This window comes from Beta vulgaris, chromosome 5 (genome assembly GCF_026745355.1).
Source record: "Beta vulgaris subsp. vulgaris cultivar EL10 chromosome 5, EL10.2, whole genome shotgun sequence".
NCBI classification, from domain to species: Eukaryota; Viridiplantae; Streptophyta; class Magnoliopsida; order Caryophyllales; family Amaranthaceae; genus Beta; species Beta vulgaris.
Genome location: NC_079206.1, coordinates 67,559,888 through 67,662,219, shown reverse-complemented (window position 1 = coordinate 67,662,219; position 102,332 = coordinate 67,559,888). Strand labels below are relative to the sequence as shown.

The 102,332-nt window shown below is 34.3% G+C and overlaps 10 protein-coding genes and 3 non-coding genes across 18 annotated transcripts; 7 read left to right on the top strand and 6 right to left on the bottom strand.

Annotated features, from left to right (window-relative positions):
- Positions 1-10,155: 10,155 nt before the first annotated feature.
- Positions 10,156-14,399, bottom strand: LOC104894824 (probable pectinesterase 53). Its single transcript, XM_010681161.4, has 5 exons — positions 13,967-14,399; positions 12,627-12,813; positions 11,598-11,801; positions 11,175-11,410; positions 10,156-10,443 (listed from the first exon to the last, which is right to left on the bottom strand). The coding sequence occupies exons 1-5, from the start codon at positions 14,329-14,331 to the stop codon at positions 10,287-10,289; spliced, it is 1,149 nt and encodes a 382-aa protein (XP_010679463.2). The 5' UTR covers positions 14,332-14,399; the 3' UTR covers positions 10,156-10,286.
- Positions 14,400-16,728: 2,329 nt separating this feature from the next.
- Positions 16,729-18,474, bottom strand: LOC104894860 (transcription factor MYB108-like). Its single transcript, XM_010681203.1, has 3 exons — positions 18,267-18,474; positions 18,016-18,145; positions 16,729-17,332 (listed from the first exon to the last, which is right to left on the bottom strand). The coding sequence occupies exons 1-3, from the start codon at positions 18,472-18,474 to the stop codon at positions 16,729-16,731; spliced, it is 942 nt and encodes a 313-aa protein (XP_010679505.1).
- Positions 18,475-27,664: 9,190 nt separating this feature from the next.
- On the bottom strand, positions 27,665-30,446 carry LOC104894822 (uncharacterized). Of its 4 annotated transcripts, none has more exons than XM_010681157.4 (6): positions 30,251-30,446; positions 29,905-30,017; positions 29,349-29,641; positions 29,114-29,202; positions 28,976-29,028; positions 27,665-28,283 (listed from the first exon to the last, which is right to left on the bottom strand). In XM_010681157.4, the coding sequence occupies exons 2-6, from the start codon at positions 29,959-29,961 to the stop codon at positions 27,936-27,938; spliced, it is 840 nt and encodes a 279-aa protein (XP_010679459.1). In that variant the 5' UTR covers positions 29,962-30,017; positions 30,251-30,446; the 3' UTR covers positions 27,665-27,935. The 4 variants fall into 4 exon arrangements, with proteins under 4 accessions (XP_010679459.1, XP_010679460.1, XP_010679461.1 ...); XM_010681158.3 differs by having other exon boundaries at positions 29,114-29,163; positions 30,251-30,445; XM_010681159.4 differs by lacking the exon at positions 29,905-30,017.
- Positions 30,447-36,043: 5,597 nt separating this feature from the next.
- On the top strand, positions 36,044-38,948 carry LOC104894821 (galactinol synthase 2). Its single transcript, XM_019249834.3, has 3 exons — positions 36,044-36,587; positions 37,763-38,086; positions 38,299-38,948. The coding sequence occupies exons 1-3, from the start codon at positions 36,252-36,254 to the stop codon at positions 38,659-38,661; spliced, it is 1,023 nt and encodes a 340-aa protein (XP_019105379.2). The 5' UTR covers positions 36,044-36,251; the 3' UTR covers positions 38,662-38,948.
- A 758-nt stretch (positions 38,949-39,706) lies between these two features.
- On the bottom strand, positions 39,707-43,308 carry LOC104894820 (ADP-ribosylation factor 2-B). The gene is given in 6 exon segments (XM_010681153.4): positions 39,707-39,977; positions 40,066-40,147; positions 40,259-40,377; positions 40,486-40,605; positions 41,402-41,472; positions 41,558-43,308. Coding segments are annotated over 6 exon segments (546 nt in total). The 5' UTR covers positions 41,706-43,308; the 3' UTR covers positions 39,707-39,971.
- Positions 43,309-43,461: 153 nt separating this feature from the next.
- On the bottom strand, positions 43,462-46,662 carry LOC104894819 (nitrogen regulatory protein P-II homolog). Of its 2 annotated transcripts, none has more exons than XM_010681151.4 (8): positions 46,374-46,662; positions 46,223-46,277; positions 46,076-46,103; positions 45,076-45,163; positions 44,382-44,449; positions 44,147-44,216; positions 43,919-43,954; positions 43,462-43,664 (listed from the first exon to the last, which is right to left on the bottom strand). In XM_010681151.4, the coding sequence occupies exons 1-8, from the start codon at positions 46,591-46,593 to the stop codon at positions 43,594-43,596; spliced, it is 636 nt and encodes a 211-aa protein (XP_010679453.1). In that variant the 5' UTR covers positions 46,594-46,662; the 3' UTR covers positions 43,462-43,593. The 2 variants fall into 2 exon arrangements, with proteins under 2 accessions (XP_010679453.1, XP_010679454.1); XM_010681152.4 differs by having other exon boundaries at positions 46,223-46,274; positions 46,374-46,660.
- A 3,082-nt stretch (positions 46,663-49,744) lies between these two features.
- LOC104894818 (hypothetical protein) lies at positions 49,745-51,592 on the top strand. The gene is made up of 3 exons (XM_010681150.4): positions 49,745-49,985; positions 50,283-50,357; positions 51,188-51,592. Exons 1-3 carry the CDS (start codon positions 49,836-49,838, stop codon positions 51,347-51,349), a joined length of 387 nt encoding a protein of 128 aa, XP_010679452.2. The 5' UTR covers positions 49,745-49,835; the 3' UTR covers positions 51,350-51,592.
- Positions 51,593-51,768: 176 nt separating this feature from the next.
- On the top strand, positions 51,769-51,841 carry TRNAF-GAA (transfer RNA phenylalanine (anticodon GAA)). The gene has a single exon. It is a non-coding gene; the product is annotated as a tRNA-Phe (tRNA).
- Positions 51,842-53,732: 1,891 nt separating this feature from the next.
- TRNAF-GAA (transfer RNA phenylalanine (anticodon GAA)) lies at positions 53,733-53,805 on the top strand. Its single transcript has one exon. It is a non-coding gene; the product is annotated as a tRNA-Phe (tRNA).
- Positions 53,806-54,233: 428 nt separating this feature from the next.
- TRNAF-GAA (transfer RNA phenylalanine (anticodon GAA)) lies at positions 54,234-54,306 on the top strand. The gene has a single exon. It is a non-coding gene; the product is annotated as a tRNA-Phe (tRNA).
- Positions 54,307-54,482: 176 nt separating this feature from the next.
- LOC104894817 (GDSL esterase/lipase At3g62280) lies at positions 54,483-58,284 on the top strand. 2 transcript variants are annotated; one of them, XM_010681149.4, is made up of 6 exons: positions 54,483-55,408; positions 55,495-55,680; positions 55,776-55,939; positions 56,019-56,292; positions 56,387-56,644; positions 57,871-58,284. In XM_010681149.4, exons 1-5 carry the CDS (start codon positions 55,123-55,125, stop codon positions 56,614-56,616), a joined length of 1,140 nt encoding a protein of 379 aa, XP_010679451.3. In that variant the 5' UTR covers positions 54,483-55,122; the 3' UTR covers positions 56,617-56,644; positions 57,871-58,284. The 2 variants fall into 2 exon arrangements, with proteins under 2 accessions (XP_010679451.3, XP_048493599.1); XM_048637642.2 differs by lacking the exon at positions 57,871-58,284 and having other exon boundaries at positions 54,490-55,408; positions 56,387-56,904.
- Positions 58,285-60,966: 2,682 nt separating this feature from the next.
- LOC104894816 (probable boron transporter 2) lies at positions 60,967-65,258 on the top strand. Its single transcript, XM_010681147.3, has 10 exons — positions 60,967-61,502; positions 61,611-61,693; positions 61,783-61,975; positions 62,082-62,220; positions 62,630-62,962; positions 63,061-63,234; positions 63,342-63,575; positions 63,909-64,228; positions 64,326-64,593; positions 64,735-65,258. The coding sequence occupies exons 1-10, from the start codon at positions 61,399-61,401 to the stop codon at positions 65,047-65,049; spliced, it is 2,163 nt and encodes a 720-aa protein (XP_010679449.2). The 5' UTR covers positions 60,967-61,398; the 3' UTR covers positions 65,050-65,258.
- A 32,949-nt stretch (positions 65,259-98,207) lies between these two features.
- On the bottom strand, positions 98,208-100,815 carry LOC104894814 (polygalacturonase At1g48100). Its single transcript, XM_010681145.3, has 6 exons — positions 99,880-100,815; positions 99,614-99,781; positions 99,473-99,517; positions 99,171-99,378; positions 99,001-99,082; positions 98,208-98,900 (listed from the first exon to the last, which is right to left on the bottom strand). The coding sequence occupies exons 1-6, from the start codon at positions 100,297-100,299 to the stop codon at positions 98,396-98,398; spliced, it is 1,428 nt and encodes a 475-aa protein (XP_010679447.1). The 5' UTR covers positions 100,300-100,815; the 3' UTR covers positions 98,208-98,395.
- Between the last annotated feature and the right edge of the window lie 1,517 nt (positions 100,816-102,332).

Genomic DNA, 102,332 nt, shown 5'->3' with positions numbered 1-102,332 from the left:
GGGACCTCAAAGTTATTATTAGATTAAAGCATAGTGGATAGAACATTGAGATTCTAACAAATTACATCTCTACATATGGCCATCGATCTTTGTGTTGTGACAAATACAATTAACGAAACAAATAACAATGAACATCAACGCAAGAATTAACATGCTGGTTCACTAATAATGTGTTAGCTACATTCACATGCAGAGGAGAAATGATTTTATTATGTTTTAGGAGATAGTACATATTACAGAATACGGAGACAGGTTAATAATAGAGTTTATATATTACCCTACTAATTAAACTAAACAAATGGAAATGAACAGAAAACTAAAACAAACTCGATATAGTTTAATAATCCTAGCATCAGATAAAAAATGCAAGTCATAGTTTAATACTTTCTACTGTGTTCACTCCCAATCTTCTATTTTGAAATTTCATTAATTAGAAAAGTCTCAATTGTACAACCAATGCAACTGTTTGATCATAAATTAATTCCCACCTTAACCTAAGAGAAAAGTATAGATATTAGTACTATTCCTGATTTATTTTATGTTTAATTGTGTTAGAGTCTTAGCTAGAGATATATAGAAATTCTTTGTATTGGAAAGCTCTTGAAAGGCAAATGACAACATCTACATCTTTAGGCACATATAATTAGAACCATAATTTTAAGAGTATCAAGATGAATAGAAAATAATACTTTTCATATCAAGTCAATCGATCAGCATGAGATAATTGTAGCAAACCATTAAATAAAACTGTATCTCTAGGTACATATAATTTGTCCCATCTTCTCACCACTTTTCTAATTGTAAGATTCTCCTTATTCATATGATTGTTATATTTACGCCGTCCAATTGAAAATATTGTAATATTTGTAATATCTTAATTATTAAAACAATTTAATATTACTAATAAATAACTCTAGCTTCCTAATAATTTGGCTCCTCTTAAACTCTTCCCTTAAGTATGGATACGTTTAAAATGCAATCATAAAGTGCCAATTGATTATTTCCTTCATTCTCATATAAGGCGTTTATTAGGCACTACGTATACATTAATAAGTCGCATATTACAGCATAGGTATTGTTTAAAGCTGAGGAATAAGAATTCATTGGTACTTTCAATCAAATTAGGTGATAATGGTATATGTTTTAAATTAGTAAAACAGTGAAAATGTGAAATAATGTACATGACATGCAAGGTCTAAAATTGAAGAAGATTTATTAGTAGTGTTATGTGCATGTATAGAATGAATCATACGGATCGGAATAATGCATGCAGCTCATCCTCTAGAGTACAAAGAATGAGAGGGGGGATTCGAACTTGTGACCTATCATTCACAGCACACCACTAGGTCAAAACATCCTTCGTAACTTATGAGAGATATTGATCTACTAAAGTTCATTCTCTCATCCAATTAATTAAAGAGGGTGTGAAAGATAAAGATATAAGTATGAGGAAGCAATAAAGTGGGAGAGGAAGTGATAACAATAATAGGAGGAAACTATGAAGAAATAGATCAAAGTAGTGTTTCAAAAAAGTAGTACTGATACATTGGATATCTAGAGAAGTTGTGAAGCAGAAGAACCACAGAGCAGACTAGGTAAGAGTACGTAGCTTAGCTGCTTTTTTGACCATGAAATGAAATGAATTGAATTCCGAAGCCAAAGGATAAGAAAACACCAGTCCAGTTTCTGAAGTGCAGTGTGCCCTGGTGTTTCACATACAATATACTCAGTCCCCATTGGAAACTTTAGTCTGTAGGGGCCTGGAAACAAGTAAATGCTCTACTATAATTCACCTTTTGACGTAAGTACAACACATGCATTTTTTCGTTACATTTTTCATCAATATTCATTATCTCATACTTTTGACTATTTCTTCTCATTTCTCAACCAACATGCATATGTATATTAACATACTATATGCAGTCCTAAGAGCTGCATAGAAGAAGTTAAGTAGATATTACATCGATTGATGCATAATTTTTCCATAAATTTACAACTTATTTTCATTTTAAGTAGTGTATTTATGACGTATATGCCGTCTGTATATTGCATAACCCTATTAACCATATAATATAACGGTAAGTTCCTAAATTTACAAATTTTTTGCAAATCTTATATAAACCCGTGACTTCCCGTGTTCCAAAGCCAGCAATGATCATAAGAAAACTACGACTTCTACGTACCAAATTAATTACCAATAATAATATTTCTCCCCATTAATTAAACCTTTTTAGTTTTAACAACTAACGTGTTTTTCCATGACAAAAAGTTGGATTCATAACCATGTTGTACTTAATTATTAGTATTTCATTATAATTATGAAGACTTTTTAGTCAATAAAGCGGTGCTGCCACGAATGGGATAAGATTTTATCACTTTTTTTTTTCTTTTTGAAATAAAAATTCACAACTTGCAAAACTTCCCCCTCTCTTTAATTTGAGAACGAAGTATTTCACGTCAATTATACTTCCACCACCCCCACGACCTTACCCATGCAATCCTAATTCCTATATTTTAATAAATAGTTGGTGCCAGTTTTGAATCTACCACGATATGTAGTTTTAATTCACTAAGTTGAATTATTGTTTGCTACTTTTAGCATGATTATTAGCAAAAAAAAAAAAAAAATACTCCTAGAAGAAAACATATGGGAAAATTAAATAAAAATAAAAAAGTCAAACTGACAACACTTGATCTTATATTATTTGAATGAAATGCTGAATAAGTCATGCCACACATAACAATATATGTGGTTGTAACTTGTATCACTTCCTTGTTCTTTCCTGTACATTGAGCTATTGAGGACTCTAGTAGTTATCTGTATTCCTAAAACTTTTAACTTGCGAATTCTATAATTCAAATACATGTTTTTTTAGTCACTCACTAATTACTTCTGTAACCTGTGGTAACTTGTTTAACTTATGTAATTACATAACCAGTGCACATACTTGTCACTAGACGCACATGTTTAGCAAATTAGTAATAATCCGCCACTATTCCTATATATTTCCTCCGGTTCACAATATAGTTGCAATGTAATTTCATGGTCCCGATGCATAATATCGTCTATTACCCTTTTCATTCCACAAAGATCTGAACAATGATTGGGATACGTAGTTTAAGCCTTCAAATTTGATATTTTTTAATTGATAAAATTAGTGCGTGATATTGTGTGTCAAAGGGTGTAAAAAATTGATATAATAGTAGAAGTACCATGTGAAAAATGAAAGTGTTCAAACTAATTTGAGACAAATAAAAAATGAAAATATTCAGACTAGTATGGGATGGAAGGAGTATTATTATTTTTTATCAAATAAATAAAATTGCTATTAGTCAAATTTATAAAAAAAAATTAAAATATTTTAAAGTACAAATTGTGACATGGTTATAAGAGAGTATAATTGGTGCCAATAATAATCTTTGGAAGGGTCTTCATATCACTGAGTATCTGATTGTTGCTAATAAAGGTTCTTTCGCATAAATTGAGCCAACTTTGATTGATTAACCAAATACTACATTTATAAAAAATTTAGTTAGACAACAGATAAAATAAAGCATAGGAGGGAGAGATAAAATATGGGAGATGATGAAGGAAATGTGACGAAAACGAATAAAAAAATAACATATATATGAAAAATGTAGCAATTAAATAAAAACGAAAGGATCGAGTATATGATATATCATCAAACCAGCTATATAAAACACCCAAGCCAAGGTGAACTAGGTTGGCTCGGCCCCTTGAGTGGATTGAGATAGGTTGGACACTCCAAATCACCCTTCTTTGCAGAGACCAATATCACAATGCAATTATTTGTAAGCTTTAGATGTGAGAATGCCTTATTGTACATCTAACTGGTACTGTAATTGAAGTGTGTACTAATAACAGTTTCATATTGAGCCTAGGCTCTACACTAACCAGTTGATATTAACAATTCAGACTCCTAGCTTTGTACTCAAGATAGCCCCCTTTTTCCTCTCCTCAACGTAGTTCAAATTTGGATATTATCCCAATTCCCAATGCTTCATGCATAGTTCTTATCAAGTACTTTCATGATACCATCAAGGGTTAGTATAAAAATATTACTTCAAATTTGGATTTAAAATAATTAAACTTATCTAAATTTATTGAACTATCCATCATTTATTACATATAAACATATCTTAATTTATTGAACTATCAATAATTTATTACATTTAAACTTATTGTAATTTACTTTTTTTAGGAGTAAGTCTAAGGCCCTGTTTGAAATTAGTGTTTTAGTTAGCGAATAGTGGTTGGACAAGATCAAAACGCTAGTTAAGAAAATTCTAAATATCTATCAGGATAGTGGTTGTAGTAACGGTTAGAGTAGATTATGGGTAGCGGTTGTAATACGTTATTACAAGTAACATTTGAGATTTATAGGAAGCGTTCTAGCGAATAAACATTGTATTATAGCATAAGGTAGAATTTCTTTTACCAATCTTTAAATTTCCTTTTTCTATTTATTAATTAGCTTTTTTTAGGGGGTTTATTGATTCCTTTATTTTATGACAATTTATTGTTTTTTCTTTACAATAACTGGGATGTGATTTAAATATCTATTTTAGAAAGAAGATATTGCTAATAATTCATAATATATTATACTCAAAATTCCACAGGCATTTTGATTAAATTTTTTTTTAAGGTTTGAATATTTATCATTAAAAATCTTTTTAATTCTTTGAGTAGTTAAAAAGTCCTATATTTCATTTTCAGTGTAAATTCTTTTTCAAGCATCCCACGACATTCGATCCACGGCACCCGGGGACATCTAAAAGTGTGACTTATAGCCTTTAATTTTGACCGTTTTAGAACTCCTCCGGACCCGGTCATATTTTTCACCCAAAACCTTCCTGTGTGGTGCGACACAACTTATAATGCAACCTTAGTGCTTTGTACCAACGAAATTGCCCAGAATGCCACCAAACGACCCATTTATAATTTTGTCGTACAGCCACGAAATGATCCCAAAACGATCGTAAAAGCTGTTATTATGTCCGTTCAAAGTCGTGGGAATCCTTAATATACCATCTCATGTCCCCTCGAGGCATCCCGCGAGCGACATTCGGTGCACGGATCCCGTGGACGTCTAAAAGCGTGACTTATAGCCTTCAATTTTGCCCATTTTACGGCTCCTCCGGGCCCGATCATATTTTTCACCCAAAACCTTCCTATGGAGTGCGACACGACTTATAATGCATCCCTGGAGTTTTACACCAACGAAATTGCCCCAGAATGCCACCAAAAGTCCAATTTATTATTTTGTCGTACAGCCATGGAATGACCTTGAAACGGTCATAAAATCTGTTATTATTCCTGATAAAAGTCGTGGGAGTCCTTAATATACCATACCATGTCCCCTCAAAGCATCCAACAACATTCGGTGCAAGGGTCCCGTGGACGTCAAAAAGCGTGACTTATAGTCTTCAATTTTGATCGTTTTCTGGCTCCAGCAGTTCCCGGTCATATTTTTCGTCGAAAATCTTCCTATGGGTTATGACACAACTTATAATCCATCCATGGTGCTTCTCATCATCTAAATTGCCCCAAAATGCCACCAAACGACCCATTTATTATTTTGTCGTGCAACCACAGAATTTCCCCGAAACGATCGTAAAAGTTGTTCTTATGCCAGTTCAAAGTCGTGTGAGTTCTTAATATACCATCCCATGTCCTCTCAAGTCATCCCACGACATTCGGTGCACGTGGACGTCTAAAAGCGTGACTTATAACCTTCAATTTTGGTCGTTTTAGGGCTCATTCCGGCCTGGTCATATTTTTTTTCCGAAAACCTTTCTGGGTGCTTTGCACCATCTAATTTCCCCAGAATGCCATCAAACCACCCATTTATGATTTTGTGGTGTAGCCATGGAATAACCCCGAAACGATCGTAAAAGTTGTTATTATGTCCGTTCAAAGTCATGGAAGTACTAAATACACCATCCAATGTCTCCATGAGGCATCCCACGACATTTGGTTCACGGGTCCTGGGGACGTCTAAAAGCGTGACTTATAGCCTTCAATTTTTATCGTTTTAGGGTTCCTCATGGACCAGCCATATTTTCACCGAAAGCCTTCCTATGGGGTGCGACATGACTTATAATGCATCCCTGGAGCTTTGCACCAACGACATTGTCCCAGAATGACATCAAACGACCCATTTATTATTTTATCGTTCAGCCACGGAATGTCCCCGAAACGGCCACAGAAGTACTAAATACACCATCCAAGGTCGTAAAAGTTGTTTTTATACCCGTTCAAAATCGTGAGAGTTCTTAATATACCATCCCATGTCCCCTCGAGTCATCCTACGACATTCGGTGCACGGGTACTACGGACGTCTTAAAGCGTGACCTATAGCCTTCAATTTTGACCGTTTTAGGGATCCTTCGAGCCTGGTCATATTTTTCGTCGATAACCTTCTTATGGATTGCGACACGACATATAATGCATCCATGGTGCTTCACACCATCTGAATTGCCCCGAAATGCAGCCAAACGACCCATTTATTATTTTGTCGTGCAACCACGGAATGGCCCCGAAACGGTCGTAAAAGTTGTTCTTATTCCCGTTCAAAGTTGTAGGAGTTCTTAATATACCATCCCATGTCCCTTCGAGTCATCCCACAACATTCGGTGCAGGGGTACCGTGGACGTTTAAAAGGCTTCAATTTTAACCGTTTTAGGGTTCATTCGGGCCTGATCATATTTTTCACCCAAAACCTCCCTATGGGGTGCGACATGACTTATAATGCATCCCTAGAGTTTTGCACCAACGAAATTTCCTCAGAATGCCACTAAACGATCCATTTATTATTTTGTCGTGCAGTCATGGAATGACCCCGAAACAATCATAAAAGTTGTTCTTATGCCCGTTCAAAGTCGTGGGAGTTCTTAAAATACAATCCCATATCCGCTCGAGTCATCCCATGACATTCGGTGCACGGGTACCGCAGACGTCTAAAAGCGTGACCTATAGCTTTCAATTTGATCATTTTCGGGCTCCTCTGGGCACGATCATATTTTTCGTCAGAAAACTTCCTTTGGAATGCGACACAACTTAAAATGCATCCATGGTGCTTTTCACCATCTGAATTGCCCAAAATGCCACCAAACGACCCATTTATTATTTTGTCGTGCAACCACGGAAGGGTCCTGAAACGGTCGTAAAAGTTATTCTTATGCCCGTTCAAAGTCGTGGGAGTACTTAATACACCATCGAATGTCCACACGAGGCATCCAACGACATTCGGTCCACGGGTCCGGGGGACGTCTAAAAGCGTGACTTATACCCTTCAATTTTTATCGTTTTGGGGCTCCTCCGGGACCGATCATATTTTTCACCGAAAACCTTCCTATGAGGTGCGACATGACTTATTATGCATCCCGGAAACTTTGAACCAACGAAATTACCCCAGAATGCCACCAACTTTTGATATGCGGTCTTGCTATTCTTTGTTTGTCTTGTGCCTGCGCTATCAAGTCACGTGCCTAGCTTCCAAAGAATGAATAAATGAATCATTTATTATTTTATCGTGCAGCCACACAATGACCCCAAACCATCGTAAAAGCTGTTCTTATGCCCGTTCAAAGTCTTTGGAGTTCTTAATATACCATCCCATGTCCGCTCGAGTCATCCCACGACATTCGGTGCACGGGTACCCTAGACGTTTAAAAGCGTGACTTATAGCCTTCAATTTTGATCGTTTTAGGGCTCTTTCGGGATTGGTCATATTTTTCTCCGAAAACCTTCCTATGGGATGCGGCACGACTTATATTGCATCCCGGGTGCTTTGTACCATCTGAATTGCTCCCAAATGCCATTAAACCACCCATTTATGATTTTGTGATGCAACAACGAAATTGGCCCGAAACAGTCGTAAAAGTTGTTTTTATGCTCGTTCAAAGTCATGGGAGTCCTTAATATACCATCCAATGTCCCCTCGAAACATCTTACGACATTCAGTGCACGGGTCCCGAGGACGTCTAAAAGCATGACTAATAGTCTTCAATTTTGATCGTTTTAGGGTTTCTTCGGGCCTAGTCATTTTTTTTCCGAAAATCTTCTTAAGGGATGCATCACGAGTTATAATGCATCGCGGGTGGTTTGCACCATCTGAATTGCCCCAGAATGCCCCCAAATGACCCATTTACGATTTTGTGGTGCAGCTACCAAAAGTCCTCGAAACAGTCGTAAAAGTTGTTCTTATGCCCGTTCAAAGTTATGGAAGTCTTTAATATACCATCCAATGTTATCTCGAGGCATCCCACGACATTCGGTCCACAGGTCCTGGGACGTCTAAAAGCGTGACTTATAGCTTTCACTTTTGACCGTTTTAGGACTGTCGGGGCCTGGTCATATTTTTAACCCCAAAACCTTCCTATGGGGTGCGACATGACTTATAATGCGTAAAATAGTTATTGTTCCACATGTATATGTAGTTAACAGAAAACTTCAATATTAAGGCACCCATAATTATGTCTTAGTAGAGTATTCATCTGGTTTTAAAAGATACATACAGGTAGTTCATTAATCTCTGAAACATGTTGGAAACCATATAATTCGCTGATGATTAGTCTTTTCTAGCATAACATAAACGAATCATAGTTGAGGATTAGGTCATACTTTAATACTAGTAGTAACTAGAAGCATGCATGTGTTGTGTGGCCCAGCGACCTCATAAAATAAGCAGAGGCACACAGCTAATGCTTAGGTCAAAGGCCATTATGTCGTCATATCATATGCTCCTCATTGTGATTTGAGAAACTATTGATATCTAAATTATAGATATCTAAAATTCATGTTCATTGTCTATTGTATTCTTGCCAAATGCCAGGTTGGTTAGTTTTCAACTTTTCACATTTGCCATTACTTCTTTCCAACCAGAATTAACATTGAGGGTAAAATAGGGCTTTTGATGAAGAAATATTTTGATAATATAGACAAGAGTAGATGTAGTCACATATGAAGTATATATGAGGAACTGAGGAAGAGTCCGGATCCTTTAGAGTTTTAGTGAAACTCTACAAGGTAGAGTTGTATTCGAGCCATACATTTTAAAATCAAAGGCTTATATTGGTGGAATGGAAAGATTTAGAGATAGATTTTGATGAGATAAAATAGGGGGGATTTTGGAAAGAGAATATATGAGCCATTGATTTTTTATTCAATGGGTTGATATTGCTCAAACTCTACCTTGTAAAGTTATTTTACAACTCTAGAGGATCCAAACACCATGAGGAAGAGGTGGTAGCTCACTAGAGTACCATCCAATTATATGTTGGGGATTTATTTCTGGACTATTTAGCTTTGTATCCAGCCTTTAAGATGGCGTGCCCTGCAGACTAATAGCCTAACAGGGTTGGTATCCATACTAAATTACTAATTATATATCCTAGTAAAAAAAATAAAGAAGTATATATGTACTTATCTTTTGATAAATGTAACATGTGTTGAAGTTTAATACTATCTATACAAATATATTAAAAGGCATGCGAAAGAAATCTATGTGCCACGTGGCACTCTGCTCAAATTTCTAATGCAAATGTTCTATATCTATGTGTGCTACTCACTTTTAAAAAATGTGTAAATGTAAAGTATCGAACACGTGATCTTTGAAATGAAAAGTAAGAGCTTAACCATCAATACACTATGACTTTGTTGTCTAATGTTTCAAATAAAATATGATGAAGTCTTGTAATAATTATAATTTACTAAAAAGACTTAAACAAGTATATACACCTCAAACGCTCTTATTACGTAACTTACAAGAGAAAATCGATTTCATATTCTCTTACCACAATTCCTTTTAAGGTGTTGTTTTCAAACTCAAACCTTTCAATTTTTTTTTTACTTATCACGTTGTGATTTGAATTTTTCTATTTCTTAATGGACAAAAAATACGAAAAGCAGCAAATAAACTACGAAATTTAAAAATAATAATATTTTTTTATTGTAACTGACTCGAAGCATCGCTCGGGAAAAAAAAAACTAGTTTACCATTTATTATGCGCAATCTAATATTTTCCATTAAATGATACATTTTAGTTTTATCATACTTCATATAACGATTAGCAAGGATAAATGTAAATTTTATTTTAAATTTTGTAACATAGAAATATGAGACAAACCTATTTGCTAGTGCCATAGTCTACTATTAAGCAGAAAATATTTCAGAAAAAATTTGCAAGGAATTTAAAGTGTGTTAGGTAAGCAGTAGTGAGAGATTATTGAAAATAAAAGAGAAAGAGGCAGTAGTATCATTTTAGTTTGATGGGCTAATGAGCCAAGTGTCGCCTTCAACATAATAAGTCCCAATGAAAGGCTCAGCCTCTTTGTCTGTTAGGGCCCGAGCCCAATGCACTCTTCCCGTCATGTTTGATCCCGGCCCACTACATTTATATTCTCCATAGTACACACTCCTGTACAAGTGCACAACACACACACACACAAGAAAAAGAAATTTTAATGAAGCTACTCAACGTGACTACACGATCTTTCATCATGATGTAAATTGATGTTATATTACAGGTTGTATATACATTTTGAATTGGTGAAGAAGTAGATCCTATAGGTAAATCATGAACACTCTTTCAATTGTTACATACTTCCTCCGTTTCTTTTTACTCGCTACACTTCTCATTTCACGGACTCCTAGACAATTTTTGGAGAATAGAGAGGTAGAGAGTAAAAAGAAAAGGGACCCATGTGGGAGGAGAGAGATAGATAGAGTTTATTGCCCAAAAAAGAAGTGTAGCAAGTAATGTGAAACTTTCCATAATGGAAAGTGTAGCGAGTAAAAAGAAACGGAGGAAGTATTTAGGTATAGCATAAACTATTCCAAATTAAAACTCGAATATTTAATAAAGATCTTATGCGGAAAAAGACATTCAAATCGCTTTTATATCGATGTGAGTATCTCAATTCAAAATTTAGATACCGTATACGGATACGGATATCACTTTAAGACTTTATGGTATTTAATAACCTACTTGATAATCATTTTTCTTCCTTTTATTTTTTCACGTGCTAATTGTTATATTTAGACGATAGCTCATTAATTCACTAAACATTTAATACATATTATTTATTAAAGGGTAAATATATAACTAGAATAGGGGTATTAGTAAATAATAATAAGTGAAAAACTTACTTATCGCGGTTAGATTTACCCCAGTTATTCCAGCCAAGAGGGAGAACAAGTTTGTCGAGGAAAGAGAAAGAATAAACGACCCTTGAATAATCACCCCATGCTCTTCCCAAGTAAACCAGACCACTTCCAGTGACCTTACAATCTTTGAAAGAAAACCCACTTTCCATTGATGATTTGCTCCTCTTTTGGGCTGTTACTGATGCCACTTTCTTTGCTATTGAGTTTATTGTACAATTCTGAATTAAGCCCATATCAACTTCCATTAATAATTAATTAGTAAGACTAATTAGAAGTATTCTTCTGTAAGGCTTAATTGTTACTAATGTAATTTAAAAAGATTATTATACTACATTTTTTTTGTTAGATTCAATTTAATAAGTATTTTCATAACATCATAAATTTTAGTAGAGGAATTGACCGGACCTCGTAGAATGATCTTCCATAACCAAAGATGAAGTCAACGGAGCCTTGAATAAAGCAATTGCGGAAATAGTGAAGACCTTTGTGATCATAAAGTGTGTCTTGTGACCCATAAAAACTAGCCTCATAAAAGGAAGCTTTGGTGCCTGATATCCTTAGTGCCACTGCTTGCTCCCCCGCTTTCCCTACTTCATGTGTAGCCGTGTTCTAACTCACAAATCCAATCAATATAAATCACATACAAGTATATAATATATATCTAGAAAACAAAAAACCATAAGTTTTAACTAAACTAAACTAGGAAAAACTGAACTGAATTGAATTGGAAGAAAGCTGAACATGAGAGAGTGTTTAAACTGAATTGAACTACGAAAAATTTGAACCAAAATAAACTGAACTGAACTAGGAAAAACTAAACTGAATTGAATTGGGAGAAAGCTGAACATGTAAGAGTGTTTAAACTGAATTGAACTACAAAAAATTTGAACTAAACTAAACTGCAAATAAGTCCAAAAGAACAGGCCGGTTTAACAGTTGAAATTTTCTCAACAAGTAAGTCAAATTGAATTAAGGGGATGAATTTGACTTCAATTAAGATTCTACTTTGTATAGCTTCACAAAATAATGGGAATGAATGAACACATTGTTTGTGTTTTAATTTCATCCCTCTTTTCGAATTTGACTAGTGCCTTAGCCTCTCAATTTCAATTTCAGCTACTTTCTCACTAGTATTGTCAAAAATACATTATTTATAACTCCTTAATTTTCTATAGATGATATTGATTTTTGTAACACATTGTACCATTATATCATTATTAACATTAAAAATAGTATTGTCTTCACAATATTGCAGTAAATGAATTCTTTAGGTTTCAACCTACATACATAGATGTAATAAGCCATTACTATAAATTGAGACATTATTGGAATAATCAAAATTACATAACGTTTCTTTGAAAAAAAGAGTAGAAATTAAACATTAATTAGCAATAGGTGTAACTAATTATTATTTAGATTAGGTAGTAAGTGTACCTCAAATATAATATTGAGGGCGACGAAGTAGTCGGCATCAACAGCAACAGTAGCGCTCTGGAAGGTGTGCAATGGCGTGCCATCATGGGTCACATAGGCCGTGTCATTTCCAGTTATGGTTGGTGGATTACTCGAGTCTCCCACAAAGCTTATGAATGGCTTTGTTTTAGGGATGTGTATCTTTTCCCTTCCAAATCATATCATATGCTTTTCATATCAATTTATTTAATCACTAAATGTGTTTCTTTTAGCCACTAACTAATTATTAGGTTCATGCAAAGAATACATGCAAAACAACAATATAGTAATAAAATATATTGAATACACAATCTACAAGTCATTTTCCCACTATATTGTCCATTTGTTTGGAATGGGTTAGTTAGATAGGAAGTAATTATCCAGATTGGATGAAAGTAAAATTGTAATTAGCTTCTTTATTTACTCTTTCTTTATAAGTTGCAAGTGTAATTCGGAACATGTGAAGCTAAGGATAATAGTCATTTGAGTGATAATGATTGCGCTTGAAATAACAGATTAATAGTATAAGTGCAGTGATACAACAAAATGTTTGTATTTGTAGAACATATATAGAGTCAAGGATGGTACTAATTAAGTTTTTTTCCATAAGCTACTTTTGTCTCCTGATAATTTACACAATTTGACTTTATCAGACTTGCCAATGCAAATTTTTTACTATTAAGATTCTTTTATCATCAACAAGTCCCGACGAATATGATATGATCCAGTATGAATATGTTTTTTCTCCTATACTTATAGTATAAAAGTCCAAAGTATGGAAAATAAAAAGAAATGAAAGGTGTATGTCTTATTCAATTGGGCGCAACTCCTTTTGCTTAATCACATTAATGGCACGCACATCAATGATCTATTTACTTCTAAAAAATACTCCTATGAATTAAACAATTTATCCTTATGACATTAAGGTCTAACAATTAGGGTTTGTTTGGTATACGATGAATTTCTAGTTGTTTGTTTTAAGATTTAAAAGTCAAAAAAATATATTATAGATTGTGTAATAACGACTTTAAAGTTAGTCATACTTTTATTAATCATATTACTATTAGAAATTAACTAAGGTGTGTGTTCAACATCACTTTCAATTTTCAGTATTTGGTTGGAAGATTAAATTTATATGATGTATGTAAATTGCATGATAGAGTTAAAATTAGTAACCAATCATATTTATTGTAAAAGTTGATGAAAGAAAATTGGAAAGCACATTTAGTAGTTTCCAAATGTGCTTTTCATAAAAAATATATATCATGCATGACAAAGTTAAAACATAGAAGTGTAACATGGAGTGGACTTTATTAGCTTACCGATAGATACCAGGACTGATATCTAAGATGACTCTTCTAGTGTTACGCAATGGAATATTATCAATTGCTTCAGTTATTGTTCTGTAATCTCCTGTTCCATTTTGGTTAACAGTCAATCTTACTTTATTTGTCTCGGCGTTTTTTAGCTTCACATCTAAATCCTTGCTCGGACCTGCTGGTGTCACGGCCGTGTTCGGCTGAGGAAGGGTGTGCGGCCTCCTCTGGCGGTGGTTTTGGACATTCCAATTTAACCATGATTCATATGCTTGTTGTGGATCAGTGGCTACACTCCATAAACTAATATGGTGTAGGGAGATAAAAAAGAGAGGGATAAAAGGTAGAAGAATGTGGTGTTTTGGAGCCATGAGAATAATGTTAGTTGTTATTTAGTGAAGTGAATTGAAGGGAGATGTGCACTAGTGTAAAGTATTTTATAGTGCTCGTTGCATATAAATTTTAACGTAGTTGCATTGCATTATACTGGACCTTGGCCTTGTTCATTGTTTATAAACCAACCACACAAATTAAAGGGATTCTCATTTTCCCTCCAACGATATTAATTCAGCTTGTAGGTCCTATATTGGGGGATGGAGGTGACATCATTTTGTGTCATGTTTACTTCATCAATACTGAATGCCAAGTATGTAAATATTTCGAAGCTAGTCCTAGTATCTGTTTATTTGTTTGTATATATAACAACAAATAAACCCGTGCATTATTAGGTTAAATATTGTATATAACACCATGCATTTGTTATCCCAAGTTATATAATAGTAAGGTTGTGTAGATGGATGATTTTTTGTAGTTCGGGTGCCAAACACTATTTTCTACGATAATAAACCCGTTACGTTATTTATAAATTCTTGTGGTTTACTGGTTTCCTACCATAAATGATATATGAAATAAGGAATATATCACGACTATTATTAATGTCTTTGTAATTTTATTGAAACCAAGATTCTTTTTATACTTATAAGGCAGTGTTTTTTTCAACTTCTATGTACTGATTGACATTGAGTTATTTGTTAACTTCATAAAATTTACTACTTTTGATTCACTAACTAGTTATTAAGCCCGGGCTATGACCCGAGTAAGAAAATTTTCATTTATTAATATTGTACTTTGATATGATATCACTAAATACAACTTGGTGTAGTGGTTAAAACTTTAGTACATGAACTTGAGATCACGGGATCAAAACCTATATTATGCAATTTCTAATTTTTTTAATTGTACATGGATTACATGAACTAAAACTCTCTAGGGAGAACGCCACGTGGCATCGTTCCTGGTCCTTTTAATATATTAGCTAGTATAGATAATACCTTACATTACTCAGTAGACATAATTGTGTTATACTTTACTTTATTTGACTTTGATTTCTTATTCCAAGCCCTTATTGTACATGTATATCATATGTAAATTTCAGTGGATCGTATAAGACTTTCAGATAGTAATGGACTACATCGGAATGGGTCATCATCAAATTGCTACTTGTTACAAATTAATTGAGAAAAAAAGCATCATTATTGTCATATTGTGTATCAAAGGTTAATGAGAAATGATAACTTCCTTTATTTGTAGAAATTAAAAGCTCCTCTAGAAGCACTTAGTGATACCGTGTTATTTTCAGTAATCACATACCACCTCTGTTTTTTTAATTGCAACAATTAGACATTTTCTACTCACACTTTATATTTAATCGTTACAACTAAAAAAAACAGAGGAACTACCAACACATTAGCTGGTAAAGCATGCTAAGGAAATACCCCAACATAATGCTGGGGGTAAGGATCGAACCCCTGACCTCAGGGATCAGAAGGGAGTGCTCTACCACATGAGCTAGCTCCTCATCCTTAATGTCGAATGAAGATAGCAATAGCATAACAGGCCAAATTAGCTGTATCCCAACTGATTTTTGCCTCCACCAATATTTGACATTTGCAAGTGGCCTGGCAACAAAAAATGTTGATGATGATGAACAACTCCAAATTCTACATGCTCAAAAGGTTATATAGCTCCGATTCATCTGCATGTGTAAGTAACCGCACACTACTTCCTCTACGTGAATTTCAACTTGTAATTACAGAAGCTTGTCAACTTACTTCAGCAATCTAATTGAGGGAAATCTTATCGCATCATAATTTAGTCGGTTAGGTTATATTGTCCTCCACGCGTTTCACGACTTTTTTTTTTACCCATATGAGCCATGTACAAAGTACAAAGAAAGGGAAGGGGAACTCGAACCTGTGATCTATCATTCACAGCACCTCAATCTTAACCACTAGGCCAAAACATCCTTGGTGTTTCACGATGTTAATTGCAACATATATATCCCTCATTTGGAAGTATCACATTAAAAACTAAAAAGTATGTTGCAATAATCAATATAGAGCCATTGAAGTATCGTATATATTATACTATATAATAAGTAATTTTATTTAAACTAAAAAATATAAATATATATTATGTTGTATAGTTTTTGTTAAGATAGATTGACGAATGTTTTCTAAATCTATCTATTTAGAAGTAGAATTAGGAAAACATATCCTAAACTAAATATAATATGTTAGGATAAATTTAGGAGTACTCCTAAATCTTTCTATCTAGCTAGATAAACACGTCTATCGGTCTATATAGATAGATAGATTAAGGAAATACTCCTAAATAAATCTATCCTAACAGTTTCAAATGGTCAATCAAACAAATATTAATCTAGTTGATGTAGCAAGAAGCCAAGAACAACATGATCCTCATCATGATCAGTTGGTGTCTATCTCCCACAGAAGGCCATTGAGCTGCTCCCAGTCTAGATCAAAATCAGCAGATGAACCAGACTCAGGAGAAATATGGGCCTCAAATAAATCTGTCACTGAACTGGGCTTTGAACACAGATTTTCAGGCCCAACTACACACTGGTCCAGAAAAGTTTTATCCCATGATAATATTGAATCCAACAAGCAACAATCTACTGGACTAGTACTGGCGCTATTACCATTAGACTCATAAGATGGGCCTTGGGTTTGGGCACTTCCGTTAGGCCCAAGTCCGTAATCATAAGATGGGCCTTGGGTTTGGGCACTTCCGTTAGGCCCAAGTCCGTAATCATAAGGTGGGCCTTGGATTTGGGCGTTTGTAGTGTATGATGTTGCAGTTGAAGTTGAAGTTGAAGTTGAAGTTGAAGTTGAAGCAGCCTGAATTTGTTCAGCTAACCTTGGAATCCAAAAATGGCGTAAAGCATCTTTAAATTCAGTGCTATTTACATCGCATTGAAACTGCTTAGCTAGCTTTTGTACTTTGGTCCTCCAATAATTCTTAATTTCGTTATCTGTTCTTCCTGGTAGATTTTCAGCTATCTTTGACCACCTACACATTACATAGATACTTCATGTCAGAATAATATCATAATACGTTGTTTACATTTTTGATTATATCTTAATTATACGGTTCATGTTATGATGTATGTAAATCTAGGGTATATACTCTACATAAACGGCCCGTTTGGTAGTCGTTAATAAATTGCGGTAATGTGAATGAATTTTAAGTATAATTTTATTAGGAAAACACTCTTAAAATGTCCATGGGAAGGCATTTTTTCTCCATGGGCAAACAATCTCACCCCTAAACTTGTGTTTTTGCCTCCAAGGGGAAGCAATTTTCATTACCACTCATTACCACCTACAAGGTGGTATTGGATGGGAATGAAAATTCAAGAAGAGAAGTGGACATATTAGGATAAATTAGCATTACCATGGGAATGGACAATAATATTTTTCACAAATTTACACACAAATTCATTCCCATCACCACCATTTATGACCAACTACCAAACAGGCCGAAAGTACTTTACGACAACAATGTTAAAAACATCTCTAAAGATAGGGATCAACGTCGTAACTAAATTATTGTTATAAACTTCATTAATATATTGAAAGCCATGCATGCGGCGTCATTTAATTTACAATAGAGCTATATATATATAATGTTGTTGTATCTACTATCTAGTAGTAGTAGCAAAATGGAGTATTATATTTATATATATTGTATACCTATTGCCCCAACGAAAATAAAGCTGAAAGACGAGCAGTTGTTCTTGAAGCGTAAAAGGACCACGTCGTAGGTCTGGACGTAAGTAGTTTAGCCATCTTAACCTACAACTTTTGCCTGATCGTCTCAACCCTGTGAATTCATAGACCAATAAATAATAATAATAATAATAATCAATACCTCTATATGTATAATAACATATTGATAATACCATTGTCTTCGTCATTTATACAAAACTAACAAATTAAATTACCTGCAAGACGAGCAAGAGCATTCCAGCGACCTTCACCGTGAATAACAATGGAAGAAGTGAGCTTGGAGTCCTCTTGAGGAGTCCAAGGACCTTTTCGTAATTCCGCGTTTCGCTCTTCGTCCTCGTTGCTAACCCTAATAAATGTTTCCCACGCTTCATAACAAGTATATTCATTATTGAAGCTTACTAAATTATTCTGATGATCCATATTAATCATTAATCAACGTATGTTTATATATGTTTGAATGAGCTTGGGGTTATAAATGAATGAGCTTGGAAGCTAAGAGTATGACAATGAATATGGCCTTACGACCGCTTATATATAAACAAGTCCAGATCCTAGATAGTACCTACAGAATATAGTCAATAGTATTTATTCTATTTAAGGTAATAGCATGCTCATAAAATTGTCAATATAATAAGGTATTTTCTGACATAATAATACATATCTCTATCTCTATTATTATGTGTCTCCATTGAAAACACTTTTTAACCCTTCATTCAATAAAAAATACACAAACTTTTATATGAGGCGGGCCACACCTTCAACTAATGGTGTGGCCACCCCTCCCCCTTTTCTCTCAACTCCCCCCTATCTCACGCCTCTCCTCTTTCTCTTGTTCTTTTTTTTTTTGCTATTTCTTTTTTCTTTTCTTCTTTTTTTTTGTTTGATGTCTCTCTCTTTTTTCTTTTTTTTTTTTTTGCCTCATTTTCTCTCTCTTCTTATTTCCCTTAATTTTTTTTCCTATTTTCTCTTTTCTCTCATTTTTTTTTTTAAACTCTTTTTTTTTCTTTGATGTGTCTATCATTTTTCCTATTTTTTTGCCTCATTTTCTCTCTCCTCTTATTTCCCCTTTTTTTTCCTATTTTCTCTCTCCTCTTATTTCGTCTAGAATTTTACCACTAATCCATTGATAAATAAGGAAGTGGGCAAATAATAAGTCAAGCTAGGTCGTATAATGATGCTCGTATCCCCTTTTAAAAAAATCCAAGCGTGAATCCGTTTTTGGATAACCCTACCTGAATGTACGTGTAACCCTTATTATTTGTAACCTTATTTTATGATACGAGAAACCCATTACTTCATAATAAGTAACTATTATTATTTGTACCTTTATTTTATCATAAAAGTAACCCATTTATTCTACAAGTATCCCTTATATATTTTTCAAATGACCCATTATATTATAAAAGTAACCTCATTAGTTAACAAATGTAACCCTAATTACATGTTTGAGTAACCTTATTTATTTGTTCGAGTAACCTCATATGTTCGCAAAAGTAACTCTAACTATTATACAATAGCATGAAATGTTTATAGATAGTAATCATAAGAAAGGTACAAGTAACCCATTAATTAGTTCATAAAAAGTATCCCCATTATATATTTGAAGTAATCTCATTTATTCATAAAAAGTAAAACGCGTTGCTTTTTAATGCTAAAGTGTTACTTTTACTGAATTAGATATTACTTTATCGAATGCTAAGGGGTTATTTTACTGACACTATGGATTACTTTTTGTAATGCTAAGGGGTTACTTTTACTGAAAATATATGTTAATTTTTGTAACTATAATGCGGTTACTTTTTTTTTTTATAAACAGAGGTTACTTTTACTATAAATAGGGGGTTACTTTTGCTATAACTAGGGGTTACTTTTACTATAACTAGGAGTTACTTTTACTGAAAGTATAGGTTACTTTTTGTAACTGTAAGGGGTTACTTTTGCTATAATTAGGGGTTACTTTTACTATAATTAGGGATTATTTTTTGTAATGTTAAGGAATTACTTCTACTAAAAGTAGGTGCTACTTTTATAATTATAAGGGGTTACTTTTATTGAAATTAGGGGTTACTTTTTAATTATAAGAGGTTACTTCTACCGTAATTAAATAGAGGTTACTTTTTGTAATTATAAGTGGTTACTTTTGTAATTATAAAGGTTACTTCTACAGTGAATAGAGGTTACTTTTTGAAATTATAAGATGTTACTTTTACTTATGAGTGTCATTATAAGAGATAACTTTTACTGAATTAGAAGTTACTTTTTCCCCTCTCTCTCCTCTTCCCCCACCCTCTCTCTCTTCTTCTTCCTTCTCTGTTACTTTTTTTCGAAACACAAACCTCAAAATATTTTCGGTGGTCATTTCTTTATTTTCATAATATTTCCTCACAATATTTTTTACATAATTTTAACACTCCATTCTCTTCGTCCATAATACTTTCATCTCAAAGGGGTTGCTCTTTAACACTCCATTCTTTCTCTATCTTTGTCTCTCTTATGTAGGAAATAATCTTCTGAAAGAGTGAAATTTGTTGTTTTTTAGGCGGCTTTAGCAAGACTAGAAGCTCTGGAAAACGATAATGGCGGAGTAGAAACGGTCGAAGCGAACGATGATGATGCTTCTCTTGATGATGATGAAGAAGGTTTTATGCTCAATTTTTTTTTTTTTTGTAGTTTTTGATTTTGTTGTGAAACTAAACACGAATTGGTGAAATTAAAGATGAATTGGTGAAATGATTTGTTGAATTGGACCGAAATTTGGTTATTCTGTGTTGATGATTTATATTTGAAGCTTGCTAGTCAAGAGATTAGTTGATGATATTCCTTTACTTTGAAAAAAGAAAGATATTGATGAGGTTTAGGCTTTAGAAAGAGAAAGCAATAAGAGGAGGGAAGAATTGGGGAAAAACAGACGCTGCATTGTTTTGTTTGTCTGTCACGCCAGCCACACGGTTTCCTTTCCGTGTGGCGTGTTGCACAAAAAACGGACTGTAAAAAATATTACCTATTAAGATTTTGAGATTTTCCACAATTATAGCCCTTCCTAATTTAGAATATGTTTATCAAATGAAGTTCAAATAAAGTAGCTAAAATAAACTTTCATAAAAATATGTGTATTGAAAGAAAAAAAGTTTATGATTGAAGAATAACTAAAGCACTTTTCAAATCAATTACCAAATGAAAGACATAAAATTTTAATTTTACTTAATGCAATAAAAATATACCAACATCCATTAATAAGTAATAAAAATACCAAGAAAACAACTTCTTCATCTAGTAATTTTTATATTTTATATTTACACCACATAATATTTAATTAGAACTAATAATGATTATAATAAATTACATCCTTCAAAATTACATTTAAATGAAATTTAATAATAATCGCTAAATAATTCACGCACGCATTGCGTGCAAAATAGCCCACTAATAATTATATATAGGTGAAGATCAGATTAACAAAAGAAAACTTAACTCGTTATCTCACTATTTGCATGCATAATGCATTAGAGAATAAATATCGTATGGCAATTAACATGTTGTGTTGTACAAATAAATTTAAGATATTACCATCATCAAAAGAATAAGATCCCTAAAGATACAAATTAAAGGTGCAAATACCAACAGAAAAATGATCCACCAAACAAATTAAACTCCTACTGTATTGCGAGCAATGAAAGATGCTAAGTATGACTTGTACTCCGTTTTACCCTCTTTTTTCAACTTATAGAGGCCGTTGATGCTCAATATTTCACTATGACGGGACCTTTTTCTTTTTTGACGAGTATAATGTGGATATCAAGTCCTCGTGTATTTCATTTATATGTAGATATTTAATCATTATTACTAGTAAGCTACTAATACCATCCCTACCAACTACTATTATTATTCTTATTATTATATATAATTTTTTCAAAAAAAATTATTGATTAATCTTTGTAAACATCAATTTTATCGAATCATATAAATTATATATTGCTATTTTGATACTTATAATAATAAATTACTAATATTTTACAATTATAATTATAATTTACTTAATTTTGTACAAAGGCTAATTTTAATCTGTGTCAATCACTTGGAAAGCTAGCTTATTAAGATGATGCCAATTTAAGAAGAATAAGTAAGATAATTTATATTGGTTAATGGCAATGCCGATTCATTTAGAAGATAGAGTATGAAGAAGGCTTTTTTCATTGATTGTACAAGACCGATTGCGCAATCATGCATCCAGTTAGCACTTGGCGAACGAAAAAAGCCTCATTTAAGTTGGTTACTTTCCTGAATAAAAATGTCTATCTGTTTATTTTTTTCAATTAAAACTTACATAGTAGTTTTATTGAATTTGGATAACTTCCAATAAATTCATATAGGTTTCAAATAAGTTAAATTCAATGAATTAAAGACTCTAAATTTATTCATACAATCATCCTATCTTTAATATAGTGTGCTTCGATCATTTCAATCATAATCCAATTAAAGTAGGTAAAATATGGTCAGCTAAAGCTTTTTTAATGTAAAGAATGATTCTTGGTCATTGATGTAGATTAGATATTCTTGACCACTTTAATTAGACAAATTAGAAGACAACAGACAAAATTTAGGTCACGTTTTCAAACCAAACGTAATTAATCAATATTTTTAATTTTGCAAAATCTTAAATTATGAAAAAGTTGATCATATTTTGATAGTATATATCGATACGAATCTAACAAGATCCGATCCCACTTGACTTGTTTTTCTCTATATAATAGCGAGAAAATGAAATCAAAATTAGTTGATAAATGGTGTCAATTGTCTCAAGTAATACTTGCTCAGGTTCGCATGAAAATATAATAATAGTGGGATTAGTTTAAAAAAAAGAAGCATCCAAACTAAATAAAGACAAACAAACAAAAAAATTTAGGCTATTATGGTTTTATAGGATAATGAATGAAGTAATAGAATAATAATGGGACTATGCTAAAATTAAAAATGTTTGAACTAATTTGAGAAAAAACAAAAATAAAAAAGTCTTCAGACTATCCTAGAACGCATGAATAATTTTTTTGATTCTTTTCGAATACTCAGCTACGTCATATTATGAGCTACGATTCTTTAGCCTTCACTAACTACGAGCTTGGATTGACGTCTCATAATGAGATGCCAAAATGGTATCTCACAAAATTTTTGGTACCAAAGCTAAGTCGAAGTGGTACCAAAATAGAGTATTTTGATACCCATGTTACATTTTGGTACCAAGGTTACACTTTGGTACCAACTGACTCTATTTTGGTACCACTTTGACAGAGTTTGACTTAGCTTTGGTACAAATTTTTTATGAAATGTCATTTTAACATCTCACTATGAATTACCAACACTTTCTCGTTAACTAGTGACTTACTGAGCTTAGAAAGTAAAAGGTGAGTCAAAGAAGGAAGACAAAAGCAACAGTCAATTTATAGAAACATAAGTATGAGAAAGTATTGACATCTCACAAATTTTTTCGCATTAAGGATAAGTCAAAATAGTATCAAAATATAATTATTTGATATCAACTCTATTTTGATACCAAATTGAAATTTGATACTAAGATTATATTTTGATACCATTTAACTATATTTTTTATACTACTTTAACTTAACTTTAGTATCAAATTTTTGTAAGATGTCATTTTGACATCTCACCGTAAAACACATATCCAACTCCTAGCTCCATTACTAGTACTTGGACAGTGGACACAGCACACAGTGTTGCGAATCAAGAATATGGCCGAACACCTAGTTCGTCAACAACTAAACGACAAGGTGGGCACGCAGTAACTTTTGAAGTCCAACACTTTCCCTTCCTAATTGTTTTTTTGTCTTTAGTTATACTCTCTAAACTCATTGAAAATGAGCAATAGTCAGTGATGACTTATAGTAGAAGTTTCACAAAATAATTTTTTCATTAACAAGATTTAATTATTTTTAGTGATTGTTCTTATGTACAGATTTAATTACATTAGTTTGTTCTGAGGCTGAACGTTGAAGTGATTGTTTTAACTTAATTATGTCTTTAATTACATAAATCATATGTTCTATCTCATAATACCATATTAATAATAGTAAATAGCCACTTAATTATTTTTAGTTACTGTTATTTAAAATACTTTCTCCCTTTCTTTTTACTCGCTACACTTTCCATTATGGGAAGTTTCACATTACTTGCTACACTTCTTTTTTGGGCAATAAACTCTCTCTATCTCTCTCTCCCCACATGGGTCCCTTTTCTTTTTACTCTCTACCTCTCTCTTCTCCAAAAATTGCCTAGGAGTCCGTGAAATGAGAAGTGTAGCGAGTAAAAAGAAACGGAGGAAGTATACTTTTATTACATTATAAATTAGACAAACTATAGTTATTTTCTTTTATGCATGATGCCTTACCATTTAGGTTATTATACTTATAACCTAAAACTTACATCCTACTGTCCAGAAATAAAACCCACATAGTTATAAATACTTCTATCTCCCGGTCTAAGGTTGTATTTGGGAATAAAATTTCAATAGAATTTCAAATTGATAAATGTTTGAAATTTTAAACGACAACTTATAATAAGTCATATCCAATTACTAACTTAACATTCTATTCTCTAACTTTAGAATTTGGTTCAATTATGTTATTCAAATTCTTAACTATCCAAGCAGTGTATTTAAACCAAATTCATAATTTGAAATCAAATGCTTGTATCCAAACATATCACTTAATTAATTAAAATGTGTAATTGTATCTTATATTAGCTTTTGCTTTAAAAAACCTACCTTAGCTATTGTTTTTATGTACACAACAACATTCCTCCCAAGAAGCATCTTATCTCCTTTACTCAAGAAGCCTTAACTTAGTATTATTGTGTTTTTTAATTCATTAAAGTTTGTTCTGAATGTTCATCTATATGGAGTGTATTAACTATGAACCCTATAAAAAATGGCTAAGTACAAATAATGCAACTAGTTAGTGGTCATTAGTTCCGTTTGTTGAATATTATAGTAATCAATAAGTATCTTACTTTGTGAAAATGTTTTAAATTTAGTTCTAGAATGCATTATGGAGGCACATTCTTTCATTCATGCTATTATTTATTCTGATTACAAAAATGCTATTGACTTTGTTCTTTCCAACTTGGTGGACGGATGTAGGCAGTGGCATAGCAGATTTCCTCAGGTGTGGATAAGATACTCCCATAGGGGGACCAACAAGGTTGCCATGTTCTAGCAAAGTACTATAGAACCATGGAAATGTATTTTTTCTTAACTAGGATTTTCTTGTTTGATAGAGTATAAATTTATTTCCGGGATCTCAACTATCAGCTTAAATTTTTGATTGAGTTGGTCCTTTGACATGATATTAGAGTCAGCATGACATAAATGTTACGAGTTCAAATCTCATCCACCCTTCCTTTCTAAGTGGAATATCTAGCTGCCCCAGGAAAGAATGAGGCTTGTGCTGCATCCGCACTTCAAGCCCAAAGAGCTCTTGCGTGAGGGGGTGTGATAGAGTATAAATCTATTTATGGGACCTCAACCATCAATTTAAACTTTTAGCTGAGTTGATCCTTTAACACCTTGTCCTCCTACTTATATGTCACATTTCATTGCGTGCGAATTGTAATAACTCTAACTTAAGTATGTAATTTGACATACTCTCTTTTCAAAAAAAAAAAAAAAAACAAAGCAGTACAAAGTACAAAGAAGGGGAAGGGGACTCGAATTGAACTTATGACCTATCGCTCACATCATATCAATCTTACCCACTAAGCCAAAACATTCTTGTTAAAAAAAATTTCAAACAATGGAATATACAAGGTTTAGTATACAGGATCAAAGGATTTCAAGATTTCCCATATTTACGGGTAATATTTGATGCTTAGTTACTTTATGTAGTAATTATTTCCATCTCTTTTGAGAATTTTGAAAATTTCCTAACAGATGTGGAATAAAGATCTTCCTCTTTTGCTAATCTTTTTAATCAATTTCCTAATGGAGAATAACTTTGCCTATCTTGTTAATTAATTTCATAATGGAGAATTTCTTGCATTTCACGTGTGTTACTATTTGACTTTTCACTATAGCGTTACCCACCACCCAGCAAGTCTTCACTTTTTCACACCGAGTCACTTTATCGTGGACGTTTTTAATTGCTTAGATAAGTATGTTTCGTACAATGTCTTTTAATCTATAGTACTTATACTCCCTCCGTTTCGCAATATAAGACACGCACAAGGTTTGAGGTCGAACTTTGACCGTTAATTACTCTCAATTTATGTTGATAAAAAAAATTTAAAAATAATATTATTATAGTATTTTTCAAGACGAATCCAACAGTATTATTTTTATAGCTTTTATTTATTGTATTTGAGATATATTTGTGGTCAAAGCAAATTTTCATAAAGCGTGAATGTCTTATATTTTGAAACAGAGAGAGTAGTCACTTTGCGTCACATGTTATGAAGAACCAACTTCTAAATCTAGATATGATGCGCTTACTAAAAGAGAATATAACTGCTACACGCCTACCTCCGATCGAAATTAGGAAATAATAATCCTAACTTACTAAATCAACCCAATGCAAGAATCCTAATTCTATCCCGTCAAAAAAAAAAGAATCCTAATTCTATACAACTTGTGGTACTTTTCACATCATAATAATTTCCTAAATACAGAGAAATAATCACAATAATTTGGGCTCAAAGTGTTTTAACTTCTCTTGATTAGAGAAGTTCCTAACATTCAATTTATAACATGTAACTAGTTATTAGGCACGGACTATGCCCCAGTTTAGGATAATTTTCATTTATTAATATTATAGTGTAAAATAATAATACTAAATATATAACCTTGAAGTAATGAAATCAAACCTTATGCTATACAATAGAAGAGCGTCACGTGACACCATTCCACGTTTAGGAACGCCTTTTAATATATTAGTATAGATTCGAGTTGTATCAAATCTTATTGCATATGTTCTTTATTAATACATCGACCTTGGAAATATAAAGCAGTTGATATCATTATTTATTTTATGCTTTGTATTTTATGAATTATAGAATTTTTATGATTAGCTTGTTTCTCTTATATCAATCATCAAACTCAACATTCCATAATCTTTTTATATTTAATAAGGATGTTGATGCCATAACGCCTTGTCATTCACGAATCAAAAAAAGGTTTAGAAGTGACAAGGAAATATATATACTACTATGTACTCATAGTTAAAGGCTTGGTGAGAAGTTTGTTTCCTCTGCATAAAATAATCCATGGATTCTGTTGAAAGAAACAAAACAAGAAAAGAACCTACTACACCTATGATCTATTTCAAGGGGGACGCATGTACATTAAAAAAAAAAAAAAAAAAAGAGTACTAGATTTTGTAAAAGAAATCTTTCATTTACATTTTACATACAGATAATCTAATAGAGATGATCTATATTCTATATTGCCGGGATCAAGATGGTATCTGAACTCAGGATAAGACTCATCTCCACAGATTCTTGCTTGCAGAAATGTTACTCTTTCATCAGTCTCGGTCGAAATATTACCAAACTTGCATCAAATTTTTTTTGTCAGTGACTCAAATGAGAAGCACGAATCAAACAAAAATATACAAACCAATATTCTCAATAAAAGCATATCTAGAGAAGAAAACAAGAGTAACGAGTATGAATCAGTGACAAACTCCCTCAAAAACCCCTGGTATAACATTTTTATCTTACTACTACAAAAATCGAAAGGGTTAACACCGATCAATTCGTACTTCGAACAAGAAAAAATGGTTTAAAGTAATTCTGCACGCCGTAGGAGAGGAGCTGTTCAAAGGCAGGGCAATAATGGAGAAACCAGCTTCTCTTTTCAGAATCTAACTCAAAACTTTTTAACCTTCTTGAGACCCTCTGACTGCACTATCTTGTTGCCTTGCTGATTGTCCTGATGTGGTCTCTTGAGTAGTGGGTTGATTTTTTGAGCCAGTATGGCTATCATTGGATCTGTCATTAAGATTTACTCTCTCTTGATTCTGATCGGTAATCTTACTAATTTCCTGACTCGGTCGTAACTTTGTTTCCACCTTGATCTCCTTCACAGTCTCCTCGAGCGCTTCCAGCCTCTCTTTGACCTTCAACAACTCTGGATTAGCAGACTTTGCTGCTTTTTCCTCCTCCTCATTTGCTTCTATCTCTTTTGCCTTCTGCGCTTCCTCTGCTTTTTTTTTCACCTCCAGCTCCTGACGTAAATGATAAATTCACAACAAACTCAGCAAGTCTTTGAGATATTTAGCAAAACAATGAAAAGATGATATTGTCCACCATAATTTAAGGAGTATACTTATGCTCAAGCAAGTGCCAAGTAAACTTGTTCAACCCAGAACAAGCAAACTGTCTTCTTTTGCTAATAAAAAACAAGCACCAGTACCAGTAGTCTAGTACTATCACTGAGAACTTGTAAAATATGGTTGTGCTGGATATACAGTTTATCTCTCGCAATCAGAATACTTCTGACAGGAGAAACTTAGTTTCCATTCATAGTTATACATTTACATTATTGCAAGTTCCTCGTGATATGGAAGCATACAGGACTATTGTAGATCAATCAGACATCTAAGAAGATTTCAAGGAATTGGACATTAACAAACGTGAAAATAGGATCATAGAACAAAGTTGCAATGAAAGAGGAATACTTCTATTCCGTTGGCACTTTGCTTTGAGAAAATAGGGGTCAGCAATGCTGGTAACGTTAAAGTTTCAGATGTAAAAAACCTCAGACTTGCATTCTGCAGAACCACTTTCTAGATTTAAAACTTGAATATATTCTCCTAGCTCGAGTGAATGGGTGGCAGTCTTGCCCTTGCAACAAGGGTCTTCCTTCCTCATATTAGAAGCATTAAATAGTTAAAATGTCCAAGAAACAGTTCATTACCGCCTCCATCTTTTTGATATCATAGCGAGCATATTGAGCCACCAAATAAACAGCTGAACCATGAACATTTTTTGTTAGAAGACAGTTGGAATTGTGGATTGATACAGTAAACATAGATAGAATCAAATACTGCAGTACCCAATGATGGCATTAGGGCAAAGAAAAGTTGCACCAGATGGAAGTCGAGCCTGATCATGAAAAGTAAATAGTGAGATGTCTTATAAGAGCTGCATCAGAGACACAACAAAGCCAAACATATTGCAGTTTCTCAGAACTGAACTGAACCTTATATTAGTAGCTCAAACAAACAAAAAAATAGAATGAGATTTTAAAATAGAAGGATCGCATTACAAACAAAGAAAGAACTCCTTACCCAAATTGCTTCTTCTTAGGAGGGGATGAGAAGAGAATCTTAGCAGCCTTCATAAAATTAAGGTTGTCCAAGTCATGATAAGCTTCCAAATCTCTTACATCACTCAACCTGCCATTGTTATTGCCATTACTGCTCTCAGTGCCACTTTGGGAGCATTGCTGCTTGTTCTTTTGCGTGGTGAAATTGCAAAATCTTCTACTACGCTGGAGATTCGATAAACATTTTGAAAAGCAGGCCCAATTGCTTCTCACACTAAACATGTCTCCCTTTCTCTTCTGTCTCTCGTACTTGAGCTATGAGGGCATCACATGATATAACATATCAGTCTATGTCATAAATTTAACAGCAACCTCATTGAGTTCATTCAGTTTAGTTTAAAAGCACTTAAGAAAGTATTATCATCATAAAACTGCCAATTGTCGCAACTCATAACCTCGTGTCCAAAACACATATAACTTACATTTGGTTATCAGATTCCAAAACTCAATCTCTTACTTAAGTTTATACTTGAGTCTTTTATAAACATCAATGAGATTTGATTGCACCAAGAACTTACACCTTTCAAGTATTTCAACATAATCTGGAGTTGATATAGCTGAATCAACAACGTCATGATATAGCTGAATCAAATTCCTGGTTGCATGATTGAACGGGGATATATTTCCAAAACTTGAAGATGCACAGAAGAAAGTAGCTAGAATCAGGATTATTTCAATCATAAATCAGCCATGAACATTAGCAACCCCATGAATCATCATTATCGTGTTTGAATCATATTTTCAGAACTGATTTCTCAACATCCATATAATTAATCAATCGAAATTCTTGCAATTATACGTATAATTTGCAATGAAGTTGATGGAAAATAAGTTCAATTAAAGAGAGATTGGAAAGGGTAATACCAACAGGGACAGCAGCATAAGAGAGAGGAAGAAAGCATAGGGGCAGGGCCGCTAGCTTTCCGCGGCCGACGAAGCTCCGGCGATCTTGGGAGAAACGCCGTCGAGGGCCTGGTGGTTGTGGCGAGAGAACCCAAACAAAATCACCAAACAATTTCTAAAACCTTGAGAATGCACTGCCCTAAGACTACTAGAGTGATCTGGATCCATTATACATAAGGCCCTGCAAAGCCCATTTTAAGAAGATTAAAGTGACCCATTTCCTATTTAGTAAGTGGGCCTGTCCTATCACTCATATAACTAGGTCCAACCAGACAACTTTTTTTTTTTTTTTCCCGAAATCGACTACTTAATACTTCATCCATTTCTAAATAAGTGCAACACTTCTTGTTTTTACGTTTGCCAATGCATTATTTTGATCATTAATATCTTCAATTATCAATAAGTAAAAATTATAAAAAGTTGATATTAAAAAAATTCACATTCAGACGAATCTAACAAGATCCCACATGACTATGTTTCTCCTAAAATATAAATCACCAAAGCTAACTAAAGTTTAAACTGTGAATTGTAAACACTATGCAAATGTTGCACTTATTTAAAAATGGAGGAGGTAATTTATAGGCTTATAAAATTGTTTAATGCAACTTTTTTAAGATGGGATGATTCACATCAAGGCATATAACAAGATCTCGATGCTAGATGATTCACATGAATGCATATAAGATATAACAAGATCTCAATGGTAGATGATTTATGGACGTTGTTTTTCCTTTGATCAGTGCCATATCATGCATAATATTGAATATTTAAAATTATGAATGTCAATTCAGTTAATTGTTAAATTTTATCAACTAGATAACGTAGTGATAGAAAGAGATGCGTAAAAATATGTAGATTAATTGTAAACTGGTCTACGCAAATTAATTTATCTATAATTTGTAATTACATGTTAATTAATATGTGCCTTCGTGATTCACCTCTTCCTTGTTGCTTTCATATAACTTATTAATAACATCATTTTCTCCAACATGTAAGCTATATATAATATAATATATTACACGTACCAAAATATAGACTCCAAAGTAAAGGTCTTGGAGCTGAATCCACATATACCTTCTCGTTTTCATCCCACTTTTAAAATATTGTCCAATGCAAAATCACCTCAATTCCCCAATACGTTACCCTTTTATTTAATTGATATATTTATTTAATGTTCACCTTCAAAAAGTAGCTACCACATGATTCACATCTCCAAAGGTTATACACATCATGAAAGAGAGGGGGGATACCTACTCTCACTATATAGACTAATAATAATCAAAACTCCCTCATTTACTAACGAGACTTGCTTTTTTCAAAGTAAAATATTGTAGATTTTGTCTATGAATTTTCATTGATATATACATAATAATGTTGGATGTTGTCCAAAGGAACGCATAAAAAAACACAAGTGAACTTGTTAAATTGTTCTTAAAATGCGTGTTTTTATCTGAATTGAATGTATTAATGTTAATTGAACCTGGCCAACTTCAGTTTCACCTTATATGTTTATAACTAATTGAATTTCATGCATTAAACTTGAGATTCATTTTCTTAAAGTGAAGAGAACACATTTTTTATTGTGTTTCATAAAGCGGGCAAAAAGTAAAAAGTCTATATTTTATAAGGAAAGGAGCAAATAATTTAGTTAATACAATTTTTTTTTTTTTTTAATAAGGTAAGATAAAGTCTTTTGCAACTTGCAATTAGAGAAAATTCAGAAATCTATCCTTGCAGGGAGTAAAGAGGTCAAACTCTATCTCAAAAATATCTGGATCAGAAATAAACACGACTAGCCTATTATTTATTGCTCATATCCCTTTGTTATAGGTTGCATTTAGCAACCTTGTTGTTATATTTTAGAGACAGTGCATTACCGACGTAAATTACGTAGGGTCTACTTAGAAGGAAAGGCCCAAATCCAAGAAAAATAAAAAAAGAAAAGGAAGGCAGAAAAGTCGCGGAGGAAAGAGAAACACATAAAAGTCCAACTATTGAATATCTTATGTAAATGTAATTTTTCATAAAAAACATTTGGGACAGTGACATTGTATTTTGCTAAATTTTAGATGGTGAAACTCATTTTTTTATTCTAGATGATGATCATTAATTTTGTATAAAGTAATTTCCATGATCTTATGTTCTGAATTGCGTTAATATCATATTGTCTAATGGAAGAATGTAAATTTAGAAAAGAAGGTCACAAGAGTTGCACATTTACATAGAGTGATTTGATTTGTATCAAATATGAGTACCAATTAAATAATTAGTTCTATTATCTCTATTATATAAGCCAATGGAGGAGGTGTGGTGTCCTCTTTTGAAGTGACTAAAATACCCTTAATGATCTAATTAATGGAATGAAAAAAATTACAAAAGCAAATCATTTAAAAATTCTCATTCCAACTTGCCATTTAAAACAAGTTTAAATGGTATATCATCAAATACTTCAATCAAAAATTAAATGGACAAAAATATTTATACCTTATAAAAAAGATGACATACATAACGTGCACATGAAAAGTCTGAACATTCACTACCTTTGATACTTTTTAATTCAGTTAAACCAACTCATTATTTCTTCTGTTCAATATTCATTCACAAAAAAATAATGTTAACAATCCCTCACAACCTTTTTATTTTTTTACATTAGCGAATTAATATATCTAAATTCATCTAACTGTTGAATTTTTCACATTTAAGTTTATTCATAAATAAAGTACGAATGAAGTATCTAATAGAATAACAAATTTTGAAATTAACGCACGCATCGCGTGCATATAAAGGCTAGTTTCTAAAAAAAAAAAAAAGAGAGTTTCTCTAAATCATGGTGTAAATAAACTTAGATTCTGTTCTTTTAGATTGAATTAAACGAAATTGAACTAAACTGAATTTGTCAAAACTCAAAACTTAACTGAACTTAATTTGTTTGAACTGAATTGAATAAAAAAATTGTGAGCGACTTATAATGATTCCCGGGTGCTTCACACCATTTGAATTTTCCCATAATGCCATCAAACCGCTCATTAATGATTTTGTGGTGCAACCACGGAATGGCCCCAAAACGGTCGTAAATGTTGTTCTTATGCCCGTTCAAAGTCATGGGGTCCTTAATATACCATCCAATGTCCCCTCAAGGCCTCCCACTACATTCGGTGCACGGGTCCTGGGGACGTCTTAAAGCGTGACTTATAGCCTTCAAGCTTAATCGTTCTAGGGCTTCTCCGGACCCGATTACATTTTTCATCCAAAACATTCCTATGGGGTGCGACACCACTTATGATGCTTCCCGAGTGCTTTTCACCATCTAAATTGCCTCCAGAATGCCACCAAACATCCCATTTATTATCTTTTCGCGGCCGTGGAATGATCCCGAAACGATCGTAAAAGTTGTTCTTATGCGCGTCCAAAGTCGTGGGAGTCCTTAATATACCATCTCAAGTCCCCTCGAGGCATCCCACAACATTCGGTGCACAAGTGCCGGAGACATCTAAAAGCGTGACTTATAGCCTTCAAATTTGACCGTTATAGGGCTCCTCCAAGCCCAGTCATATTTTTCGCCGAAAACCTTCCTATAGGGTGCGACATGACTCATAATGCATCATGATTCATGGGTGCTTCACACCACTTGAATTGCCCCATAATACAACCAAACGACCCAATATTATTTTCTCGTGCAGCCACGGAATGACCCCGAAACGGTCTTAAAAGCTATTTTTATGCGCGTTCAAAGTCGTGGGACGCCTTAATATACCATCTCATGTCCCCTCGAGGCATCCCACAAATATTCGGTGCACAAGTCTCGGGGACGTCTAAAAACGTGACTTATAACCTTCAAATTTGACTATTTTAGGGATCCTCCGGACTCGATTATATTTTTCGCCGAAAACCTTCCTATGGGGCGCGACACGACTTATAATGCATCAAGGGTGCTTCTCACCATCTGAATTGCCCCAAAATGCCATTAAACCATCCATTTATGATTTTGTGGTGCAGCGCGGAATGATACTGAAACGGTATTAAAAGTTGTTCATATGCCCGTTCAAAGCCGTGAAAGTTCTTAATATAAATCCCATGTCCCGTAGAGCCATCTCACGACATTCGGTTCAGGGGTCCCGTGGACGTCTAAAAGTGTGACTTATAGCCTTCAATTTTGATCGTTTTAGAGCTCTTCTATGCCCGATCATATTTTTCGCCGAAAACCTTCATATGGGATGCGACACGACTTATAATATATGTTGGATGCTTCGCACCATCTGAATTGCCCCAGAATGCTATCAAACCACCCATTTATGATTTTGTAGCCACAAAATAGTGCCGAATCTATCGTAAAAGTTGTTCGTATGCCTGTTCAAACCCATGGGAGTTCTTAATATACCATCTCATGTCCACTAGAGCCATCCCACGACATTCGGTGCAGGGGTCCTGTGGACGTGTAAAAGCGTGACTTATAGCCTTCAATTTTAATCGTTTTAGAGCTCCTCCGGGACCGGTCATATTTTTCGACCAAAACCCTCCTATGGGGCGTGACACGACTTATAATGCATTTCGGGTGTTTCGCACCTTCTGAATTACCCCAAAATACCATCAAACCACCACTTTATGATTTTGTGGTGTAGCCATGGAATGGCCCTGAAATAGTCGTAAATGTTGTTCATTTGCCTGTTCAAAGTCATGGAAGTCCTTAATATACCATCCAATGTCCCCTAGAGGAATCCCACGACATTCTGTGCACGGCTCCCGGGCACGTCTAAAAGTGTGACTTATAGCCTTCAATTTTGACTATTTTAGGACTTCTTCAGGCTTGGTCTTATTTTTCAGCCAAAACCTTCCTATGGGGTACGACACGACTTATAATGCATCCCGAGTGTTTCGCATCATCTGAATTGCCCCAAAATGCTATCAAACGATACATTTATTATTTTGTCGTGCTGCCACATAATGACCCCGAAACGGTCGTAAAAGTTGTTCTTATGCCTGTTCAAAGCCGTGGAATTTCTTAATATACCATCCCATGTCCCCTAGAGCCATCCCACGACATTCGGTGCAGGGGTCCGTGGACGTCTAAAAGCGTGACTTATAATTATAGCCTTCAATTTCAACCGTTTTCGGGCTCCTCTGGACCCGGTCATCATATTTTTCATCGAAAACCTTCATATGGGGTGCAACACGACTTATAATGCATCCTGGGTGCTTTACACCATCTGAATTGCCCCATAATGATACCAAACCACCAATTTATGATTTTGTGGTCCAGCCACGAAATGACCCTGAAACGATCGTAAATGTTGTTCTTATGTCCGCTCAAAGCTAAGTCATGGAAGTTCTTAATATACCATCCAATGTCCCCTCGAGGCATCCCACGAAATTTGGTGTACGGGTCCCGGGGATGTCTAAAAGCGTGACTTATAACCTTCATTATTGACTGTACTAGGGCTCCTCCGGCCCGGTCATATTTTTCCCCCAAAACCTTCCAATAGGGTGCGACACGGTGCTTTGCACCATCTGCTTGTCCCGAAATGCCATCAAACCACCCATTTATAATTTTATAATGCGGCCACAAAATGGTGTCATAACAGTCAGTAAAATAAAGTTGTTTTTATACCGATTCAAAGTCATATAAGTTCTTAATATATAGTATCCCATCTATAATATACCTTCTCCTCTCCCGGCCCCCGGCTCCTTCTAGCTTGTTCCACAGCATCCATGAGCGTGGACCCATTCGAGAAGTTTCCAATAACATCTATTCCAACCGTCCGATTATTTCCACCTCCTACCGTCCTACGTGGCAGCCACCCATATTACCCCACCCTCATTTTGTTTTCTATAAATAAAGGCAGTTTATTACCTTGAGTATGTCAAACCCAAACAACTACAGATAAAATTATCAGTCCACCACCACATAAACTAACAAAACAACCTTCTCTCTCCTCAAAGTTTAACCAGAGTTAAGAAGAAGAAAATGGCCCCAGAAGTAGTGAAGAGTGTTGTTGAATCATTAACGAGTTATACAACAAAACCACTGAGTCGACCCAGTAGAGCATACGTGACGTTCTTAGCTGGAAATGGTGATTATGTGAAAGGTGTAGTGGGTTTAATGAAAGGTTTAAGAAAAGTTAAGACTATTTACCCTTTAATTGTAGCAGTACTCCCTGATGTTCCTGAGGATCATCGTAAGATATTAGTGTCTCAGGGATGTATTGTTAGGGAGATTGAACCTGTTTATCCACCTGAGAATAATACTCAGTTTGCTCATGCTTATTACGTTATCAACTATTCTAAGCTCCGTATTTGGGAGGTACGTATTACTACTATTACGTAACGTAACGTCTCTTTTCTTTGCTTATGTCGTTTGATTTTGTTTGTACACACTACACATGTCTTTTACTAGAATTAGAACTCATGCTGCTACTACACTTGGCATATCCATATTTGGGAACTCATTAAGCGTTATTGAATTCGGCTTCTCTAGAGTTCTAGTGAAATTTTATAAGATAGAGTTAAATCTGAATTATATATTTTAAAGATAAGAATTTATATTAGTGGAAGAAAAAAATTAAGGATGAATTTTGATAAGAAAAAATTTGGATGAGAAAATTTTTGGGAGGCCGGTTTTGAAAAAAAAAATATAAATTATCAATTTTTTATTCAATAATTGATATTGTTTAGATTTTACTTTGTAGAGTTATTTTATAAGGTGAGAAGATTCAAATATTACTAGATTAGGGTGTTTAAGAATCCATATTCCATACTATGGTTTAAACGGATCAAATCCAATAGTATTCAACTTTTTTCTTTAATTGCGATTAATATATTGCTATTTTGCTTTCTATCATGAACTAATTTCTTTTTAAGAATGTTATGGTCAAGATACAATTTCATAAGCGTAAAAATTAAGGATTTTTTTTTTGTCAAAACATCCTTATAAAACATGAAAATGGTGAGAAATCAATTTCTTTTGCGAAATAAATTTTAAATTTAAATTTTCTTGTAAGAACAAATCTTATGTCATATTAAGATTCTTGACTCAAGGTTTCAGTATTGACTATGTCATGAATTTTATCGGATTAAAAAAGTCACATAACTTGCATATGACATGGTAAATATTGAAACTTTAAATTAATGACCGGAATTTGTGATGAGGTTTTGTTTTCAAAAATTCCATAGTATTGCATATATTTTAAGGAGACGCCTATTTTAACTGTGTTTTTATATTACTTGGGGTGGCTTTTCATTAGAATGTAGTTTTAAATTTTTGTCGTAGTGCATCTTATTGATGATCTTTGGATATATTCTTCAAAGCAATATATTTGTCATCTAATAAAAGCAGAAAGATCATAGCACTCATAACGTGTAAAAAATAATAACGAAAAGTTATTTAATTAATAACCAGTGAGGTAGACTATTATCAAGATAACGAAGTTTCTTGAAATTTAAAGAAGAGACTGATTGTTGGTGGTTAAAAAATTGCAGTTTGTGGAGTACGAGAAGTTGATATATTTGGATGGAGATATTCAAGTGTATGAAAACATAGACCATCTATTTGATCTGCCGAATGAGTATTTCTATGCTGTGATGGACTGCTTTTGTGAGGCCTCATGGAGCAAAACTCCTCAATATAAGATCGGATACTGCCAGCAGTGCCCTGAGAAGGTCCAGTGGCCGACCGCCGAGCTCGGCCCACCTCCGTCAATCTATTTCAACGCCGGATTCTTTGTGTATGAGCCAAGTATTTCTACTTACCATGATATCCTCAAGACCCTTAAAGAAATACCTCCTACTTCCTTTGCCGAGCAGGTATTCATCATCTCTTCACGAGCAATATACTTTCGTTTAGAAATAGTTGCACCATTTGCATAATATTTACTATTATTTTTAGACTGAGGAAGTATATATGCCTTTAAATATAATATTAGTACAATAGTACTAAGCACAAATATGGAGTAGTTTGAATGTGTATATTTTCAAAATATGATTGGTTACACGTCTAATGTTGGATTTGGTAATAGGATTTCTTGAACATGTACTTCAACGACAAATTCAAGCCACTACCAATAGACTACAACCTAGTGCTGGCGTTCCTATGGAGACACCCAGAGAAGGTGGACTTGAACAAGGTGAAAGTGGTTCACTATTGCGCGGCCGGTTCGAAGCCATGGAGGTACACAGGAGAAGAAGAGAATATGGACAGGGAAGACATAAAGATGTTGGTGAAGAAGTGGTGGGATATCTACAATGATCCTTGTTTGGACTATAACCCTGTTGCTGATCCTCCTACTGAAGCTACTGCTGCTGTTGATATGAAGCCTTTTAGAGAAGCTTTGTCTAAAGCTGGTGCACTTAATTATGTTACTGCTCCTTCTGCTGCTTAGGCCTTAAGAGTAATTAATTGACGAGGGACTTTATCTTATCTTTTTAAATTTTGTTTAGGGTTCCCTTTCAGGTACCTTTTCCTGATTGTGTGAGCAGATTGGAAATTGGGATAATTCCCTTTTTCCATATTAAGAAAAAAAATTGAGTGTTATTGTTTATATGCTTGGGATATTATTGAGAGTGTAATTCTACTGTGATGTTTTTTTTTTTCGCTTTTGTAATATATACTTATTTTGGAAATAAAGTGAAAGATTAGTCCAATTGTATATATTGGTATTTTCTTGTAGATACTGTCTATTCTTCAAGTTACTTGTAGTCAGTACTTCCATGACCATACCAATCTTGGCTCTTTGAAGAGTAAAGTAGACGAACCAAACGTTTTGGTAAGAAAAACATGTAGAGCAATAGAATTATTCGTAGGGACAAGTTTTGGTAAGAAAAACATGTAGAGCACAAGTTTTGGTAAGAAAAACATGTAGAGCAATAGAATTATTCGTAGGGACAAATTAGGGACTTAACAGGAACGTAAATAGAGGTGCCGACATCTTGGATTCCTGTTCTGTGTAGGTATATTGCAGAATTGACTTAAAGCTATCAACAAGTTTATAAAAACACAACTTGGGAGGAGCACGACAAAGACAAGCAAGTTAAATTTAACCTCGCATCATCTGGTGATTGTTTGTGGGTCACTGAATTTTGTTTTCTAAATTGACTTATTCATTGTGGGACTGGGCTCTTTACATATATCTATCACCTTTGAATAGCTGGTATCTGTTGGTATAGTTATACAGTACTTTTCTGAAGCCAAAGACATAATCTCACATATTTTAAAAAAACCCTGAAGGTGACATCTACAATTTTGTGTCTTATAGAGTATACAACATGCAAATGCTAATCCTACATGTCTGGACTTTCCAACTGCAAAATAACTCACTGCCTCATGTATCCTTTCAACATTGCTGTATTTCTTCTAGAGTAAGAAAGAACAAACGGTAGGGGGATGGGTTCAAACTTTAAACGCAGTGGAATCAATCAAGCCACAAATCATTGAAATTCTAACTTATATTAACATTACGACTCACAGAACAGGGCTCCGCAGAGCGAGGTCGAGAATAGCTCCGAGTAAATAATACTGTAGCAATTAGTCTCATGTCTCAAACTTAGGCTACAAGAAGCAAATGGCATAACGCCATATAAAAAAATACGCTATGACAAAAAAAAAAACGTAAATGTGATGATAGGAGTCTTATCAATGCTGGGGAAGATTCAATTACCCTCATTTCAGATGTTAACCAGGGGAAGTACTCATTTAAGCCTGCCAATACAACAAGACAACGTAGGGAAGTTAGATGTAAGTCTTGGTTGATCACAGACAAGAATCACTTGCACCTATTGCAGTTTACCTTGCCCGCTATGTTGTTTGATAGCCAATCGAGACCTTCATACAGCCCTTCACCTGAAGTAGCACATGTACTCTGGATATACCTGCACCAGTGCAGCGGTAATTGTATCTTGCTCAGAGGACCAGAAAATCAAAGTATTGACACCCTGTAGTGGAATGATTGGTTTGAATGGGAGACAGACTATTGCATTTACCAGTGTCGTTGTCGAAGAGAGTGGAGGCTGAGCTTGTCAGTAATTTCTGCAGCATTCATTGCATTAGGGAGATCTTGCTTGTTAGCAAACACTAGCAGAACAGCATCCCTCAATTCATCCTGCATAGTGGCATCAAATCCAATGCTCACATTCCAAACTATAACAGTTACTTGAAAACTGAAAAAACTTATTACAGTGCATGTCTATTATTAGCGGATGGTAATTACCTCATTCAGCATCCTGTGAAGCTCATCCCTCGCTTCAACCACACGGTCTCGGTCATTACTGTCAACCACAAAGATGAGTCCTTGTGTGTTCTGGAAGTAGTGTCTTCACAAGGGGAGGATCTGAATCCAGTAGATTAAGTTGGTGATTGATGGTAGGAAATTAAATCCAAATGCTTCTTCTGAATGTCAGAAATCATGTTCTATCATATTTTCAGGCTCATAAATAAGTGCTAAGGGGATATTATTACGGATGGAACTGTATCCTATGTAATATATCTCGTGTAAGGCACATGAACGTCTTGCTAATTGCTAGGAGTATAGCACATGAACATCGATTACATACTGCACGCTCATGTAAATTTAAGTTGCAAAACCATTGACCGTGATGACAGTCTATCCGCTAGAAGATTAAATATACACAGGTTGCAGCATGAATTGACGAATGATCTGCATATTGCTACACCAATCTGAACATGCCAAGACAACCAAGGATCAAGACAAATATGTCTTGAGGTGAATGCTTTTCTGTAAACTTCAACCCAGTTGCAGCTTATATAATTTGTATCAAAATCAACGTACGAAAATATATGCACATTGAAGACGCTATAAAATGAAAACTATTGAAAAGAAATCCTTTGAAGTCCCATGATCTGTGTCCTCCCTGACATTACATTCTTCAATTTTCTAAATCACCGGTTAAAAAAATAAGTAAATAACCGATTATGGTGACCATCTGGGTCCCAAGAAAATGCCTAATGGAAGCCTGGGAGGTATTTAGTGTGATAAATCATAGAGGCATTCCTCACGATAACGATTGAAAGTGAGAAGGTGCCTAATGTAAAAATGATTGGAAGCTGCATGTATTAAAAGACAGTGCAGCTATTATCAACTAATCAAAATGTTTGCATATACACACCTTATCTTGACCTCCGACATCCCAAACAGTGAAGCTGATGTTCTTGTACTCCACAGTCTCTACATTAAATCCTGTTCAACACAGAGGCCAGAAAATCAGCAACAACCCTAAGAAAACTCTACATCACTAGCTACAAACGCGCAGAGACATACATACCAATGGTTGGGATGGTGGTTACAATTTCTCCCAACTTGAGCTTGTACAAGATGGTAGTCTTACCAGCTGCATCGAGACCTACCATAAGTATACGCATCTCTTTCTTAGAGAAAAGTCTGCTGAACAGCTTGGTGAAAGAAAGCCCCATTTTCACTTCCTTTTAACTCCCAACAATCTGACAGTAGTCCCACTGTTATTTAGTGCCACATTGTTATTGGAATTGGTTATGAAAAACTTGTGTTGCACTTTATAGGAGTACTTAGAGATAAAAACCTCCAAAAGCTGAATTTTGAGGACAAATGTGAACCAGAAGTTCCTTTTCTGGTGTATTTAGAAAGTGAATGATTACTGCATAACATAATAAGCAAAATTTGGTGGAACATTTAATATAAATAATGATTTGTGGACCAAAATATACAAAATTTTAAAGGAAAATACTATCACATTGCAATTGCATGAATCTAGTTTCTAGCACCCAGATATCAACTACATTCTCACAGATCATAGAGAAGAATAAAGCAGATCCTAAGCCCAAAAAAAAAAGTTCTGTAATTTCTGATTTCATCAGTAAGGTGTTAACAAAAAAGACAAGATTTTGATTCGATTTTCAGGACTATGAGTTCGATTATATCTCATTTTTCAGAACAATGCAGCAATCTTAAACAGAATTATTCTATTGTAATATGCAAATAAAAAAAGAGATTCACAAAGTACAAGAAATTATATATGAGATAATGAAATCAAAGATATATAACAAATAAAGAAGAATAAAATGGAAAATATGCATCCAACAAGTAACAGATGAAGCATCAAAACTGAAGACATTATTATTATTAAAAGAGTATGAAGATAAAAACAGGTGAAGAAGAAGAGAACCTGGGTGAGGACGATAATTGAGATTTGAGTTGAGTTTATGACTTTATGATGTGGAACAAAATCTCAATTCCCAAATGCATGGGAGCTTTTTTAGTTTACTCAATCTTTTCCCTACCAAAATAACTTCAATAACGGAATATTTTGTACTTCACAAATAATACACATTCGTTACAGTTATTATGAAAGTATTTGCCTTATTGCCACACTTTTTTTGATGAAAAAAATCTGATCATCTCAAAAACAAAAAATGAATACATGATTTCGGTAATCCTTATACCACATAGCAACACATCCATCTTAATATTTGAAAACACGGATGATATTAAGGAATTGTTAAATAATATGGATTTTTATTTGATTCTATTAGTGAGTAATTGATTGCATTGTTTTAAGTACAAATGATACCCATAATAATATATGCATCTGTCAGTACCTCTAACCACCTCAAAAAGTTACTCTATGAAAGGTTTTAAATTCGTCAATTATGTTATTTTCAAGTGACTCTTTTTACAATAACCTTTACAAGTACTCTAGTTAATTACAAATTCTCCAATAACATTTGGAGAATGGTTGATCATAACAAGACATTTTGTTATTGCGAATGACGATAAAATTATCATGAATTCTAATGGTTTTTCTCCCATTAATCTTGTGATTGATATAAAATAAATGATTTAGTAGAATAAATGAGTTTTGTGACTATGGTTCTATTTCAGTCCAATAGCATTTGTGTATAGTACCTCTAGCAATAGCATCTGAGTTAGGCCTTGTTTGGTTGTATATAGGAAGTCATACTTCCTAGGAAGTTATTTTTTCCATGTATTTGAAATTCCTAGGAAGTGTAAAATTCCCATGGTTTTGCCAACCAAACAACTTCATATATTTGCACTTCCCATGATTTGTTTTGTCAACCAAACAAGGCCTTAATCTTTGTTGTTTTCAACCAGAAAACTTGTAGATAAGCTTATTGGTCCTTACACGAAAATATTTGTAAATTTAAGGCTCTATAGAACTCATGAGATGTAACATAAAAGAGGGAAATGACTTTCAAAGTTTCTTGATTGCAAACTTAATCAGTAACATGTCAAGAAGAACCAGACAAAGAGTTACAAATCCAGGGGTTCCTCAATGTTTTGCTTTTGCCAAAAGCTCCAATTTTTCTAGACATTGCTCTTGTTAGACATGTCATGTCGTCCTCCAGACATCCTCTCTGCTTGTTCTCCCCGCTCACCTACATACATATAACCAACATGCAAATGCTTAACTAGGATGCAAATGAGGAGCCCTTTCTAGTAGCGAAAAAAGCTAAATGGAATACTTATTCTTCAACTAACTCGGAAGTAAGAGGAGGAACTCTTATGGGGCAAACAACGAATAAAGTTACCAAAAGGGCCCCCTCACGTGTTCCATGGAGAATAGTTTTCCAAAAAGCCTAAATATTTCAATTCTGCAGGGACTGACTAATTTATGGAAAAAACATTATACCTGTGCGCACTCTTATGATGTCGGAAACTGGCAGCACTGCATAAATCATCGAATTTTGTCAGAAATTTACAACCACCAAATCCTTCAACAAGCTCTAAGAAAGTGAAGAGAACTGATTTATCATTCTAGCTTTTTAGGAAATAGATCAGGTATTTCTAGAATGAATGAGTGACTATGTCCTGAAACAGATTTCACACGTATAGATAACATTTCTCAAAGACATCTTACCGAAAATTTTACCGTCGCCAATTTCACCAGTCCTTGCTTCCTGGATAATCAGGTCAATTACAGCATCAACCTGAAATGGAGTTACAGTGAATTTTGATAAATCAGAATGAGGCTTGGACTGGAATAACAGTTGAGAAACTTCGCATGTATAGCTGCAACGGTTGCATAGACATGAAGAAGCAAAAGCAATTTAATGTTTGAGGTTGAAGAAGCTTCAGCTTTAAACATTAAGCACCTGATCTTTGCTTATAACAATTTCCATCTTAACTTTGGCCACAAACTTATCCTCTTCAAATTCAGATCCTGCGAAAATAGTAAAAGTAGAACCATCAACCTAATGCACGGTTTCAAAAAAGAGAAAGCATGCCATGGGGATCAGAAATTTGGAGAAACAAATTTCAAGGGGGAAAAACAGAGCTACTTTACATATGGGTAATTTCTGAGCAGGTTCTCCCAAGCAATTAAATAGCAGAAAAAACAATTAAATTCCCATCAAGTAAAACAGGAACTAGTTGCCACGATCCATATAATACGGACTATAGGGTGCTCATGACAAGCCCAATAACCTCCAAGAAAGCACTTCTGTATGGAAGGCATACAAATGAAATTCAACAGATAACAAGTGACAAGATCTCAACACTCTCATGACTTTTGGACTGAAGCTGTCTAGTGACAAGAGATTCAGCTGCAGACACAGTTCGGAAGTTCTTTCATATGAGACATTGCATATGTATAGCAAGAACACATATGGGAACTAGGACTTGTGAAAGAGGATAGTTTTGGTAGCCTATGATTTAATACAGTATCCATGCCATATGGTCAACTTTGCTGCTTTACAGCTTAACTTGATACAAAGACTAATAATCTCCATATACATAAATGTAGGATACTTTATGAAAAATTAAGTAGATTGAGAGGAAAATACCAACCAGCATGCCTTTCTGCAGATCCACCTTGAGCTCCGAAACCTCGAACATCAGAGACCGTGACACCACGAATGCCCATTTTCAGCAAAGCCTTTATTGCAAGCAACAACCCCCCGTCCAGCGAGAAATAGAGAACAAAAGAAAGAGTATCGGAATCCAGAAACAAAAGGCAATTAGCTCTTGGGCAACAGTCAATTAGTCCTCATTTATAGCATTCAGTGACATCACACACCCTTAACTTGTAGTTTGTACATATGCTCTATATGAAGCAGCACAACAAGATAAAACCAGCAATTACATTGATATAAACCAATAATATGAAACTAGAAAATAACCATAATGATGGTCTCACGACAAGAAGATGCCATAGTGACATACTAGAAATGCCAAAGATGCCAGCTCTGATGCTATGGTTTGCAATATGAGAAAAACAGTGTGACTAAAGCTAACATGGATAGATATGACAAACCACAATATGCCAGCTCTGATGCTATGGTTTGCCATAGTGACATAATATGTACTGTAGTAGTCCAGTTCAATGTAGCACATCTCACTGCGCTCATGCGAAGATCCTACCAGAACAATGGGCAATAGGGACCTTAACTAAGCATGCAACTTGTGAGCAAAAGTTCACACAAAGGAAACCAGTAATCAAATAAAAGATCATATGACAAACCACAAAAATATAAGAGAAGATATAGATCCAGATATGTGCACAGAATTATACACAGAAAAATGCTGGTGTAGAAGAAAATATCAAATGACAAAAACACAATAGACAACCCATCTAATTAGAAGAATATAAGGACTTGAAGTAAACTTAGATATCCTTAGATACATGAGAATTTTGAGAACTATGTAACAAGTATATAATATCATGAAACCAAGCATTTGAACATTGTAATATCACCATGTTGATTCCTTAATAACATATATGGTGCAAGAGAAAATTGGGCAAATAAAAAAAAAAAAAAGAGGAAGATGATCTAGTAGTTACACTTACCGCAGAAACCTTTTGGATTCTCCAAGGTCTTTCACCGACCCCAAAAAAAAGAGAGCACATGAGAAATGTCATAAGGGCATAACATTAAATGAAATTGATAGTAAAGCAAGAGAATTTGAATAATACGAATATGCATTTGAAATGCACCTGAGGATGGCCTCCACTTTGTAAAACTGGGTGTCTGGGACATACTGATACTCTACTAAGTCACCCAAAATAAATCATAAGATGAAGAAAGTGGCAAATTTTAATTGTTACACAACATAGATGAGTAAACCCAAAAACCCAGATGAATTACCTGAAGTGGTCTGAGCTTTGATTTGAGGCAAAGTGCGCAACTTAGGAGGAAAATTGAAGCTGACATTGAGGTGAAATGGCTGAAAGTCTGTAAATTTATGGCGAATTTGAAATTGAGAAATATAATTGCATTTGCAATTGCGGGTGTAGGAGAGAGAATGACGGAATGGTGCAGGGCTTACACTAAGGCTTGCCCCAACAAGATGTAGAGCAGTTTCCATTCTTGCTTCTCAACAAGAAGAAGCAACAAAGCATTAAGCAAGGTGAAGAGGCCAAAGGGCCAAACCGCCATAATTAATTATTTTACGGATTTTTCACCAGGTACCGTTGAGGTATTCATCTGATATCCTTGCGTTTTCAATAATTCACCAGGTTTCCCCGAGGTTTTGACAAATCCATGACTTGCCCTTGTCGTTAAGTTTATGTTATAAACTTTATTCACCTATCCCTCTACTTTATGACAAATCCATCCGAAATGTTCTTAAGAAGGCCGACGTGACTTGTAATGTTGCGCGGGTGCTTGGCACCATTTGTGTTAGCTCGAAAAGTCTCTAAACACCTCATTTGTTCATTTCTCGTGAAATCTAAAACTGTCTCGAAATGAACGTAAAGACGTCCATATATTCGTTCCAAGTCACATGACTCCTTTCCAATGACCTCCCATACCCTTAGGAGGCATCCCGGGGAGTTCAGAGCTCGAGCCCCGGAAAGTCCGAAAACGTGTATTATAACCTTCAATTTTGGCTGTTTTTGCGATATTTTTGGACTTTTCCGGGTCTGGTCTTATTTTCTACCGAAACGTTCCCACGAAGGCCGACAACGGGTGTAAGTTCGGTTTTTGGTTTGGTTTTAGGTCAAAACCAAACCAAACCGAAATAAATTTGGTTTTGAAATTTCCAAACCAAATCCAAACCGAAATAAATTCGGTTTTGAAATTTCCAAACCGAAATTCGACTCAATCCAAACCAAACCAAACCAAACCGGATTTTTTTATCTTTCAAAATTCAAACCAAAACAAACCAATTTTTTTTCATATTCCAAAATCCAAACCAAACCGAAATGAAATTAAATCAAACCAATAAAAATCAAACCGAATTTAAACCAAACTTTTTGATAATTTGTATTTTAAGTGACAATATTTTTGTATTTTCGTAACTAATATTAAAAAAAAAGAAACACAAAAAAATAATAGACAAAATTCGTATGTTAAGTGACAATAATTCAGTTTTTTCGGATTTCCAAAACCAAAACCAATCCAAACCGAAAAACCGAAAAAATAATTTTTTTGAATCCAAACCAAACCGAATTTCAAAAAAAACCAAACCAAATTACTAATTCGGTTTGGTTTGGTTTGGTTTTCGATTTTTAACCAAATAACTTACACCCCTAGCCGACATGACTTGTAACTTTTCGCGGGTGTTTTGCACCATTTGTGTTGCTTCAAAAAGCCTCTAAACACCCCATTTGTTCATTTCTCGTGAAACCTAAAATTAATTCAAAAAGAACATAAATGCATCCATATATTCGTTTCAAGCCACATGGCTCCTTTCCAATGACGTTACATGGCCCTAGGAGGCATACCGTGGCGTTTGGAGCTCGGACCTCGAGAAAGTCCAAAAACGTGTATTATAACCTTCAACTTTGGCTATTTTTGGGACATTTTTTGACTTTTCTGGGTCTGGTCATATTTTCTCCCAAAACATTCCTAGGAATGCCTACGTGTCTTGTAATATCACGCTGGTGCTTGACACAATTTGCATTGCCTCGAAAAGCCTCTAAACACCATATTTGTTCATTTCTCGTGAAACCCAAAATTGCCTTGAAATGAACGTAAATGCATCCACATATTCGTTCCAATCCACATGACTCCTTTTCAATGATCGCCCATGTCTCTAGGAGGCATCCCGTAGCGTCCGTAGCTCGGATCCCGGGAAACTCCGAAAACATGTATTATATAATCTTCAATTTTGGCTGTTTTTTGGACATGTTTGGACTTCTCCGGGCCTGATCATATTTTCCCCGAAACGTTATTAGGAAAGGCGACATGACTTATAACGTTGCGCAGGAACTTGGCACCAATTGCTTTGCCTCGAAAAGCCTCTAAATACCGCATTTGTTCATTTCTTGTGAAACCTAAAATTGCCTCAAAATGAACGTAAATGCATCCATATATTCGTTCTAAGCCACTTGACTCGTATCCAATGACATCTCATGTCCCGAGAATATTTATAGTACACCTGGGTGTACCATGAGCATGGTACACCCAAGACTATTTTCTCCAAATGAGTAAAATGAGCGAATGAGCAAAATGAATAAATGAGCAAATGAGCATACATTTCTACTCATTTAAGAAAATGAGCAAACATTTTTATTACAAAATGAGCAAAATGAACAAATGAGTAAATGAGCAAAATGTCCATATGAGCAAATTTGGTGTCAAATGAGCACCTGAAGTTCTAATTTATTACAAAAATACCCCTATGTGTACCATGCTCACGGTACACCCGGATGTACCATGAGTGAACTCCCCATGTCCCTAGAAGGCACCCCGTGCCGTGCGGATCTTGGGCCACGACAAATTACGAAAGCATGTATTATAACCTTCAATTTTGGGTATTAACATATAAATTTGATTAAATGAGATCATATAGATTTTGTTATATTTTTTTCACTCGAAACAAAGTCGAATCTTATCAATTAGACAATTAACTCTAATATGGTTATATATTTTCCATCTTACCTTGGATTTGAATCTATCTAAATGTGAAAGGAGACTTATTTTTCTAGCTTTATGTGACTAAACGCAATGACGTAGACAGAAATTTATCTCAAATTCTATATACTACCCGCACAAGACTTTACCAACTAAGGTAGATCGCATCCACATAGTTAGTATATACTTTCAAACTTATACCATTATTGACGTTCATGATAAATCAGGTATTAACATGGTGTTATATATATAAATGTTAAATGTGTTCCCTTATACTTTCTTATTAACAACTTTTATGATTGGGTAAATATGGATTAACATTAACATAATCTCAAATCCCAATAAATTGGTAAAGTGGCTTAATAAGGAAAAAAAAATCCTAAAAAGCCCTAGATTTGATCAATTCCAGTCCGACTCGATTTTTGGGCGGGTTTGAGCAAATTTTTTTGGCCCGCGGTCGGGTCCGGTCTAGTCTTTTTTTTTATTTTTTTTCTTTGCCCAATTCAAATATGATTTTTTTTTTTTTTTTTTTGCCAGTATCAATATTGATCCGAAATAACAGGCTTTCGGCACAAAAAATTAGCCCGAATTTTGACTCGGCCCAATCAATAGGCAATTTTTAGACCCGACCCATGATCACTCTAGAAAGTCCAAAGATGAAAACATAAAAAAAGGGGAAAGAATTAGTTATTAGAGGAATCATCTTTCACGTCTTGAGAATTTTGATCACCAGAAAATCTGTCGTTTTTAATGGCGAGTGAAGGAGGGAGAAACCAGGAGAAGTTCGTTTACAGGATAAGCACTGCCAAAGAATGGCAAGAATTACAAACTAATGGTTTCACTTTTGGTGCCCACCTTGACAAATCTACTGCTTGCTTTCATCTAAGCACTTTTCTTCAGGTTCTTTTCCTTCTATATATATTTCTCTAATTTTCTGCTAATTCTTTTATAAGGATCTTCATAATCTTTGTATGTTGAACCCTTAATCAATCATTTTATTCCCCCAATGAATTTAAGGCTCAGCTTCATGTTTTGGGCAACAATCAGAATCAACCTTTTTGATTAATTTATAAGAATATGTTTTTTCCCTTCAGAAGTTGAGTGAATTCATCAAAGTAATGACTTTTTTTTTATCAATTAGAATAATTAGCATTTTTGGTTTCATAACTGAAAATTAATACGACTTGGTATTTTCAGGTACAGCCAACTTTACAAAGATTTTTCACAGACACTGATCAGGAATTATACCTGCTTCAAGTTGATTCTAACAAGGTAAAAGATGACTACTTTTGAATTTTTTTGCTTTCAATTTCTGAGCTTTGATGTGATGTGCATCAATTTAATAACAAAGAATGATTCAAAATTCTACTCAAATCTTCTAACTCCAATAAGTTTTAATCTCTTATGTCAAGTTTTAACCAATGTGCTATTGGAGCTGCTAATATGGTTTAATTTAATGTTTTATAAAAGGGTTCACCAAATCTTGAAATGGGAAAGAATAAGCTTTACTATTGTTATTGCTGTTTTAATGCATTTGTTTTTGGAGTTGAAATTTTGGTTACATACTATACCATATTACCGAGTTGCCAACCATAGCTTATGCTATGATTTACCTATACCTAAATGCCACTAAAGAAGCTTCCTCCCTTGGAGTGGGCTTGGGGAGAGCGGGGGGGAGGCCGGGGGGATTAACTTGGCCTTCTCATAAACTTTTGATGAGGCTCCTTGAGATGTACATATGAGATGCAAATAGGTTGTTTCTATTAACCCCTTGATCCAAATGACTAGTGACAAGTTTACCACTTCATTTCACAACAAAAAAAGCAATTGAGGGACCATCAAGGAGATGTTGGAATTAAGATTGTTATTTCATAGTAATCGAAAGTTGAAAATGGGCGTTAAAGATTGTTATCTGGTATTCAACCTCATTGGTTGTGCTTTCTTTACCCTTCCCCATTCCTTTAATCCTATATTTATTCCTCGTCATAGAGGATTTAGGGGGAAGGATTATGGTTAGGACTTAGGAGTGCATAACTGTTTGCTTCTTTGTTGTAGAGTAAATTTCTTTAGTAAGAAATCTTATATTGCATAATTTCTTGCAGCTTGGAGATGGATTGATATATGAGCTTGTGGAGGGGACCCATTGGTTCCCACATTACTATGGGCCTTCGCGTAGTTTTTCACCTCTTCCTCTAGATGCTGTCACAAGAGCAGAGAAGATCACTTTCTCAAATGGCAAGTTCAATTGCAGCTTGCTTGATTAGGATGTTCTGCAGAGATAGTGTGCTTCAAATGTTCTTGTCATGTCCGCTTATTGCTATAAGAACCTCTGTTTATTGGGTTTACAATACACTATAATGGTGAATATTTCTGCTTCTGAAACATGGGATCATCTTGGTTGATCATTGATTTCTGTAACTTACCAGTTTGTGTATATTATTTGTAATAATTTTTCCTAGAAACATTGAGGAATACTCCATGCTGAAAATTTCATTGATTTCTTGCAACTTGTATCTGGGGTAGAATTCATGATATTACTTTATTTGTTCTCAGAAAATTTGAATCATTTGATAAGCAACTGCTTTAGTCATTTTTGTTCTTAAGTTCCACCATGAAATTGTTTGTGGGTTTAAAAGTTCTTTTGACTGTTGTGTTTATCTCTGACAGAATTGAATCACAACTTGCGGGGATAGCTCAGTTGGGAGAGCGTCAGACTGAAGATCTGAAGGTCGCGTGTTCGATCCACGCTCACCGCATTTTCATTTTCTTTTTAACGCCACTACATTTCACTACAGTATTCTTATTTCATATCTTTACATAGACTTGGAACACATAACATAACCATACTACTACTTTTAAACATGATTAAAAAATGATGCTTAAGATTATTCAATTTTAATACTCAATCCATATTATCATACAGATGATCAATGTTAAGGTGTTCAATGCAGCATCAGATTATATGATCCAGTCACCATTTATGCATCTAATTTACTCCATCTACAAGCCTTTCAAAAGATCACTTTCTCCAAGGAATTAAATTAGCTTTCCAGGTGAGTGATTTACAAATTTAATCCTATATCTCTTGCACTGTCCATAAATAGCTGATATGTTGTCCTCATTCCTCATCTTTGAAGATTTAACATGATTTTGCTTATTAATCCTTGTTAGTTGTGACGATTTCTTAACAACTCGTGGTAGTATATTTGACTATTATTTCGGGATGTAGAGAATAAATCCTAACTACACGTTTCTTAAACCAATCGAACTTCGAAGAGGGGGCTTCCAACAATGTAGAGAATTTTTATCTAGGATTTTAGATCTAAACGAGTACAAGACAACAACACAAGGCCATTAGGTGTTGGTGACCCGAAGAAATAATGGATACCATCATGTTCATAAGCATGATTATTGGATGGTAACTAAGAAGGTGTTTAGTTGGATGGTAAGAATCCTATTCAACATCCATTCTTTAATTCACTATGTGGAGTCTTATCAGGTGGATTCTCCTCCCAATAACCTTCAATTTGTTTTATACTTCATATCCTAGTTGCAGGATAAGGTTGAGTGCATCATACTGTAAAATCACTGCATTAGATAGAAGACTTTGCACTACGTTGTTTTCAGCTACCTAATTATAGGCATTGATGTACACATGTTAAGACTTCACATCTGAGTTGTTTCGTATTAAAATGATACATCTACTAGCTTAAAGTAAGTTCAGATAAAAGCGAAATAGCTCGTATTTGGAATTTTCTGATAAAAAGAACGAAACCTAAGTCTTTCTGAATTGTGCTTGATACATCATGGTATGCTCTTCCCTAATTTTTTTCTACGTTCCATAATTGAGCATGCACATGTATGATATGTATCTAGATTTAACATACGGCGAGAACAATTCTGAGTACTAGGAGAATCACAGGGATGCTTAGCCAAAATAGTGCAAGTTCCATAGTCGAGCCAAGCTTGAAAGTGACAACTCTATTAAAGGCTAAAGTATCCAACAATTAGTTAGTAACATAATAGTCTCTTCTCATCATTAATATTACTTGTCATAAGGAACTCATAATGCCCTCTTAAAACAAAATCAGAATGTGACAATACCAATCAATAAAGTATACAATATTCGTTAACCAAAAATAATGGACTGTGGATTATATTTTGTCTCCTTCATTATCAATATGATTGCCGCAGTTTTGGCGGGTCTTTCCTTTGTCTCATTTGCAAGTATGTTCATCTGTCATATTTAACATTTCATTCTCTTTTTGTTGGATCTAATTATTGGTTTACTTGGCTAGATGAGATTCCAACCTATGTTACTCGCATTTTACCTCTAGTATTCGTGTTGGATCTTCAGTACTCGGACATGTACTCGTACATTTTGACACAAGCCCGTGTCCAACACGAGTACCCAATTCTAAGTGAAATAGAGTTCAACGTCCGATTGTCTATATCATGAAGTTTACTAGTTGTTTCTAGTTTTGGAGGTTTCTTCACACTTTACTCAGAAATGCAAAAGAAAATCAGTAGTATCAAAATGTATTGTTAATTATCTGAATTTTTAATTACCAAGTTGTTTGTTGGCCATGTAGCTTTCGAAAAAGAATGTCTACTATTTTATTTTCTGACAGATTACATTAACAAATTGCGGGGATAGCTCAGTTGGGAGAGCGTCAGACTGAAGATCTGAAGGTCGCGTGTTCGATCCACGCTCACCGCACTCTTATTTTCCTTTTTTCAATATTCTCACTGAGTTTTCTTTATCGTCTCATTTGCAAGTATTTGATCAGTCATATTAAACACTTTTCAATCTCTGTTTGTTGGATCTAATCATTGGTTTACTACTTTTACATGAGATTTCAATTTATGTTACTCGGACTCTGCATTTCACCTTAAATATCTGTTTCGGATCTTTGAAACTACAACATGGTTAATGAACACATATATATAGACTCGTGTCCGCCATAAGTGCCCAAATATCAAATAAAATAGCTCTTAACACCTGATTGTCTAACTTGTGAAGTTTACTAGTTTTTTTACACTGTACTCAGAAGTGCAAAATAACCTTTGTACTATTATACTATTAGCTGGTGATGATAGAGAATGTCTATTGGCTTAGCTTCTCATCACTGACTTGAATCACAACTTGCGGGGATAGCTCAGTTGGGAGAGCGTCAGACTGAAGATCTGAAGGTCGCGTGTTCGATCCACGCTCACCGCACTATATTTTTCCTTTTTATCCTCACCGAGACACTGAGAATATGACTTAAAAGTAAAAAAAAAAGGTACTCAAAACTGTAATAATTAAACCTATCTTCCCATACTCAAGATGCAATCTGCAAATCTGGTTTTGTCTGGAAGACTTTAATATCACAAGATTAGTATACTACTACTAGCATTAATTACATGAAATGTCAATGGTTAACGTAGAAGAGTAGTCTTATAAAAGATCTCATTTCCAAATATTTCTGCATACATGATACATGTGCCTGTCTACATCTAACGCAATATTGTAGCGTTTCTAGTACATTTTCAAAGTTGACCATGCATATTTGATACTAGTACTACGGTATTTTGAGGGACACAATTGTTTGTTTGATGTTTACTCCATTTTTTATTAATTGCAACACTAAATCTAACGCATAAATATAATTATTAGCGTCTTTAATTTTCTATTAATTTAATGATAAATACCTGATATTTTGAAAATATCCATTAAGATAACTCCAACCGTTTACATACTATGATACTTTTTTTTAGGCGATACTATGATACCTTTTTTTTAGGCCATACGATGATACTTTTATATTGATTAAGATGAGTATATGGATATTGCAAAGGTTTTACATTAGCTTTTTTTGAATTATTTTTCCACTAATAGTAATAGGATAGGAGCAAACAAGTGACAAGGCCTCTAACTGAGCTAAATCGTCAAGATATCCAAGTACTTTTGATGTCTGAAAACATATAATAAAATTGTCTACTTGCCAAATTGCTGTATTTTTTTTGTTAAGAAATGAAATAAATTGACAAGATTATGCATAGCATAGTACTTTTTTACATGGTTATGGAAGTTAGGATGGGTAAAATATGGTGTTGTATAGGCTTGTTGCTACTGATGCTAACAGAATTCTCAAATGGAGATGACTATGCTGTAAGAGGTGAAAGGAAGCCCCTTATTATCAATTTCGGAGACTCGAATTCAGATACTGGAGGAGTGTTAGCTGGTACTGGACTTCCCATTGGCTTGCCTCATGGCATTACATTCTTTCACAGGGGTACTGGTCGATTAGGCGATGGTCGTCTCATCATTGATTTCTTCTGTAAGTAAAAGTAGTTCATGATCCTATTAAGGCTTTGATGCTGCTGTTGTTGACGAAGTTTAGAACTCAATTTTCATATCTGACAGGTGAGCACCTGAAGCTGGGCTATCTGAGCCCATATTTAGATTCATTATCACCAAATTTTACCAGCGGAGTTAACTTTGCAGTCTCTGGTGCAACCCTTCTTCCTAAGTTTGTACCTTTTGCATTGAGTGTCCAAGTTCGCCAGTTCATTCATTTCAAAAACCGGTCACTTGAGCTCGTGTCCCTTGGTAAAACCTGCCTTCTTAGTAATGTTTTTTTCATTGAGCAATAACTTGAATGTATCGTGTATGATCTAGAGACTTATGGCTTGCGTTTTATGTAGGATCTAAGGACTTGATCAATGAAGAGGGGTTTGATAGTGCACTTTACATGATTGACATTGGACAAAACGATCTTTTGATGGCCCTTTATGGTTCAAACTTAACCTATGAACCAGTTGCTCAAAAGATCCCATTCTTTCTTGAAGAAATTAAATTAGCTGTGCAGGTAAGTTCTCAATTTGTGCATCAACTTTGCAAGACTGCTTTTCTTTTTAAGTTGGATGAGTGCCATTATGAAAATGCAGACAATGTACCAATATGGTGGGCGAAGATTTTGGATCCACAACACAGGGCCCTTAGGCTGCCAACCCAAAGAATTTGCCCTACATTATTCCCCTAAAAGCAGTGATCTTGATCAAGCTGGATGCCTTCGTGTACATAACCAAGTAGCAAAGACCTTCAATAAGGGGCTTCGCTTGCTTTCACATGATCTAAGATTGGTTTACAAAGATGCTGTCATTGTGTATGTGGACGTATATTCTATCAAGTACAGCCTCTCTGCTAACCCTGAAAAATATGGTAATAACTAATGACCTTCAGGGATTGTTTACTTGCAAGTTGTTATAACTAAAATCATCCTGGTTTAACATGCAATGTGGTGCATTTGTTTCAGGATTCAAGAACCCTTTTGTAGCTTGCTGTGGTCATGGGGCTCCATACAACTATGACAGAAATGCAACGTGTGGGCAGCCGGGGTCTAGCATCTGCAGCAATGTGTCACAGTCGATAGTTTGGGATGGGGTTCACTATACAGAAGCTGCCAATCGTGTAGTAGCAACAAAGATACTGTCAGGACAGTATTCTACTCCACTACTGAAGCTTGAACAAATCTGGGATTCTTGATATACTTATAATTAGGCTAATCACTAGAGTGAGTCACAGTTAATCTTTGCTTAATAATGTTCTATCTTTGATATATCTAGCCTGTCTTCTATCTGTGAGCAAATGACATTTTTTATATCTGTTTTGCTCCCTAGAATCATAGTTCTGATTAAACCAGTGGAATTAGACTTCAGATCTAGCGAAAATTCTCGTATTAGATGATCTGACCTAGTTAGACCACTATTAGTTAAAGGAAAAGTGTCACAAATCAGGAACAAGGTGAATTTTATTCCATGTAAAATTAGTATTCACTGCGACACGTGGTGTTACTTCTGCTTTCTAATTCTTCAATGATTAAGGTTTATTTAGAGCATTATCAACAATGAAAAGAACAATTGGATGGGAGAGCTTATGGAGGAAGAAAATTTGTGGTTCATATTCATGGGACAGGTGAAAGAATAAAAAAAAAATGGGATGGCATGACTAGAGTGAGAAAGAGATGAGTCCCCCATGAATTGTTCTTTCTGGATGCATGGTTAATGATACAGTTAGTCACAAAGCAAAGGCACCGGACAAAATCATTGCAGGCCAACTATCAGTGGATGAAATTAACATTGGTGAACTTTTTTTTTGTTTCATGTTTTCCTTTTCTTTGAAGGAACTTAACATGAAGATCAAATCAATAGAGTTATCAAATAAAACAAAATGAAGCTTAGTGCACAAGATTGAGACAGTTTACTAAAGACATCAACATTCAACAGTCTGATTAGTCCCACTCTAGAAATTTACAAAAGGGAATACATTCATTCAAGTATATATACTACTACTTTAATTCGACTTTTTCCAAGAATTAGATGGTAATCTTCGCCAAACAGGAAATTCTATAAATGCTTAAAGTATTTGTAAGAATCATTAAAGATGGACTAATATGATCCAAAGTAAGCTAATAAATAGATTATGTATCTACTAATCGATGAACTTTTAATTTAATTAAGAATGGCTGAGTTAATCTCCTTATGTTGGTGATATGACTATGATTGCCTCACTGTAGATCAGTTCCAAGAGCAATTGGGGTAGGTAATTTTATCAGACAGATTCAAAGGTCCAAGTTTTGTGCTATCATCATATCAGGATTGCTGAGTTTTCCCTAGTTCTGTTTATATGATTATATTTTCATGCTAATTTTTTCAAGAGTGAGTTGCACTGGATCGTTTTAGATCTAGTTAAGACTTAAGCCTACTTTAATAACAGAACTCCTCTGAATTGTTTGATCAGCTTGCTTGAACTTGGGTACGGCCTTAGCTTGCTGGGGCAACAGGCCTCGTACCACAGCAGGCTGAGCCGAGGAAAAGATGTGTCGTGCTGGTCTCGTTCCCATTTTCTAAAGAGAGCCCAGCTCATGTGTCGTGCCAACGGACCTCCATAAGAAATTTTACGGTTTCTTTTACCATTTTGGTTAAAATTGAGTAGGCCGGAGGTGGACAACCTAGCATGCCAGTGCCGTGATATACATAATACACAATACATAATACATGTATGGCCGTGCCAGTAGTGGGCTGGTGCAACCCATGCCCAGCTCTAATCCTAATTTTATTAAAGAGTATTTTGTCAGAAGCTGAAGCTACAATTTGTGATTAGTAATTGCATTTTCTTAGCAATCCGTACGAGGATTAGTTTTAAATATGTGTGGTTTAAAGTTATTGTTAGTTCCCATGTTTAGTACTAGTTTATTACATAAGAAGTATCTTTGTTGGTTGGACATACCAAACGATGAGCAGGATATGCAGTTGGTTAAGTAAAGGAACTTTGTAGGATCAGCTTATTAATTATATTTAGTTAACCTCACTTTATTAAAAAGACATGCAAGCTATGCAAATATGCAATTAGAAGATTCCTAAAATATATCCTCATCCTTTAAAAGAACATGTAATATAAAAAGACAATGGAGGAAAGGTAAAACAAGGTTTCCGCAAGTGGGTGTTTGAGAATCTGCTGGAAGATGTTGGATTTTGTGTTATGACAACCAAATAGTTCCATTTTTTTTTAAAGAGTTTCTTGTTTCTCTACTAAAGAGTAAAGAGCCAAGAGGTGGTGGCTGGTGGAAAGAGAAAGTGGTTCAGAAGCCAACTTTTTCTCCCCTTCCAAAAACAAACTTAAATAATGCCATTCACTCTACAGGCCTTTTGGTTGAATAATACTAGTAGTAGCGTAATGATATAGTACACTTACGGCCCGTTTGTCGTTTGGTTAGCGGTACTAAATGATGGTAATGGTAATAGTTTTTAATGCAATCTCTATGTACTGTTACTTTATCTCCAAACACCTATTTTCTTCCTAAAATTTTATTACTATCCATCATCACTTAGGAAGGTGGTATTGAGTTTAATGGAAATTTGTGAAGGAAAGAATATGTTTTGACATGAAATTTCATTATCGTGGATGTTAATATTGAAATGTCTTCACAAACTTATACTAAAAAACACTATCATTCCCACAATTTAGTACCGTTAACCAAACATGTCATAAGGGTGTGTTAATGCAATATTGTATGCTCTTTTAAAGATACAAACTGCAAAGATTTTTTATAGTATATATATATATTAGACAAGGATGTTCGTTTTTTTATAATTATTTTCTTTTATCCATATTACATGAAGGCAATACAAAGTAAAAAAAAAAGAAAAAATAGGAGATTCAAACATGTAACATATCGTTCACAAAACCCCAATCTTAATCACTAGACCAAAACATCTTTGGCTGATTTTTTATAACTATTAAATAGGAGAAATATCAGTTCCTAACGGAATTTGGGACTTGATTTTATAACACACGTCACAAGTTGAAAATATAAATTTACAATAAAGAAAACACAGCCTTCATCTAATAAATTATTTTGTACCAAAAGAAGAAAGTCGTAAGGTTGGGCCGCTTGGCTAATCAGAAGTTCATGCAATGAACTAGTGAGATGTAGAGAAGGAAGATAACATTTAATAAAATATCATCTTCTTTTGTATTCTCTTGACTTTATAGGCTCTTGTGACAAGATTGATTTGGTCAGATGATAATGAAGTAGTGATAATATACATATCAACCGACTTTTTTCGTGAAAGCTAACTACCTAAGTGTAGGGGAAGATAAACACGACGAGTGTTTTATTAAAATGATTCCTAGAAGATTAGCAATTTGATTTTACATAAAAGTCGAAGGTTCATCATCAAGCAACGTCATTAATTCTATGCTAGCTCTAATTCTCTATCAATCACTTCTCCCTTTGTGTAAGTTATCAAAGCTAGTATAGTATAAACAAAAATACGGTTAATTTGTTGTCGACTTTGGATTGAGTTGTCAAATCGTATTAATAGGGACTAGGGTATAAGTTTATGCTTGGAACTCCAATCATTAGTTTAAGTTTTTAGTTGAGTTGGTCCTTTAACACGGTATAAGAGTCAGCATGACATAAAAGTCACGGGTTCAAATCTCATTCAATCCTCTTTACTCTCATATGATGGGGCGTGATAGAGTATAAATCTATTCTTGAGATTGCAACTATCGATTTAATCTTTATACAATAATTATCGTTTTTTTAATATATTCTATCATGTTTGCTTTCTATTTGATAAAGTGAATAAAGATTATGAGAAATGAGGATGTATCAGTATCATCATAGCAATACTAACTAATAATTCCACCAAGTCTATGTATTGGTTCAAGATAGTTTGTGGGTGATCAAATATTTAAAGCAATAAACATAATGATAATAAAATGGTACAAACTATGTTTTCTCCTAAATGTTGGCGTCACCACCAAGTTTTTTAATGCATATCATGTGTATGTGTGTCTACGTGATTTAGCCTCTTTCCAATGCACCTCAGTCTCCTTCTCCTACCTGTTTGCTGTTTCTTTTAATACATTTTTTTTAGGCCCACAGGAGACCCGGCCCCTTGATAAGAAGAAGGAGTCTACTGGACCGACAACTATTGCAGGTCGGCCAATCCAGCTATACAGGTCAACTCTTCTTTTTCATCTCCGATTACTCTCGAGAGTAGGGGTATAAGAAAATTACTATTCCTAAGCACAAGTAGATAATAGGGTTACAAGGTGAGTTCCCCACCACCTCCACCAAGCAAGCTTGGTTTTTTTAATACGTATCTTGCCTAACAAAAATTATGCATGTGTATTGTACTGTAACACAGTAACAGCATCTTATAATGCCAGAAATTTTTTATAGAAAAAAAAAAGTAAGCTTATAATTGGCTTTTGACCCGCATTTTGCTTGTTTTATTCATCAATTTCTTTGTCACCTTTTGAGTTGCCATCACCCACCCTTTTCTTTCTTTTGAAGTTGTATATATTTGGAGCTTTCCTTGCTACTTCCCTTCACACAGGTAAGCATAATTATAAGTTTACAAACTCACCTCTTAACCTTATGCTAAAAAGGTTATTGTGGGACTTTTTCTTTGGTGTTACTTGAATTTATTGCTACTACATTAATATATACTACTATTACATATTTACATTATTATAGTCCAGCTACTATTTGTAGCCTTTCTAAATCACTTGAACTTTTTTTTTCTTCTACATTCAAAGCCATTCCTCTGAAATTCTACCTGATTACTTACACCCATCTGGGTTTCTTGCATTTCATCTCATATTGTATTCCACGTTGAATAGCTACCAACAATTTGTGTAAAGTTTTAATCTTGAAAAATCATGTAATTTATGGGCATTTATTAGTTTTACTCCATTTTTACACCCAAAGTTGTTTGAGTATATCTTGAGCTAGCTAGCTTTAGATCTTGAACAATGGAAGAAACTTTTATACCATTTCAAGGAATTAAAAATGACCTAAAAGGAAGATTGAAGTGTTACAAGCAAGATTGGACTGGTGGAATACAAGCAGGATACAGGTATATAAATCTAACTTCTGCTATTTCTCCAATTACAAGATTCTTACTGTTGCTTTTTATTGATTCTAGATTTTGACTCATAAAAGATCAAACCTTTTTATTCCCCAGAATTTTAGCACCTACAACATATATATTCTTTGCTTCTGCAATTCCTGTCATTTCCTTTGGGGAACAGCTTGACAGAGAGACAGGTATTTTTACATATAAATATATCAATCACCATAGATTCTGACACAAAAAATTATAAGTAGCATACTGAAACTGTGATATGAACTTGCAGATGGAGTTCTAACAGCAGTGCAAACATTAGCATCCACTGCACTTTGTGGCATTATACACTCTATAATTGGCGGTCAACCGTTACTGATCCTAGGAGTTGCTGAACCCACAGTGATCATGTACACATTCATGTTTAAATTTGCAAAAGACAGGCCTGAATTGGGTCGTAATCTGTTCTTAGCTTGGGCTGGATGGTGAGCTAGCTAATTTTGACACCAATTTTCTTTTTTAATCTTATCAGTGAAAAGTTTGATATTTGGAGTAATGATTTTGGATGATCATGTTTCAAATTGTTATCAGGGTTTGTGTCTGGACATCACTCTTGCTGTTCTTTATGGCAATCTTAGGGGCTTGCTCCATAGTCAACCGCTTTACCCGTTTGGCTGGAGAATTGTTTGGCCTTTTGATAGCCATGCTCTTCATGCATCAAGCTATAAAGGTGAGAAAATTTGTATACAACACTCTCCAGTTTATTGATGTCAACTAGTTTCCACTTCATTGGATTGGACCCATATGGAAATGCAGATAATTAAGTTAAGACGTATATGCAAAACAGTGGATGTCAGTTAGCTTAGTTGGTAAAGTCTAGGCCTGTAGGTGTTGTACCTAAGGCCAACGATACAAAACTGTCTACATCGTCACCCTATGTGTCTCTGTATACACCCAAAATGACATTTGTATACACATAACACCAACAACCAGCTTTTATTCTCAGTTTACATAAGGTTTGAAGAAGTTCGGATAAATTCAAAGTATACATGAAGCTTTAACTTGTGAAAATCTTTTGTTCAACAATACTTTTTAGTACACATAGTGGTGGTTCTGATGAAAGCTCTATATTGGTTTAGGGACTAGTGGATGAGTTCCACATACCTAAGCGGGAAAATCCAAACTTGACAGAATTTCTGCCTTCGTGGAGATTTGCAAATGGGATGTTTGCTTTGGTCCTATCATTCGGACTTTTGCTGACAGCATTAAGGAGCAGAAAAGCAAGATCATGGCGCTATGGCTCAGGTTGGCTCCGGAGCTTGATAGCAGACTATGGAGTTCCACTCATGGTTGTAATATGGACTGGTCTTTCATACATACCATCTGCAAGTGTTCCTCATGGAATACCAAGGCGTCTCTTTAGCCCAAACCCATGGTCCCCTGGCGCGTATGAGAATTGGACTGTTATCAAGGCAAGTCCACATTCAATTAACTTCCCATCTTTAGTATAGTTGATAGTCATGATACCTGGTTACCGAATTAACATTGTAATGATTCGTCTAATGAACAGGATATGCTCAATGTTCCTGTTTTACACATAATCGGAGCTTTTGTACCAGCAACGATGATTGCAGTACTCTACTATTTTGATCACAGTGTAGCATCTCAACTTGCTCAACAAAAAGAGTTTAATTTGAGGAAGCCACCTTCCTTCCATTATGATTTGCTCCTTTTGGGGTTCATGGTATTCACTCAATCACAATTAATTAGCATCACAATCTGATTTTGAAGTTATTCTAAGCTAAGATAGTCCTTTGATTAACCCAAATTTTCTATTTGGTTTTTTTGCAGACATTATTTTGTGGTCTTATAGGTATTCCTCCAGCAAATGGTGTCATTCCTCAATCTCCTATGCATACAAAAAGTCTTGCTACACTTAAGCACCAGCTTCTTCGAAACCGACTTGTAGCAGCAGCTAAGAAAAGCATGGGGATGAATGCAAGTTTAGGGCAGTTGTATGGTAATATGCAAGAAGCTTACCAACAGATGCAAACCCCTCTCATCTATCAGGGCCCTTCAGATCGAGTATGCATAACTTCTTAGCTCTTTAGTCACGATAATTTCTGCAAATTCTTGTGATAGATGGTCTGGCACCAGTCAGCCCAACCATTTGTTACTGAAAAAAAATCAAAATCTCTGCAAAATACGTAAAAAGTTACCACGTATTGAAAGAAAGGATAAACTTTCGCGTATGTAGCTTAATTTTAGATGTGCTTTGTGCAACTATTACATGGTCCCTCCCAAATAAAAAATGCCAGACGGTCTGAAAGGAGACCAGCTCACTGTTCCTTAGTTAAAAATCATTCCATATTGGAGCTTACTAAACTAAATCTGTTTTTTTCATTTGTTGATGATCAGGGACTCAAGGAATTGAAAGATTCAACTATTCAGGCAGCTGCTAGCATGGGACACATTGATGCCCCAGTAGATGAGAGTATCTTTGATGTTGATAAGGAGATCGATGACTTGTTACCTGTTGAGGTTAAGGAGCAGCGCGTTAGCAACCTGCTTCAATCTGTTATGGTTGGTGGGTGTGTTGCAGCCATGCCTATTCTTAAAAAGATTCCGACCTCTGTACTTTGGGGATACTTTGCTTTCATGGCCATTGAAAGCTTACCAGGCAACCAGTTCTGGGAAAGGATCTTGCTGCTCTTCACAGCACCAACTAGAAGATACAAGTAATATTACCTTCCTTTCATTTCAAAGATTTTGGTTAAACTAAATAATAATTGGAGTTATTCCTAATCCTATGTCCTATATATACTATATTTGCAGAGTACTTGAAGACTATCATGCAACCTTTGTGGAAACAGTTCCTTTCAAGACTATTGCCATTTTCACCATTTTCCAGACATTGTATTTGCTTGTGTGCTTTGGAATTACATGGATTCCAATTGCAGGGGTCTTATTCCCTCTTATGATTATGCTTTTAGTTCCTGTCAGACAATACATTCTTCCTAAGTTTTTCAAGGGAGCACACCTTCAAGATTTAGATGCTGCAGAATTTGAAGAATCACCAGCTTTGCCATTTGATCTCGCAACAGTATAATTACTCGAAACACTCTTTTAACAAGAATCATACAATTCTTTACAGATAAATTTTTTTTTGCATTACTTCTTAGCTTATACATATACTAAAGATTAAAATTCTGATGTGATTTAAAATATATACTGGATGAAACAGGAAATGGAGTTGGCTTCAGGAGCTACACTTGCTGCGGATGGTGAGTTACTGGATGAAATGGTGACTAGAAGCCGAGGTGAGGTTAGGCGTATATGCAGTCCGAAGATTACAAGCTCAACAACAACACCAAGTAAAGAGATCAGAGGCATTCAAAGCCCTCGTCTCGCAACACACAGTCCTCGAATGAATGAACTAAGAGCAGAGTTCAGTCCCCGATCTGGTAGGAATGGACCTTATAGTCCAAGGCTTGCTGAATCTAGATCCTCTAAACTAGGAAAAAGTCCTGGACCTTCAAAAGACTCACCTTCAAAGTAATAGCTGCAAGTTATTTCTTTTTATCTATTATTATTAACTTCACCTCTTTTTGTCTAAGTTTTAGGAGGTCTACTTGTTAAATTAGTGCTATTAAATTTGGTTGTATTAGTCAAAATGTATAATCTTCTATGTTCTCCTTTCATAAAGCTTGTAGCTTTTTCTCCACTTGATAATACCAGGCCAGCAAGCAAATACTGGCAATATCTATAGTTCTTGACTTGTATAATACTCCTATGAATGATTGACGAATTTGTTCCAGAAATTAAGTTTATACTTTAGATTGAAATTTACTCCTTACGGATGATTCTATATTGTATTTCGTATTTTCGTATACATATAATTTTTCTTGCCATTTGTCCAAGATTGTTTAACTCAAACTCAATGAGCTCTCACAAACATAGATGTTCATGATATCTGTCTAAATGTTCATTAACCTTTGAAGCCAAGGTTGTTAATAATCAACTTTTAATGGGCCTAACCTAGACCCGCGCCAGATGAGAGTCTGACTACCAAGTTTAGTTGCGTTCTATCTTAAGACTAATCAACAATAAGAGGAGTAGTCCACTAATCAGATATGTTTTTTTTTATCCATATGAGCCACGAAGGCAGTACAAAGTATAAATAAGGGGAGGGGGAATTCGAACCTGTGACCTATCGTTCACAGCACCTCAATCTTAACCACTAGGCCAAGACATCCTTGATTCCACTAATCAGATATGTTGTTCTTCTTCCTATTTTGTCCTAGTCCCAACTCATGTGTAATATCTTAACAATTAATTTCGTATAAAAATAGTGTTTTACCTAATTCGCCAAATCCATGTAGACTGTAATCCAAAAATGAATCGTACCACCAATATTGCAAGCAGTTTATGGAACTCTGCCTAGTGCCTATCTCATCATTCCAAATTAAGACATGTTTTCCAGGCTGTCAACCTTATCATTCATACCCAAAATATTAAAAAAAATCCATCAAAAGTCCTCATTCCATGCCTATAGTCTACAAATAATCCCAATGTGAATCCCATCAATCCATCATGCTATGTTACCCATACATGTATTGAGTGTCTACTCGGATACGGGTGTTCAAGTATCCGACTCGATTATTTTATAGAAAAAGTCAAGTTTTAGTTTAAACTGAAGTATTCAAGTAAAGTGTCGTGTCGAACACAATACAATACGAGACACTCCATTTTTGAGGTAAATGAAGGTGTCGGAGTAACATTGTAGCCTAACAACCGTAACCTGCCCCTACTGTAATTCTGCAAATAGTGTAGGAGTGGGAAAAAAACAATCGAATCTCAAAAATATGATGACCACCAACAAATTTAAGCAAAAACTTTACTTTTCAAACGACGTGTTTCTGAACTTGTGACTGTGAGCTACCTACATGAGGCTGAAAAACATGCAGGATAACCAGTAATTCCTCTTTATCTGGTCTTCATTGCAGCTTATCCCCACTATCCACTGTCTGTGGCTTTCTATTTGTCACAATGATGTCCTTTGACTTCTGAAAAAAGGGCCACCTGAACGTATCAATAGGATCAGTAGCCTACTTTACAAAGTTATGGTTGTCTAACTCTTTCTTACTCTTTCTCAAGCTCTTTTAGTTATATCTAATTACTCTCAAGGCTTTTCTCTATGGTGTTAGTCGAAATCTTCATTTGATCTCAAATAATCGTGTCAGATCCTCTACACTCAACAGGAGTACGAATACTCGGCACTGGTGTGGCACACCCATATTTGACATAGAAATCCAAATAAGATACAAAATTTAAGAGCAACCACAAATGTCAATCCTCATAGTGCATTTAAGATCTATATCCTGTAAAACTATGTTTATCATAGATCACGTAAAACTAAATGTCCATAATTGTATCTTAAAATCATAAAAACATTCCTCGGCAAAATGTTTAATCGGCTGATTAAAATGAGTTGAGCTTGGAGTTGTCAGTATAGGCTCTGTTCTTTTAGACTTATTTTGAGTTCAGTTCACCTCAATTTCTACCACTTCAGTTCACACTCTCTCATGTCAGCTTTCTCGTAGTTCAGCTTTGTTCAGTTTCTCGCACTTCATATAGTTTCTCAGTCCAAAAGAACAGGTTCTATGTCCCATGGCAAGCGATTATGTTGATGTTTTTTTTGTTTCGAGGGATGATGTTTTCTTTTATATCTCATGCATTGTAATTTTCACAATAATGACACTCCCTTTTGCTAGAGAATGATAGCAATTATAGCAACTGTAAGGGAATAAAGAGTCTACTGACATCAGTAACCTCATTAAGTTGTACCTTTCCTTTTATTAGTAGAGAGAAGTAAAGTCGATAAACCTTTTTGTTCTCCACTAAACAATTAGGTAAATAACCCAACTCATAGAAAAGAGCAATGACAATTGACTAACTACAGTTTGTGGTGACAAAATAACTAAAAGAAAAAAGAGGGTTTTGACAACAGTTGTTTTGAGATAAAAGCAATGGCTAAAATTTGTAAGTGTGCAAAGATGTTACAGATCATGCGTTTGGTCCTACACATTCTCAATTGCAGCCAAGAATGTGAGTGATTTAGAAATTTTAGACTTATATTTGAAATAGACAATTCACATAGCCTTTGACCTATTGATTTATGTATGTTATTTTTGTTTTGATGGGATTTGGTGGATATCAATCATATTCTCTTCTTACTCTTTCATTGATGAAACTTTGGTCCTATACTAATAATTTCGCGATCTTTGTCGGAATGCTTATTTTAGTGAAAGCACCTATAAAAGATTCATGTATATTTATACATTCATCATGAATTGCAAGAAAAATAGAGTGTCTCTATACCATCTTTAGCCATAGTAAGGGATGAGAAACTTAGAGGTGTAACTTGCTTTTTAGAAGAAAGAACATAACAGCTTACTAATACTAATAATATAGACAATTACTAGATGCATGATGAATATGGTAAAAATCACGTGTATTGCTCTCACAAATCACACTTAAGTGAACAATTCAATAATTCATTAGACTAATACAGCAGTTTTCTAGTCTTTTTTTTTTGGCACATTATCAAGTGCACCAAAGAAATGCACTGCTAATGGCCTAATACTCCCTCGAGTCTCGACACTTTAATTTACTCGCTTTGTTTTTTTCTCAAGAGTTTATCTTGTAAAAATCCGCCTATTTTTAAATTAAAATTAGGCAATGGTAAGCCCAATATTAAAAAGATAATTAGTCCAATACTGACTAGGCTAATTTCTTTCGGTGACTAGTTTAATTCATTTAATGACTAGGTCTATTTTTATAATTAAATTAGACCGTTTCTTTTGATAATTTTTGTTTCATCAAAACCAAGGAGATTGGGGACAACTTAATTAGAGAAATATAAGAGTTGGGGTAAAGTAAGAGAAACAATTGTGAAGTACGAGAATGTGAGTATAATAAGATGTGAACCTCATGTTCCAAAATAGTGAAAGCAAAGTGAAACAAAAATGAGAAAATTTTCCCAAGATTCAAAGTCACCCATTTGTAGTCCGTCTTAAAAGATTCATACACTTATGCTTCAAGAATGCTGATTAATTTTCCCAAGATTCAAAGTTACCCATTTGTAGTCCGTCTCAAAAGATTCATACACTTATGCTTCAAGGATGATGATTAATTTTCCCTAGATTCAAAATTACCCATTTGTAATCCGTCTCAAAAGATTCATACACTTATGCTTCAACGATGCTGATTAATTTTCCCAAGATTCAAAGTTACCCATTTGTAGTCCGCCTCAAAAGATTCATACACTTATGCTTCAAGGATGATGATTAATTTTCCCAAGATTCAAAGTTACCCATTTGTAATCCGTCTCAAAAGATTCATACACTTATGCTTCAAGGATGATGATTAATTTTCCCAAGATTCAAAGTTACCCATTTGTAGTCCGTCTCAAAAGATTCATACACTTATGCTTCAAGGATGATGATTAATTTTCCCAAGATTCAAAGTTACCCATTTGTAGTCCGTCTCAAAAGATTCATACACTTATGCTTCAAGGATGATGATTAATTTTCTTTCCATAGATTCTTCAAAAGTTCACCTCATTTGTAGCTTATATCGATGAAAAGATTCATATACTTGTGCTTCAAGGATGATGATTAATAAGGTCAAGATTACATGATGTTTATGACGATATGCTAGATTATACAAATCCTAGGCTTGCAGCGCGTTCTCGAAGAGCTAACTCGAACTCCAATTTTCTTATATAAACAAAAAGGTCTTGTGCTCCTATTAATTTTGCTTTAGACTTAAAAAGAGTTCTGCTAAAAATTTATATAGAACTTGTAAAAGAATGTGCCAAGAGGTTTCTTAGACTCGAGAATGCTAACTAGTCTCTCTGGACTTGATCCTAAATAATTTCGGAGGAAATTACACATGCAAAACTTATTCAAGGAAGTTTGTTAAATACTACTTTTTGGATCAAACTCAAAAATTGGTAAAGAGGAGAAGGGAATCAACAAATGGTTAGGACAAGCATATATGTGATGGCATGCTACTATTCTTCATTGTATTTACTTAATTTGTGATAACCCTAAGTCATGGTCAATAACATAAAATATTATATTTAGCAGATTGAAGCAAAGGAATTCAGATAAAGGACAAGAAAGAATTCAGGTGCAAATTGGTATCAAGAGTGTAACAGTGTTGCACCTTTTAACACTCATCAGTTGCTGCATGAACAAGTGTTTGAGATCTTCAAACCTAAAATGATGTATAAAGAGTATTTTAACAGAAAGATTTTAACTACTATCTATCAAATTAACAGAAGTTACAATTCCTTTGCAATCTAAATATTCTTGAGCTTGAATCATCGACAATGTTATTACCTAGTTAACCTAAGTACGACGCTTCTGATCATCATCAGAGTCCCCACTTTCATGGAAACGCGGATTTTTCTCCTGCATATGGAAGTGCCAAAGTTATGCATCCGGTAGCATATTAGAGTTAGTCAGCAGCAAACAAAAGCAGAAGGTCGCAGCTTCACCCTCTGCATTTAATAGCCAAAAGGCCAAATCTAGCTGGTAATTCACACCAGTCATTCTTCTTCTACCTCTAAGAGATCAAGACATTGGAAAAACAGCTAGGTAATTACCAAACTTTAGAGGAAGCATAAAACTAACCAGTCTAGATTCATGATCAGAGTTTCTATGTGGTTCCTGTTCGTCTCTCTTTGGCATGTCGCAGGATGACGTTCATCATGATGTCGCTTCCGATGGTAATCTGTTTCCATTGAAAATAGCAAATACATAATGAATAAAGACAAAGAGACATTTGGTTGAATAACCAAAAATGAATTGTGTAAAACAAAGATGACGTGACATAGCCGCATAGGGACTACCTCTGCCCTGCCGATAAGAGCCTCCATGACCATGCTTGCTTGCATGTCTACCATCTGTATAAAAATATCGTCAAATTTTGCAGCAGACAGAAATGGTCTAAACCAACTAGCTGAAAAGATATACTAATGCGTAAGGGAACTCAGCACATCACTCACGCCTTACAAATCAAGCTTGCCAAGTGCTAACCATCTATGAGATATAAGAGACTGTACATTTGTATGATTGTTGTACTCCATATATCAAGGCTCCGTTTGGTTGGATGTAGAACATTTTTAACATAAAATAAGTTTTAATGTAAAACATTTGACAATGAAAAATTCAATTGCAAAGCTAATTTTCCTTTGTTTGATTCAAAGTAAAAAAAAAAAAAAAAAAAAAAAAAAAAAAAAAGCTATGGGAAAAAGAAAAAAAGGAAGGGGAAGGGAGAGGATGGACAGGAGGAGGGTAAAAGGTTGCTAAGGAGGAGGGAGAAAAATGTGTTTTCCCATCGTTTTGAAAGGAAGATGATTTTCACCTACACAAGAGCGCTTTTCCTTTGATGAAAAACTTGTTTTATACCCCTTGTCAAACCAAATAGTGGAAAATGAGAGGAAAAGGAAAACTCATTTTCATGGAGAACATTTTACATCCTACCAAACGGAGTCTAAAAGCTTATATTTTGACTCCATTAGTTTGATATGCTGTGGCGAAAATCAAAATAAAGGATATAGAAACTTACAGTGAGATGGCACAACTGGCTGAAAAGCTCCCAAAGATCCCAGCACGATAGTCTACAAGTGTCTTCTGCACCTCAAGCTCTCTCTGGACCAATTTTCCATAACTACCTCTAGGTACAGCTTGTTAAGGAAAGTGATTGAATCTCAGATTGTCTTGCATCAAATTCCAATTAAGCAAATTATTTTGCTGCAGGCGCTCTTTTCTCATCAACAAGATCAAACTTATAAGAAGTCTACACCAGTAAAAAAGGGTTTAGGAAATCATTCAAACTAATAGGGCATTTTACTACCACTCCCGACAAGCTAAGGCCAGAAACACCCAAGCCCTGATTACCCTCCACACAGGTTCAGAAAGATTGGCAAATTTTTGGTTCAGAAATGGTTAGATACATAACGGAAAAATAATGAATCCATATTCACAAAGGGAAATGCTTCTTTAAATAGATGCCTCTCCATATATGTAACAAATGAAACTCCTTCTCATATAAAGCAAAATCCAGGGACACCAAGCATAAGTACTTATATTTCAATAAAACCAAAGGAAGGATATCAGGATCATAGTCCATCCAATATTCATCATGCACCTGCAATAATACACAAGAAATGAACAACCAAAAAACTCGAGCTCAAACCGAATGGAGAAACTGAGTGAGAGATAACAAACAACAGACCTGACCACCACTTCAACCGTGTCCCCACTGCCTACCGTCTTGGAAACCCCAGTCAAAATCCACACGGTTAGGACGATCATCAAGTATAGTCCCACTTATATACTTCAGAGCATCTTCGGTGTCTTCTCTGGAGTAATATCTGACAAAAGAATTGATGCACCAATAAGCAATAGGATGAATCATTCATATACTCCCTCCATTCTCTAAAGATCTTACTTATAGGAGAGAGAATGTGGTTGTGAGAGAGCGCAAAATTATGTGCGTTCAACAAGTAGGGTACAGTAGTGTGTAAAGGGAACAAACATTTACCAAATAGAGAATAAAGTGAAAGTAGGAAGATCATTCAAAAAGGGACTAAAATAGAAACTAGGAAGATCTTTAGAGAACGAATGGAGTATATTGACAGGTAAAACAACTGTCAAGTTCAAAGAAGAATAGTAAGTAGATAAGATAAATGTAACAGGAATAGCAATACAAAATTACAGAATTCTATACTCATTTTCAACGATAAGAACAAAAAAAGAGGGGAATAAGAACTTATTTAGATCCTATAATGTAAATTGTTAATGAAGATAAGTCAAGGAAGCATTACATAATGACCAATTAATGTCCTACTTCACCAAACAGAAAGTCCCACAAAAGCACAAGGCAGGTAATGAGGATATGTCAAGGAAGCATTACATGAAGACCAAACATGTCTACTTTATCAAACACAAAATCACCCAAAAGTGGAAGGCAGGATGTCCATTAGGGCAGCCTACACATAATAAGTCTAACATTTGAACTGAACTGAGCTTACACCCTTGGTAACAGTCTAACAGAGGCAATTCGACGATTCTGGTAATACAATGAACACCAATTCTGTACGCTAATTAGCTAAGATCAACAAGTTCATATTAAATTATTGTTTAAAATCCGCCAAGAAGATAAATTCACCAAGTGTTTGTTCAAAACTGTGATCATCTAGTCCATGTGTAATCAAATTCAATATTATATTGCTGTGCCTGTATTAGTAACATAGTTGTAGATACAAATAATTCCTTCATTGATTCTGTGCCAAAAATTCTCTACTTCGATAAACTTTACTATTATTGAGATGATGAATAAACTTTACAATGGACCTTAGCATTGTCCAAACTATATTGACTATTATTGAGATGATGAATAAACTTTACAATGAACCATAGATAATTCAACTTCTTACGGCCCATTTGGTGGTTGGTCATAAATGGTGGTAATGTGTGTAAATTTGTAAAAAATATCATTGTCCATTCCCATAGTTTTGCTAATTACCCTAAATTGTCCACTTTTCTTCTTGGATTTTCATTCTCATCCAATATCACCTTATAGGTGGTAATTAGTAGTAATGAAAATTGCTTCCCCTTGGAGATAAAAACACAAGTTTAGGAGTGAGATTGCTTGCTCATGGAGAAAAAATGTCTCCCTCATGGAGATTTTAAGGGTGCTTCCCTAATAAAATTACACTTAAAATTCATTCTCATTACCGCAATTTATTAACAACTACCGTAAGTGTTTGAAAATTCCAGGCAATTGCATCATACAGTACAGTAACTGAGAGAGTGTGGCAGCCTTACCTTGAACAAAGAAGCCATTTTAATTCCAGAAAACAGGAATAATTAGGGAAGAATCCAGTATCCTGCAACGATAGGACAATAATTAACTTTGAATCAAGAAAAATACTACTATAAGATTTTTGCCACATAAAAGAAGGTTGAATAAATTTCTCTATCTTTTTCTCATTCTTACAAAATCATGAAGACCATGGTATCAAGAATATATAAAGAAAGTAGCCTCGGGAGTCCTAAGTAGTAATTTTGAAGTCTTGAGGGACGCTCGACGGTGGCAGGGTCGGTTGCTCATACCGCGGCTTCTCGTCTATCCACCGGCGATTACGTCGGGGAGTTGCTACCGGAGTCAAGGTCGGCACAGCTTCAGATCTGAACTCTCAATTTATTGGGGTGCGTGCGATATCGGCTTCAATAGATTATCTACAATTTCATCAAACGTTTGTGAGTTGTGTGTGTTCTGCCTTCTGCTTACTGTTCTATTTTCGCTTTCTTTCTACTTCTTGTTCTTGGTTTGCGTTTTAGCAGAAGTGATCAAGATTAGCCCGGTCCGGCTCGATTTTTGGGCATGTTTTTTCAACCCGCGGTCGAGACGGGCTGGCCTGGTCCAATTTTTTGGGCAAAAAACCAAACTATGTAAAAACTATATTTGGAAAAATATGTCAAATTTCGGTTCGATCTGAAAAATCCGCTAGGCCCGACCCGAAAAATCGGGCTTTTGGTGCAGATTTTTTGGCTCAAACCTTGGACCAGCCCGCTGCTTTGGCCCAAAGCTAACGATTTTTTTTGCCGAAAGCTCGGCTCATGATCACCTCTACGTTTTAGTTTGGTCTGGTGCGGTTATATGAGGAATCATAAACAATTGTGAAGAGTTGAGGGGATTTGGTTTTGTGCTTATATCGCTTTGGAGTGAGTGATTTTTCTTTTAATCGTTTGGTACAAAGGATTTGTCATCTGGATAATTTTGGTATTTTTGAGTATTTTCCAAGTTTGAAAGATGAGAGCAATAAGTTCTACAGAAAATGTGGTTTTCGGTTAGCAATTTTAGGTTATTTCCAAGCCATCAATATCTTGTTTATTGCTCAAATTAATGACAAGGAGGAGAAGTTTGTTTTTCTTAACTTAGCTATCTCTATTAACTTGAACTTGGATGCATGTTTTATCAAGGAAAGGGATTTTTAGAAAGTATGTGACTTTCAACAAAAAAAAAAAAATCAATGAACTGATATCATTGTTAGGATGGTCTTCAAGTTTTGTTGATATAATGTTATTGATGTAGTCCGAGAGATGAATTGTTTAAGAATTTTTCACATATTGGGGAGAAGGAGAAAGGAACTCCTATCGACTACCAAGGTACAAATATGGTCATTACTAAAGTAGAGGAGAATCACACATCAACAAATAAGGTGGTGATGAATGACGTAGCAACAAAGCACAACATTAAAGATACTAGTTCAATCCTGGAATTCAATTAAGGAAAAAAAAACTTGCAGGGTCCAATTTTCGATTTTTAAATCGAAAATTACAGGATACCTATTTGCATCTAAAACCCCCCCCCCCCAACCCACCCACACACACAATGTATGAGGTGATTTTAGTGGGGATAACTTTAAATTACTATGGCTCTTCCCAAAAGCATGTGATTAGCATCTCCCGATCCATCACAGAAGATGGATTGTTGTACGAGTACATATTACCAAACTCCAATGGAGGTGAAACACTCCTCCGTTGAAGGCATGATAAGTGTGAACAAGCTCCAAGTTTTGGCCCGAAAGATCGGGCTACTAGTATGGATTCCCAAAAGTCGTCTTGTACCTATCCGTTTGTAACTCCAAGTGCCTCCTTCTGCTTGCCAACAAAGTCTACTTTACGCCTTACGGGTCATTTTACCAGAAAGATTACAGTCTCTTCTCAGTCCCTCTCCAAATTCAAATGATAATATAATGTGGTAAAGCGTAGAAGTCTCTCTTTTTCTAACTCTTGGTTTTGGAAGGTGCGTGTTAGCAAGTCTGTCTTGTTTTATTGAGGAAGTTTGATATCCTTGTCAGAAGAAATGTTATTGCCACTCCCTTTCATGTGGTCATGATAATGTAGTTATGCAATATCAGTATGTTCTCTAGGTTGTAATTGTAGTTTATTACTGTAAATTTTCTCTATGTCAAGAAAAAAAGTACCCTAAACAACCATATGTTTGATGAAGAGTGGAAAGTGAAGAAATAAGCTGCTTGCTCCCAAAATACACCCCATGCTGTAGACATAATGCCAATTGCCAAGGTAACATAGTTTTGTTCTCATAACAAAATTTGGCCATTCAGAATTTTATCTAATCCTCCAGTGGCAAACTAAAATTTTGGAGAGTAATAAAATCAGGGCTATAAAGTTTGAATATGATGTACAACTTAACAGATTGATTCCTGTGAAATGTGTTGCAATATTCAGATGATGGGCAGTTGTATCAATAATCCCTTGGATGCATTAGCTTATCATAAATAGATTCTATTACTGATCAGTAACTCCGTTGCGGATAACCATCGAACCACGGCACATTTTGATGCGTAGCGCATGGCAATTGGCATAGATCATTAACTCTTAGCCATTTATGTAACTTCAATAGCTGTAGGCCTGTAGCAAACTTAGCAATAATATCTACATCCGTGAAAGTATTTATTATGGGCCTTTGGGGATCTGGCCAACTGCATTCTAAACTTTATAAAAGTTTGGAATATTCCTATTTTGGGAAATAGGACTAGTAGTACTGTAGTAGCCTAGTAGGAGTGCAGTGCAGTACAAACGTATGATGCTTTCAAAAACTTAACAATTGTGATACTCCTTCTATCCCAAGACGAGAAAGCCTTGGTAATCAACTGTTTGAGTTCAAAAAAGACTCAAACACTCAAAAAGTTACACAATGGTACAATTATAACCTGGTATTGGTATCAAATTGTTATCAGGATTGGTACCAAGCAACCTTACTTTGGTATCAAAATTTTCGGACAATGGTACCAATCTAACCTAGCATTGGTACCAAACAACACGCGCGTGAAATTTTTAAGACTTAAAATGACCAAATTGCCCCCGTTTGAGTCCCCTAAGAGACTCAAACGGTTGGTTGCCTAGACAAACTCATCCCAAGACTATCAAAAAGTTCCTATAAAACTATGCTCCAGACTTGGCAATAAAGACAGCCTAAGGATGGGGATCCAAAGTTGTACTAACTCTGTTTTTTATTATTATGCTTTTTTTCCCTTTTTTCCGTAACTATTACGCTTTAATCTTTTGTTTATATGGTAACCAATCACATCAACTTTTCACATCCCCCTCATATACTATATCACCCATCTTAATAATCCATCCAAAACTTTTCCACCTACCCTATTTTTCTCTCCTATAGTATTGTTTTAATGATTCTTATACATTTTCTAAAACCAAACACTCTTTTTTTGTACTTGTTCATTGTTTTTTTCGGGTAATTTCCTTAATTATCCCAAAAGTAAATTGTAGCAATTTTAAAAATGGGGTACTATAGATTAGTCTCTCATCATATTCCTTTGACTTCTACGGACCAAAGTTGTATACTTGTACAATTATATTCCCTTTGCTTTTTTTTAATTTGTTAAATTATTATTGCGCGTTTTTTAAGACGTTTTTATCTCTTAATATCTCTTATTTCATTTAAGTAAAAATTATAAACAATTTGATATCATGAAACTACATATCAAGACGAATTTGAAAAAAAATTATTTTTTTACTTTTGTAAATTATGACTACTCTCCTTACAAAAGACACGTACAATATTTAAAGGCAAACTCAGCTGCCAACTTACACTCAACTAGAATGTTGGCACAAAAGATGCCCCCGGTGATTATGATATTGAGTACATTCAGTAAAAATGAATAAATTTTGTATAGCCTAAGATTAAATTTAATTGCTTGTAGTTTATGACTATCAAAAGTATTTTTAGAAAAAACTCCCTGCATCCTCCAAATAATTAAAATTGTTGAAAATAAAGTTCTTATTGATTACTTTATCATTAACAATAGTGATGGTATTGAACAATATGCTTTATTAATTGTAAAGAGGAGGATAACACAAAGAGTACAATGTTTCATCATACCTCGTATGTTTTTGATTAGTTTATACAACAAATTACGGAAAAACATGTGTCATATTTATAGACGGAAGGAGTAATAGACTATTAACTATTGACAAACAAGACCTTCATATTTGTTCTTCCTGTTGGATACTTTATTTATCTATTAAGACATGAATAATATTATGGAGCATTTAGTTCATATAGTGGTATGAGTTTTGAATCATAAATAAAATCAAAGTGTTATAAGTTTGAAACTTGATACCTAATAGTCTAATACTATATGTTTGGTTTTATTTGGAAATAAAATCTTTTCTTCTAGTTTTTTTTTTTAAAGAGAAATTTCAGTAATTGATGGTCAAACGACATCTATAATAAGTATTAAAGAAAAACAAGACATAATCAGACAAGATCAAATCAAATTTGTCTTCGAATAAACTACAATGAACCAGATCGAGCAATACAGCGTAGCCCCCTTATATTTGCTGGATCACACAGCTATTGATGGAGAAGTCTATTATTCTGACATAGTTTGAGGAAGAAAATTCTTGATTTAACCCTGTTGAACGCATCCGAATTTCCAATACTTCGATGTTGATGGTCTTGAACTTTAACCAATAGGAACAATTTCTCATACCAATTTTTAAACTTCAACGTAGGAAGAAAATAAAATCAAACTCCAAACTCCAATAAAAGGAGAGAAAGAAGCCAAAAATTGAGTAGAAAACTCTCTTGAGAGAGAATGGAAGATTATTAAGAACAAAAACAATGAAAAGTAGAAGAAAAAAGAAAAAAGAAAAATTGAGGGCTTACTATCATCAAAAGGTTGATGGCATCCCCAAACTAGAAGAAAATAATTAGGGTTTTTTTAAGAGGGGAGAGGAGGAATTTTTTCTTCTGGTTAATATCGAAAAGTATTAGTATTAGCCAAACCCACCTCTCCTCGAGTTTCTAAATCCCATATACTTGGTACCGACGTACCGTACCGCCATAGCAATAAAAAAAGAAAAAAAAAACATGCGGGCGGTAGAAAATCAGAACATCCAGAACATAATCAGTCATTTATATTAGATCTATTCATGAAAATCACATCTATCATATCATATCATTATTAAGGAAAGAGCAAATACAATCAGAGAGCAAGATTAAGGTCCAAGGCAGTTTCAAAAGGACGTGATTTATTGAGGTTGTCACTTTTGTCAGCGGTGGTGATCTGATAATCATCAACCTCATCGATCTTCCTTTTCTTCAATTTCTTAAACTGTTTAGTGTTGTTACGACTAGGAGAAGGAGGATCCACAATGCCATTACAAGGATAATTCAAATATTTTTTTCCAGATTTATCAGAAACATCAACTACCACCTCATCTTCATCATCCTCATCTTCATCATGATGATGATGATGATGATGAACATCTCTAAAATCCTCCCATTTAAAGGAAGGCATCCAGTTCGCTTGATTATCTTTAACCTTCTCTTGATTATGATGATGATGATCAGTTGCCATTAATTTGATCTCTTGTTTTTCTCGTTGATTCATATGATGTTTGAATTGCTTGCGTTGTTGTTGATGTTCATCTCGAGCTTCATTGAATCTTCTTATTAACTCGTAAAATTTATCCATCTTTTGTTCTTCGTCGTCGAATTCTTCTTTTGCTAATGAAGATGATGATAATCTCTCTCTTTCCATTTGATCATCAAACAACTTTTCTTTACTTTGATGCGACGCGATGCAGTGGTTGGATTTTCGACGCAGAAATCGATTTGTATTGGATTTCAATTTCTTTATTTTCTTTTTAAGGTTGTTGGGAGAAGAGGAAGAAATTTTGATGATAAATTGATAGCACGGTGCTGCCTTTTGGTTGCTTTATATTAGTGGTTACAGAAGACCTCCTTTTATACTACTCCCAACAGGAGTCAATCCAAGTCAATGTTGAATAATCTTACTGTCTTATAATTCTACAGGTAGAATGAGAAATTAATATTCCCTCCTTTTCAAAATATAAAACAAGCACGATGTTTGAGGTTGAACTTTAATTGTTAATTACTTTCAATTTATATTAATAGAAAACTTTAAAAATACTATTATTATAGTATTTTTCAAGACGAATCCAACGTTATGATTTTTATAATTTTTATTTATCGTATTTAAGAGATATTTGTGGTGAAAATAAATTTTCGTGAAGCCGGAATGCCTTATATTTTGAAAGATAGGGAGTACTCCATTTTCTTTTTTCGAAAATATGAGAAATGAAAGACTTCACACAGGAATATTAAATGAATCTAAATATTAATTGTATTGATGCGTAATTTTGACTACGTCTAAAGATTTATACCATTTTAGAAAATATATTTAGTGTTATCTAATATTAGGAGCGTTCGTTAGCAAGATCGTTATTTAATTAACTCATAATTTGTTTATTTTTATACGGTTTCACTCATAAAATAATACAAGCATTGTATTATATGACGGATCACGGATAGAATAATAGTTTGTTGTAATTTAAATAGGTGTTTATGAATTGAACTAAATTTAATTAAAACAAATTAAACTAACAGAGCTGAACTGAAACTAATGGAAATTAAGCTGTGATTAACAACTAGTACTAAGATAACACGTTTACTCCATTTTCTTCTTTCTTTGTTTGATTGTTTACCTTTTCTAGGAGCATCTTGTCGCTGAAACTTTTGCTGGTATTATCTTAAATGACGTACTTGCAAATTCCACACGTGACGTCAGCTCACAGTGACGCGGTTCCCAAGAATGACGTCATATCTGTTTTGACGGAGACCACAAAGGTTTGGTACGACGCGCCTGTGAATGGAGGATGGACCATTATCACGGGCTGGCCTGGCCTGCTGTAGGTTTATAATTTTATAACATACCCTCCCCCGGCCCGTGTCTCTTTCGAGTAGTGATAAAACGCGAATAGTAAGTGGACAGCTTGCCTACTAATAACTAATATGTCATTTTAACACTTTTACATACACAAATAGAGATTTGTTTGTGTTTAAAACACATAAATAAGGTTAACAATAATCAGGGTTTTAAATATACAAATAAGCATTCTTATCAAAAACCAATTGTACTTTTTTGGGGAAAAACTGAACAAAACACGCAAATCAATGTAACTTTTTGCTTTCTGATAAAGATCACATGTTTACTTTTTCACAAAAAATTGATTTCAACCTTTTTTTTTACATACACAAACAGAGATTGGTCTAACACGGATTTCAAAACACACGAACAGAAGTTGATATAACAATAATATAGAGTTTAAATACATAAACAAGAATTTTTTTATCAATAACCAATTGTAATATTGAAAAAAATAAAAAACTGAACGAGACACACAAATCAATATAATTTTTTTTTGCTATATGGCAAATATTTATTGTTATTTTTTCGTAAAAGTAGCTTTTATATATATTTTTGTTTTAACAAAAGGATAACTTTTTAAAACATCTAAATTTTTTTATTAGGGGACAAACGACCGACTAAGGGTGCGTTCTATTCAACTTATTGGCCCTGAACTTATTGGACCTTATCTGAACTGAACTCATTGAACCTGAACTGAACTTATTGGAACTTATTAAACCTGATTGGACCCGATTCAACTTATTGGATCTGATTGAACCTGATTGGAACTTATTGGACCTTATTGGAACTTATTGACCTTATTAAAACTTATTAGACCTTATTGATCCTGATTGAAACTTATTTGACCTTATTGGACCTGATTGAAACTTATTAGACCTTATTGGATCTGATTGAAACTTATTAGACCTTATTGGACCTGATTGAAACTTATTTGACCTTATTAGACAAAAAGATAGACCATTAATAACATAAATATTACCCCTAACGTAAATACTACCCCTCAAAATTTATTATGAAGTAAAAATTATTAAAATTCGTCCTTTATAAAATAATTATTATTAATTATCTCTTATGATAATTTATTTAACAAAAAAATTTTACTATTTATATATTTTCCTATACATAACTTTGACCACTAATATATCTAATACTCTTGTTTTGATTTTAAAAAACACTAGTGGAAAATCAAAAGTTGATTAACATTTATTGCTAACAAGTTAAAATTGACACATATAAAAAAATTTCACTTCACTTTAATTAATGTGAAGGTAAGTATATAGCATTAACTCCTTCCTTCATTTCTTCTCCTTTCTTTTTCTTTCTTCTCCTTTCATTTATGTGAATGTACTAGAAGATAAAAAGAAAACAAAAAGTATGAGAAAAAAAAATGATCAAAATCACTTTGCATGACATTGCTTCATTCATTGTTCCTTCTCCTTTCTTCCTTCTGTTTTTTCTTTTTATTTGCTTTTCTCCAATGCTCCATTAGAGACACAAACACGAAGTCACCAATCATAATCAATTGATAACATTTATATCTTTCATTGTTATTAGTAACGAAAACATGTTATCTCTAGTTATTTAAAGACGAATTACAAAATATTGTAATTATAATAATTATTATTATTGTTAATCTTAATTATTTGACCATGATTATAATATTATTTAATAGCAATATGAATAATCAAATAGTAGACAATAATACAAGTATAATATTATACATTGTGGTACTTTAATAAAAAAATTATAATAATAACATAATCATCTAATAGTAATATGAATAATAAAATAATAGACATAATACAAATAAATAATAAAATAATAGACACTAATACAATTATAATACTATATAATCATTGTGGTACTTTAATTAAAATTCTAATAATAACATAATCAGCTAATAGTGATATGAAATTATGAATAACAAAATAATAGGCAATAATACAAATTTTTATTAAACATTGACTATTTGAACCTTATTGGACCTTATTAGACCTGATTGGAACTTATTGGACCTTATTAAACCTGATTGGAACTTATTGCACCTGATTGGAACTTATTGGATCTTATTGGAACTTATTGCCCTTATTAGACATTATTGCAACTTATCTGAACTGCTCTGAATTTATTGGACCTAAAACTTAATTTTTTATCACAACTCGCCTCCTCCCGCGTTTGAGAGCCTCATTAATCATGAGACGTCACTCGTCACCAAATCATGTCGTAAGATTAATGATGTCAGCGGAGACTTATATACGGCGTATTGGCGTGTGGTCCATGCGAATCACTTAACAATTAATATACAAATGTGATTATGCATGAATCATTTAGACACTTAAAATAAGCAATCGCTTAACAATAAGTATACAAATATGATTAATAATATAAACTCTTAAAATCATGTTTTTTTTTGTTGTCTTTGAATGAATTAACAGATTAAGATGGTATATGGTTGAGAGATGAGAGCTAGCTCTACCATTGAGCTCCTTTTCGAATTTTGTTTCTTTTAGTATCGTGTCCTCATTTCAACTTTCAATCTAATGGATAATTTCTATGAGGTTTGACTTAAGAATTCTACAATTTCCCACAAGTTTAATTTCCCATCTAGTTGCAAAGTTGCATTCTCTAAGAAGCACTAATGTTTAGATGATTTTGAAAAGTCAAACTTTTCACAAAAACGTTTACTCGTAATTTTTTCTACCTAAGTTAATTAATTTAAATAAGTAAATTTAATTGGCCCATCTTTAAAAAGTAAAATTTCTTTACAAGTGAAATTTTCTATATTTTTGTCAATTAATATTCTTCTAATTTTTAAAAGTTTCTATTTTTTGTGGAGGCAAAATTAGCATCAACACCACAAACTATTGATTGGAGTGTGACGTATATGACGCCACAGGTACCCTTTCGCTATAATCTTGAACCTTTCAGGAGCAATTTTCAGTTTTTTTTTTCCTGTGAAGAAGAGTTTTAGAGAGAAAGCTTGATTTTGCTACTAGTCATTGGCGACACGCATTGCACCCATGCCAATAGTTTGTAGTGTTTTTGGCTACTAGTCCAAGTTTGTGGTGTTGGTTGCACCCGAGTCATAGTTTGTGGTGTTTGAAGCCAATTTTCCTTTTAATTATAACCAAATAAGAGCTTTATAAAGAAAAAATATAAACTGAGAATTACTATTGGCTTTATATTATAATCGATAGTTTCTAATAGTTGTAAAAAGTTAGGTCAAATAATATTAGTATTACTTTCGAGAGAGAAAACTAGTGAAAATTGACCTTATGAAACAATTGGCGTAACAAAGAAAATTACATATCAAGGAGATCCAATTACTAAAATTAATTTTTATATGATTTAAGATACGTCAAACTTATCTATATATCCAGTCTTAAACAAGTCTATTAAATGGCACATTTGATCCAACAACTAGTATTCCAATCATGAGTGGATGTCATCTAACTTACTTAGTAAAGTCTTGCGGAGGTGGTATCGAAGACCTAGGATCGAAAAACGTCTATATCACAGTGTCTTTTTTTTTTTGATAGCCTATATCACTGTATTTAGTCACTCATCTACACCAATAAAAATTATGTCATATCATCATCGAATTTTGACTAAGTAGATTTTGTTGTATATGAGCAATAATTCATAAATTACTTTCAAAAACAATAATTCATAGATAGGATCATAGGAGAGTGGTTTTAGCATGATATTTTATGGATAAAAGAAGGACAACAGACAAGGCCCACATTTTGGGCCTGAATGGGACGGTCAATCACGTGCTGTTAGTGAAAACTACTAAGCATATAAGCCAGACTGACATTGGGCTTTGTTGTTCTGCAGGCTGCAGCCCAATCCACAGTTGACACTTGACGGCCCCACAGGCCGCAGTAGAGTAGCTTGTAGTAGACTGGAACTTTCTTTCCGTAGTTCTATTGGTTATAAAATTACACCTAGACTTAGTCTGTAATACTTTTAAAGCATGAAAGTATGATTTTTCTTGCTTAACATTCCATTATGTATGTTTTTGCCAACTGTTTTAATGGTAAAATACCATAATGTTCCTAAAAATTCTTTTAGATGTGTTTGGCTTATTTATAAGGTTTTGTAGATTGAAGTATTGAGTGATCATAATGATGTGATGTACAATCAAACTAGCTTAATTTTTTTAGACGGACCATTTTCGTTCTAATAGCTTATCGGTTTGTTACATTGTATGACTACTCCGTATATAATTTATCTGATATCAAGAGTCAAATAAATCAACTAATAAAGTGACTTATTTAATTTCAAACTTTCTATGAGTAACTAGTAATCACTATTCACTAATCACCATTACCTTGTCACGTTATACATATTTAAGACTGCCCCATGCTCATAATTCAATTGTAGCAAAGTTTCTTGATACCTTTTGAAGGTAGTACTGGACAAAAATCTCGATCAATATTTCAGTAATATTGTTGACTAGTAATAACTACAAAAACGATCAATTAATAAGTATAATAAGATGGATCGATACATGTCATGTCATGTCATAAGTTATGAAAAATACATAGAAATAAGATAAGATAATTAACCGAATCACTGTTATGAATATAACAGATACTTAAACAACCTTATATTATTCTCACTTTGAATTGATATGATATGATTGGAATATTTTAATGCTATAAGAAAAATTTCTAAAAAAGCATGGTCCAAGTTAGCTAGAGTAAACCAAAGAGAAAGAGGACTACCTCACTATTAAGATGGAAAGTTGGTATTGTAGAGATTAGGGCATGGACATACAAATAAGACATGACATGATGCTTCCATATTATTTTTCATAGGCATTTCTTATTATGTATCTCAAAACTCTTATATTGGTTCCATCCCCCCTTCTCAATTGAACCATGTAATAAGGACAAAAGAGTCTACTTACTTTACATATCATGTTCAAAGGTTTCAATGAATTAGAACTAGAGAAATAAATTAAATTTTTATTAATTTTTGAAATAAGTAGGACATGCATGTAAGCTTTTGATTTTGTAATGTTAGTGGGTAGATGTTATGTGATGCTGACCATACAAGTTTAGTAATAGTGGGTTAAGATTCTCTTAAATTTTCTAGTTTTATATTATTAGGGGCAGCTATACCAATACCATGCTCTATCCCTTTGAGACATTCTCTCATGCATTTGCAAATTGCATATATATATTCCTACCCTTTTTTGTGTTATTGTTTCGATATATTTTGCTTTCAGTGCAAATGCTGTCTTTGGTTGCTCCACACTAGTACTGTAGATGCAGAAGAACACTTTTACTTTCACTTTCCAATGGAAAAAACAAAAGGTTTCTCCTCCTCCTCCTGCGTTCCCTCTGCCTGATCACTCAGTTATAAATTGTTCTTCTTTTTGGCATATGGTGGATTATATGCTTGAAAGTTGTAACTTCCATTATTTTCTGTTTGCATGCATCATTGTAAACTAGATAAGCTACCCTATCAACGGAGTAACGATCGACGGTTTTTCCTCTCCAAAAAAAAAAGCTACCCTAGGCGCAATTGAATGAACCCATTTTTAATTTTATTTTTTTTAAATAAAATGACCCAATACATGGGAGCAAATGAAAATCATTTTTCGAAATTGATAGGTTTAAGTTTGGATTACATATGAAAACCCTGTAAAATAAGTAAAAGGTTCGAATTTTTTCCTTGAATAATGCAAAAGTGGGTTTTAATTCCCAAAATGTGCCAAAAAAATTAAAATTCCCTGCATACCGTCCACGTAGGACGGCACGCGAGAAAATTGTTTTTTTTTTTGTTTTAACCCATGGAAACTGACATGAGGAAAAACTAGGTCGTTACTAGCCTCCTAAAATCAAACAAAACCTAACTAAATCACTAAACTAGGTAAAGTGATAAGTAAGGGTCGAAATCCACAGGGACTAAGGAACACCAAAATGTATTGATAAAACAATAAGCTAGGCCGGAATCAAGTCGGAAATTGTCAATAACCAACTAAGAACTACGAAAAAGCTAAATATCAAAGATAACTAAAGTTAGGAGATGGGATTAAACACCAACTAATCATGAAATAGGCATAAGAATATCAAACATAGAGATAATACATGAACACTACTTGAATTAGCTATTGACCCAACACACAACTCCCATCCTACTCTCATAGGCGGAGAAATCCTCAAAGACATCAAATAAGGACTCTCATCCATTACTAACATATCCCGAGGTTCAAAGTAACCCAAGTCAATAATAGAAATCAATAGGCCACACTCTCATGCCAACCTAAATCAATCAACTCCATCTACTACGACATTCAAGTGATCAAAGAGAATGCAACATAGATTAGAAGAGCTAAACAAGCAATAATTTAATCACGCAAATCTATAAATCCAATCTAAATGCCCAATTCAATCATGGTTGGGTATTCACCCAAACCAACAACACTACTCCATAGATACAAAAATGAGGATTTTAGAGAAATTAAACTTTAATAACAAGATAATAATCATTAATCTAACATTAAACTAAATAAAATAAATCACAAATAATTAAACTAATCATGAACAACTAATCTAAGAAAAACAATTAAAATAAAACAATAAAAGGAGAGAGAGAAAGAGTAAGAATGCTCATTGATAAATTGTTGTATCTTCAAATACAAGTTGTCACCCTTGAATTTCCAAATCTTCAATCTTTCTTTGAGTTTTCTCCATTTTCTCCCTAAACTAAACTATGGAGGTTAAACCTCTTTAAAACCCTAAAACCTAAGAGTGGTGAAAAATATAAAACTTGGCTAATAAAAAACTCCTTTTTCTAAAGATGATCAAATGGATATTTTTATACTACTCCTAATAAAAAGGAAAGAAAATATAAAAAGTGAAGATAAAAAAATAAGAGAAAAAGAAAAAATGGAAAAGGAAAGTAAAAAAAAGGAAAGAAAAACGTGGCTCTTCAAATGCAGCCTTCTGCCTTCCACCATAATGGGTGATAAAAAACAAAGGAATAAAAGACAAAAAAAGGTAAATAAAATTCAAATGAAAATAACCAAAAACCCCCAAAATATCAGATCCTTTTTTTATCTCTCATCTTCTTCGCTCCAAGTCCCTGCTCACCACAGCAGCCACGCCATCTTCTTCATCATCAACGTCCATCACCATCGTCTATCATTCGCACAAAAAATCATGGCCGTTTGATTCTTCAAAATCGAATGGTCTATTGAATTTCATAATCCACCATCGGCATCGCACGGCTCAATTTACAGCTCAAATTCAAACCAAATCGCGACCGTCGACCTTCATTAATTCCGTACAACGTCTGGAGCTCCCGCTCTAAAGTCGCTCCATGGCCGCTCGAAACATTCTGGAACTCCCCTGTTTGTGGTGAACTCAAACGGAGCGTCCGCTCCGTTATACAGGGGAGCGACCGCTCCTCTTTGTTTTGGGACAGATTTGTGGAGGTGGAGTTGGCAGTGCTGCAGCCATGGTGATGGTGGTGCTACGGTGTTTTGGGTTAATTAGGGAAGATGTATGGTGGCTTGTGGCTTGTGGTTTGTGGTGGTGTGGTGTAGGATACGTAGAGATGTGGTGAAGGTTAAGGTGAATAAGGGAGTGGAGTGAGTGTAGGAAGGTTGGGGTGTGGTGTAAGATACGCAATAGTGTGGTGGAGGATAAGCCTTGTATTGTAATTTTAAATCTCACACCATAGCTCCAAAATGCTCACCTACAAGCAACATCAAAACACAAGGGGAGATACGAGATATAAAAATAATAAAATAAGAACTAAAAACTAATAAAAATAACTAATTAATCTAATTAAGCCATAAATAGAAAAATAAGAATTAAAGGCTTAAAAAGTTAAAATAAATGAAAATAAACTACAAAAATACTCTAAAAACTACCCCTAGAAGTGACATAAATGTCACTTATCAAACTCCCCCAAGCTAAACTTTTGCTCGTCCTCGAGCAAAAATAAGATGAAACACAAAGGAAGAGAATGAATTTATTCAAGTAAAAGAAAAAGAAAAAGGGATGAGAATATGCACTATAACTCACTTTCGTAGGAATCACGGTTGCATTTAGCATATGCAACAAGCTCTTTAAACCCCTAAATCGCTCTAGAGGGCGAGTGAGATCTCGCGAGGGTTTCCCAAGAGCTTAAACCCACAACTCTTCTATTTTCATCAATCATTTATTCAGCAAACTCAAGATTTATGCCCAAGTCAACTATCAATGAAATGGTTCACAAGCAATGATAGAGAGCAACTTTCAAGACAACTAATTTTCAAATGTACTCATAGGTTATGGGTGGAGAAAGAGCTAATCAAGATTGCAATAGGACACCAATTAGACTTTTTACTCGCTCATTAGAGAACACTAGCTATCCAAAAGACTTATTGCTCTTCAAGTGTTATAGAAGCTTAACCAACACTAGTCCACCATCCCTAGACACAAAATAGGCCTTAGACTCCACTCTACTCAAAACTTAAGAAAATAGAACTAAGTGTGGGAGGCATCCACAAATTGACCTCTTTTATTGAAATTCTTCTATTCTTTTTTCGTTTTTCTTCACTTTTTCTCATTTTTCACGCCTTTTTTGACTTTTTTTTTGGCTTTTTCTTTTTCCCTTATTACGAGAATCTTTGATATACAGGAAAAGGTAACTACTACTAAAGAGAAACATAAGAACTTGTGGCTTTAAGTGCCACTTATTTCAAACGAAAAGTACTAAAAACTAAGCTTCTTGTAGAGCTTTGCTTAGGACATGATGAGCATATCTAGGGACACAAGGGACCGCAAATTTGAAGCTAAAATTATCCAAGCATGAGCAACATAGTCAAGATTCAAGACTAGACATCAATTGAGCATTCATTAGTTTCATTTTGGTAGACCTAATGCAATCAAGATTAATCACTCCTAAAACATCACAACCCAAGCTCACACTCTTCAAAAGGAGCTCTAAACATTTACTCAAAATCAAAGCAAGGATCCAATATATCATCAACTAGCATCTTCCATGAAATGTTTTGTACTTTCTTATTACTCAATTTTTTTTTTCATTTTGCCAAACATCCTTTTTTCATTTTTTTCAATTTTTTCTTTATTAAGAAGAACTCAAAACTTGAAGGAAAAAGAAAAGAAAGGAAAATATTTTTTTTTTTTTGAAATTTTTGAAAATGAGAAAAGTAAAGAAATAAAGTATATACACCTCCCCAAGCTAGCGAATAGCTACTCCCCCAAGCTAGAATAAAGCATTGTCCTCAATGCTTGAACAAGACGATCAAAGGGAGGGAGGGAGGGGAAGAAACATCCAAACCAACAACCACATGTTCCAACAATCATAAGCATAAGAGAAAGAGAAAAGGAAGGATGCTACCGGATGATAGGTGGGTGTAGATACTCGCAAATGACCCAATTTCTCCATTTCTAATCATGTTCCTCAAAACCATGATTTGCTTTCCACGTGCTATTGAGAATAGTTTTATTCCAATTATGTACCTAAATAAAACAAGGATAGAAAAAATAATAAAAATAAGAAAGATTATAAGAAAGAAAATGAAAGCAATAAATCACGGGTTACTTCCCGAGAAAGGCTTATTTAAGGTCCTAAGCTTGACCTTTCTAGTAAATAGCAATTCAAAGATCGCAAGAGTTTGTCAAATGCACTAGCACACATTTCCATTAACATAGCATATGCAATACTTAATAAAAAGCATGCACAAGATGTAGTGCAAATTCATGCAAAAGAGGAAAGGTATGCCGAAAACAAGAAGGATCAAAAGGAAAAACAAAGAAATAAGAAAAAGAAGAATCAAAATAAAAAGAAGAATAAAATGGCAAAGTTTCCTCAACAAACTCTTTTTTTGTGGCAATCTCACTCTCTTCCTCAAAATTAATCAAATTGGGCACTTGAAAGGGAAGGGATGAAGGTGGCTCATCTAATGGAGGAGGTATTTTGGGTAAATAAGGAAAAGAGATGGGAAAGGACGGAAGTAGGTCAAGCTTTCTTGAAAATGGGATATAAGGTGAAGGAATAGAAACTAAGGTTTCACAAATGACTTCTCCTATATCACAAGTCTTCAAATCACAAGCTTTTTCGACCAATGACTCCTTACAAGCACCTTTTCCATCCTCTAAATCCTCAAAAACATTACCAACCACCAAAGAATGTATCTCACTCTCACATTGACCAAGATCTTCACTCGAGCAAGAAGGGATAGTAGGAGAGGGTAGGCACTCTAAAGCACAAGGAGGAAGAGTAAGGTCCAATTCATTAGAGGTAGACACATTAGATTCAAAAAGAGAATGAATAGACTCATAAACATCCTCAATTTCAACAATATCCTCAATAATAGGCCTTTTCTCCTCAAGAGCATACTCCTCATCATCACTACTCCAAAAACCATCATCAAGATCTAGGCTACTCTTTCCCAATCGATTTTCGTTTTCAACATCCCTTGAATCATCATAATCAAACTTGAGAATGTCATCGTTACATCCCCATTTTTCCCTCAACAATTTCAAATTAATTTCCAATTGTAAAAGGGGATCAATAATAGGTTGGGGAGAATTTCGAGAATCAAATTGGGTTGAAGATTCACAATTAAGCATTTGAGAATCACTATCGGGAACATGAGGCACATAATTTGGATCCATGCACAAATTCAATGAACATTGAGAAATAGCATGAATATCTTCAACATTAGAATTATCTTCAACATTAGAATGCACCTCATATTACAAGCATAGGAGGGAGGGGGTTAAAATCATGCATAATAGGCTCACTAGTGGAAACATTTGACTTATTAAAGGAATTCATGCCAACATTTGATGAATCATGACAATTTGCACAATCGAAATCATAAGTATCCCTAGCTAACCAAAAATAGAAATCCCAAGCTTCATCTAAAGATATAGCTCGAAATTCACCATTAAACATATTTTCAACCACTCCTCTAGTATGCTCATTTAAACCCCAATAAGTAATCTCACAAGCCTCCCAAAGACCATAACCATAGTACTTTATAAAGTCCTCAAGTCTCTCAAAATAAACCCAAAATGATTCATTTTCATATTGAGGAAAAGAGGTACTTGCCATTTTTTTTATATTAAGAATAAGAAAAGAAAAAAAAAATCAAAGAAAAACAAAGAATATTCACAAATAACTTAGACTCATCTAATCAACACAAATCAATGTAAGCCGAAGTCCCCGGCAACGGCGCCATTTTGACATGAGGAAAAACTAGGTCGTTACTAGCCTCCTAAAATCAAACAAAACCTAACTAAATCACTAAACTAGGTAAAGTGATAAGTAAGGGTCGAAATCCACAGGGACTAAGGAACACCAAAATGTATTGATAAAACAATAAGCTAGGCCGGAATCAAGTCGGAAATTGTCAATAACCAACTAAGAACTACGAAAAAGCTAAATATCAAAGATAACTAAAGTTAGGAGATGGGATTAAACACCAACTAATCATGAAATAGGCATAAGAATATCAAACATAGAGATAATACATGAACACTACTTGAATTAGCTATTGACCCAACACACAACTCCCATCCTACTCTCATAGGCGGAGAAATCCTCAAAGACATCAAATAAGGACTCTCATCCATTACTAACATATCCCGAGGTTCAAAGTAACCCAAGTCAATAATAGAAATCAATAGGCACACTCTCATGCCAACCTAAATCAATCAACTCCATCTACTACGACATTCAAGTGATCAAAGAGAATGCAACATAGATTAGAAGAGCTAAACAAGCAATAATTTAATCACGCAAATCTATAAATCCAATCTCAAATGCCCAATTCAATCATGGTTGGGTATTCACCCAAACCCTAACCAACAAACTACTCCATAGATACAAAAATGAGGATTTTAGAGAAATTAAACTTTAATAACAAGATAATAATCATTAATCTAACATTAAACTAAATAAAATAAATCACAAATAATTAAACTAATCATGAACAACTAATCTAAGAAAAACAATTAAAATAAAACAATAAAAGGAGAGAGAGAAAGAGTAAGAATGCTCATTGATAAATTGTTGTATCTTCAAATACAAGTTGTCACCCTTGAATTTCCAAATCTTCAATCTTTCTTTGAGTTTTCTCCATTTTTCCCTAAACTAAACTATGGAGGTTAAACCTCTTTAAAACCCTAAAACCTAAGAGTGGTGAAAAATATAAAACTTGGCTAATAAAAAACTCCTTTTTCTAAAGATGATCAAATGGATATTTTATACTACTCCTAATAAAAAGGAAAGAAAATATAAAAAGTGAAGAAAAAAAATAAAGAAAAAGAAAAAATGGAAAAGGAAAGTAAAAAAAAGGAAAGAAAAACGTGGCTCTTCAAATGCAGCCTTCTGCCTTCCACCATAATGGGTGATAAAAAACAAAGGAATAAAAGACAAAAAAAGGTAAATAAAATTCAAATGAAAATAACCAAAAACCCCCCAAAATATCAGATCCTTTCTTTTATCTCTCATCTTCTTCGCTCCAAGTCCCTGCTCACCACAGCAGCCACGCCATCTTCTTCATCATCAACGTCCATCACCATCGTCTATCATTCGCACAAAAAATCATGGCCGTTTGATTCTTCAAAATCGAATGGTCTATTGAATTTCATAATCCACCATCGGCATCGCACGGCTCAATTTACAGCTCAAATTCAAACCAAATCGCGACCGTCGACCTTCATTAATTCCGTACAACGTCTGGAGCTCCCGCTCTAAAGTCGCTCCATGGCCGCTCGAAACATTCTGGAACTCCCCTGTTTGTGGTGAACTCAAACGGAGCGTCCGCTCCGTTATACAGGGGAGCGACCGCTCCTCTTTGTTTTGGGACAGATTTGTGGAGGTGGAGTTGGCAGTGCTGCAGCCATGGTGATGGTGGTGCTACGGTGTTTTGGGTTAATTAGGGAAGATGTATGGTGGCTTGTGGCTTGTGGTTTGTGGTGGTGTGGTGTAGGATACGTAGAGATGTGGTGAAGGTTAAGGTGAATAAGGGAGTTGGAGTGAGTGTAGGAAGGTTGGGGTGTGGTGTAAGATACGCAATAGTGTGGTGGAGGATAAGCCTTGTATTGTAATTTTAAATCTCACACCATAGCTCCAAAATGCTCACCTACAAGCAACATCAAAACACAAGGGGAGATACGAGATATAAAAATAATAAAATAAGAACTAAAAACTAATAAAAATAACTAATTAATCTAATTAAGCCATAAATAGAAAAATAAGAATTAAAGGCTTAAAAAGTTAAAATAAATGAAAATAAACTACAAAAATACTCTAAAAACTACCCCTAGAAGTGACATAAATGTCACTTATCAGAAACCGCTACTCAAAGTAGCGGTTTAATTTTAAAATAAACCGCTACTCGGAGTAGCGGTTTATAAATATAAACCGCTACTCTGAGTAGCGGTTTACCTGCGCAAAATATGGTGAGCAGATATCAGTTTTCATAATAAACCGCTACTCCGAGTAGCGGTTTTACCTAAGTTAAAAAAAATAAATTTCTCGGCGCTTGTAAACCGCTACTGCAAGTAGCGGTATTACTAAAAAAAAAATTTCTCGCGTGCCGTCCTACGTGGACGGTACGCAGGGAATTTTAATTTTTTTGGGCATATTTTGGGAATTAAAACCTATTTTTGCATTATCCAAGGAAAAAATTCTAAAAGGTTCTTAAATAAGCAAATTTTTTTTTGAAATGAGCATAATCATAAGCTGGGTAAAAAAAACACAAAATGATGAAAGACATTAAATGGGTAAAATACATAAACTGATGAGCTAAAATTTCGTAAAATGAACGATAAGATAATTGTTCTCATGGTTCTTACCATAAAGATGATCCTCGTATAAATGCATATATATACCATATCATGCATCTATTCAACAATAAGTACTCATATACAATCATCGAGCGAGTATTAGTGTAACGATGATCCTCTTATGTAGTATATCATTCATATGTTGCTCGTTTAAACTAATAGTAGCACAAACTAATAAAATAGTTAAATTAGATACGTGTGATTTACAGAAAAAAAAAACATGATTATTTATAGGCAAAATAAATACTTTAAGCTAAGAAAAAAAAGAGTCCTAATATATTTGAAAATGCTCTCAAAAAAGAATTAAATGGATAGTTAATTTACCAAAACTAGAATTATAATACGGGTTTTTATTTTATTTTAGGAAAAATAATACGATAAATAATGTGTTAACTACTTTCTTAGTTTTTCTTTAATAATTACACTTTGATATTTAACACTATTCACTAATTTCACTTTGATCATCGTTTGTGATTTAAATGCACTTTTTATATCTTTTACAAATACAAAACTGTAGATATTAGTGCTCAAAATTTTGCATTGTCCTTCATGAAAAATGTAAACAATTATTTGTAAACGAAGCAAGTAGTTTCTAAGCTCAAACTATGCCGCGTGCAATTATATTTTTCACTTTTTAATATTTTGTTTTAAAATGGTAACACTAAATATCACATGGTTTCAGGTTTAATGATTAACACTTGAGTTATAAGCTTGAAGTTACATAATCAAATCTTATACAACGGCATTATTATTATTTTTTCTTTATATATGGAATACATCCATAAAACAGTATTCCTTGTTTAGTATATTGTAGTATAAATATATAGATAGATCGGTAGATATACTAGTAGAGCGTAGACCGCAACATAGACATGGATAATTGGATGAGCCGGATAATTGGATCTTTGCTCATCCTAAGGCCTTAAAGCTGAAAACCCCATAATCTTTATGCATGCAACATGAAAATATAGGCAGACCATACAGAGCAGATAATGCTGTTACCATAAACTTAGTCAAACAGCATGCAATCATGGGAAGTTGGGAACGCAACCCAATGAGAATGTAGATTCAGTAATCAACTATGGACCTCACTATATCTCGCATACTAAAAAATAAATTCCCTAAAAAAAATAGCAAATTTAAGGCGTAGTGATATAGATTTCTCCTTCAATTTCATAAATTCTCGGATCGAGTCTCATCCCTATCTAATAATATTGTAGATGCACTAGCAAAAGCGGTAAGTGCTATAAAATTGCATGAATGTCGTATTGCGGTATTGATGACTTTTTTCCTCCCCAAATTTGTGTATGAATGTGTATGCTTAAGATTGTAAGTTTGTAACAACTTCTTTATTGCTTTAATTTGAATATTATCTTTATTTAATATTAATATATTTCAGCGTCAATGAAAAGTTTAGCTGCTAAATTGATATCAACTTCAAAAACGAGTAGTGTATGAGTAAAGATTGGTTAGAGTTGGACAGAGAGTTCCAAAAAGAAGGAAAAAAAGTAAGGTCATAAGCAGCGTATAATTTGGAATTATGCTCATAAGCACCGATAATACCTTTTATGAAAGAGAGGCTAAATCACGCTGAGGAGTGAGGTACTTAGCTAGAAGAAGCTAAGGTTACCCTTCTAAGTTCTAACCTACTCCTTCCGTTCCATTTTATAGTTCTCGTTTCATTTTGGGCACAGGAATTCAGAAAACAATGATTATTATGTATTTGTATTGGAAGTTGTTGTCTTTTTTAGAATTATTCTCATAAAAAATGAAAAAGAATAAGAACATTAAATGGATAGGCATGTAAAAAAAGGAAAAGAGAGTAAAAATACTTTTTGTGATACCCAATCAATGAGAGTTGAGGAACATTAAATGAGGGTGTAAAAAACCCATGTGAAAAAACGGAAAAAGAGTAAAAAGTGATGTTAAAAAATGAAAACAAGAGAATGGGAACAACATTTTAACACACCCAAAATAAAATACGAAAACTATAAAATGAAACGGAGCGAATACAATTTGGTTATGTTTAAAAGAGAACCCCATGATTACTATGCCTCCTTTGTCTATGCGCATGAAAGTTGAAACTATTTTACTCTTCTAAAGTTTCCATCCCACTTCTTTGCCTACCCTCTACAAGATTCTCTTCTTTTTATGATTTCTTTTAATCAACTTGTTTCCTTTCATTCAATTACAAATTCTCAACTTGTACTTACTATTTCTTTATCTTAAATCTTTTCTGCTTAATTTGGTATTCAAATGTATTAATCCTTGTAATAAAACAAAACCTATCAATCTAATAGTTAAAACAAAACGATAATCAAATGATCATACAAGTATTTATGGTTTTATTCTTGTAGCTTTTCACTTTTGCAAGTTAGGTCACTTGTACTTCCTAAATGTACTTGAGTCACATTAGTGATCTGTGGGTCCCGCAACGTTGTACTATATTAGCTAGCATATGCCAAAGTTTGTAACTTTATCGTGCTAATTAGTCCAAAATAGTGAGCTTCATTAAGCTTGTACATGTTGATTAATGATACATTTTCATCAACAACATATATTTGTATATTGCCAACCTTTCTGTGAAGTATAAATATGATTGTCATTTTTTGACTAATTCATTAAGTTAAAACAATAATTTATATATGATTGAACCCTACTAAACATATTTTGAGGATACTTCTTCGAATTATCCTTTAAGAAAAGCTTTTATTTTATTTTATAACAAACATACGTCTTGAAATTTAATTATACTCATTCCACTATAAAAAAAAGAAGCGAAACAATTAGATCTAGGTTGTTCAAATCCAAAAGTTCACGAGCTTGAACGTATCATAATATTACGGGTATATATGGTAAACTACTGACTTTCTTGACGCTGAAGACAAACTTTCGTGCCCAAGATATTCAAATTGAGTATGTATACACCTATGTCAATGTATCAATTGTCACATATTGACATATGGTCTCACAAATCAATTCTCTTATCAACTCAATTTTAAGAAAATATTAAAATTTATGTAGAACTCCGATAAGACCTAAAAAATACACCTAGAGACGAATAGAATGGTGTATAATTTCTACTTGTAATACAATTATAAAGTTTATTGTAAAATTAAAGTATATAAAGGTATATCAATATGATTAGCACGGGTATATTGCACTTAATAGTAATTTAACGTTAAAAAGTGAAGCACTTTTGTTTACTGGATAAAGCACTTTGTTACTTAAAGAAGATGAAACTCTGATGATGCAAACAATATTAGCCGCAAATACCTTTTAATTAATTGGCATCATTTTCGTATTGGAAATCATCTTTGGATGCACTTTAATTATTAAGCTCTATGAGGTGATTATTTAAATGCTAATATGAACACATTTTGAAATTAATTAGTTTATCACGTAGAAACAACCATACATACACACCACAATACCTTAACCTTAAAATGAATAGTGGAGGTCTAGTATTTGACCAACCTTACATACACACATTAATTGATTTTTGAACACTTTCAAATATGGAGAATGCTAATTTAATGGATCATCCATCTAAAAGAATTAACAAGAAAAATATTAATTTGCTGAGTCGGATTCCTTTTATTGTGTACAATCCATCGACTATGTTGATTGCTCAGTTAAGTTTTCCACATAAATCAATAAATTTGCTAAAATAGTTTATCAACTTATTCAACTAATTTTGCCAAACAGTTAACTAATCAGTTACCTTATCAGTTCTAGCACCTTATTAGTTTCAGCTTTATCTTATCAGTTTCAGCTTTATCTTATCAGTTTCAGTTTATTTTCAGCTAATAATGTCAAACAGAACAAAATCATCATAAAGTGATTAAGAAGAGATTAACAAAACAGCACAACAATCGTAATTCATAAATGATACTGTATGGATATTGGATGAGCCATTAATAAACACCATATCGTTAAGCTTAATTATTAGCTTCATATCTTCCACATAAACTATAACAACAGATGAGACACACTGACACACACACAACATGACAGGCGAGATTAAAGCCTCACAACTACCATTGCATAACAGAAAACCGTATCACTATTACATCAGAAGAAGACTAAAAATATGCTTCTTCTCGAATAGAAACTGAGCATCATAATGCACCAATCAAATGGTGTAACAATGAAAAAGGTTATATACAATTTAACGTTGATGTAAACCAAAGTAACGACGAGGTGAGCAGTCAGCAATGGTCGATGCCACTTGCCAAGAGAGGTTGAGGCGGGATACCCTCTTGCAAGCAGGACACAGGAGGAATGGTAAGCGAGTCTAAGCTCCCATAAACATTCCAGCAGAAAGGGTCTAACACCATTTCACCAACAGCAGGAAGAAGCTCAATATCAGTGAGTGTAATGTTTGAACAAGGGACAGCATCACTGCAGCCAAAGTGCATAGGAGGGCTTCTAACATCATAAGTGCCTTTTAGGCCAGAGTACAATATATCAGTCACTAAGACAGCCGAACTTTGGTTGTTGCATCCTTTACCAAGGCAGTAGAATTGATCAATCATTATGGGGTTTCGCACAGTATCCATTCGTATGTTATCAAATGTCACCCCTGATACTGCACCATATCCTCCTTGCCAAGTCTTAATTCTTACCCCGTTGCTTGATGCTCTGATCAGGGAATCTCTCACGGTCACATTGTGGACACAAGCCCTTGAATTGTGATTTCCCAGGCTCCCAATACTATATATCCAAACAGGAATAGAACTAATTACAAGTTAGAGGCACGCAGTAAAGCAAATACTTCATGTAGAGCGCTAGAAGTGATTGTTTCCGAATGTACCTTATTCCATGACCATGTCCACACGTCATGTTTCTAATGTCTACATCGTAGCAACCAGAGCCAATTGAAATACAATCATCGCCTACATTAACAAAGTATATATTATGATAATATAAAGTAAAGATGAGGAATCATAAATTAATATTGAGCTTATTAAGAAAGGGACTAACCATTGAAAATGAAAGAATTATATATTTGGACGTTGTTGGTGTTTTCAATATGAATGCCATCAGTATTAGGACTCAATGCTGGGGCTGTTATATGAATTGACTCTATGTGGACGTTGTGGCAAACATCAAATCTGAAGTGAAACTGAGGACTATTCTGGATTCTAAGTCCTTTAACTGTCAAGTTGGAACTCTGAAAGAATCTAATGGCCTGCATCATACAAAAACAGTACAGTAGTAAGCTTCATTGTTCAAGCAACAAAGATATATGTATAGTACTTCAATCATATGTTTGGGACACTTACGATAGGACTTTCACACGGACCAGGCAGAGTGGTTCCATTAGGTCCCTGTACGCGATAAAATCAAGTCTTAGAGCCTAAGAGAAGTCATGAGTAGTTAGTGAATTCTCATGTACTATTGCACAGATGAAATTTTGACAGTACCTTGTGGGGCTTGCAGGGGAGCTCCCACCATTTTTCTCCCCTTCCATCAATGCGGCCTCCTCCTTGGAGTGACATCCCCTCAACTCTGTAAAATACTAACCATTGATGCTTACTAATGTTCTTAGGCCATTCTTCTGGCCCATCCGGTGGCACGACTGACCCATCAATCTATTTGCCAAAATAGGCAAAACTTACCTCATTAGTAAAAGAAAGGCAAAAGAATAAAGCAAGCAGAAAAGAAACTAAAGTGTAACAAAAAAGAGTACCTGAAAAATGATATTACTTTGACAAGGCCCTGAGAAAATGGTAGATTGAATCATGAAGGTATGGCCACTAGGAGCATGTAGTACAGAAGAAGAGCCAGAATTATTACTACTACAAGCTGCATCCCAAGCAGCCTTAAAGGCCTCAGTATCATCTACGACACCATCTCCTACTGCACCAAAACTACTAACATCAAAAACCCCGGTAGGCAAATAGGCGGGTGCATCAGCAGGATCGTCGTCAGGCTGAGGAGAAGGAGGCAAGGAAATCCCCGATGTTGGGGGAGAAAATTCATGTCCATGTTTGTGTCTTTTGAACGTGTGTTTATGGTGTCTAGCATAACAGCCAGAAAATAAAAGGCAAGCATTGATGATCAAAAGAGTATGTAAAAATAGCAATGTGACATGAAATTTATTCATCATAATACACTTAAGAATAATTTAAGAAGAACAGAAGATGCAGAATAACTGAAAGACTGAGCAACAATATGGTACTACACGTTTACACTACTACTACTACATATATATATACACACACACACATAGTCACATACTATACAGAAATGTGGGTAATTTTTGTTTGCTAATATAAACTTTGGATAGTGGAAGAATATAATAATGGCCGAAAAAACCGACCAAATTCTAAAGAAGCATGCTTAACTTGCTTTTGAGAGTGAGTGGGATGTTGCAGAGAAGACGGTTAAGGCAAAGAAAAAAGCAGTGATAACTAGAAATGCAGGCAAAGAGAGGTATTGAAAGAAGGTGGTATTTGGTAATGGACTAATGGTAATGGTATAAGAAATAAGATTGTTGTGGGCAAAGGCAAAACAGATAAAAAAAAGACCTCCCATGTTCTACCCATTATCTTTTACTACACTTTTTTCATATGATCATGGTCCACAACTTCCTAATTCTGGGTTTCATCTGGTTACCATATCAGTAAATATTATAACTATTATTAACCATGATGATTTTTATTCATTGGGGAACCTTCTTACAGTTAATTCCTGCCTGAAATCCCTTAGTTTGTCAATTGTCACAGAGTAAGATTCTTTATTGGTTATACAACTGCCAATCTAGAATATTCCTGTCAATTTGTACAGGATACAGTTAAGCATGGTTAAAGAAATGTTATACACCATTCCAAATCTATGCTATTCTTGGATTTTAATTTCATTGTTTTTGTCTGTCTGCTCAGTTGGTTCATTAGCAGCCATATAACTTTCTTTATTCCCTCAGGTTCTAAGATCTTAACATTTCCCTTGGCATGAAGAACAAGTTATAACTTATAGGAGAGAGATAACAAGAGATGGATACGGGAACGGGTTCGGATTCGAGTACAGGGGCGGAAAACTACAAGATTTTGAAATTTTAGGAATAGGTACACGTATCCATAGAGGATTGTTTATGCCAAATTCTGCTCAGGCAAAACTTAGCTGAAGATCTACAGCTAACAAAGATGCAGCTAAGAACAATAAGGAAAGCTAGCTACAAAAATGAACAAATGCGAAAAGAAACAAGACACCAAGAGATGGTGACGCGGAAAACCCCAGGAAGAAGGGTAAAAACCGCGGGTAGAATTGAGTCCACCAATCCACTATATCTGAGAATTACAGCTTACAGCTTGTGCTAAGTACACTTTTGAGTATTGTGAAGAGCAAAGAAAATATCTGAATGTAAATGATGTAAAAACTTGTGTGTTCCTAAGATCATTCATCTCTATTTATACAAGTGCATACTACTTAAAGTTGTTTACATTTAGCCGTTAACAACTAACTCCTATTATTTTGCCACAATCTCCTAAAATAAAGGAACAACTCCATCTTCTGCTCAACCGCGGCTCTCGCCCTATTTTTTAGGCACGGCTGCTGAAACAACGTCTTTTGACTAAGCCTTGATTAATAACTTATGCACTCTTTTTGAATTATCTTCCGGAACTTGTGAATACTTGCTATTGCTGCTACCTGACTCTTCTTAGCTGATCTCCAGATAATAATGGCAAATGCCCTACCTGCACTTTCCAGCTTGAGCAAATATTAGGACATAACAAGGATAAGTATCGTATTGGGTACGGGTACGAGTCCATGATCTAAAAGAAATACTCATGCTACATAGTTGTAACATGGGAGAAATGAGTAGTAAAAATAGCAAGTGTTAAACTTATGGTAAAACGTGCATATTCCGCAAGTGCTAAGCGTATAGAGAGACAGATGAAGCAACTGACCAAGAGTGAGTAACATATTTTTAGTACATACAGTAGTGTAATTTTGGAAATCTAAACTGATGTAAGGAAAGAATAGCAATTACCAAGACAAGATAACTGAACTAAAGGAGTACTATAAGACCCACGCACCAATAACAGATCAAATAACACACACAACTGCAGCCTGCAGGACCACAAAGATGAAGGAGGTGAAATGGCTTAAAGGAAGTCAATGAGTCCTCTCGTGGACTTC

Excerpts from the sequence above, each read along its gene's own strand:
- LOC104894824 (XM_010681161.4), bottom strand. The coding sequence starts at position 14,331 with ATGGCTCCAAAACACCACATTCTTCTACCTTTTATCCCTCTCTTTTTT. Across the intron at positions 12,814-13,966 it reads ATCAGTCCTGGTATCTATCG|GGAAAAGATACACATCCCTA; the intron begins GTAAGCTAATAA and ends ATGATTTGGAAG. Across the intron at positions 11,411-11,597 it reads ATGGAAGATCATTCTACGAG|AATTGTACAATAAACTCAAT; the intron begins GTCCGGTCAATT and ends GGCTTAATTCAG.
- LOC104894860 (XM_010681203.1), bottom strand. The coding sequence starts at position 18,474 with ATGGATCATCAGAATAATTTAGTAAGCTTCAATAATGAATATACTTGT. Across the intron at positions 18,146-18,266 it reads TGCTCTTGCTCGTCTTGCAG|GGTTGAGACGATCAGGCAAA; the intron begins GTAATTTAATTT and ends ATGAATTCACAG. Across the intron at positions 17,333-18,015 it reads TATTTTCGTTGGGGCAATAG|GTGGTCAAAGATAGCTGAAA; the intron begins GTATACAATATA and ends TGTAATGTGTAG.
- LOC104894822 (XM_010681157.4), bottom strand. The coding sequence starts at position 29,961 with ATGACGTTGTTGATTCAGCTATATCAACTCCAGATTATGTTGAAATAC. Across the intron at positions 29,203-29,348 it reads CCTAAGAAGAAGCAATTTGG|CTCTTATAAGACATCTCACT; the intron begins GTAAGGAGTTCT and ends TCTCTGATGCAG. Across the intron at positions 29,029-29,113 it reads TGCCCTAATGCCATCATTGG|CTGTTTATTTGGTGGCTCAA; the intron begins GTACTGCAGTAT and ends TTCATGGTTCAG.
- LOC104894821 (XM_019249834.3), top strand. The coding sequence starts at position 36,252 with ATGGCCCCAGAAGTAGTGAAGAGTGTTGTTGAATCATTAACGAGTTAT. Across the intron at positions 36,588-37,762 it reads CTAAGCTCCGTATTTGGGAG|TTTGTGGAGTACGAGAAGTT; the intron begins GTACGTATTACT and ends AAAAAATTGCAG. Across the intron at positions 38,087-38,298 it reads CTACTTCCTTTGCCGAGCAG|GATTTCTTGAACATGTACTT; the intron begins GTATTCATCATC and ends ATTTGGTAATAG.
- LOC104894819 (XM_010681151.4), bottom strand. The coding sequence starts at position 46,593 with ATGGAAACTGCTCTACATCTTGTTGGGGCAAGCCTTAGTGTAAGCCCT. Across the intron at positions 46,104-46,222 it reads AAAGTGGAGGCCATCCTCAG|ACCTTGGAGAATCCAAAAGG; the intron begins GTGCATTTCAAA and ends GGTCGGTGAAAG. Across the intron at positions 43,665-43,918 it reads CATCATAAGAGTGCGCACAG|GTGAGCGGGGAGAACAAGCA; the intron begins GTATAATGTTTT and ends ATATGTATGTAG.
- LOC104894818 (XM_010681150.4), top strand. The coding sequence starts at position 49,836 with ATGGCGAGTGAAGGAGGGAGAAACCAGGAGAAGTTCGTTTACAGGATA. Across the intron at positions 49,986-50,282 it reads ATCTAAGCACTTTTCTTCAG|GTACAGCCAACTTTACAAAG; the intron begins GTTCTTTTCCTT and ends TGGTATTTTCAG. Across the intron at positions 50,358-51,187 it reads TTCAAGTTGATTCTAACAAG|CTTGGAGATGGATTGATATA; the intron begins GTAAAAGATGAC and ends AATTTCTTGCAG.
- LOC104894817 (XM_010681149.4), top strand. The coding sequence starts at position 55,123 with ATGCATAGCATAGTACTTTTTTACATGGTTATGGAAGTTAGGATGGGT. Across the intron at positions 55,681-55,775 it reads ACTTGAGCTCGTGTCCCTTG|GATCTAAGGACTTGATCAAT; the intron begins GTAAAACCTGCC and ends CGTTTTATGTAG. Across the intron at positions 56,293-56,386 it reads TGCTAACCCTGAAAAATATG|GATTCAAGAACCCTTTTGTA; the intron begins GTAATAACTAAT and ends CATTTGTTTCAG.
- LOC104894816 (XM_010681147.3), top strand. The coding sequence starts at position 61,399 with ATGGAAGAAACTTTTATACCATTTCAAGGAATTAAAAATGACCTAAAA. Across the intron at positions 61,503-61,610 it reads GGAATACAAGCAGGATACAG|AATTTTAGCACCTACAACAT; the intron begins GTATATAAATCT and ends TTTATTCCCCAG. Across the intron at positions 64,594-64,734 it reads TGCCATTTGATCTCGCAACA|GAAATGGAGTTGGCTTCAGG; the intron begins GTATAATTACTC and ends TGGATGAAACAG.
- LOC104894814 (XM_010681145.3), bottom strand. The coding sequence starts at position 100,299 with ATGATGAATAAATTTCATGTCACATTGCTATTTTTACATACTCTTTTG. Across the intron at positions 99,083-99,170 it reads TAATTCTTTCATTTTCAATG|GCGATGATTGTATTTCAATT; the intron begins GTTAGTCCCTTT and ends TTGTTAATGTAG. Across the intron at positions 98,901-99,000 it reads GGACATGGTCATGGAATAAG|TATTGGGAGCCTGGGAAATC; the intron begins GTACATTCGGAA and ends TTGGATATATAG.